Source organism: Delphinus delphis, chromosome 5, assembly GCF_949987515.2.
Source record: "Delphinus delphis chromosome 5, mDelDel1.2, whole genome shotgun sequence".
Taxonomy (NCBI): domain Eukaryota; kingdom Metazoa; phylum Chordata; class Mammalia; order Artiodactyla; family Delphinidae; genus Delphinus; species Delphinus delphis.
In genome coordinates this window covers 64,471,189-64,615,367 of record NC_082687.1, presented here as the reverse complement: position 1 = coordinate 64,615,367, position 144,179 = coordinate 64,471,189, and the positions used below count along the sequence as shown (strand labels likewise).

At 40.2% G+C, this 144,179-nt stretch overlaps 1 long non-coding RNA gene across 1 annotated transcript; it reads right to left on the bottom strand.

Annotated features, from left to right (window-relative positions):
- Window positions 1–55,164: 55,164 nt before the first annotated feature.
- On the bottom strand, window positions 55,165–142,848 carry LOC132425447 (uncharacterized). Its single transcript, XR_009519439.1, has 4 exons — window positions 142,807–142,848; window positions 116,661–116,735; window positions 55,607–55,754; window positions 55,165–55,247 (listed from the first exon to the last, which is right to left on the bottom strand). It is a non-coding gene; the product is annotated as an uncharacterized lncRNA (long non-coding RNA).
- Between the last annotated feature and the right edge of the window lie 1,331 nt (window positions 142,849–144,179).

Sequence of the window (144,179 nt, the reverse complement as noted above, 5' to 3'; positions counted from 1 at the left end):
TTTTAACGAAATATTTAGGTGATTTATTGTATATTAAAATTTCAGAAGCGGTGACCTAGGCAAGAGGACTCCTCCTTATACCCCAGGGCTCCATATTGAAATTAGAGACCAAATTTCTAGCTGATAAGTGTTCCTTGGTCTGGCACATTTCTTCTTGTAGATGGTTGGTGAAGGATGGAATCAGGTTCCTATCATTTCCATCTCATTCAGCCTATCATCTTAACTCTATTTAAAGTTATTTGCAGGGGGTAAAGAGAAGAATGGGAAGATGCCAGAAGCTAGTCCATTAATTACATCAGCTTATGTAATTAGGAGATATGTTCACAGTGGGTTTCCACTATACTCAAGAGGCTTATTTTACAAAGTAAAGATAATAAGGTTTCAGGGAATTGGCTAAAAATCTTCTGTGACTTTTAATGAGTAAAATTTGGGAAAAGAGAAGTCAGTAATTAACATCCCATGGTCATTACACTTGGGCACTAAGCTACTAAATGGCAGTCTATGCCAGGTCTAGACCTGCCTTAAAGGCAGCCAAATTTCAGCCAAATCCTTCCACCCCAGGTGCTCTGAGCTGACCAGCCTTGTCTCTGGACCATTCTGCCAGCAACAGCCTTAGAGGAAGACTTGAGATGTTAAGATAATGGCTTACAAAACTCAGACCCTGAAAATGATGGTAATGAATCATTTTTGAGCACTTACTATGTGCTAAGCATTGTTCTAAGAGCCTTAAAAGTATTAGTTCAGTTAATCTTCACAACTGTTTGAGATACTATTATTATTCCTCTTATACAGGTGGGGAAACCGAGACACAGAGAAGTTATATAAATGGTAAAGCAGGATTCAAACCGAGGTGGCCTGATACCTCCAACACAAGGCAGTAGACCTTACTATATAGAGAATCAATATAGAAAAAGGGAAGGAGGCCATTGGACTCTCTCTTTTGCTCATCTGGGGAGTACTGCTAAGTTCTACAAACAATTAGATAGATGTAGACTCCAAAATCTTACTTCAGTAATATTTTATCTCTCCAATGCAACACCTTTCAAACTTTAATGGGCATATGAATGAGTCAGGAATCTTTTTTAAAATGCAGATTCTGACTCAGAATATCTAGAGTAGGGCCCAAGATTTTGCATTTCTAATAAGCTCCAACTTAACGTTAATGTTGCTGGTCCAGGGTCCACACTTTGAGTAGCGAGGCCACCGGATGCATAAATATATATTTTTTAATGCATAAAATCACAGTCTCACCTCTTGCTAAATAGATTATGTAGCAAGCATTTCATCCTACAAGTCTGTGAGGTTGCTCCAATCTAATTGTTAGTAGGACTTAGAAATGCTCCGCAGAGGGGCAAAGGGAGAGTCAAATGGTTTCTGATACTCCGTGGTGAGAATCTGAATTTTTGTACTCTTGTAATTTGATATCACTGATATGTTTAGCATGAAGGTATTCTAAAGTATGTTTCTTACCTCACTGATGATAATAGTTGCTAATGTTATTTCCTTAGTTGATACTTAACCTACTTAATGTTTCAAATTTTACCTAAAATAATAAACACACGAACCAAATAGATGGTAAAAACTAGTAATTTAATTTCCAGATTGTAGACACAAGTGAATTCTCTTTTATTGCACTCTGTCATAGTGAAACAAACAATAAAAATATTTTATATATATTATTTTGAAAAGATGCTGAAGTTTGGATTTAAAAAGTGGGCTACAGAATGTAGATCAAAAATATTTATTGCCTACATGGCACAAGGGAGCACAAGTTGCAAAATGATAACTCACACCTATCCTTTTAAATTTTAAAGTGAGGCAAATGTCAAAGGTATTTGCATAATACGATGTATTATTCAAAAAAGAAAGTACACAGTTTTCAGACCAGCATATATAATTTGATGTCAATAGTACAGACAGGGCTTCCCTGGTGGTGCAGTGGTTGAGAGTCCGCCTGCCGATGCAGGGGACACGGGTTCGTGCCCCGGTCCAGGAAGATCCCACATACCGCAGAGCGGCTAGGCCCGTGAGCCATGGCCGCTGAGCCTGCGCATCCGGAGCCTGTGCTCCGCAAAGGGAGAGGCCACGGCAGTGAGAGGTCCGCATACCACAAAAAAAAAAAAAAAATAGTACAGACAGACTCACACACATAAACACGCATACACACACTCAAGCAAGAGCCAAGAGTATGTACTGAGATTATCAATACCAGAAAATGGCCCAGCAGCTCCTTGTGAACATGAAACTTCTTAAGACTCAAGTTCATCATGTTTTATTAAGAAAGTTGAATTCCACCTCTTCTGCTTGCCTCGGGGTGGAAGACTCAGTGAAAAGGACAAAAATCAGGAAGGATATATTGAAGCAAGCAGTATAGTCATGCAATGGTTTTCTGAAAAAGTTATAATTAGTTCAAATTATGAATATAAAAATTAAATCATAATATCAGTGCACTTCTCTCTTTTCAGACCTCATTTGTTTCCAGAAATTTGAAAGTTGATTTCGCATACAAAATGGTCATGGATGCCTAGAGCTCACATTCCTAATTCTGAATCTGCAATTCCATCAGATGTCTGGATAAGAAACTTAATAACTTTTTACTCCACAGTCCCCATTGTCCCTCAAGATGTCATAGCTTCAGTTGGGACATTCAGAACTAGAACTTGAAGCTTCAGGAGTAAGGGCCTTCCAGAAGGAAACTCAGCAGCTCCTTCCCCAGACAATCAAAGCTGTGTGAATCTTCTCCTTGGGCTGAGCCACGTTTTCTTGTTTTGTTTTTTTTTTGCGGTACGCGGGCCTCTCACTGTTGTGGCCTCTCCCATTGCGGAGCACAGGCTCCGGACGCGCAGGCTCAGCGGCGCGGCCATGGCTCACAGGCCCAGCCGCTCTGCGGCATGTGGGATTTTCCCGGACCGGGGCACAAACCCGTGTCCCCTGCATCGGCAGGCGGACTCTCAACCACTGCGCCACCAGGGAAGCACCATGGGCCACTTCTTACTTGCTCACTGGAGTCTCCACAGACAGCCCCATAGACAGCAGCGCAGAACTTCCTTGGACTCCAAGGAAGTCCTCCAAGGATGTACCTGACTAGGTACATCAGACAGATGCTGCTCCAAATCCTGATCCTGAAACTCACGGCTGGTTTTATGCTTTTTTTTTTTTTTTCCTTCTAGGTTCTAAGACCTAGAACACTGCTCAGGTGCCTTGACAGCTGAACAACTTATCCTAACTCCTTCAGCACCTCCACCAAAGGACAGCTCTCCACAGGCTCTGGTCTAGGTTGGACAGCTTCTTCAGTGGACAAAAATTCTTAGAGTTGTATAAGGGAAGTAAGGCTATGGAGTACTGCACCATATCAGCCTCCTACCTATCCTTCAACTAGGGCAAGTGCCTGCCAGAGATGTTGTGTGGTAATGTCTGAACTCAGATGTAGGGGAACTTAGGCAAAGCCATAGATTCCCTTTCATATGAGCTCCTCTGAGAGCAGAGGGGCGTTTAATAATAACAATAGCACTTACCCAGCACCTGTTACCTGCTATGTACCAGGCAGGCACTGTTATAAGAAGTTTACACAAACTATTTTGCAAGGAAGCTACATAAAATATTGTCACAAAAGTAATATTTTATTAATGTAAAGTAACATTATCTCCATTGTATAGATGAGGAATCTGAAGGGCAAGTGACTTAATAATTGAGTACATGTAAAGGACTTAAAACTGTGCCAGGCACATAGTAGACTCAATAAATGCTACTTATTTCTCACTAAAGAAAGTCATTAAACCACAAGGGAATAGGGAAAGGAAGAAGAAAGGAACAGAGAAGAACTACAAAAAACATTCAGAAAACAATTAATAAAATGGTAATAAGTTCATATCTATCAATAATTACTTTAAATGTAAATAGACAAAATTCTCCAGTCAAAAATCATAGAGTGGCTGAATGGATAAAAACAAACAAACAAACAAACAAAACATCTATATGCTGCCTACAAGAGACTCACTTCCAAAATAAAGACACACACACAAACTGAAAGTGAAGGGATGGAGAAAGATATTCCATGCAAATAGAAATAAAAAGAAAGCTGGTGTAAGTATACACTTATCAGACAAAACAGACTTTAAAACAAAGACTTTAATGAAAGACAATGGGCATTATATAATGATAAAGGGGTCAATCCAGCAAGAAGATATAAAACTTATAAATATACATGCACCCAACATGGGAGCACCAAAATATGTAAAGCAAATATTAACAGACTTAAAGGGAGAAATTGATAGTATTAATAGTAGGGGACTTTAACACCCCACTTACATCAATGGATAGATCATCCAGACAGAAAATCAATAAGGAAACATTGGCCTTAAACAACAGATTAGATCAAATGAACTTAATAGATATATGTAGAATATTCCATCCAAAAGTAGCAGAATATACATTCTTCTCAAATGCATATGCAACGTTCTCCAGGATAGATATTATCAGAAAGACAAGAAATAACAAGTGTTGGTAGTAAAGGGAACCTTCATGCACTGTTGGTGGGAAAGTAAATTGGTGCAACTACTATGGAAAACAGTGTGGAGTTTCCTCAAAAAATTAAAAATATAACTACCATATAATCCAGCAATTCCACTTCTTGGTATCTATTTGAAGAAAACAAAAACACTAATTTGAAAAGATATCTGCAACCCTATGTTTATTACAGCATTATTTACAATAGTCAAGATATGACCACAACCTAAGTATCCATTGATAGATGAATGAATAAAGAAAATATGATAGAGAAAGAGAGAGAGAAATACTACTCAGTCATAAAAAAGAATGAAATCTTGCCATTTACAGCAACATGAATGAACCTTGTGGGTATTATGCTAAGTGAATGGTCAGACAGAGAAAGAAAAATACAACATTATTTCACTTACATGTGGAATCTAAAAAACAAAACAAACAAAACAAAACATAATCCAGACTCATAGATACAAAACACAGATTGGTGGTTGCTAGTGCAGAGGGGAGTTGAGAGGGAACAAATGGGTGAAGGGGATCAAGAAGTACAAACTTCAAGTTATAAATAAGTCATGGGGATGTAATGTACAATATGGGTAATACAGTCAATAATATTGTATTAACTTTGTATGGTGACAGATGGTAACTAGACTTATTGTGATGATCATTTTGCAATGCACACAAATGCTGAATCCTTATGTTGCACACCTGAAACTAATATAATATTGTATGCCAAATATACTTCAATAAAAATCTTTTAAATGTTAGTTATTTTAATCACACAATTAGTAAGCGGCAGGGTTGGGATTCAAATAAAGGCATCCCACGCGTTAACAATTCACCTTCTACTGTACCTTCTATGTAAACTGAGCTCTGAGAATAGCCTTAAGTATCCCATAGTTACTCCATATATACCTAGAAACAAGATATTCTAATACAAAAATATGATCATGTTACTTGTCACTTGTAGGATAAGGCCAACTCTCCTTAGCATGGCATTTGAGGCTTCTCACCATCTCATCCCAGCCACTGTTGTTCCAGCACCCAACACCCCTTGTTCCAGCCCATTGTTCCAGTCACTATGGCAGTATTCCTGGCTTGTTCAAATCTCTCTCTCTCCCTCTCTCTCTGTATGTGTGTTCACGATCCTCCTTTTGAAGTGTTCTCTCCCAACTTCCGTACCTAATACCACTCCATCGATAAAGCTTTCCCTAAACCCCTCTTTCACTCCTAATCTCATCCTGTGGAACTGCTGCCTCACATCTTCTCCTGCAGGAAGTTTCTCACACCTCCCTATAGCACTAACTACACAATACTAAAGTCTCATGGTTTATATATCAACCTCTCCCACTGGATTGGGCACTCCTTGAGAGGTGGACCGCAAACAATGATTATTTGGAAAGCATTCGTAAAACAATTATTATTCAGTACCAGGCTCTATGTTCACTATAGTTCATCAGCTGTAACTTCTGGATATTGATTTCTTTGGCCCTTTGGCTAGGAAGTTTCCTCTTCTCCATTATATCACGCCTCAGTTTGGGCTCAGAAGCAAATCCTGAGATAAGGATTGCAGTGAAAGCAGTTTGGGAGGTGCAGGAAGCACCAGCAGGGGATGAGGAACTAGGACAGGGAAAGGAAGGAAGCAGTAAAGTAAAAAAACCCTAGAGGAAGGGTTGTTGGGTATTTGTACACCATGTCCCATCAGTCCTTGGTTGAGGGTGTTTGGGGTATTAATTCCCCTAGCCCTCCCTTTATAACTGAGAAAAGCACGTGGCTCTGGAAAAGCACTTAGTCAAAGAGGTGCAGATCCTGGCATCTGGAAGCGGCCTAGAGCATGCCGCAGTGGCAGGGGAGGAATCTAGGTGTGGCGCTGACAGTGTCTGCTAGAAAGCCACTCTAAAACACCCTAGGATTGGGAGAAAAGAAAACCCTGTACACTGCTGATGGGAATGGAAATTGGCACAGCCACTATGGAAAACAGTATGGAGGTGCAGAAAACTAAAAACAGAATTACCATATGACCCAGCAATTCCACTCCTGGGTATATATCTGAAACAAGAACACTAATTCTAAAAGATACATGCACCCCAATGTTCATAGCAGCATTATTTACAATTGCCAAGATATGGAAGCAGCCTAAGTGTCCATCAACAGATGAATGGATAAAGAAGACGCGTTACGTGTAGAATACTATTCAGTCATAAAAAAGCTTAAAATTTTGCCGTTTGCAGCAACATGGATGGACTTGGAGGGCATGATGCTATTATGCTAAGTGAAATAAGTCAGACAGAGAAAGACAAATACTATATGATATCACTTATATGTGGAATCTAAAAACTACAACAAACTAGTGAATATAACAAAAAAGAAGTAGGGCTTCCCTGGTGGCACAGTGGTTGAGAGTCTGCCTGCCAATGCAGAGGACACGGGTTCGAGCCCTGGTCTGGGAAGATCCTACATGCCGCAGAGCAACTGGGCCCGTGAGCCACAACTACTGAGCCTGCGCGTCTGGAGCCTGTGCTCCACAACAAGAGAGGTCGCAATAGTGAGAGGCCCGTGCACCGCCATGAAGAGTGGCCCCCGCTTGCCACAACTAGAGAAAGCCCTCGCACAGAAAGGAAGACCCAACACAGCCATAAATAAATAAATAAATAATTTTTTTTTTAAAAAGAAGTAGGCTCAAACAAACTAGAGAACAAACTAGTGGTTACCAGTGGTGGAGGGAAGGAAGGGGTTGGGGAGTGGGAGGTACAAACTATTGGGTGTAAGATAGGTTACAAGGATATATTGTACAACATGGGGAATATAGCCAATATTTTGTAATAACTATAAATGGGGTATAATCTTTAAAAATTGTATTAAAAAATTAAAAAAAAGAAATCCCCCAAGGTTGTGGAGGAGAAATGCGAGTTAGAATTCTGGAAGGTTTCCAGTCATTCTCACTTGTTAGTAGTTTCTTTCTTTCTTTTTTTTTTTTTAAATTAATTAATTAATTAATTTATTTATTTTTGGCTGCACTGGGTCTTCGTTGCTGCACGCGGGTTTTCTTTTTAGTTGCGGCGAGCGGGGGCTACTCTTTCTTGTGGTGCACAGGCCTCTCATTAAGATGGCTTCTCTTGTTGTGGAGCTCGGGCTCTTGGCACGTGGGCTTCATTAGTTGTGGCACGTGGGCTCAGTAGTTGTGGCTCGTAGGCTCTAGAGCGCAGGCTCAGAAGTTGTGGCGCATGGGCTTAGTTGCTCCGCGGCATGTGGGATCTTCCCAGACCAAGGCTCGAACCCACGTCCTCTGCACTGGCAGGCGGATGCTTAATCCCTGCTCCACCAGGGAAGTCCCGATCGTCGTTTCTTAACTCCTAGAACACAACACAAATTCCCTATCTTTGGAACTGAAGAACATAGGTGTTTGGAAGCCTGAAAGTAATATGAGATTGAACCCATGGATAAAGTCTAATATAAATTGGTACCAGGATTATGTTTGCATTATAGATGAGGTTATAACTTCAAGGAATAGCTGAATATCCACTATACGTCAAGAAATTTTTTTTTTTTTTTTTTTTTGCCGTACACGGGCCTCTCACTGTTGTGGCCTCTCCCGTTGCGGAGCACAGGCTCCGGATGCGCAGGCTCAGCGGCCATGGCTCACGGGCCTAGCCGCTCTGCGGCATGTGGGATCCTCCCGGACCGGGGCACGAACCCGTGTCCCCTGCATTAGCAGGCGGACTCTCAACCACTGCGCCACCAGGGAAGCCCTATGTCAAGAAATTTTTAAAAATGTTTTAGTCAAAACAAGATGAGCACAAACTGCAAATGAAGAACATGGCCTTCAGTCATGGAGAAGTCAAATAAATATAAAGACATTTAAAGATCAAGTTAATAAAGAAGTCAGCAAATGGGACCTGGGAGAGTACACCTCAAAGGAAAAAAGGTATTTAAGAGCCTGAATAGCCATACAATGCAACTGTGCTTGTGGTCCAAAGATCTCTGGGTTTTCTTAAGGGAGTTTTACGGAGAACAAACCAATATAGGAGGAAAATATAAATGGCTAGAATCTCTGACAATAGCTTATGGGGAGTAGCGCTATGTTATTTCTTTAATTTCCCCAAGCAGTGTTTTTACAGCTATCTTAGTAAGCAAAATGCAATTTTAAAAAAAGTAACTTCTTGCAAGGAGTTCTGTGAGTTACCCCCTTCAGATCAAGCCATGTCTGTGCGGGCAGTACAGTGCAGGTAGGGAAAGGGGGTAAAGAATGGACTTGACTGAAAAAAATCAACACATATGCCAAAGGTAGCCAAAATTTTTAAGAAACGGATTCTGACTCAAAACCAGAAAAAGTGAATTTATCTGGGTGATATTAATATCTCTTAATAAGGAATGTTTCAATATGAGAGGGTAGTCTACGTGAACATATAAAAATGGGGATCAAAACAGCTAAAGTTGGCAGAGTTCATCCATGTAACATTGCTCAGGGGAAAAAACACTGACCCTAAGGAAAATAAATATGCTTACTAAAGGGCAGTGCCCTGCTCTGAGTTAGAAGCAACTCACTTAGCTTCCCGAGAGTTCCGTCTATACTATCAACCTCCTTTGCTGTCTTTGTGCTCATAGAGCAACCACCTGATTTATGTCCACACAGGTTTTAAGATATTGTGAAACCAGGAAGAGCTTCCTGGAGGGCAGATGCGTACGTGTCATGGTGAACGAACAGCCCCCATCATAAACTGATAGCTTGGTAAGTGTTGTTAAGTTTAAGTCTGACCACTTGCGTCAGATGACTTTTTTGGTAGGCTGAGAAAGGGAAGTTCCTGGGTCACAAAGCTAAGAACCAGACTTGGGAGTCTGGTGACTTCACCAAGGTTAAGGTTAATCTATGACATCTTTCTAGACAACCAGTGAAGCAACCCTCACTCTGATGATCTCTGTACCTTCAAACTGGATAGTATTACCCACATTAGTAGTAAATGTGGAAAAACATCTCCAAAAGAGAACTTTCTCAATACACACGGGCAAAGAGGGCCAGTACAGCATGAAGAGGCCAGACTTTGCGGGGGAGGATAACCAGGACACTCTGTACACCTTCATCTGTAAAATGGAAATAATTATAATATCTGCTCCTGCCAGAGCACCAGAACTTAAACATACAAAAAACTACTGTCTTCCGAATTCATCCTAAGCACCTCTATGTTCTTTGCAAAAAAGCTACTCTTCAAAATGCTTTTTTTGGAACTTTACCTTGGAATTTTCCCTCAGAGACATTCTACAGGCCACAAAACAAACTCTGTCTCATTTACCAGGGTCAAACCTCAGTTCCCAACAAAAAACAACTTTTCCCAGTCTAATCACCCACTTAAGCCATCATACAATGCTGAGAATGACACCCTGGTTAGTTTACAACTGTGAACTTCAGACTCCCCGGCCCCTGGCTCCTTTCCCACAGCCCAGAAGCACAACCAGTCTCTGCACTTTGTTTCACTAGCTCTAGCTCTATTTCTCTACCCTGCCACAAACCCTAGAAAGAGCAGTTTGCATTTCTCCTTCTTCATTCCTGCATAATTACTCACCACCGATGACCTGGCCTCCAGTTCCTCTACTTTACTAAATACCCTCATCAAAGATCACCAATGGCTTTCTACAAGCCAAACTCAAAAGCTCCTCTTGGGCTTCCCTGGTGGTGCAATGGTTGAGAGTCCACCTATATTCCTTGTGCTGTACACTACATCCTTGAGCTTATCTTACACCCAATAGCTTGTACCTCTGACTCCCCCACCCTGTATTGCCTGTTCTGCTTCATTTACATTGACTCAACTCCTTCCATCATTTTTCAATATTTGATCTTGACATTTGTGCATCTTTTATGTTCCAGAAATACTGAAGTCCCTGTCTTGACAGAGCTCACTTCTTAGGTTGGAGTACAGAAAAGCAAACAAAAATAACTACCACAATAGATGTTATAATAAATGGCAACATTTTATATTATATATAATGTACAAGGACATGGAGGGAATGATTATTTCTGGCTTTGAGAAGGCAGCTCAGGTGAGCAAAGTCAAAGAGGAAGTCCAGGCAGAGGGAAAAGCAGGAGAGAAGCCTCATCGGTAGGAATGTACACAGGATGCCCAGGTAAAGGACAGTGAGAAATCTCACTGTTGGGGAGGGTGGATGGAAGCAAGCCTGGAGAGTCGGGCGTAGCGAGGTTGGAAAGGGGCTTTGTTTACTGTGCTAAGATGTACAGGCGTTATTCAGAGGGCGATGAGAAGCCATCAGGAGTTTCAAGTGGATAGATGCCATGGTAAGATCTGTGTTTTAGATAGACCACTCTAAGGCAATGTGGGAGGCTGGATGGGAGAAGAGTGAGCCAGGAGATAAGGACTATTGTGCCCACTCAGGACTGACTCAGGCAGTGGGCATGGAGAGGAGGAGACAGATGTGACAGTTCAACAGAACTTAGTTACCTTGCTATTCAGAGTGATTACGGCACACGGGAGTGTGTGCATATTTGCCCACCCATATACTCAAACTCAGTTTTTTCATTTATTCCTTAAGCACAGCACCTAAGAAACTACAGATTATGAATTTTATTCTACTTGCCCATGTTTTGTGATAGCTCATTATTTTAGACTAGTTCAGAATTTGTGACAAAGGTACAATTTAACTTGGCCCTATCTACTAAAAAAGAAACAAAGGGAGGGAGGGAGGGAAGAAGGAAGGAAGGAAGGAGGGAAGATTTACTAAGCAAATTAATATTATAAATGAGATTACAAAATAATTTTTCTTCTGAAGACGCAGTTTTGAGCCTTTAAAAAGCATGGAAGTCCACAGAAATATGGCACTGCTGAGTCCTCGTCCACGTAAGAAGTCACATCATTATGTCCACCCTCTGCTCCTGACCCGAACGGAACGTCTGTGGTTGCCAAATAGTCGGGGGGGGAAAAGTCTCAGTGATATTTGACAAACTGTGGAGTTGAAGGGGAAGAAAAGAAGGAGGAATGATAAACTGTGACGGGGTGAGGCACTGCCAACAAAGCGGCCTGCAAAACCTCAAACTCTTTCTCCCTCACTACCTGGATCTTTACATGTTGCTTTGATCATCTAGCCAGAAATTCTACCAATTAGCAGTTCCCTTGGGTTCACAAATATTCCGTTAAAAAATGCAAGTACTGGGCCTCCCTGGTGGCACAGTGGTTGAGAGTCTGCCTGCTAATGCAGGGGACACGGGTTCGAGCCCTGGTCTGGGAGGATCCCACATGCCGCGGAGCAACTAGGCACGTGAGCCACAACTCCTGAGCCTGCGCGTCTGGAGCCTGTGCTCCGCAACAAGAGAGGCCGCAACAGTGAGAGGCGCGTGCACCGCGATGAAGAGTGGCCCCAGCTCGTCGCAACTAGAGAAAGCCCTTGCGCAGAAATGAAGATCTAACACAGCCAGAAGTAAATAAATAAACAAATGTGGGGTTTAAAAAAAAAAAAATTTCAAGTACTACAGAGACTGTTAAGGTGAGGTTAGTCATCCTCAGATTACTGTGAAGGGTGGGCATTTAGGCTCAGAGCCTTTAATGGGGCAGAAGTAGAACATAATAGGAAGGGGAGGAGACACCTTAGGAGATAGGAGAGGCCAGAGCTTTGTACTTCATAACGCAGATAAGAGAGAGGAAACACCTCTTCTCTCCTTCTTCACTTCAGCACCTCATTATCGTTCCCAGTGTAACCCTGAGCAGGACCCTATGGGGACTTCCCGGGACAGACCTCTCCCCCATGTCCTCTGTTGTAGCTCCTCTCTGAAGTACCTACATAACAGTACCTGATACACATTTCCTGAGTTGTTTTCTAGAGGCTAAAACCCCACCCAATGGAAGACAATGTTAACTACTTGCTGAGTATGAGCATGCAACCCCCAGACCTATCGGAGCCTGAGGAATGACAGCGTTAACCCCCATGACGCTACCCTGTTACCTCACCATCAACCAATCAGAGAATTGTGCATGAGATGATCACATACCCTGTGACTCCCCTCCCTCACCATGCCTTTAAAAATGCTTTCCTGAAACCCATCAGGCAGTTCTGGCTTTTTGAGCATTAGCTGTCCTGGCCTCCTTGCCTGGCACCTTACAGTAAATGCTGCACTTTCTTTCACCATAACCCAATGTCAGTAGATTGGCTTTACTGTGCACGGGTGAGCGGACCCAGGTTTGGTTCCATAACGCCAGGACCCAAATTTAGATGCGTCCTATTAGTACCAATGCAGGGCACAGTATGATTTACATATGCTGTCATAGTGTGGAATTATGGATTTCATCTTAAATTCCACTTCTTATACCATTTATTTGGGAAAAGGTGACAAAGTTCCAAAGACTTGACTTATGAATACACTCACAACCCACTACTTGGAAATTTTCACTAATTCCTATCCATTCGCGAAAGGTCTCCAGAACCTTTTACCTAACTCGAATAACTGTATGCACTTGAAAGTATTTTTTGATAAATTAAGATGAACTTTTCTCCACTGGATTGATTTAGGTGACACATTACTATCGCTATTGATAGCAATTACAATAATAAAGGATGCTAGCATCAAAGCACTTCTACATTGCTTTTGAGTAAAATAAATATTTAGTATATCCATTAGTAACTCCAGAGTTAAATTTTATGTTTGAAACAATTGAAAAATTAACTACAATTGTATTATTTTAACCAGAATAAGCATTTGAACAGTTATTTAATTGGTTATTTCCAGCTCTCTTAGGTAGGTATTTCAGATATAATTATCCCTAAAAAATTATCCTAAGTTTTAGTTGTATTAATTTATTAAACTTTTGGGAACTGAAATTAGGGCAAAATTCTCCTGGTTTTATGTTGTTCTCCATACCTGAAACTCTAGTTATAGTTTCTAAGGAAGTTGTGAACTTCCACAGAATCTGGGAGTGATTTATGACTTGAAGACAAAGAGTGATTATTTTAGCCCCAAATTCTAAGTGTAGGTCCTATGTTTGAATAAGGCAGTTGTTTATTGTTTTTTAGTGGCTACTGGTCACCTTGAAGAAAGTTATATTTGTCCCAAATATGTCCTCTTTTAGGGAAGGTTGGAAATGTGGGGAATGTCTCCAAAGGAGAAACACTCTGGGATATATTCCTTTAACCACCTCTGCTATTCATGGTTCTTCATTGAGGAATGACCCAAAATCATAAATCCTGGACTCAGCTTTCATCCTGTAACTTTTAAATCGCTTGCTAAGGAAAATCTTAAGATGCCAAAATTTCACTATAAATGTCATATTTTAAATGGAAGTCATCCTATAGTGAAAGTCATAGCTACACTGGCCATCCCTGTTTAAAACTGAGTTTGAAGTGCATTTCGAACTTCAGTCTAATATAAGTACTTTCCAGTTGCCTTTGCTACACTAAGCAAATGTATGTGGAAGGAACCACAGCCACAAAATCACCTGCCAATTTTAATTTTGCTCTTAGGGACACTCTGTACAATGGAAAAGGAGAGGGATTCCCTACTAAGAAAGTGAAAGATAAGAGTACTAACATTTTTGAGTTTTTATTGTGTTAGAATGAGGGAAATGAAGCCAAGTAACAGATCCAAGGGTCACAGAGCTGGTAAACAATAGTAGAACTGAAGCTTGAACTGATCTTGGGGCTTCCTAAAGAACTGAAGATTTTTTAAGGAAGAAGAAGGTACTTATACGGTACTTATGAGAACAAAGATAACAGTATCAGATTTTATCTTAAGAAAATGCCAAACTGAAAACTAACAACACTGGGGATCCAAAATATAAAACATAATATGAAGATCACATGGGTTAAATCTTTCATGAATTATTAAAATTAGGCACATACATGAATGTGCACACACATGGGCATACACCCCAATCCTTGGGGTTCGGTACTCTTATAAATTTATTGCTTTTAATTATATGGTGACATACACACAGGATTATCAATTGCTATTTTTAATTTGTTAGTGATTATTAAACTTAAGAGACAATCTTTAATGCAGCAATGTAGCATATAGCCAGTTCTAGATAAACAGTTCCAGATTAGTTAGAATCTGACCAATAATACGAACACAAAGAAATGGCAAAAATATGACCTGCTTGCTGACCTTAATTTCAGTTGGAATTACTATGGATTTCATATAAGATAAATAACATCACCATCATCATTATCACTAATATTTATCCAGTCTATCAAATATGCCAGGAACTGTATACTTTCTCATTTAATCATCATTATTACTCTGTGAAGAGGTATATTGCAACTCCTTATCACAGATGCAATAACCAAAGCTTGAGGACTGTAGCAGATGTTTGTGGAGGATCATGCAACATGCCCCAGTACACTTGGTTTCAGCGTGTCTTGCATATACATTTCTATGCATGAGGCCAGTGTCCCACATCAATTCTGGGCCTCAGCATCTCCCTGCTTTGCTGCCAGAAGTTTCTTTGAAGCCTTGGGAAACTGCTCAGCTATGCAGAAATCTGGAAAGGGGGTGGGGAAATATTAATGACTCTCAGAGTCACTCTCAACCAATGTGGGCAAGAATCAGCAGGTAAATGCACCAGGATTTCCATCTTGTGATGAGACAGTTCTATACAAGTCCTTAGAATGTCCCCAGCACAACTGAGTCCAGTTCCCCCAACAGCAACCAAATCATTAATTTACCCTTTATTGGCTTTTCTTCCTTCCAAGTCCTATTTTCCCCACTTCTGCTTCCCGGGATCACCTCGGAAGCAAATTATCTTCACCCAAGTTCTTGTCTCAGGAGAACCCAAAATACGGCAAGTAGATTAGGTAACTTGCCCTAAGCCAAACAGCAATCGGCAGAGCCAGGACTGGAACCTGAACCATCTGTTTCCAACACCCGCGGTCTCAGAGACATTCCCCACTGTGAGCCAACATTAACGTATCTGTAAAACCAAGCCAAAAGAGAAAAAAGAAAAGGCAGATAACACATTTTCTCCCAGTGCTTTAAAAAGTCAAGTATGCTTCTGCCATTTATATGTTAAGCTGGCTGCTGAAAGAACAGCATGCACGTGCCCCACCCACCCCGCCCCGTCTTGAGGACCCTGGGGTCTAATGAAGACAGGCACTGTGCCATGGACACCAGTGAACCACATGAAGATGCAACTTACTAGGATCGCTGAGTCTAGGGATGAATGTGTGATATTCACACCTAAATCAGGGTCATAAAGAAGAACCCATTCAAGGTGGAAGATAAATACTATTGAAGTGGATATCAGGTTTAGTGGCAAATTTTAGACAATATTTGCAGGCTTGTGTTCTGGGTCTGACTCTACTGCTAAGTATACCATGTGATTTGGGACACATTATTGAACCCCTCTGTTTCCTCATTTGTAAAATGAAGACAATACTTCTTGCCCTGTCTGCTGCACAGGGCAGCTGGGAAGCTCAAGTGAGATACAGTACCTGAAAGTTCTTTGAATCACACAAAGCACTCGGCAAATATAAACTACTATTACTAACACTTTGAATCATCACCATCATCAATGTGTATGATTACTTCTGCATTTGTTACATGACAGGCACCACGGACAAACTTTTCAAAGATACGTCAAATGTGAAGCATATGATCTTGCTGTGACATTAGCTACAATAGAGTGGAATTGAATACAGAGCAGATCTGATTTTGAAATGACATTTTACTAATGGGGGCTCCCATAAAATTGTAATATGGCTTTGAGAATAAAGCTATGGCAACATCCCAGCATACTGCAACCTAGAATGGATCCCAGGGCCAACATTACTTCCTCGGAGTTAACTAATTGGTGAAGGACATGAGTAAATTCCTCCAGACCACTGGGTACCAATTAGTGCTAATTTTGGCTATAATGAAGAATGGGCTGAAACCAACCTGAAGACATTTAGTGGGATAAATGTAAAGTCATATTCCTAGGGACAAGGAATTTGGGAAAACCATCATTGGTTATCCTCTCATTGTTTGGAAGAGCCCAATAAATAGCACTGAGTGCTGAACCAATAGAGAAACAAGATAATGACATAAGGCCATTCGGGCAAGACTATTACTTTATTACTGATGAAGTTGATAATGAAGAAACTGACTTAAATCTGTAGACAAGTAGGCTTCACAGAGCCCCACTGGACTATTGCTGGCTCCCTGGGACGAAAACCCTTTGCAAAACTTACAGCACAGGGAGAGCAGGCCAGAGCACGTGCTTTCTGTGGGCCAGCTTGCTCCCAAAGAGGAGAGAGAAAGGCACTGAGTTAAGGATGTCCATTTTCTCCATCAGATGAAGTCACTCCTCCTCCCATCAGATGACGCCACTTCTCCTTTGGGAAGATTGAGTGAGAGGAGTGGAGAGAGCCCAGGCCTGGTTCAGGAATGGGGTTCCCACCACACAGAAGGAAACATGAGGAGTGGGGAGAGAAGTTTGCCCCTCTGTAAAGCATGGGGGCCCAGAGAGAATATGTGAACTTTCCAGGATTGGTGGCAGTGTCAGGGCTGAAAGCCAGAGCTGTTTTATTTATCTGTGTTTTAAAAAACAAGAGCAAAAACAGAAAAAGAGAGACCTCCTGATTTATTAGCATTGCACCTGAAAAAGTGGGGCTTTGGGGTTGTTTCATAGACTACAAAATTAGCATGAAACTATTGGTCACGTGTGTGGCTTAAGCACAGGGTCCAGATCACAGAAAACAACTAATCTGTTCTCCGAAACTTTCTGGAGGATCGTATTCAACTCTATGAACCGCATTTTTGATGACTGATGATGCAGGAAGTACAGAAAGATATGATCAGGATACTAAGAAGCTGAAACAGAACTGGAATTTGGAAAGTCCTCACTGAGAATAGGGACAGGGCTTGCTTCTGCAGAGCTCCAGAAAAAAGACAGAACCAAGAGCAGTGAGAGAAAGTCATATGGAGGCAGTTTTAAGTCAATGGAAGGAAGAACTTTCTAACATATGCACACACACACACACACACACACACACACACACACACACGTCTAGCAGTGCATAGGATGCAAATCTGATCATGTTGCTCCCTTGTAAAAACCACTGGATGGTTTCCTAGTCCTCTTGGGATAATGTCCAAAGTCCTTAGTAGAGTTTATGAGTTCCTTGTGGACGGGCCGTTCAGCTGGTGTCCAGCCCCAGCTCGTATCTACTCCCTGTCACTCCGCTGGCTGCAGCCACACTGACCTTCTTTAGTCCCTGGAGCACAGCAGGCTCCTTACCACCTCTCATCTTGAATGTGCAGGTCCCTCTGCCTGTGTGGCCCTCCTTCTTTTCTATACCAAACCAACTCCGGTTCATCCTTCAGATCTCAGTTTTCCCATCTTCATGGAGTCCTTTCTACCTCCTGGAGGAGCTCATTCCACCCTCTGTGCTCCCCTTCTTAGTACTTGTCAGAGTTGTGGCTTTACTTGTCTTCTTTGGCCCTTTAATAATGTCTGTCTCCCCTACTAACCCATGAATTCCACGAGGGCAGGGAATGTATCGTTACTCACAGTATCCCAGAGCCCAGCACGGTGCCTGCATAGATCTACTCAGCACAGACCTCCTGAACAAGGAGGGGAGGGGAGGGGCAGAGGAGGAGGAAGAAGGGTCTCCCCAGAACTAGAAAGATTCAAGCAGAGGATATGAAGGACCATCTTTCAAGCAAAGGGTTGAAAATATTCCTGTGCTGGTGGAACGATTGAACCAGCTCAAGCCAGTCAGCAAATATCTGCTAAGCACATACTGTGTTCCAGGAGCTAGGTACCGTTCTGAATCAATGCCTGCACTGATGTATAAGAGAATTTTCCATTCTAAGAGCTGGTGATTACCTGGAGCAAATCTGTTTAATACCTTAAGACAGAAAAAGAAAAAACGAAAATGTATGACATTCGGGACCAGGTTTCCATCCCAAACTGCAGTCATATCTAACTTCATTGAAGACATATTATGGACTTTGAATATTGGAATTACTCCTTTTTGATGAGCCATAGCTATAATTAACAAAGAATGGGAGAGGGAGAATTAAGTTAATATCTTGTGGGAAGCAACTGTGAGAACTAAAATAAGGAACCACCCCAGTGATTCCGACTAGCCTTTCTTAAGAGTACACTAAACAAAGCCCAGCTGAGTCTGTTTCCAGCGAGTCCTTCCAAAGAGTCCAAATGTGTAAGGACAGAGATGAAAAAATTCAAATTCCCTTTTACCAGGATGTCACCAGCAGTGAAAGCCTCCATTTAGAATTCCTTGTTTTTTTAAATGTAACTTTCACATTCTAAAACCATGTACCTCTGATGGAAGACTGAAGCCAGACTTTGGGCTCCTGCTGTCAGGAGAGGTGTGCAGAGGGGATCATGAACGAATAGAAGGAACAGAGGCTCATGAAGGAATAGCCCAGAGCTGATTCTGGCCTTAAAGAGAACAAAATGAACTCTTTACCCATTTAAATTTCTCTGTGCAACTTATTTTATTCTTTACTCTCTGGCTTAGTCTTTGGAGATGCATCCATTGTTATTAAATATATATCTGCTCTCATTTTTCCTGGAACATGCTGCCCAGAGATGGCCATGTGAGAAGCAGCTTGAAGACAAATTAGTGCCACACTCCATGGCCTCTGCCCTTGGGACATTCAGCAGTCACTGCTTTCTCTGTCCAGGTGTCTCAACACCTGGAGTATGTACTCTTGTTTCCGTCTTGTGCATCTACAAGAGTTTTGTGCCTGGGAAGAGTTTTGTTGTATTTTAAGATAAAAAATATAATATCAGACTTGTTGACAAAACTGAAAAAAGTAAGAACATGGAAAAAGACTGAAGATACAGTTGGCAAGGAGATAATTAATGGAGCAAGATTTTGGAAGAAGTGCAAGGGGTCTAACAAATGCTCATTCATCTGAAAAGTCATTTTAAGACTCAGTTCCAGAGGTCTGCTACAAAAGCTCAGAGTTCTCTAAATCAGAAACGATTCAGCTTTACAACTCCTCTACTGCTTATATTTGTTTCTTCTTATCAAAGTAATATAGTAAAATAATAATAATTCAAAAAATTTTGCCATTCATAATACAAATTTAAACTATATTGGCTTCATGGCACTGAAGCTGTTTGAGTTCCCATTAATTAAGGCCTGAATTGATTAGTAGATTTAAGAATCACATTTATAAATGTAGTTTTCTGAATGCCTACATAACAGAATAAGCAAGATATAAACAAACAATGTACTATTCAGCCATAGCCAATGGGTAATTTTCTGGACACAACAGTGTCAAGGTTCAATGCTTAAAAACCGCAGAAAAGTGGCTGTCAAATTAATGGTGAAAGTACAGGAAGCCGACCTCTGTGACCACTGGAATCTTAAGATTCATTGACTCATTTTAATATTTTTCAAACCAATTAAATGACCCAACTCTGGGAAAATGTAACATTTACTAGGCATTTGAGAATGGTTAATTTGGTATGTGTATCTTTGTGCTTTTTTTAAACTTTGTATTATGGAAAATTTTAAACATATGCAAAGAAGAGGACAGTATAATGAAACTTCATGTACCCATCACCCGTTCCCCCTACAAATTATTTTGAAGCAAAGCTCACATGTCATTTTATTTCCGGGAATTCTAACTATTATTTTATATACGTATATTTTTATACATCTTTATTGGAGTACAATTGCTTCACAATGCTGTGTTAGTTTCTGTTGTACATCAAAGTGAACCAGCCACATGCATACATATACCCCCATAACCTCTCCCTCTTGAGCCTCCCTCCCACCTTCCCTATCCCACCCCTCTAGGTGTTGAAAAGCACCAAGCTGATCTCCCTGTGCTATGTGGCTGCTTCCCACTAGCTATCTGTTTTACATGTGGTAGTGTATATATATCCATGCTTCTCTTACTTCAGCCCTGCATCCCCTTCTCCCCGCTGCATGTGCTCAAGTGCATTTTCTATGTCTGCGTATTTATTCCTGCCCTGCCACTAGGTTCATCACTATCATTTTTTTATATATTCCATATATATGCATTAGCATACAGTATTTGTTTTTCTCTTTCTGACTCACTTTGCTCTGTATGACAGACTTTAGGTCCATCCACCTCACTACAAATAACTCAATTTCGTTTCTTTTTATGGCTGAGTAATATTCCATTGTATATATGTGCCACATCTTCTTTATCCATTCATCTGTCGATGGACACTTAGGTTCCTTCCATGTCCTGGCTATTGTAGATAGTGCTGCAATTAACATTGTGGTACATGACTCCTTTTGAACTATGGTTTTCTCAGGGTATATGCCCAGTAGTGGGATTGCTGGGTCATATGGTAGCTCTATTTTTAGTTTTTTAAGGAACCTCCATACTGTTCTCCATAGTGGTTGTATCAATTTACATTCCCACCAACAGTGCAGGAGGGCTCTGTTTTCACCACACCCTCTCCAGCATTTGTTGTTTGGAGATTTTCTGATAATGCCCATTCTAACTGGTGTGAGGTGATGCCTCATTGTAGTTTTGATTTGCATTTCTCTAATAATTAGTGATGTTGAGCAGCTTTTCATGTGCCTCTTGGCCATGTGTATGTCTTCCTTGGTGAAATGTTTATTTAGGTCTTCTGCCCATTTTTTAACTGGGTTGTTTGTTTTTTTAATACTGAGCTCCATGAGCTGTTTGTATATTTTGGAGATTAATCCTTTGTGCATTGTTTCATTTGCAAATATTTTCTCCCATTCTGAGGGTTGTCTTTTCATCTTGTTTATGGTTTCCTTTGCTGTGCAAAAGCTTTTAAGTTTCATTAGGTCCCATTTGTTTATTTTTGTTTTTATTTCCATTACTCTAGGAGGTGGGTCAAAAAAGATCTTGCTGTGATTTATGTCATAGAGTGTTTTTCCTATGTTTTCCTCTAAGAGTTTTATAGTGTGCGGTCTTACATTTAGGTCTTTAATCCATTTTGAGTTTAGTTTTGTGTATGGTGTTAGGGAGTGGTTTTTTTTTTGTGTTTTTTTTTTAGTGGTACGTGGGCCTCTCACTGTTGTGGCCTCTCCCATTGCGGAGCACAGGCTCCGGACGTGCAGGCTCAGCGGCCATGGCTCACAGGCCCAGCCGCTCCGTGGCATGTGGGATCTTCCCGGACCAGGGCACGAACCCATGTCCCCTGCATTGGCAGGCGGACTCTCAACCACTGCGCCACCAGGGAAGCCCAAGGAAGTGTTCTAATTTCATTCTTTTACATGTAGCTGTCCAGTTTTCCCAGCACCATTTATTGAAGAGGCTGTCTTCTCTACATTGTATGTTCTTGCCTCCTTTGTCATAAATTAGGTGACCATATGTGCGTGGGTTTAGCTCTGGGCTTTCTATCCTGTACCATTGATAATATATTTCTGTTTTTGTGCCAGTACCATACTGTCTTCGTTACTGTAGCTTTGTAGTATAGTTTGAAGTTGGGGAGCCTGATTCCTCCAGCTCTGTTTTTCTTTCTCAAGATTTCTTTGGCTATTCAGGGTCTTTTGTGTTTCCATACGAATTGCAAAATTTTTTGTTCTAATTCTGTGAAGAATGCCATTGGTAGTTTGAAAGGGATTGCACTGAATCTGTAGACTGCTTTGGGTAGTATAGTCACTTTCACAATACTGATTCTTCCAATACAAGAACATGGTATATATCTCCATCTGTTTATGTCATCTTTGATTTCTTCCATCAGTGTTTTATAGGTTTCTGAGTACAAGTCTTTCACCTCCTTAGGTAGGTTTATTCCTAGGTATTTTATTCTTTTTGTTGTGATGGTAAATGGGATTGTTTTCTTAATTTCTCTTTCTCATTTTTCATTGTCACTGTATAGGAATGCAAGAGATGTCTGTGCATTAATTTTGTATCCTGCAACCTTACCAAATTCATTGATTTATTTCTAGTAGTTTCCTGGTGGCATCTTTAGGATTTTCTATGTATAGTGTCATGTCATCTGCACACAGTGACAATTTTACTTCTTTTCCAATTTGTGTTCCTTTTATGTCTTTTTCTTCTCTGATTGCCATGGCTAGGACTTCCAAAACTATGTTGAATAAGAGTGGTGAGGGTGGACATCCTTGTCTTGTTCCTGATCTTAGTGGAAATGCTTTCAGTTTTTCACCATTGCTTATGATGTCTGCTGTGGGTTTGTCATATATGGCCTTTATTATGTTGAGGTAGGTTCCCTCTATGCCCATTTTCTGGAGAGTTTTTACCATAAATGGGTGTTGAATTTTGTCAAAAGCTTTTTTTGCATCTATTGAGATGATCATATGGTTTTTATTCCTTAATTTGTTGATATGGTGTATCACATTGATTTGCATATATTGAAGGATCCTTGCATTTCTGGGATAAATCCCACTTGATCATAGTGTGTGATCCTTTTAATATGTTGTTGGATTCTGTTTGCTAGTATTTTGTTCAGGATTTTTGCATCTATGTTCATCAGTGATATTGGCTATAATTTTCTTTTTTTTTGGTGATATCTTTTTCTGGTTTTGGTATCAAAGCTACTCCAGCTTTCTTTGGATTTCCATTTGCATGGAATATCTTTTTCCATCCCCTCACTTTCAGTCTGTATGTGTTCCTAGGTCTGAAGTGGGTCTCTTGTAGACAGCATATATATGGGTCTTGTGTTTGTATCCATTCAGCCAGCCTGTGTGTTTTGGTTGGGGCATTTAATCCATTTACATTCAAGGTTATTATCGATACGTATGTTCCTATGACCATTTTCTTAATTGTTTTGGGTTTGATTTGTGGGTATTTTTCTTCTCTTCTGTCTCCTGCCTAGAGGAGTTTCTTTAGCATTTGTTGTAAAGCTGGTTTGGTGGTGCTGAATTCTCTTAACTTATGCTTGTCTGAAAAGCTTTTGATTTCTCCGTTGAATCTGAATGAGATCCTTGCTGGGTAGAGTAATCTTGGTTGCAGGTTTTTCTCTTTCATCACTTTAAGTATATCCTGCCACTCCGTTCTGGCCTAAAGAGTTTCTGCTGAAAAATCAGCTGATAACCTTATGGGGATTCCTTTGTATGTTATATTTTGCTTTTCCCTTGCTGCTTTTAATATTTTTTCTTTGAATTTAATTTTTGTTAGTTTGATTAATATGTGTCTTGGTGTGTTTCTCCTAGGGTTTTTCCGGTCTGGGACTCTCTGTGCTTCCTGCACTTGGGCGACTATTTCCTTTCCCATGTTAGGGAAATTTTCCACTATAATCTCTTCAAATATTTTCTCAGACCCTTTCTTTTTGTCTTCTTCTTCTGGGACCCGTATAATTCGAATGTTAGTGTGTTTAGTGTTGTCCCAGAGGTCTCTGAGATTGTCTTCAATTCTTTCCATTCTGTTTTCTTTATTCTACTCCTCAGCAGATACTTCCACCGTTTTGTCTTCCAGCTCACTTATTCGTTCTTCTGCCTCCGTTATTCTGTTATTGATTCCTTCTAGTGTATTTTTCATATCAGTTATTGTGTTGTTCATCTCTGTTTGTTTGTTCTTTAGTTCTTCTAGATCTTTGTTAAACATTTCTTGTATTTTCTCAATCCGTGTCTCCATTCTATTTCTGAGATTCTGGATCTTCTTTACTATCATTAATCTGAATTCTCTTCCAGGTAGATTGCCTATTTCCTCTTCATTTATTTGGCCTTATATGTTTTTATCTTACTCCTTCATCTGTGACATATTTTTTTGGCCGTTTAATTTTTTTTTTTTTTTTTTTTATGAGTGGGATTGTGTTCTTGTCTTACTGGTTGTTTGGCCTGAAGCTTCCAACACTGGAGTTTGTAGACTGTTGGGTAGAGCTGGGTCTTGGTGCTGAGACGAGGACCTGAGGAGACCTCACTCTGATGAATATTCCCTGGGGTCTGAGGTTCTCTGTTAGTCCAGTGGTTCAGACTCAGAGCTCCCACCGCAGGAGGTTCCGCCCAACCTGTGGCTCATGAACCAAGATCCAGCAAGCCACGTGGGGTGGCAAAAAAAAAAAGAGAAAAAGAGAACAATAATAAAGAGTAAAAAATAAAATTAGACTAGGAAACTAACAGATATGTTAGAATATAAAAATAAAAATATAGATGAAACAACAACTGGAAGGTAAAACAGAACCACAACAGTAAAAAAGAGAAGGAAAAAAATAAAAAGATGGAAAAGGCCTTGGCTGTGGGGGTGGGGCTTAGGAAGGGGCGGGGCTTAGGCAGGGGTGGGGTTTAGGCAGCAGGCGGTGGGGGCTATGCTCAGGACCCACAGGGCTGGACAAGGCCTTCAGGGTGGTGTGGGGTGGGGCTTAGGCCCAACAGAACAGAAGGGGCCCAGACGTGCCTCTGGTCTCAGAGGGTGAGGGACCTGGTCTGGGAGCCCAGCAGGCTTCCCCGCCCAAGTGGGTGGGGCAAACGCCCTCTGCTCCTCTCCCGCTCCTCTGGTCCTGGAGGGCCCCTCCTGGCCTGCCTCTCCTGTTCTCCCCCACCTCCCTCCTATGTCCCCAAGACCAACATGGCCTGGAGGGGGCCTCTAAGGGCATAGGACACGGCCTGAGAGCCGGGCAGACTTCCCGATTGTTCAGGGGAAACGCTGGGCTCAATCTCCCCCTGATCCGAGCCTCCGAGGGTCCCCCCAGGCATGGGAACCCCTCCCCACTCCCAGCCACCCCTCTGGGGCACTGGTCTTGTTGGCCTCCACTTCTCCTCCCCTTCAGTTCCCCCACATCCTACCGGTTTGCTTAGGGGTCCCTCCCATCTCCCTGGGTGTCGAGGTCCCCCACCAGCATCTGGAAGGCACCCTAGTGGTGGGGAGACGCGAACTCTGCATCTTCCCAGGTCACCATCTTGGCTCTGCCCCTTCCAATTCTAACTATTATTATCAGTGCTTACCTCCTGGGATTGAATTATCTATCAGTCATCGAAGACACTTAATAACGACAACAACATCCACAAGTTTCTCAGTAAATATTAGTTGATGCAGTGAACAAAAGGGTAATATTTATTATGCAGTTACTGTGTGCCAAGCCCTGTGCTAAATGCTTTGCATGCACTGTCTCATTTAATGTTTGTAACGACCCTGAACCATAAATATCTTCACATTTCAGATGAGAAAGCAAGTGTAAAAAGATTGAGGGGCTTCCCAAAGATAAATGCAAATTCAATGAAAATGAAATCAAACTAAATTATATTGTGAATATAGAATAACAGCAAAGCATGAATGACACTTGATATTTTAATTAGGTTCAGAATCCAGGCCTTTGAGAATGAAGGTAAATGTGGCAAAACATTAAAAATTGGTGAATCTGGGTAGAGGTATATGGGAGCTCTTTACAGTATTATTGTAACTTTATGTTTTAAGCTATTTCAAAATAAAAAGTTAAAAATTTGAAGTGGGACCATTTTTTTCTCAACTAGCAAAGTTCAAGGTAGACCCTGACTGACATTTTGCACAATGGGCAGGATTTCTCTTCTTTAGGGTCCCTCTGAAATGACAACCTAAGTCAGACTTAGGTTTAGGTCAGTTTTTTCCGGGGTTGGGAGGAGGGTCATCTCAAGAAGCAGAAGTGAAGGGATGGAGAGAGTGACACAGGGAAGAAGAAAAAGACAACACAAGAACTCATTATTAGTTTAACTTTCCCTGTAGTCACCTGAGACTCAATCCTGATGGGGACTGGTGGTAGCCAGCCTCCAAGTGGGTCCCCAGTGGTCCCTGCCTCCTTGTAATCACACCTCTGTGCAGTGTCCTTCCAGACTTCACCAGGGTTAGTCTATGTGACCAATAGCATACAGCGGAAGTGATGTTATGTCATTTCTGAGATTAGGTCATAAAAAAGACTACGGCTTCCATTTTGGGCACTGGCCCTCTCTCTTTCAGACCACTCGCTCTGGGGGAAGCCATATGGTGAGGAGCCCTAGGAAGGGGTCCACATAGTGAGGGGAATCCTCCTGCCAACAGCCACATGAGTGAGTTAGAAGTGAATCCTTCAGACCCAGTCACACCTCGGATGACTACGGTCTTGGCTGACACATGGTTAACCTTGTAAGGAACTCTGAGCCCAAACCACCTAGCTAAGTAAGCCGCTCCCTGATTCCTGACCTATAGAAACTCTGAAACAAGAAATTTTTGTTATTCTAGACCTCCAAGTTTGAGGTAATTTGTCACACAGGTAACTAATATAGGACCCTTTGAGGAACTGTATTAATACACCTCAGAAACCTTCCATCACAGTCTGGGAGGCTGAGGCAATTATCCACATAACCCGAATTCCAGAGTGGGCACTGGATGTGCGACGCTGTCAACATGCTAAAGCAAACCCAGAAGAAATCATAGGGGGGCTGAGAGTATGTGAGGTGGGGACACCAATAAGCATCTGCTGAAGTACTTCATGATAACACTGCCTTTAACTTTTCTAGGATAACATACAGGTTTCATGTAACATGAAGTTCTCCTTAGGTGTGCTCCCCTCTTTATTTACTGTGTTAGTCTTTCAAAATCTGCAAAGTTCGGGGCTTCCCTGGTGGCGCAGTGGTTGAGAGTCAGCCTGCCGATGCAGGGGATGCGGGTTCGTGCCCCGGTCTGGGAGGATCCCACGTGCCGCGGAGCAGCTGGGCCCGTGAGCCATGGCCACTGAGCCTGCGCGTCTGGAGCCTGTGTTCCGCAGCGGGAGAGGCCACAACAGTGAGAGGCCCGCGTACCGCAAAAAAAAAAAAAAAAAAAAAAGAAAATATGAACTCCTAATGGGACAAGCCATACACAGTTTGTATATAACATAAGTATTTATATCACAATTTGCAGGTAGCATGGAGTATGGGTCTGATATTAATTATTAATCTTCCCTCTGTAGGACATAGTGCCTCTGTTCTGGTCCCAGTCCAGATCTTTCTTTTCTTCTATTGGATCAGATTCTATGCTTCTGACCTCTACTATACACTTCTATGTTCTAGATGGGTCTCTATGTGCCAGGGATAGAGTTGTGAATAAGAGACTGATCATTTTCTCATATTAGGCTTCATTCTCTCTTCAATTATTAAAAAAATCTTCACGCTCAAGTTTCAGCAGAGTTATTTCTTTTGGCTTTGCAATTTTCATTCTTTTTAAAATTGCTATTGCCCAATGCCAATGTATCAGAAATTAGGGCCTCTTAAATACTTTCTGTAGCAGGATGGGAATGAATTGGAACCCTCTAAAAATTTAAAAGAGGAAAAGAGAATCTTCTAGGTTGGATATGCCTGAAATGCAGTCTTATTACTTAAGTGGCTCTTCTTCTAGAGTTGTGCCTCTGTTCCAACACAGATGTTTCCATTGCAACTGCCTGTTCTAGAGGACAGAGATGGCCTCATAGTGAACAGCTCTGCAGGCTAACTCTGCACTGGTTATGAATTTCAAAACTTCCTCGAATATTCTTACTTCATATTGTTTGAAAACTTCTGTGAATCTCAAAATGTTAGAAAAAAGCCTAAGAGTCTATCTACTCTTAGGAAAATCTATAAGGTTTTAGTTAATATAGGATAAATCCTGAATACATATGATATGGAAAATGGCAGATCAAAGAAAGGTATTTACTCTTGGGGGGGGGAAAAAAACAGTAAGACCAAGTAAAATTCCAAGGCAAATAAAAAAAATTAATTCTATTTAAATTGTTTCAATAATTCTGAACCTAAAGTTTTTGATTCCCATGAGACCATCCTCCTCTTTGGATTTCTACATTGTAAAATGCTGCTAGAAACCCTGTGCCTTGTCTGTGAGCTCCTGCGAGCTGACCAGATAGACAGAGCACATGACTTTGCTAAGAATGATTCAGAGACCACTTTGGAAAAAGGACTGCTCTTACCAGGCACAAATGAAGATCACATGAATTGTCCACTGTTTCTACCAAGCCCTAAAATTGTAAGAGAACCCAAGTCACTAAAAATCAAAGGTAACTCTTCATCAGTTAAATTAAGCAAGAGACGAGAAGAGTCGAAGCAGAAACATGGATTTTGATTACTTCTACTATAGCAATAGACCTACACATGGTTCTCCAGGAGTCAAATAAAATGGGAATCTAACCTATGTTTCCAGTACTCTAAAATCCATATAAAGCCAAGAACCATATATTTACAAGGACTGAGCCACACCACCAATTAAAACTTAACATATCCAAGGCAGATAATCTATATTTATATTAAGCTTTAAGAGATTCTTCCTAACAGCAGAAATGAATGATTATTACTTTTTGAGTTAGTGGGACTTAAGCTGGAACTTGTAGAACAGAACAGTTTTCTCTCTGGAGGACACATGATCTAAATTACTTCCCATTTACTTAGTAACCAACATGATGTGTCTTATTTACCACCCCACCCATACATGATCCTCATACCTTAACTCATGAGATTTTTACACAGTTCTCTTAAGTTATGGAACCCAGAACTGGACCGTTTATTGGTGAACATCTGATCAACATTGAGTTTGCACTTCCATACAAGAAAGTAAAAACTGGAAATAAGAAGGAACCTGCAAGCCAATCTGAGGATTCAGCACCCCAAAGCTAGGTGTTTCTAATGTCTCTGAAGCAAATGTTTGTGGAGGGAAAAACAGAACTTTTCAAAGTGTGCACATATGTGATTATGTAACAAACAGTTTGGCTAGTCTAATACAGCTGTTATTAATTAAAATATTTTGGCCTTCAACAACTTAAAATTATTTAGAAATATTTTTCTGATCAAATATAGGTTTTGCCAAAAAGAAAATTTTTAATAATTCTTTCCACATAAAATATTAGAATTTTCTGGAACATACGTCTGAATTTGTTTGGTGATGTTTTTCTACTACCTGTGAACCTTGTTCGTACTTAAGTTTGTGAACATCGTTCCAGCTTATGTTTCCATATCTTTTGTCTCATCATTGGAAAATACTGGTTATGATTATAAGAGTAGGAGTTGGGGAATCAGACAGATAGACCCCATTATGAATCCTGGTCCTGCAACTTACTCACTAAGGGACCCTGGAGCCTTAACTTCATGGAGCCCAGTTTTGTTTTGTTTTTTAATTTGTAAAACAGAGATAATAATTAACTTACAAGGTTTTTGTAAGGATCAAATGAGAGAACATACATGAAACCCCTAGTGCAGTGTTCCTGTATTAGGTACTCAGCAAATGAGAGACTTTTCCTTTTGTATGAGGGAGCACAGACGTCCTCAATCTAAAAATTATAGTTGTCTAGACTCTGAGGGAATATGTAAATATTAGTTTGAAAATGACTGTTTTAATGACATCTATGCAATCTAAAAATTAAATACTGTATATATTAGATTTCTAATAGCAGACTCTGAGAAGACTATAATTTAATCTCAAGCCTCCTTCCTCCAGAGATCATCAGGAATGGAGTCAGTATAAAAAGCCAGATAACATAAAGGCCAAATGAACTTTGTTTCTGATTCTCTGCCTGGGCCCCATCCATAAACATGTAGCATGGTGACAACATGCAAAGGCCATCATCAGTCACCTTACTTCATTGGTGACCATCTGAAATTCCAGGAAAAGTCATTTCTTTGTTTGAGGTACATAGTGAATGATAATCCATAAAAGTTACTGAGAAGTACTTTATAAATACACATGCCTAATAAAAACGATCAGCGGGACTTCCCTGGTGGCGCGATGGTTAAGAATCCGCCTGCCGACGCAGGGGGCACGGGTTCGAGCCCTGGTCCGGGAAGATCCCACATGCTGCGGAGCAACTGAGCCCGTGCGCCACAACTACTGAGCCTGCGCTCTAGAGCCCACGAGCCACAACTACTGAAGCCCGCCTGCCCTAGAGCCGGTGAGAAGAAGCCACCGCAAGAGAAGCCCGTGCACCGCAACGAAGAGTAGCCCCTGCTCACCGCAACTAGAGAAAGCTCACGTGCAGCAATGAAGACCCAACGCAGCCAAAAATATAAATAAATAAAATTTAAAAAAAAAAGAATCAGATTTGCTTTATCCACCTATTTAAAAAGACTCAAAAATTTAAATAAATGTATTACTGTCCTGTTATGCAATGCTTTTAATGTTGGCATTTTAAATTTAGAAGACAACACTGTGGAGAGGAAAAATCATTAGATTAGAAAATCTGGATTTGATTTTTAGCCCCCAAATTACTGTGGTATGATCCTGGGCAGCTCATTTAATCACTTTTAATCTTGTAGGAATATTAATACCTATCTGACTCCATCCAGCCATCTACTCACCTACCCACCTACCTACTCATCCACCCACCCATTCATTTATTCAATGATTCATTCAACATACATTTATTGAGCATTTACTAAGTGCCAGTCACTGGAGACATTTTAGAGTTAAATTAGATTCATACTTTCCCCTCAAGGAGTCCACAGTCTAGGAAGAGAAACAGACGAATATAAAGGAAGGCACAAAGGAATGGAGTAAAATGTGGTGGGTGCTGTAAAGAAAACCTGTCTTGGCCACAGCAGGCAGAAAGGAGACGTCACTTCTACTTGGTGAGAGGTGGCTGGAAGGACATCTCACTGACACCATGCGAGGGGTAAGACAGGCGTCATGAAGTGACGCACGAGCTGGCAAAGTATAAGTAATTTTTCCCAGTGAATCTGGGGTGTGATACTGGAAAGGGTGTTCCAGCTGGAGGGAACCACATAAGTAAATACTCAAAGGTATGCTATAGTGTGATAGCCAGCAAACTACATGCAGCCTGATTTGGCTGAAACGCAGGGTGGAAGGAAGATGCAGCTAGAGATGAGGCTAGGGAGGATGATCTGCCATGCTGAGGAGGTTTCATTTTATTCTACAGGCATTGGGAAATCTTTAAAAACCCCTAAGTTAGAGTGAAATGATCAAATCTGCATTTGAGAAAGACTATAGCTATAGAGTGGAGAATCAGTATGAGAATAAGAAAACAAGAAGACCCATTGTAAACTGCAGATCACTATATAAATCACTATATAAATGTTTGCTTTTATACTTAGTTCAATATAAGTCATGATTTGCTATATTATAGACCATGCATGATTGATAAAATATGAATTCTATCTATGTACTTATTTAAATAAATAAACCTATGAAACAAAATTTTCAATCAGAAATGAATTGTAATAATAAATTTAAGAGACTTGAAAAAATTTCACCTTGTTCCAGAACTCTTATCTCAACAAAACATATTGCTGGTGAAGTTCCAGAAAAGAAAAAATTCAAATATTGATGATCTTTGAAAATAATAAGTGTTGGCGAGGATGTGGAGAAACGAAACCCTTGTGCAATGTTGATGGGAATGTATGGAAAAGAGTATGCGAGTTCTTCAAAATATTAAAAACAGAATTACCATATGATCCAGCAAGTCCACTTCTGGGTATGTATTCAAAAATTTGAAAGCAGGGTCTCAGAGAGATATTTGTACACCCATGTTTATAGCAGTATTATTCATAATAGACAAAAGATGGAAGCTACCCAAGTATCCATCAAGGGATGACTGGATCAACAAAGTGTGGTACATACATACAAGGGAATATTATTCATTTCCTTTAAAAAAAAAAAAAGGAAGTTTTGACACATGCTACAACATGGATAAATCTTGAGGACATTGCACTAAGTGAAATAAGCCAGTCATAGAAGGACAAATACTGTTATGATTCCATTTATATGAGATCCCTAGAATAGTCAAATCCATAGAAACAGATAGTAGAATGGTGGTTGCCAGGGGCTGGGAGAGGGAGAAAATGGGGAGTTGTTATTTAATGATTATAAAATTTCAGTTTTACAAGATAAAAAATTTCTGGAGATTGGTTGTACAACAATGTGAATATATTTAACACAAGTGAACAGGCTTACCCTCGAACTGGCTAAGATGGTTAGCTTTATGTTAAGTGTATTTTGCTATGACTTTAAAATATACTGATGATATATTGATGATCTTTAATAAATTAAAAACTGCATTAAAGGGCTCTATGAACAATGAACATGATATAAAAGAGTTAGTTTCAAAACATTTAAAGCGTGAGGGGGGACTTCCCTGGTGGTCCAGTGGTAAAGAATCCGCCTTCCAATGCAGGGGATGTGGGTTTGATACCTGGTCAGGGAACTAAGACCCTACATGCCACAGGGCAACTAAGCCTGCATGCACAACTACTAAGCTCCCGCACCTCAATTAGAGAGCCTGTGTGCTGCAAACTACAGAGCCCATACGCCCTGGAGCCTGCATGCCACAACTAGAGAAGAGAAAACCTGCATGCCACAACTAGAGAGAAGCCTGCGCACTGCAATGAAAGATCCTGCGTGTCTCAATGAATATCCCACGTGCCGCAACTAAGACCCGACACAGCCAAAAATAAATAAATAATAAATCTTAAAAAAAAAAAAAGTGTGAGGTGTTTCTTTTCTTATTTTGTTTTTTGTTGGAGGAAGGTAGTGGTTCATAGTCAAAGAAATTATTATACACTGTATCTCCCACTTGATGCTAAATTAAATCAAACTAGTATATATTTTTGGAACATCAAGAAGGGAATCAAATGATGTTTTCTATTACTTTTAATTAAATAGTAGCTTAAAACAGCAGAAATACCACAAATTGTGTTTACAATCACTCAAAAATAAATTCAAGAACAGAAATTAAAGAGGACAATATTCAAATGAAGTTGTTGTACAAATTACATATTACAAGGCAAATCAACCTGTTATATATAGGTCAAGCTCATTTTCTTTCAGTATAATGATGTAGGATTCACCTACTAAGTTTGTGTAGGTCTGCCTTACTTCTACGCTTTCAGCAGGATAGTCAAGAGAGGAATTATTTCCAGCTCATTAACATGATGGTTTTCAAACCTGAGTGTGAGTAAGAATCACCTGGAGAATTTGTGAAACTTTGCAGATCCCTGGGCACCATCTGCTTCCACCAGATTCTGATTCAGCAGGTCTGGGGTGAGGCCAAGGAATGTGTATTTTAGCCATACAAAGGGAGGGGTGGGGTGGGGGAGATCTCAGATGCTTGAGGTCCACAGACCATATACTTTGAGATAAACTACACTGCAAACTATTAAATAAAAACAGCCTAATCCACATGCAGCTTGACTGTCCAGATACCGCTGATAAATGGTGGATTCTAATCGGGAGATTCTTTTTAACAACAAAAGGAAAATTTGTATCTTGTAATGTTTGTCCTTTGAACACGATGTCCCACAAGCTGACCACGAGCCACAGGCCAGACTGGAGGTCCAAGATGGCTGTGACTATGATATGAACTTGAAGAGATGCCCAGCAGGTAGGAGTATTGCCCATCACCTCTTCAGTTGGAAACTTTTCCTCTGCTCTCCCCAAATTCACAAGAGATCATTTTAGAAAATTTATATTAGTTTGGGGATGCCTACTGGTGTCCTCTGAAATGTAACCAAAGGAGACTGAGGAAAGAAGAAAGATCTATCAATGAATTCCAGAGCTAGAAGTGGATGTTTAGGGGGGTCTAACCTTCTAGACTTACAGATGAGGAGACAGGCAGGAATAATAAACAAAGACATAATAAGCAACTTACTGAAAACCACTTTCGTGGGGTTTCCCTGGACTCTACTTCAAATGATAGTCTCACTCCTTTAATTCCTACTATAATGATGGATTGCTATCCTTCCATACTCCAATTATATACAAGAAACAAACCAATTAGATGCATTTTTTCTATTGCCTGAATGGCAAAATTAATTCTTGCAAGGAGACAGCAAGCAATTTGGGGTCTGGCATTCTGCCTTATAATTATGTCATTTAAAAATTTTAATCTGACCTCTCTTTTTACATGTCTTCACTGGTCATGAATAATGATAGAGATGCAAATTTACTAAAATTTCATGTCTTATGGGAATAAACCTGGTAGGTCAACAAAATACTGACAAGTACTCTCACATCTGAAGAAAACTCATTGATCTTTTTGCCAATAAAATATATAACTTGTTTTAGTTGCTCCTAGATTTTTATACTGTATCTATCAGAGCAAAAAAAAAAACCTGAAACAGCTAGTGGTGACTTGATAAATAACTAGCAACTGTAGCAATAGGTTAATAACAGTGTGTCACAGACAGGAAGAAGAGAGGCAGCCATTTTATATAGTCAGTGAGAACCAGAAAGTAAAATCTATGCCCTTTACTGCAGTTGAATAGCAGATCACAATGAAAATGGCACAAGTACCAATAAAGTGAGAAATCAATTGCTCCCTAGACTCAAGGTCGGGTATTTCTCATAAGCCACCTCACACCCTTTTGTGAAATAAATCAAGGCATAAATAAATGCATGCTCACACACACACACACACCCATACACATACATATAACTTCTTCTAGAAATCACTTCACCATCATTTATTCAATTCATTCAACAAATATTTATTGAGTGCCTACCAAGTGCCTTGTGAAGCTGCTCATTCAGAGGGAGGAAGATAGACAATAAGCATGAGATCAAACAGAAATACAAGATGATTTCAGAAACTTATAAGAGCTCTGAAAAGTTTGATAAAGACATGTGAGAGAGACTGGGTGGGAAGAGGTCATGTTATGGGAGGGCCTCTCTGAAGAGGTGGTTTGTAAACCTGAGATGGGAACAATGAGAGGAAAGTGCATGGGAAGAGCATCCGGGCAGAGCAAACAGTAAGTGTAGTGGTCAGTCAGGAAGCAGCGGGCCTGGAGTCAAGCTGGCCACTGAGCACAGTGACTGGGCTGAGAGCGTGGGAGACGATACGAGCTAAGGTCAGCGTGGGAGGCAGCTGTCAGATCATGCTGGGCTTTAGGGATTATTCTGATGCTGCATAAGCAATAAGGACTAGAGCTTGAATCTTCTAATTTATAGCTTGAGGTCCCTCTGCTCTCCCCCTGACACTCTGCTTCAGTGGGGAACATGAGAGGTAATGGCCACTCACCCAAAGAAAACACAGGCTGGCCCAGCTCTGAAAGGCATGGAAAAAGTGACTATGCCCCATCTCTCACTCTGATTTCCTGAATGTGGCTCCCTCTTGGGGTTCTCGTGCTTTGATTTCTATCGATTTCATCTTGTCCAAGTCCCTGAAGTATGGTGGTTCATGCAAGGACAAAGAAATATCCTGTCCTTGTCTGAGATGAGCAAACATTTCTAAAGGAGAAATTTACTAAATGTGAAGGGGAAGGTAGCTTTCCAAAGTGTAGGTTTCTGAACACAAGATCCGTTCATCTGCATACTATCCAGCTTCAATGGACTGGCACAGATGCTCAAATATCTTGCCCTGCTTTTTTCTGACCTTAGTCCCACCTGTCATCTCTCATTAAATCTTGGGGATCCTTCCTATTTCCTGATCCTGAGAGAGGGTCTACCTGTCCAGTCTGTGTTATTCTGAGACAAGTTCTCAAAAGAATCTAATTACACTTCATTTAATTAGGGAGACTATTTCCTTCTGGTATATAAAAGAAGAAATGCACCTGCCCTTCAGAGTTTACTGTGGCAATAATAAATTAGATTGACTCCATAGGCCTCTCAGGAAGATTGTTCTCATTGCCTTATACTCAACTGTGATATTTAAATAAGTAAAAGGCAATTCAAGATCTTCTGAGTCAGGTGCAGAGTATGAGATTTAAGATCAAAATTATAAAAGTTCAGAGGTGAAAAAAGCTATTGTAGAGGAGACCAACACAAAGGTCTCACAGAGAAAGTGGATTTTGAGTTGGACACTTGTACTTCACTGGCATATATCTTAATGACTAAAAGAATTGCAAAGAAATCTTAAACTGCATTCAAGAATCTTACCGTTAATAGTTGTATCATTGTTTTGAAAGTATTCCATATATATTGTAGGATAAAGCAAATAAGTATCTTATAGTCATTAGGAACCAAGACTTTAACTGTAACATAAAACAATACAAGTGTAAAATTAAACACATTAAATAATCTTAGACATGAACTAAAAATATCAGTATAAACCGTAAGATTTTTCCCTCTTAAAGAAAAGCACATATTTTCTAGCTCTATGTACTATAAAGGCAAAGTGTAGAAGCAAAGACAACTCAATGTCAAAAACAGCCACAGTCCCCAGAGTGTGATTTCTAAATATTACTTCCCACTAAAAGGAACTAGATCTTCTTGAAGAAACGTCTAATTCCAGGTGTAGAGCAGGAAACATACAAGATGAGACTGGGCTATCTTATTATGTCAGAAAGGAAGGAAACACTCAAAGATTACTGGGTCATCCCCAAAGGTACAGGAATCAAATTGAAGGAGGAAAAACGTTTAAAAAAGGCTAAACATTTAGCCTTTAGGCAAAGTATAAAGATTGTAATGGACTGACACACCACTATCAGAGAGCTGAGGTCATAAAGCAACCAGGCAAAAAGAATTGCAAAGGATAACAAGCCCCTGCAAAGAGAGATGAGCTGACAGAGAAGAGGTGGCTGCCCAAAAAGCAGACAAATGGAAAATAACTGAAATTCCAAAGAATTCTTAAAAGATGAGTGTGGGATAGCATAACGCTTTAGAATCTCTAGGAACCCCAGACACAAAAGGAGTCTGAACTTTCTCACCAGCTATTTCCATGGACAGTCACTGGGTACTCACAAAAAGAACTGGGGTCAGGGTAGGAAAACTGAGAGAACCACCCCCCCCCCCCACCAGGTAACTGACATGGAAACCCAGTTGCTTCAAAGACCCTTGTCTCATAAAAAGCAAAAAATATTAGATTCCAGGAGAAGAAAAGGAAACACTCCCATCCCATGGTCCCAGACAAAGACCTGCTACCATTGGAGGAGGGGTAGGAAATCCTCCAATTTCCCCCATTCTAGGAGGATGCCCTTTTTCTTTTTCTTTTTTTTTTTTTAATAAATTTATTTATTGTATTTATTTATTTTTGGCTGTGTTGGGTCTTCGCTGCTGCGCACAGGCTGTCTCTAGTTGTGGCGAGCAGGGGCTACTCTTGGTTGCAGTGCACAGGCTTCTCATTGTGATGGCTTCTCTTGTTGCGGAGCACGGGCTCTAGGCGTGCGGGCTTCAGTAGTTGTGGCATGCGGGCTCTAGAGCATAGGCTCAGTAGTTGTGGCCCACAGGCTTAGTTGCTCCGCAGCATGTGGGATCTTCCTGGACCAGGGCTCGAACCCATGTCCCCTGCATTGGCAGGCAGATTCTTAACCACTGCACCACCAGGGAAGCCCCAGGATGCCCTTTTTCACTGAGAAAGAGATAGAAACAAAAGTTCTCTGCCACTGGAAGAGGGGAAGTAAACCTACTCAGGCCCAGAATCCCGCACTAATACAAACGAAAGGCCCACATCTATTGAAGGGGAGGTGTGAAACTAGCTCCTGCCAAAGATCCCCCACCAAAACAAAGCAAAGCTCATTGACATGAAAGGACAGAAAGGCTGAGAAAGACATTAGCTCTAAGGCCCAGGCACACAGGGCTTATCCATCGCTGAAAACAGAGCAGGGGAACTGAGAAACCCCATGTCCCCACCCTAATTATTGTACCAAGTAACAAGCAATAACAGTAAACCACTGTTGGTGGGGCAGGGGTTGGGGGAGGACAAGAGAACCTCTTTGTGATACAAGTATGCAGAGCCCACTGAAGACTGAAGGTAGAGCAGGAAAACTAAGAAAAACTCTTTTTCACTCCAGGTTCCACACTAAGTACAGGTATCAGTAATCCATGATGGAGGAATTTGAAGTCTATGTTATACTGACGGCAAGTACGGCAACGAATAACCTAGCTAAACTACTGACTAACCTAACTGAAGAAAGAGCACGTCCATTTCCAGGTGTAATTTTAGCCTCTGCTGTTCTTTTACACATTTCTAGCATTCAATTTTAAAAGTTATAAGACACAAAAAGCAAATAAGGCCAAATCATTGTCACAAGTTAAAGCAGCCCATAGAAGTAGAACCAGAGATGCCTCAGATGTTAAGATAGAGACTAAAATAATTATGATTAATATGTTAAAGTCTCTAGTAGAAACATCAGACAGATGGAGAATTTTAACAAAGAGATGGAACATATAAAAAACAGTCAAATTGAAATTCTAGAAATTGAAGAAATTGTAGTAACACAGTTGAAAAATTCTTTCAATGGGCTTATTAGGCAACTGGTCATAACAGAGGAAAGAATCAATGAACTTGAAGATAAGCCAACAGAAATTATCCAGACTGAAACACAAAGTAAAAACAGAGTGAGAAAAAAACCCAAACAATAACACCAAAACCAGAACATCTTAAGAGCTCTGGGGACAATATCAAATGGTCTAGTATAGATATAGTTGAAGTACCAGAAGGAGAGAACAGATCAACAGAAATATTTGAAGAGATAATGGCTGATAATTTTTCCAAAATTAGCAGTAGACAACAAACACAAATCCAAGAATCTCAGAGAACACCAAGCAGGAAAAACAGAAAAAAATTTACTCCTGACCACATTATAGTCAAACTGCTGAAAGCCAAATAAAGAAAAATTCTTGCAGAGAACAAAGATATGAATGACATCAGACTGTTAGAAACTATGCAAGTCAAAATACAATACAGCAACATCTTCAAAATACTTAAAGAAAGAAAGAAAGTCAACCAAGATTTCAAGAATTCTATATCTAGTGAAAACATATTTCAAAATGAAGGTGAGAAGTGGGACTTATGGAATGATAAAGTAAGGAGCTCAATTGAATTTCCAGCAAAATAATTTAACGGGTGAAAAAATAATTTTTTATTTTTTTAAAGTCTGGAAATTGTCCTGGGGCAAACAGCAAATAGAGAAATATTCATTCAAGAAAATCTACTAAATATCAGTAAAAATAGTAGTATTTGAACCACAACCCAGTCCACTATCTCACCAGCTCCTCATTATAGAAGCTCTATTCATGTGCAGACAAAAAAATGGGAGCTCCTTCTCCCCCTCAGCTACAGTCTGGGGCTACAGTTTCATCCCAGGAAGGACAGGTTGTTGACAGTTCTCATCTATTCTAGGAAGCTCTATTATAGGCAGGCATGGCTAAGGACCAGGTCTCTCATCCTCTACCCAACCCCCCACTCATAGGGCAGAAGCTATACCCCAGGTACAGAAGGTCAAATATCCTGGGGCTCCAGTTACCCCCGCCCCAGCTCATTCATGGGGTAAAAGTTTCCCACTTGGAGGCGCAAGCTGAGAAGACCAGGGGCTGCCAACTCCTCCCCACGCCCACCTCAATGCAAACTAATAGAGCAGGAGTGTCATTCCAGGGAAAGCGAGTCCTCACAGCCAAATGTGGTAGAGTGGAAAGGGGGTTCTTCCCAAGAGGAAAGGCAGTCCACATGATGAAGGTCTGTAGCTCTGAGAAGAATGACTTTATTTGGAACTGAGAATGAAGAACTCCATGCCTACAGGCATTGCTGAAAAATAATACCCATCTCAGCGGAGAACCATTAAGAGGTGGCTAGTAGCTCCTTGAATTAGCCAAACAGTAAAGCAGCTAGAAGTTTAAGAGAGAGAAACAGGAAAGAAATAGCTAAGAAGAGGCATCCTGGGATCAGAGTCAACTCTAGGGGTCAGGAAGCCTGGGCAGCCCCTACTCAGAAGCAATCACTGGGCAAAGTGGAAAGCATTCTCCAAGCTGCACACAGACCCATCAACCCAGGGCAGAAGGCTCACTGGCACAAGGGGCTTAAACACAACCTCTGAGCAAATGCTGACTGGACAATAAGCTGCTCTGACTGCGGGGCAACTCCTAGGAAGCCAGGCTTAAAAATAACACCACAGTCACCCCTGGTGGGCTAGAAAACTGTGTGCCTACCTTCCTTTTTCTCAGGTCATTTGCTGTAGAAAACTTAATGGTAAGTACTTTCTCCTCTCTTTGAAATGTATATAAATCCTTTTGAAGACTAGATTAGCCTTTTTCAGCTTTAAGACCCAGAACTGTCTTTTTCAAGGACCTGGGAGCCATCTCTCTGAAATGTAACTATCAGCGATCAGCAGAGACAGCACCTCTATCTCCCAGTGTCTGTGGGAAGGTAAGAGCCTGGGACCTTGTTCCAAGCTGCAAAACTACCAGCTGTCATAAAAACATGAGAAATTCGCTTTTTTTTTTTTTTCTGGATAAAGCCAATTAGCCAACACAGATGGTCACCCCAATTACCAGGTAAAGTTAGTACAAACTTATGTGTGACAAAACGTGCCATCAAGACCTCTTACTTGACTAGCCGCTGTTTATCTGGAAAACATGCATGTGATGGGTTGTATCTGCTTGGCTGCCTAAGAGTGAGGATTTCTTTCTGTCTTTACAATCTTTTAGTGATTGTCAGGGATGCACATCACATTCTGGTTTAATTCTTAATCGATAATAAAACTGTTTTCTTTCTCTATGATCTCTATGGAGAAGTTCTCTGGGTTGAGAGATTTTGTTTTTAATTATATTTTCCCAACATACCTCAGGAGCAATCAGAGAAGAAAGCTCCAAGCTCCTGCTTCTGGCTATAAAGGTCCAACAACAAACACAACCAAAGTAAACTCTCTGAACTATGTAGCAGCCTCTGAGCTGCACACACATTCAATGGTAAAAGGTAAAAATAACTGGCTAAGGAGGTTTAAGCACAACCTTGACCAACTCTGCTCTTCTTTTTCAAGATTGTTTTGGTTATTCTGAGTCCTTTGAATTTCTAAAGGAGATTCTGAACATGACCTAAGCAAAGCACCTGTTAAGGGAGGGTTCTATAACCTTAAATCTAACAGGGCATCACCAAATGTCACAATCTGTAGAGTAAATTTCAAAACAGTTTTAAAAAACTACCTGCTCTGCTTATGAATGAGAAAACATTTACTCTCCCAGGAAGCTCTTTCTTCATCGCCTAGCCAAACCTTTCCCATTCGTTAAGATTCGGTTCACATTCTATCTGACCAGTCCAGGCCATGCAACTGCCCTTCCCTAAAGGGTTACCTACCTGCCATTTATATAAGACAATTGAGCACTTATTTGCATATGATTTTTTTAACATCTTTATTGGAGTATAATTGCTTTACAATGTTGTGTTAGTCGCTGCTGTATAACAAAGTGAATCAGCTGTACCTATACATATATCCCCATATCCCCTCCCTCTTGCGTCTCCCCCCTACCCTCCCATCCCACCCCCCTAGGTGGCCACAAAGCACCGAGCTGATCTCCCTGTGCTATGCAGCTGCTTCCCACTAGCTATCTATTTTACATTTGGTAGTGTATATATACCAGTGCCACTCTCTCACTTTGTCCCAGCTTACCCTTCCCCCATCCCATGTCCTCAAGTCCATTCTCTACATCTGTGTCTTTATTCCTGTTCTGCCCCTAGGTTCATCAGAACCTTTTCTTTTTTTTTTTTTTTAGATTCCATATATGTGTTAGCATACAGTATTTGTTTTTCTCTTTCTGACTTACTTCACTCTGTATGTCAGACTCTAGGTCCATCTACCTCACTACAAATAACTCAATTTCGTTTCTTTTTATGGCTGAGTAATATTCCATTGTATATATGTACCACATCTTCTTTATCCATTCATCTGTTGATGGATATTTAGGTTGCTTCCATGATCTGGCTATTGTAAATAGAGCTGCAATGAACATTGTGGTACATGACTCTTTGAATTACGGTTTTCTCAGGGTATGTACCCAGTAGTGGGATGGCCAGGCTGTATGGTAGTTCTATTTTTAGTTTTTTAAGGAACCTCCATACTGTTCTCCATAGTGGCTGTATCAATTTACATTCCCACCAACAGTGCAAGAGGGTTCCCTTTTCTCCACACTCTCTCCAGCATGTATTGTTTGTAGATTTTTTGACGATGGCCATTCTGACTGGTGTGGGGTGATACCTCATTGTAGCTTTGATTTGCATTTCTCTAATGGTTAGTGATGTTGAGCATCCTTCATGGGTTTGTTGGCAATCTGTATATCTTCTTTGGAGAAATGTCTATTTGCTTATGGTTTTATTCTCAAATTGTGGCAGCAAAGCTATAAACTCCTCAAGGGTAGAGACAATGTCAGAATCCTTTAAAAAAATTCTTACCTGTTATAGCTTGAAACTTAAATCAATATTATTTGTTTTTTGTTTTTCCTTTTTGGCAGTGTGCCATGTGGGATCTTAGTTCCCCCACCAGGGATGGAACCCGTGCCCCTTACAGTGCAAGTGTGGAGCCCTAACCCCTGGGCAACCAGGGAATTCCCTAAATCGATATTTTTTGGATTGAATGCTACTCTTCACAGTTTTTTTCAAAGTCTGAGTTACATTTAAATCTTAAATAAATTAAACAAAAGATATATTTTCTTAATTAGATAATCTGCCATAACTGGTCACAACAGTATGCAACTGACATCTCTGTTAAATATAATTAAGAGATAAGGGGTTGCAATAACGTACTTAAGAATTTTCTCTGTTCCAGGCAAGGATCTTGGTACTTTGCATGAATAATTTTATTTAATTAAATGGAATAAAATGTGAGTCACACATAAACATTATGCATTTAGGATGGACAAACAAGATGTATTATTTTTATCAACTTAAAAATGCTGGTTAAACTAATTTAGCTACCCAAGAGATCATTCTTCAGACTCCTAAATTTCTGCCTTGACCCACCTCGTCATCGTGAAAATGTCAAACTTAAAATATTCAGTATGCTTTATAACATTTTTAAGCATATTCTCAAATAATTTATAGCAGTAATCATGCTTTAAAAATATGCTTACAAAATTTATTATAATTGTTCTAAAATTTTTTTCATTTTATGCATTTGAATTATGCCATGGAGTAAATAATAATTTCCTCCATAATGATTATTTTATCTCTCTTTCCATGGTATATTCTCTCAGTACCTCAGAGTTTGCTTTGTTCTTATTAGATTCACATGACTGTCAAAATATGTAACTGTGGATGCCAGAAATATTTTTCAGATCAGGGCAAACAGTTAATGGAAAAATGTACTATTTTTCTACTAAAATAGATACTGGAAAATATTTTCTAAAAATACTCATTGTGAAATGTGGTAGATTTATTTAATGTTGGAACCACATTTTAACTCAAATACTCAAATATTGTTGACATCAGTGAGTGCATGAGTCATTTAGTGGAATAAAAAGGCATAGCCCTTATAATTATTGAAATATTAAAAAGATTTCAGAAAGATACTAATGTAAATAAAGTAACATAGTATATTTATCTGTCTCATGATATTTGGCACAGAGTAACAATAAATGGAACCTTTTTTTATTACATTATCACATGACATTTTCAATAGTAAGATCTAATGAAAATGGGGATATGTTACTTTTACATTAGTCTCTGGTAATGGTCCTCACTATCACATATTTTAAGTATTTTTTTCATGCATATACTTATTCCTAAAACATTCTTGACCACATGATATGGACCAGGTACTGAGGGGTTGTTTTCTACAACACATGGTGGATGTTTGCATATGCATCAGCACCTAATATACTCTAAGCTAAAATTTAAATATTATCTAATATTTACAGCAGGGAGTAATTATTAAATAATGTGTATATCATGCTTCTTTTAAATTTCTAATTTTAAGTAATAAGCAGAGGCAAATTTACCATGAAATAATGAATCTTAAGCTTTAGAGCCACTCCCCTTCCAAAGTCTAGGAGAGGCTCCAGTAACATATTCACATGAACTTATATTTTTATAAATTTTGTAGAAGTGAAATATTTTAATTATAACTGTTTAAGGTAGCTTTCTCTTTCCACTACAATCACATTTTCCATCTTGTTGAGTGGTATTGCAGTGACCAGAGGTATTCTAAAGATCTGGCTAAATGGAAGATGAGCTGGAGACACAGTTAACTTGGATTTAGTGGGATAAACTGATGCAGTTATCAGTCACTCTTCTATATAATTAGGTACTGCTGGCCTCCCAGGATATAATTTCTTCCAAGAACAATTCCAGTGCCCACTCTGACTCATCTTGCATCATGATATGAAGATGAAGGGCACTGACCATATTGTGTTATGAAAACTGGAGAGTAACAGCCAAAAGCTAGTCTGTGAGGAATTCTTCCAATTATCAGATGTATAAAATTGTAAGTTGAAGGTTTGACCTCATTGTCTCCTAGTCAAAATGGAATTTCTATTTTTTCATATATATGCTCTATACTGCAATGTATACAAATATAAACACATCATATGTATTTTTTATGGAAATCTTACAAAAGTTTTTACAATTCCTATGAACGTAGGGTACAAATTTACAGCAACACCACAAACAATGAGTGTTTCTGTGAGCAAACTCACATATCTATGCATCTCAACACATCAGATCACATCTTGGCATGACTGACACATCTTGAAATGTGGCAACCCTAGGAGAAATGGCCTGTAAAATTCTGTTTCTTAAAAAGCAATCTCGGGGCTTCCCTGATGGCACAGCAGTTGAGAATCTGCCTGCTAACGCAGGGGACGTGGGTTCGAGCCCTGGTCTGGGAGGATGCCACATGCTGCGGAGCAACTAGGCCCGTGAGCCACAACTACTGAGCCTGCGCGTCTGGAGCCTGCGCTCCGCAACAAGAGAGGCCGCGATAGTGAGAGGCCCGCGCACTGCAATGAAGAGTGGCCCCGCTTGCCACAACTAGAGAAAGCCATCGCACAAAAACGAAGACCCAACACAGCAAAAATAAATTAATAAACTCCTACCCCCAACATCTTCTTAAAAAAAAAAAAAGCGATCTCTAACTCATATAAGCTCCAAGTCCCACAAAACCTGGATTTGTCCCTTGTATGCAATTCTTCCTAGATTATCCTCACACAGTGAATCATAATATCTAAAAGATGATATTGACTTTAAATACCATGTAGTCTGGTAGGGGGTTTCATATATCTTTCTCTTAAGTTTCAACACCTTTTTTTTTCAAATAAAAGATGATGTTATAAATGCAGTAGAAAGTCTTAGTGATCAATACTATGAGGAAAGTAGAGAATAATAAGCTAAATAAGAAATAAACATGAAACAAATAAGAAACAATAGGCGAAATTAAAAAATAGATGTGCGGCTTCCCTGGTGGCGCAGTCGTTAAGAGTCTGCCTGCTGAGGCAGGGGACATGGGTTCGTGCCCCGGTCCGGGAAGATCCCACATGCCGCAGAGCAGCTGGGCCCGTGAGCCATGGCCGCTGAGCCTGCGCTTCCGGAGCCTGTGCTCCGCAACGGGAGAGGGCACAACAGTAAGAGGCCCGCGTACCGCAAAAAAAAAAAAAAAAAAAATAGATGTGAACTCATAACCTTAAAAAAATACATCCTCTGGGCTTCCCTGGTGGCACAGTGGGTGGGAATCTGCCTGCCAATGCAGGGGACACAGCTTCAATCCATGGCCTGGGAAGATTCCCACATGCCACGGAGCAACTAAGCCCGTGTGCCACAACTACCGAGCCTGCACTCTAGAGCCCGTGCTCTGCAACAAGAGAAGCCACGACAATGAGAAGCCCGGGCACCACTCACTGCAACTAGAGAAAGCCCACGCACAGAACAAAGACCCAACACAGCCAAAAATAAAAACAAATAAATAAATAAATTTATAAAAAAAAAGTCCTCTCCTCTGTTTCTGTTCAGAATAGCTCACTATTCAAGACACTGGGGTAGACAATGATTTCTTAACACAAAAAAGATATTAATCCTAAAAGAAAAAAATTAGATGAATGGGATCTCATCAAATTTAAAAATATCTGTTCACCAAAAGAATTCATTATTATGGTGAAAAAGCAAGCCACAGATTAACAGAAAAGATTTAAAAATATAGTAATTTTTAAAAAATGAGCAAAAGAGCTAAGCAGGCACTTCACAAAAGAAGATATCCAAATAACCAATAAGCATGCTGAATCGGTGCTCAATATCAGGAAAACGCAATTTAAAACTTCAATGAGATGCCACCACATGCCTATCAGAGTAGCTAAAATTAAAAGATTAACAATATGAAACACTGGCAATGATATGGAGCGATAAGAATTCTTATACGTTGCTGGTGGAAGTATAAAACTGTACAACCACATTGGAAAACTGCTTGGCAATTTCTCTGAAAGTTAAACAGACATCAGCCTGCCCAATGACCTATAATTCTACCCCTCATATATTTATATAGTATATCCAAGAGAAAGATATGCTTATGTCCACAAAAAGACTTACACAAGAATGTTTGTAGCAGTTTTATTAATAATAGTCTCAAAACAGAAATAACACAAACATACATCAAGAGGAAAATGGACTAATGAATTGTGGATATTGATTCAATGAAATTCTGTATGATAAAAAAGAACAAACTACTGATACACTACCACTGATGAATCTCACAGGAGCCAATGTAAAAGATCTCTCACTAGTCAAGTTGTCATAATTTGGTAATCCATGAAAACAATAATAATTATTATTAATTATAATAATATGAATAATAGTAATTAGTGATCTGAGTAATAAGAATTACACATCATTTTGGTTAATTGAAATAAATCAAGTATAATATAAAAGACACAAGTTCATAACAATACTCTAAAGAAAAGAATTAATAGAAAGCAGTGACTTTCAGACATTTTTTTAAACCAAGGCCCACAGCTAGAATTATACTACACACACATACACATCACACACCTTAAATGCTACACAAAATTCTACTCACTCTTCTTATGTCTCATGAACTGTTTATTTCTATTTTATTCAACTTTTTAATCAATTTAAGAAACTAACTGCATAAAAAAACAGTTAGTTGCAATCTATAGTTTATAAAACACTGATTAAAATTACAAAAAGTTAGTTGAAATGAAAAAGGATAAGGTTCCCTTTTACTGATTTTAAGGTTTTGATAAGTAGGAATATTCTTATATGTAGGCATTTTGTTTCACTAATTACATGTCTGCTTATGTGTATACAAGATGAGTACTTATTTCCTTTTATGTATGCTGAGAAGAACAAATGCAGAGAAATAAAAGGTAAACTGAATAGTCCTACAAGAAATAAGAATTGTACCAAGAAGAGAATCATGGTCCCTGACTTCAGACAATACTACAAAGCTACAGTCATCAAAACAGTATGGTACTAGCACAAAAACAGACATATGGATAAATGGAACAGAATAGAAAGCCCAGAAATAAACCCACATACCTATGGTCAATTAATCTACAACAAAAGAGGCAAGAATATACAATGGAAAAAAGACAGTCTCCTCAATAAGCAGTGCTGGGGAAACTGAACAGCTACATGTAAAAAATGAAATTAGCACATTTTCTCACACCATATACAAAAGAAAACTCAAAGTGGATTAAAAAGGTAAATTTCAGCTCTGAAACCATAAAACTCCTAAAAGAAAACATAGAACACTCTTTAACATAAATCATAGCAATATTTTTTTGGATCTGTCTCCTAAGGCAAACAAAACAAAAGCAAAAATAAACAAATGGGACCTACTTAAACGCTTTTGCACAGCAAAGGAAACTGTCAACAAAATGAAAAGACAACCTACTGAATGAGAGAAAATATTTGCAAATGATATGACCAATAAGGGGTTATTATCGAAAATATATAAACAGCTCATACAACTCAATATCAAAAAAAACCCTTAACAACCCAATTAAAAATGGGAAGAAGACCTGAAAAGACATTTTTCCAAAGAAGGTATACAGATGGCCAACAGGTACATAAAAAGATGCTCAACATCACTAATCATCAGAGAATGCAAATCAAAATCACAATGAAATATCACCTCAAACCTGTCAGAATGGTTATCAACAAAAAGACCACAAATAACAAATGTTGGCAAGGATGTGGAGAAAAGGAAACCCTTGTATACTGTTGGTGGGAATGTTAACTGGTGCAGCTACTGTGAAAAACTGTATGGAGGGTCCTCAAAAAACTAAAAATAGAACTACCATATGATCCAGCAATTCCACTCCTGAGTATATATCCAAAGAAAACAAAAACACTAATTTGAAAAGATATATGCACCCCAATGTTTATAGCAGCATTGTTTACAATAGCCAAGATACGGAAGTAACCTAAGTGTCCATCAACAGATGAATGGATAAAGATGTGACTGATGCACACACACACACACACACACACACACACACACCACACACACAGGAATACTACTCAGCCATAAAAAAGATTGAAATTTTGCCATTTGCAACAACATGGATGGACCTAGATGGTATTATGCTTGCGCAAATAAGTCAGACAGAGAAAGACAAATACTGTATGTTACCACCTATATGTAGAATCTAAAAAATAAAACGAATGATACAACAAAACAGAAACAGACTCACAGATATACAGAACAAACTAGTGGTTACCAGTGGGGAGAGGGAAGGGGAGAAGGTCAAGACAAGGATAGAGGATTAAGAGTACACACCACAATGTATAAAATAAATAAGCTACAAGAATATATTGTACAACACAGGGAATACAGCCAATATTGTATAATAACTTGAAAAGGAGTACAGTCTATTAAGAATTTTTGAATCACTATGTTGTACATCTGAAAATAACATAATATTGTAAACCAACTATGTTTCAGTAAAAAAATAATAATTAAAAAAAGAAATTGCATCAAAAAGGAAAGGAGGGCTTCCCTGGTGGCGCAGTGGTTGAGAATCTGCCTGCCAATGCAGGGGATACGGGTTCGAGCCCTGGTCTGGGAAAATCCCACATGCCGTGGAGCAACTGGGCCCGTGAGCCACGACTACCGAGCCTGCGCGTCTGGAGCCTGTGCTCCGCAACAAGATAGGCCGCGACAGTGAGAGGCCCGCACACCGCGATGAAGAGTGGCCCCCGCTTGCCACAACTAGAGAAAGCCCTCGCACAGAAACAGAGACCCAATACAGCCAAAAATAAATAAATAAATAAATTAGTTAAAAAGAAAAAAAATAAAGAGAAAGGATTGTCCAGCATGGGTAATCAAACAACATAATCATGTAGAAAAGGAATCCAACAAACCCGTTTCCTAATGATAAATTAACCAAATGTTGTAAAAACAAAAGTTAAATATGTGTACTCAATATCTCATATCTAGGAATTGAAACCTATATGATACCAAACTAACCATAATAAAACTCTAATACAACATATATAGTTTTAATTAATTTTATGCTTACTTAAATTTCAAAAGACAATCTATTCACATGGTTCAAATTTTAATATAAAATTATAAAATATTAAAAGGTGTATTGGGACTTACCTGGTGGTGCAGTGGTTAAGAATCCACCTGCCAATGCAGGGGACACGGGTTCGAGCCCTGGTCTGGGAAAATCCCACATGCCGCGGAGCAACTAAGCCCAGGCACCACAACCACGGGGCCTGCGCTCTAGAGCCCACGAGCCACAACTACTGAGCCCATGTGCCACAACTACTGAAGCCCGCGCGCCTAGAGCCCGTGCTCTGCAATAAGAGAAGCCACCACAATGAGAAGCCCGTGCACCGCAACGAAGAGTAGCTCCCGTTCGCCACAACTAGAGAAAGCCCACGCGCAGCAACGAAGACCCAACAAAGCCAAAAATAACTAAATACACTTTAAAAAGGTGTATATAATTCTGTGGTTTTTAAAAAATCTCTCTCTCTCATCTGTCTCGCATCTGCTCAGTTCCCACTCTCTCTGAAGCCTATCCCAATCTTGGTAACCACTCATAAGTGTCTTATGTCTCCTTACAGAATTTCTTTGTGCATAGTCAAGAAAATATGAACTATTTGCCTCCCTTTAAAAAATTTTTATTCCCTTCCAGAGGGTTTTTAAATTAAAATACAATACACGTAACATAAAATTCAAAAATGTACAAATTAAAGTGTACAATTAAGTGGGTTTTGGTTTATTCACGAGGCTGTACAACCATCACCACTATCTAACTAAAGGACTTTGTCATTACTCCAAAAAGAATGCCCACATCCCTCAGCTATCACCTCCCCCCCCCACCAACTCCCCTATGCCTAGGAAACTATTAATCTACTTTCTGAGTTCATAGATTTGCCTATTCTGGACATTTCATATATATGGAATCATATGATCACCTTTGATGGTGGCCTTTGACGACTGGCTTCTCTCACTTAGCATAATGTTTTCAAGGTTCATCTATGTTGTAACATGTATCAGTACTTCCTTCCTCTCTATGGTTGAATATTCCATTTTAAGAATACAAAATGGAAGTTTATATTAATTAATTACATTAGTGGAATTTTATTTATTTATTTTCATTTATTTATTTTTTTGTGGTACATGGGCCTCTCACTGCTGCGGCCTCTCCCGCTGCGGAGCACAGGCTCCGGACATGCAGGCTCAGCGGCCATGGCTCATGGGCTCAGCCGCTCCGCGGCATGTGGGATCCTCCCGGACCAGGGCACAAACCCGTGTCCCCCGCATCGGCAGGCGGACCCTCAACCACTGCGCCACCAGGGAAGCCCATTAGTGGAATTTTAAATCCACTTTGTTTAGCTATTCATTGGCTGATAGACATTTGTGTTGTTTCCACTTTTTTTGGCTATGAGTAATGCTGCTAAGAGCAGTGGCATATAAGTTTTTGTGTAAGCATATTTTCAATTCTCTTGGGATATACCTAGGAGCAGAACTGCTAGTCACATAGCAACTCTATGTTTGATTTTTGAGAAACTTTCAGACTATTTTCCAAAGGGGCTGCATCATTTTACATTCCCACCAACAATGTATGCATGTTTCCAATTTCTCCACATCCTCACCAACAGTTGCTACTGTTCGTCTTTTTGATTACCTCCATCTTTTTTTTTTTTTTCGATACGCGGGCCTCTCACTGTTGTGGCCTCTCCCGTTGCGGAGCACAGGCTCTGGACATGCAGGCTCAGCGGCCATGGCTCACGGGCCCAGCCGCTCCGCGGCATGTGGGATCTTCCCGGACCGGGTCACGAACCCGTGTCCCCTGCATCGGCAGGCGGACTCTCAACCACTGCACCACCAGGGAAGCCCCGATTACCTCCATTTTTTAAACACAAAATAAGAGAGCATACCATACACACTGCGGCATGATTGCTTTTTCCACACAGTATCTTAGAGATCTTTCCCTAACAGGAAAATAGAGAGGACTTGTTTCTGGGGAAGCAGCTGGTACAGAGGAGGAAGGGCTGAGGGGAATCCTGAACAAACAGACATACTTACTTATATACATACATAGATACATTTTTTTCTTCACAGTTTTCTTGTATCACACAGGCCCCTGAAGGGCTCCCAGAACACCATCTGAGAGCTACTTACCTATCTGGGTTACCCCTCACTTGACAGATGAGGAAACCAAAGCCCAGAGGGCCATTTGACCTCCTAGGCCTGTTGTAACGAAGTACCACAAACTGGGTGGCTTAAACAACATTTCTGGAGGCTGGAAGTCCAAAATCAAGGTTGTTTCTTCTGAGAGCTGTGAGAGAGATGTGTTCCAAGACTCTCCTAGCTTCTGGAGGTTTGTGAACAACATCTGGTGTTCCCTGGTTTATAGAAGCGTCACCTGATCTTTGCCTTTATCTACACATGACATTCTCCCTGTGTGAGCACCCATCTCAAAATGTCTCCTTTTTATTAAGACAACAGATATATTGGATTAGGGCCCACTCTAATGATCTAATTTTAATTTGATTACCTTGGTAAAGAATAAGATCATATTCTGAGGTCCTGGGGGGTGGAACTTCAATGTATGAATTTTGATATCCATTTTGAAAGATGTTATTAAGCTAGTGTAACGACTTGTAGGCATTAGTGGGAGATAAATCTTCATACACACTGCGGCACTGTGGTCAGCTGACTGGAGGTCAGGAAATGCAGAGCCAAGTCCCGACTCCGACACTCACTCACTGTGGGACCATTTACCATCTGGATTGCCACTGTCTCTTCTCATGGATGAGTTGATGTGATATCTAAACTCCAGAGGATTCTCTGATTCCTATTCTGTTTTGTTATGCTCTGTTTTGTGCTATTCTTTCCTACCTCCACACACAAATATGAGCAACAGAGAGACAGATGATGTAAACAGACAAGCATATTTATAACACCCATTCGTAGGTTTACAGATTTTTAAAAATGGAAGGCTTTCATCTACCGCTCTCATTTAATAGGCAAAAATATGGAAGCCTAGGGAGGTGAAGTGCCTGGTCCTAAGACACACACATCATTCCTTGCTTGAATAACTTCAAATAGGGGAGGGTCCTTAAATTAAGTCCACAGACCTGAGGGTCTCCATGAATGAACTTTAGGGGTCTATATACCTCCTGAGAGTTTGCGTGTAAAAGCTGGTGTGAGTTTGCATGTTTATATTTTATTTATTCTGTTGGAAGAAATCTTTAGCTTTCATCAAATTCTCAAAAGGATCTATTTTTGTTCAAATAAATCCTTAGTTCTTATGCCCTAAATGCCTGGCATATAAGAGATACTCAATAAACATTAGTTGACTTATGTATATTGAACTCTTAACCAAGACAAAGTTCATAACCACTGGAGTAGAGTAAAATACAATGTGATCATTCTCTAGAGAATAATCCTCACTGCTTCCTGCTCACAAAATGCTCTATCTGTGTGACATCTTTTGTCAGCCTGTAGTTCCCAGTCCTGGATGAATTATATTGTACAATGCCGTGCTTGTCAATTAAACCAATTAAGAAAAGATGTTTAAATCACAATTTCATCTCCTTTAGGAAATCATCCATCTTTTAATTTAACTTTATCATTTTACTTAATTAACAAGGATTTAATGGCAGTTAATAAATGATATATTAATTAATTTATGAAATTACTTTGTCCTTATTAAAGTAATTCATAATTTTAAATGCTTGTAATTTTCATTAGTTTCATCAAATAAGACAGAGCATATTCAATTAAAGCTGAGTTACCTTACTTTTAGTCCAAGTCCCAGGGAAAACCTCTAGTGTATCTAGGACATGTGCTGGAACGATGATCAAAACAGTGACTTTGACAGAGGCAGGGAAATGCCTTGGGCCCAAGACGTGGTATCATAAGCAGAGAACAGTACCATAGAGTAGGCGCTCAGTAAATATCTGATGAATCAATGAAAGAAAAAAGACGTAGCTAGTGCTGCGAGGAGGACAGAAATCCCTCTTTGAATAGGGAGCCGTTAACCTTAAGAAGAACTGATAGGACATCCACCAAATGGAGGAAGATGCAATGGTTAGATCCTCCTCTGGAGGATTTTGGGATCCTCCTTTTGGGATCCTCCTCCTCCTCCCAAAAAAAAACACGTGTTTTTGTGGGACGTTAAGGAATGGCATCAAGCTGATGATTATCAATGTAGATATCAAATACAACTTCTGTCTTTAGTTATTAAACATTTCTTTATTGGTAATTTATTACTAAGGACTAGTAAATATGGAAGCAACCCAAAGTCCCAGGTATGGGGCCTCAAGACAGAAGAAGTATGAGACTCTGAAAGAAGCAGGTCAGGCCATTTATGCCATAAATATATGTATGACAATAAATTTTACATTTTAAAAAACCCTACAAATGTTATTTACAAATAATTTACATTCTTCAGAAGCATTTACAATAATGACTCACTTTGCCAATAGAGATGGAAAGCTCTCTTCTTTAAAAGATTCAGTCTTACTCATGCTTGTGCCCCAATTTCAGCAAAGAGTTGCTGCTTTATAAATGACTGTGGATTTATACTTTAAGTATGAGCAAGAACGTGATTTAAGTATAATCAAGGAAGATCCTACAAAATCTTGCTATTTATTTTACCTAGCTCGCTAGACCACCCTATATCACAGAGAAGGAGTGGATTTCTCATCCAGAAAACTTCCTGAAAAAGAAATTATCTGTTTGACATCTAGGTGCTACCCAAGACTTAAAGAAACAAACACAGGAATTTGGGGTGCTCCCTTGGTGAGTACCAAGACAAAAGGGATCTTTCTATGTCTACTCTGCACCCCCTGGAACAAAGATCCTTGATACAGTCAGCCCTCCTTATCCACGGTTCCAAATCTGCAGATTCAACCAACCACAGATTGAAAATACCCAGAAAGTTCCAAAAAGCCAAACATGAATTTGCCATGTAAGGCAACTATTTACATAGCATTTACATTGTGTTTACAACTATTTACATAGTATTTACATCATATTAGGTATCATAAGTTATCTAGAGGTGATTTAAAGTATACAAGAGGATTGCATAGGTTATATGCAAATACTATGCCATAAGGGACTTGAGCTCCCTGGATTTTGGTATCTACTGGGCATCCTGGGACCAACCTCCTGTATTTTAGAGAGAAAAGAACCTAAGATCCAGATCTTCAATGAGACATCAAATTTAAACCATTTAGGATAAAGAAGATGTGGTACATATATACAATGGAATACTACTCAGCCATAAAAAAAATGAAATGCCATTTGCAGCAACATGGATGGAACTAGAGATTATCATACTAAGTGAAGTTAAGTCAGAAAGCGAAATACCATATGATATCACTTACTATGTGGAATCTAAAATATGACACAAATAACTTTTATGAAAGAGACAGAGTCACAGTTATAGAGAACAGACTTGCGGTTGCCAAGGGTGAGGGGAGGAAAGGGATGGAGTGGGAGTTTGGGGTTAGCACATGCAAACTATTATATATAGAATGGATAAACAACAAGGTCCTACTGCATAGCAAAGGGAACTATATTCAATATTCTGTGAAAAGGCATAATGGAAAAGAATAATAAAAAAGAGAATGTGTATATATATATGTATATATATACATATATATATAACTGAATCACTTTTCTGTACAGCAGAAATTAACACAACATTGTAAATCAACTCTACTTCAATTTTTTTTTTAAGTGAAATTTAAACCATTTATCTTACCTGGAGCTGAGGTTCTTTTGTGTTGAGTGTTTTCTCCCTAGCAGCTGAGAATGAAGTCTTGGAAGAAACTGTGGATGGCTGACTAAGAGAAGATATTTTGTTTTAGCAAATTTTATTTTAAACTTATTCATATTATGATCCATTCATTAGGTGGAATACTAGGCACTTCTTAAAATGGCAGTATAGAACAATTTAATGAAAAAGTTAATGTTCATTTAAAATTTTCCTTCTTTCTATGGTATATCGAAAAATATTTCATATAATAAAAATAAATAAATATATATATAAATATAATAAAATATACAAATTACATATATAATTCATATCATAAATTAATAAATAAATAAAAATAAATAAGCATATGGACCCAGAATTGATGAACTGCAACTCAGAAATAAACTCCAGTGTTTGTGCAACATTATTACACAGATATATTCTTACTTTCTAAAATTCTTCCAGTTACATCAAGAGTTCCTCTTGATGGAGGAATGGTGTGGACTTCTTTCAGGGTGCAAGAACTGGTCTTCATTACACAGGAACATACAGGTATTTCCTTAGAGTTCATCTGAGCAATTATCTGACAATGACCCTGAAAAAGACTCTGAATAACTGAATATGAAAGAAACTTGGGGTTCTTAAATGCGTCATCTTCTATATTGACATATGAACGTTATTTAACTTACAACTTCAAAACCGAGTTGATACTATTAAATCATCTAATGTCATCTGTGGTCAGGTTCAACTAGCCCCTTAGCTCTAGAGCTGATCACAGATATGAAAGTCATTTAAGCGAAATAATTGTTGGTCATAGCTCCCTGCTGGAATTTTAACTGAAGAGTGTAATGCTCCTATTGTGTACTTACAGATGTGATCAATACAAGGGAGTGAGAGTTTAAGTTGTCAGAGATATTGGTTGTTCCAGCCCTGAAAGAAAAAGGTGGGGGGCTGGATTCAAAGACCACCGAGAAAATATATTTATTCATACAAAAAAACTCATTGAAACTACTGCATGCTAGGCTAAAGATAAAAGGAACAAGAAAGAGACAGTGCCTCACTGTATGAAGTTTTATGTATTTTCCACTCACAAGCAATTCTTGAGCATCGTCTTTGTGCCAATATTATAGATTTGGGGCGGGGGGTTGGGGGGAGAGACAGCCCACAGTGCCTAGTCTTGAAAAGCAATACTATGCTCTATTTGTACTCTCTTTGGAGATACTGAGGAAATACACCATTAAAAAAGGGCAGGGGGAGATATCATTCAAGTGAATGTACAGTGGTATAGGCAGAATAATTTGAGGTAAGATTATTAAGTAAATGAAGTTTGACTTTGGTTCTCTGCTTCTGTTTTTATATATTTCCTTTCTTTCGGTGTCTCTGAGGCTCCCTGGCACTTTCCTAAGGCCTTGATGTTCACTATCCACGGCCTCAAAGCTAATCCAAGGCCAAATAACTAATTTGACAAACTAATTTCTACTAAAGCGTCTACTAAACTAGTTTATCCTAACTAATTTGATGAACTGATTTCTACTAATTAATTTAGGGTTATTTTCCTAAATAAACCTAGAATAACAACAATGCTGTATATTCTCATTGTGCTGTTAACGTATTTACAAGCACCAGTGCAAGGTACTGTGTGTTCAACGGTAAGGGGCTACAAAGATGAATAAGGCATTAACCTTGTTTATAAGGGACCTTATAAGGAGGAGAGATCAATACATGAGCAACTTTATTCAAAGCAGTGAACAGCGGGGACGGCATGGGCATGAGGGCCAAGAGAGGGCTGAGCTTTCATCCCACACCGGCTGCCACTTAAGAACTTTTGAGGTTCTGGGGTACAGCACTGCTTGAGGTCAATAGGTTCTTGCACCTAAGCCTGTCATCAAGCTCCTTTAATGAACCCCAGCCTGGGTCTTCCTAGGTCGGAGAGGTAGAGAAGAGCAATCCCAGCACTAACGGGAGGAATCAGTGAGATCTCCAAGGGAAAGATGCACCTCTAGAAAGAGAAGCCTGGGCTGTGAGGTTCAGCCACTTTCATTGCCTTGGAGGGTATAGGGCCGATTTTTCAAAAGAGCTGGCAGATTTCCTTAAATACTAACAATACTTTTCAGAGATGGGAGGGAGGCTGATAAAAGGTTACTGTCCCACCCTACCAGATACAAAGACTTTCAAATGAGTTTTGTCTTTGTGCTTTAACCCAGCGATGAACACTGGCAATTCCAGGTCAAGTTGGAGGAAAGACAGTGACTTGCCAGATCAACAAAGATATAACTGTGAACAACTAGCCCCTTTAATCACCTCTCAAGTCACACCCAGCACTGGAGTCTTATACTAAGAAGACAAGTCACAAAGCTGATCTACAACAGCCAAATGTGTTCCCACCTCCTGGACCCTCCCTTCTTATATTTTCATTTCTGTGACATTAGATCAAGTTTTTCACACTCCCTAGGTTACAACAACAGTCTTCCTTGTCTCCAGTAAAATCTGATGGCAGAGGCTTCCGGGAAGATGGCGGAAGAGTAAGACGCAGAGATCACCTTCCTCGCCACAGATACACCAGAAATACATCTACACGTGGAACAACTCCTACAGAACACCTACTGAACGCTGGCAGAAGACCTCAGACCCCCAAAAGGCAAGGAAGTCCCCACGTACCTGGGTAGGGCAAAAGAAAAAAGAATAAACAGAGACAAAAGCATAGGGATGGGACCTGCACTAGTGGGAGGGAGCCATGAAGGAGGAAAGGTTTCCACACACTAGAAACCCCTTCACGGGCGGAGACTGCGGGTGGCAGAGGGGGAAAGCTTCGGAGCCGCGGAGGAGAGCACAGCAACAGGGGTGCGGAGGGCAAAGCGGAGAGATTCCCACACAGAGGATCAGGGCAGACCGGCACTCACCAGCCCGAGAGGCTTGTCTGCTCACCCGCCAAGGCAGGCAAGGCTGGGAGTTGAGGCTCGGGCTTCGGTTGGAGCGCCAGGAGAGGACTGGAGTTGGTGGCATGAACACAGCCTGCAGGGGGTTAATGCGCCACGGCTAGCCGGGAGGGAGTCCGGGGAAAAGTCTGGACCTGCCGAAGAGGCAAGAGACTTTTTCTTCCCTCTTTGTTTCCTGGTGTGCAAGGAGAGGGGATTAAGAGCGCTGCTTAAAGGAGCTCCAGAGACGGGCGCGAGCCGCGGCTAAAAGCACGGACCCCAGAGATGGGCATGAGATGCTAAGGCCGCTGCTGCCGCCACCAAGAAGCCTGTGTGTGAGCACAGGTCACTATCCACACCCCCCTTCCGGGGAGCCTGTGCATCCGCCACTGCCAGGGTCCCATGATCCAGGGACAACTCCCCCGGGCGAACACACAGCGCGCCTCAGGCTGGTGCAACGTCACGCCGGCCTCTGCCGCCACAGACTCCACCCGCACTCCGTGCCCCTCCCTCCCCCCGGCCTGAGTGAGCCAGAGCCCCCGAATCAAAGGCTCCTTTAACCCCGTCCTGTCTGAGTGAAGAACAGATGCCCTCCGGCGACCTACACGCAGAGGCGGGGCCAAATCCAAGGCTGAGCCCCTGGGAGCTGTGAGAACAAAGAAGAGAAAGGGAAATCTCTCCCAGCAGCCTCAGAAGTAGCGGATTAAAGCTCCACAATTAACTTCATGTACCTGCATCTGTGGAATACATGAATAGACAACAAATCATCCCAAATTGAGGAGGTGGACTTTGAGAGCAAGATTTATGATTGCTTCCCCTTTTCCTCTTTTTGTGAGTGTGTATGTGTATGCTTCTGTGTGAGATTTTGTCTGTATAGCTTTGCTTCCACCATTTGTCCTAGGGTTCTATCTCTCCGTTTTTTTTAAAATTTTTTTTCTTAATAATTATATTTTTATTTTAATAAACTTATTATATTTTATCTTACTTTATTTTATTTTACTTTATCTTCTTTCTTTTTTCCTTCCTTCCCTCCTTCCTTCCTTCCTCCCTCCCTCCCTACTATCTTTCTTTCTTTCTTTCTTTCTACTTCTACTAATTCTTTCTTTCTACATTTTCTCCCTTTTATTCTGAGCCGTGTGCATGAAAGGCTCTTGGTGCTGCAGCCAGGAGTCAGTGCTGTGCCTCTGAGGTGCGAGAGCCAACTTCAGGACACTGGTCCACAAGAGACCTCCCAGCTCCACATAATATCAAATGGCGAAAATCTCCCAGAGATCTCCATCTCAACACCAGCACCCAGCTTCACTCAACGGCCAGCAAGCTACAGTGCTGGACATCCTATGCCACACAACTAGCAAGACAGGAACACAAGCACACCCATTAGCAGAGAGGCTGCCTAAAATCATAATAAGTCCAGGGACAGCCAAAAACACAACACCAGATGTGGACCTGCCCACCAGAAAGAGAAGATCCAGCCTCATCCACCAGAACACAGGCACTAGTCCCCTCCACCAGGAAGCCTACACAACCCACTGAACCAACCTTAGCCACTGGGGACAGACACCAAAAACAACGGGAACTACAAACCTGCAGCCTGCAAAAAGGAGACCCCAAACACAGTAAGATAAGCAAAATGAGAAGACAGAAAAACACATAGCATATGAAGGAGCAAGATAAAAACCCACCAGACCTAACAAATGAAGAGGAAATAGGCAGTCTGCCTGAAAAAGAATTCAGAATAATGATGGTAAAGATGATCCAAAATCTTGGAAATAGAATAGACAAAATGCAAGAAACATTTAACAAGGACATAGAAGAACTAAAGATGAAACAAACAACGATGAACACCACAATAAATGAAATTAAAAATACCCTAGATGGGATCAAGAGCAGAATTACTGAGGCAGAAGAACGGATAAGTGACCTGGAAGATAAAATAGTGGAAATAACTACTGCAGAGCAGAATAAAGAAAAAAGAATGAAAAGAACTGAGGACAGTCTCAGAGATTTCTGGGACAACATTAAACGCACCAACATTCAAATTATAGGGGTTCCAGAAGAAGAAGAGAAAAAGAAAGGGACTGAGAAAATATTTGGAGAGATTATAGTTGAAAACTTCCCTAATATGGGAAAGGAAATAGTTAATCAAACCCAGGAAGCACAGAGAGTCCCATACAGGATAAATCCAAGGAGAAATACGCCAAGACACATACTAATCAAACTGTCAAAAATTAAATACAAAGAAAACGTATGAAAAGCAGCAAGGGAAAAACAACAAATAACACACAAGGGAATCCCCATAAGGTTAACAGCTGATCTTTCAGCAGAAACTCTGCAAGCCAGAAGGGACTGGCAGGACATATTGAAAGTGATGAAGGAGAAAAACTTGCAACCAAGATTACTCTACCCAGCAAGGATCTCATTCAGATTTGATGGAGAAATTAAAACCTTTACAGACAAGCAAAAGCTGAGAGAGTTCAGCACCACCAAACCAGCTCTACAACAATTGCTAAAGGAACTTCTCTAGGCAAGAAACACAAGAGAAGGAAAAGACCTACAATAACAAACCCAAAACAATTAAGAAAATGGGAATAGGAACATACATATCAATAATTACCTTAAAAGTAAATGGACTAAATGCTCCCTCCAAAAGACACAGATTGGCTGAATGGATACAAAAACAAGATGCATATATTTGCTGTCTACAAGAGACCCACTTCAGACCTAGGGACACATACACACTGAAAGTAAGGGGATGGAAAAAGATATTCCATGCAAATGGAAACCAAAAGAAAGCTGGAGTAGCAATTCTCATATCAGACAAAATAGACTTTAAAATAAAGACTATTAGAAGAGACAAAGAAGGACACTACATAATGATCAAGGGATTGATCCAAGAAGAAGATATAACAATTGTAAATATTTATACACCCAACATAGGAGCACCTCAATACATAAGGCAAATACTAACAGCCATAAAAGGGGAAATCGACAGTAACACATTCATAGTAGGGGACTTTAACACCCCACTTTCACCAATGGACAGATCATCCAACAAGAAAATAAATAAGGAAACACAAGCTTTAAATGATACATTAAACAAGATGGACTTAATTGATATTTATAGGGCATTCCATCCAAAAACAACAGAATACACATTTTTCTCTAGTGCTCATGGAACATTCTCCAGGATAGATCATATCTTGGGTCACAAATCAAGCCTTGGTAAATTTAAGAAAATTGAGATTGTATCAGCTATCTTTTCCGACCACAACACTATGAGACTAGATATCAATTACAGGAAAAGATCTGTAAAAAATACAAACACATGGAGGTTAAACAATACACTACTCAATAACGAAGTGATCACTGAAGAAATCAAAGAGGTAATAAAAAAATACCTAGAAACAAATGACAATGGAGAAACGACGACCCAAAATCTATGGGATGCAGCAACAGCAGTTCTAAGAGGGAAGTTTATAGCAATACAATCCTACCTTAAGAAACAGGAAACCTCTCAAATAAACAACCTAACCTTGCACCTAAAGCAATTAGAGAAAGAAGAACAAAAAAAAACCCAAAGTTAGCAGAAGGAAAGAAATCATAAAAATCACATCAGAAATAAATGAAAAAGAAATGAAGGAAATGATAGCAAAGATCAATAAAACTAAAAGCTGGTTCTTTGTGAAGATAAACAAAATTGATAAACCATTAGCCAGACTCATCAAGAAAAAAAAGGAGAAGACTCAAATCAATAGAATTAGAAATGAAAAAGGAGAAGTAACAACTGACACTGCAGAAATACAATAGATCATGAGAGATTACTACAAGCAACTCTATGCCAAAAAAATGGACAACCTGGAAGAAATGGACAAATTCTTAGAAAGGCACAACCTGCCAAGACTGAATCAGGAAGAAACAGAAAATATGAACAGACCAATCACAAGCACTGAAATTGAAACTGTGATTAAAAATCTTCCAACAAACAAAAGCCCAGGACCAGATGGCTTCACAGGCGAATTCTATCAAACATTTAGAGAAGAGCTAACACCTACCCTTCTCAAACTCTTCCAAAATATAGGAGAGGGAGGAACACTCCCAAACTCATTCTACAAGGCCACCATCACCCTGCTACCAAAACCAGACAAGGATGTCACAAAGAAAGAAAACTACAGGCCAATATCACTGATGAACATAGATGCAAAAATCCTCAACAAAATACTAGCAAACAGAATCCAACAGCACATTAAATGGATCATACACCATGATCAAGTGGGGTTTATTCCAGGAATGCAAGGATTCTTCAATATATGCAAATCAATCAACGTGATACCCCATATCAACAAATGGAAGGAGAAAAAGCATATGATCATCTCAATAGATGCAGAGAAAGCTTTTGACAAAATTCAACAACCATTTATGATAAAAACCCTGCAGAAAGTAGGCATAGAGGGAACTTTCCTCAACATAATAAAGGCCATATATGACAAACCCACAGCCAGCATTGTCCTCAATGGTGAAAAACTGAAAGCATTTCCACTAAGATCAGGAACAAGACAAGGTTGCCCACTCTCACCACTCTTATTCAACATAGTTTTGGAAGTTTTAGCCACAGCAATCAGAGAAGAAAAGGAAATAAAAGGAATCCAAATCGGAAAAGAAGAAGTAAAGCTGTCAGTGTTTGCAGATGACATGATACTATACATAGAGACGCCTAAAGATGCTACCAGAAAACTACTAGAGCTAATCAATGAATTTGGTAAAGTAGCAGGATACAAAATTAATGCACAGAAATCTCTGGCATTCCTATACACTAAGGATGAAAAATCTGAAAGGGAAATCAAGAAAACACTCCCATTTACCACTGCAACAAAAAGAATAAAATATCTAGGAATAAACCTGCCTAAGGAGACAAAAGACCTGTATGGAGAAAATTATAAGACACTGATGAAAGAAATTAAAGATGACACAAATAGATGGAGAGATATACCATGTTCTTGGATTGGAAGAATCAACATTGTGAAAATGACTCTACTACCCAAAGCAATCTACAGATTCAATGCAATCCCTATCAAACTACCACTGGCATTTTTCACAGAACTAGAACAAAAAATTTCACAATTTGTATGGAAACACAAAAGACCCCGAATAGCCAAAGCAATCTTAAGAACGAAACACAGAGCTGGAGGAATCAGGCTTCCTGACTTCAGACTATACTACAAAGCTACAGTAATCAAGACAGTATGGTACTGGCACAAAAACAGAAATATAGATCAATGGAAAAGGATAGAAAGCCCAGAGATAAACCCACGCACATATGGTCACCTTATCTTTGATAAAGGAGGCAGGAATGGACAGTGGAGAAAGGACAGCCTCTTCAATAAGTGGTGCTGGGAAAACTGGACAGCTACGTGTAAAAGTGTAAGATTAGATCACTCCCTAACACCATACACAAAAATAAGCTCAAAATGGATTAAAGACCTAAATGTAAGGTCAGAAACTTTCAAACTCTTAGAGGAAAACATAGGCAGGACACTCTATGACATAAATCACAGCAAGATGTTTTTTGATCCACCTGCTAGAGTAATGGAAATAAAAACAAAAATAAACAAATGGGACCTAATGAAACTTAAAAGCTTTTGCACAGCAAAGGAAACCATAAACAAGAGCAAAAGACAACCCTCAGAATGGGAGAAAATATTTGCAAATGAAGCAACTGACAAAGCATTAATCTCCAAACTTTATAAGCAGCTCATGCAGGTCAAAAACAAAAAAACAATCAACCCAATCCAGAAATGGGCAGAAGACCTAAGTAGACATTTCTCCCAAGAAGACATACAGACTGCCAACAAACACATGATAGAATGCTCAACATCATTAATCATTAGAGAAATGCAAATCAAAACTACAATGAGATATCATCTCACACCAGTCAGAATGGCCATCATCAAAAAATCTAGAAACAATAAATGCTGGAGAGGGTGTGCAGAAAAGGAAACCCTCTTGCACTGTTGGTGGGAATGTAAATTGATACAGCCACCTTGGAGAACAGTATGGAGGTTCCTTAAAAAACTACAAATAGAACTACCATATGACCCAGCAATTCCACTACTGGGCATATACCCTGAGAAAACCGTTAATTCCAAAAGAGTCATGTACCAAAATGTTCATTGCAGCTCTATTTACAATAGCCGTAGATGGAAACAACCTAAGTGTCCATCATCGGGTGAATGGATAAAGAAGATGTGGCACATATATACAATGGAATATTACTCAGCCATAAAAAGAAACGAAATTGAGCTATTTGTATGAGGTGGATAGACCTAGAGTCTGTCATACGGAGTGAACTAAGTCAGAAAGAGAAAGACAAATACTGTATGCTAACACATATATATGGAATTTAAGGAAAAAAATGTCATGAAGAACCTAGGGGTAAGACAGGAATAAAGACACAGACCTACTAGAGAATGGACTTGAGGATATGGGGAGGGGGAAGGGTAAGCTGTGACGGGGCGAGAGAGAGGCATGGACATATATACACTACCAAACATAAGGTAGATAGCTAGTGGGAAGCAGCCGCATGGCACAGGGAGATCAGCTCGGTGCTTTGTGACCGCCTGGAGGGGTGGGATAGGGAGGGTGGGAGGGAGGGAGACGCGAGAGGGAAGAGATATGGAACATATGTACATGTATAACTGATTCACTTTGTTATAAAGCGGAAACTAACACACCATTGTAAAGCAATTATACTCCAATAAAAAAAAATCTGATGGCAATGCATCCTCTCTCAGCAAGGTCACTAGAATAATGCTTAAACACAGTTACATCATGTCATTTCTATAAGCAAAGGTAGTTTTCCTCTACTGCCTTTGAGGTTAGCTAAAGTACTGAAAGCTTCTACCTACCTCCTCTCTCCTGAGTTATTTTCATCTTCCTTCTGTGCTACATGCACTCTCTACTCCAACCAAGAACCACACTTCAGGGTCCTCTGTAGGAACCTGCTGTTATGCTATCTGGGCTGTTTACTTCCCTGGACCCTCCTTCAATCCGTATCATTCAAAAGCAGGCTTTACACTTACTTTTCCAGGAAACCTCTAATCACTGACCTTAACTATTCACATCTCAAGCAGACACTTCTAGAACTAACTTGTATTAATAGTGACTTGCCTATTAATTTGCTTGTTTTGATTTATTCTACTCCAAATATGTTATTTTGTTGTTTCACGTGTTACATGCTAACTTCCCAAAGAACTTTCCATCTCCTTAAAATCAGATACCATGTCCTCCAGTCTTTGTTTCTTGGTTTTCTTGTTTGTTTGTTTATTTTAGTGTTGGGGGTTTCTTTGGTACTCTGTTCAACCCATCTCCCCAGTCTCCAAAACAATACATTTTAAGCTATGGATTTCTATCAATTAGCAGATCATGAAATCAGATTTGTAAGCCTCCTACCAACAACTTTTACATGAAATAGAATAGCCCCTCAGAGTGCCTCTTCCATGGTGAGGGCAAGGATATTTTTAAAAATCTGACACAGGGCTGTGTGTGAATGTGCATTAGACCATGATATAAAATGTATTTCTTACTAAGTTGTGATCTGAAAACCTTGAGAAATATGGCCAGAGGTTGACTACATATTTATCCTAAGTGAGAAAGTTACCTTTTGCACATTTATTTGGATCCCCCTGGCCGTTGCTCCTGGGCTCCTGGCTTATTTCCCTTTGGCTTTTGATGTCACCCCTGTTGGCTCCGAGCATCACTTAATGACCTCCCAGATTAGACCCTGCCTGCCCCATGGATCGCAGGCTGACCCCTGCATGCAGCCATCCACTTTAACCCTGTGTGCCTTGGTCTCTACACTCTTCTCTCTTATGTTGTACCAGATCCAAACTTGTCTCAAGAAAAAGCCCAGAGATGATGATGGCAAAGCTCCTGATATACATAAATGCACACAGCTGGCTCTTTTAGGGAGGAGGGTCTAATATCCTCTTTCCATGTTAAAGTAACTGACTTTATTATATAATGAAAAATAAGACTGAGGAACATTTCTTGGCGCTCCCTAGGAGTAAAACTCCAATTCATGGAGGAGTAATTAAACCCATGATCTTAAAATAACAACTTAGTTAAATTTTGAAAATAGAGCAGCAAAAATTCAGCATTAAAAAATTCTAATTACTAGTTATTGTCTGAGGTGATAGTTATTATAATAAAAATACTATTTTAAAGGTCAATTAGAATGACAATTATACTGCAGTCATACTTTTTCTTATTCTTGCTTCATACATAGAGATATAAATAGAAAATTAAAGTAAATATTCTTATAATTTTTTCAAATGTTCCCAGTGCAAATGCTTTGCTTTTAAAAATGACCTAGTAGGGACTTTCCTCCAGAATTATTTTGGTCAAAATATAGAAATTAGGTAGTGATTTTGGGGAAATTTATAGCTTTTTACATTACCATGGTAATAATCGATATTTCCACATATTTGTATAGTCATAACTTTCCATTCACAGTTTGCTCTGGAGCCAAAAATGACTACATTGGTGCCATCAGTTGCTCTCATAACATTTAAAAAATGATAATCGTTTCCTTATCTTATTTGCTGCCATTTAGCCAATGTAGAGAAAACAACATACAAATGAGGTTTCTTTTACAAAGGCAGCTATAACTTGATGAAAAACTGACAAGGAATCATTTTCCTACATATTATATGTTAAAGTACTTACAAGCTGGAATGGAAATTCCCTGGAAAAATTGAGGGATACCCTGTCTCCCCAGCATAATTATAGGAATGGTCTTACTGTCTGGTATGCAAGCCCTTCAACCTTGAAGAAGGTTCAGGAAAGAGCTACCAAGATATCCGTGGAGTTAGAAAATAAGTCCTTTAATGAAAAATACTAGCACAATTGAGAATACAATGTTGACCGATTTCTGGGATGAACAATAGTAAGAAGTGGGTGCATCAGGGAGAAATTGGGTAGGTATGGGGGCTAAATTATTAACAGCAAACCTCTGGTGATGGTTTGAAGCTGGTGTCTGAGAGCTTCCTAGGGTTGCACTGGTCTATTAGTCACAGCTCTGCCCTGACTCAATTCTGCATTCCAGGAAAGCAGGGACTGTCTAGCATGTAGGACATGGCAAGTACCCAATAAATGTTTGTAACAGTTGGCTTTATCTCATATTCCTATTTTATTTTCCCTTCTTACCATTTTATTTATATTTTCTTTCACAGGTTTCCTTCATGGAACAAGAAGTGTTATAAGTAAATACTATATAAAGGTAAATGAAATGTTCTTGAAGAGCAAAAGGAAGAATGTAAACAGTGCCATGTGAATGGGTGTCATAAAGACTTACAAACCAAGGTGCTATGGGCTTTCAAAGGATGGAGAAGTCACATATGGATACAGAAGCCCAGTGAGGTTTCAAAGAGGTGATTTTGACACTCCTATAAGCATAGATAGGAATGTGAATGGCAGAGAGGATTCTGATAGATGAAGAGAGCCTACTCTTCTAATTTGTTTAATAAATTTTGCTCAAATATTTATTTACTGATTCTAAGAGAGAAGCTTAGGATACAAAATATAACAATATAACTGGTAGTATCGGCGTAACGAACAGTGAACCAGGAAGTCTATCTTTTTTTTCGGCCATGAAAAGAATAATGGGAGATTCCAGTTGAGAGAGGAAAACAAATTTATCAGAATTTAGGATTAAGGATACTCCAAGATACTATTTGAATTTTTTTAAGCAGTTGTAATGTCTATTATTCATTCTATGATTGTCTCAGTTCATTCGGGTTACTATAACAGAATATCATAGACTGGGTGGTTTATAAACACCAGAAATTTAATATTCACAGTTATAAAGCCTGGAAAGTCCAAGATCAATCAGGAGGCCAGCAGATTCAGTCTGGTGAGGGTCCACTTTCCGGTTCACAGAGGCCATGTTTTTCCTACGTCCTCGGAGAGTGGAATGAGAGAACTCTGGTCTCTTCATCCCCTTATATAAAGGGCACTAACCCCATCCTTGATAACTCCACCCTGATGACCTAATCACCTGCCAAATGCCTCTAAACATCATCACACTGGGCATTAGGTTTCAACATGTGAATTTGGGGGGGTGGGGAACACAAACATTCAGTTTCTAGGAGAGATCAAAGTCAAAATGCACTACTTCCCAGGCTAACAAGTCCTACTCTTGGCCCAATAGAACCCACTAATCATTTCCTTACATCTCATGCTCACCTCTACCTGCCTGCTCTAGCCTCACCTGAGAGTAATGTCCACCTCCAGAGCATCTTCCAAGGCTGCAGGAGACTAGGTTCTCTTGTGGGAAGGGTCTCCTCAGCTTCACAGCACTATTCAAATCCTCTCATATCCCTCTTTCTCTTTAGGGAGATCTATCACATGACCCTGATGAACTCAAGAGGGTGAAGCTTCAAGGACACCCAGACCCTTTAACATCTGGACCCAAAGAATGAAGGCTTGAAATAAATTGGTCAGGGACTATCCATTTTCCCCAATGGCTGCCATCCAGGAACAAGATCCTTTTCAAGAGAGACACCACCTGCTGCTTGCCCACACGTGTCTGGCTTTACCCCATGGCCTCCACAGGCCATCAGACAGGAATACCACACAAGCCTAAATCTTTCATTTGCATCAAGAGGGCTGGAGGAGTTTTACCACCACACTCATCTGTGGCTGGGATGCTGGACTGCTATTTTGTCTCTCAGGATCTCCTCTAGTTTCCGATGAGCACTAGAGCCCTGCCGTATGTAAGGAGATCAGTTCACCGGAGCCCTAATTCTAACAGCCAGAAAGTAACAGTCCTGTTTCTCAGGACTGCATCCTGTTTCCAGGATCCCTTCCTGACATACTCTTTGCAATATCCCTCTGAATGCAAAAAGCCCTGCTTGCCAGCCTTGTCCTGCCTCTTGGGTAACAGAACTTGAATTCTGATGCCAGACTGCATTGGACTAAAGCAGCATTTTCCAAACTTACTGCCATAAAATGTCAGGTGCACTCATGAAAAATACAGAATCCCGAGCCCTTCTCCTAGAGGTGCTGGTTCAGGACATCCGAGGAGGGCCTGACAACGTATTTTTAACAAGTACCCTAGATGATCCATCCCTAGGACTTTTTGCCACTTAGGGAAAAAGTGAATTAGAGTTTGCTATACCTTCTTAGACCTAGTGATTTGGACTTTTAGTCCCTTTCTAAAGGGGAGGTCAACACTTTTGTCCCAGTTAATTCCCCCTGGTTCCAACTCCGGCCAGCTCTTAATCCAGCCCTTCTTTCTTCCACATTCCCAGCATGTCTTACAGACAGGGTCACCCAGACCATGACAGTTCTTTTACCCAGAAGGACCTCCCTGACCCATGATTTTGTCACTTGCCTATAGAGAACCATCTCTACCTAAGAGTTCCTACCGCCATGTGCTGAGCCTCTTGGATTCATTCCCTTGAACAGAATTGCAGACCCATACCAGAACGGAATTTTCTACATTCCATGGACATGGTGATTTTAATCTCTGGGCCTTCCTGAAAGGGCACCAGCTCTTTATACCCATTAGTTTCTTTTGGCCGTTATTGGCAGCTTCCTCTTTGCTGGACAGCCTATGATGTAAGCAGCCTATTTATGATCATTCTTGCTCTTCAAAACAACATATAAATATGGCATAAACCACACTGTCATGCATATGCCTATATTCCCAAATAATTTTTCCTTGTTGTCTAATGCATACAAAATTAGTCTATAGAGTTTAACCATAAACCCAGCAATTATACTAACCACTTATTTAACACCTTTATTTATGCAAGCTATTTTATAAATACAATAATATATTAAAATTTTTCTTTATATTTATTATCTCCCTGAGAATGAGCCCATACTCTCAACTTCTCTTTTTTTTTTTTTTTTTGCGGAACGCGGGCCTCTCCCTGTTGTGGCCTCTCCCATTGCGGAGCACAGGCTCCGGACGCGCAGGCTCAGTGGCCATGGCTCACGGGCCCAGCCGCTCCGCGGCATGTGGGATCTTCCCGGACCGGGGCACGAACCCATGTCCCCTGCATCGGCAGGCGGACTCCCAACCACTGCGCCACCAGGGAAGCCCCCCTCAACTTCTTTCTTACTCCTACTTATCCTTCACAGCACTAGAATGCACAGATACACAGTAAGCAATCAAAAACTGACTACAACATTAACTAATCAAATAAATGAGAGGCTTAAGTTATATCACTGCTGAGTGATAGTGAGAACGTTTATCAACTGCAAAGACTAGAATGCCTGAAAATCATTTGTTAAAGGAATTTCGTGTATCAACCATGAATGTCAAGGAATTTCATGTATCAACCATGAATGTCAAGGAAGAAGAAAGGTCTGCATTTTTAGCTCTTTGGGCCATCCTAGACATCCAAGAGGGCCAAATATGAATGTACTGGATAAGTGGAAAATAAAATAGAACAAACAAAAACACAACAAAACCCAGACTTCCCCTCCTACCTGAAAATAATGAATGTGAACATTGGTGGAAATCTAGAAAGTGGTGCTTTCCACGTATATGTTGGTGTAGATCCAATGTGGAAGTTCATTTAAGGTTGGTAAAGCTGAGGAATACAAGAAGGAGTTGGTTCTACTGCCCAGGAATTCTTAGATATCATGATAGCCTTCTCTGAAATGCTTCCTTTTAAATCAGTGACATTCTGAAAAACAGAAAGCTTTAACAGGAAAAGGATGGGATTGATGGGAGTTAATGAGGGAATGGTCAGTCACTCACTAAGCCCTTCAGTACCTCCCAAGCTCTGTGCCTTGCACTTTGCTCATGCTACTTCAGTCTGGAGAGCAGCTTATACATGGGAAAACTGAAGCTCCTGGAAAGTGAAGTAACTTGTCCCAGGTCATCCAGTGGCAGAGTTAGGATACTGACCGAGGTTGGTCTGACTCCAGAGATAGTTCTTTTCCCAACACCAAGTGACCAATTCAAGTCAACAAAAAAGCTATTGAGCACTTGTGTCGGGACCTGTTCTGACATCAGGTGTATTGCATGGAACACAGATAAAAGCCCTGTCTTCAAGGGATCTATATTCTAGGGATTCTCAAATCATCATTCGGGATATTTAAGATATCTTTAAAATGTCTGGAGAGACACTGCGAAAGGAATGACGATGCTATCTGGGTCCTAAATCAACAAGAACCCCATCCAGAGATATTCTGCCGTCATTTCTATAAGGCTCACTAGAACCAGGGCAACTTTTTTCTTTATTTCAAAATCAATGAAAGGCAGACAAGACATACAGGCACTGAATGATATTAGAAAGGGACTAATTAATGTCTCATAAATGTTAATTTCATGATTCATCTGCAACTACTACTACTCTACAGCACCAAACCGTATTATATAGCCGTAGGTACCAGGGTCCACTTTGGTAATTATTTGTGTCATATTTAATAAAAGAAGTCATATTCTCCATTCCACACAGACACTCCATGTAGCTGCAATTGTAATTCCTATTGTGGCCTCCCTTGACCTCAAAATGTCCAAAGGCTTTGGAGAAGAGTTTAGAGTGGCCAAAACTACAAAGGAAATTAAACTTAGCAAGCCATTTCCAAGAATCTCGAAAGTTTGTTTATATTACTGAGCAATGTAGAATCATTTTTGAATATCAAACAGAAATCTTCTTTTGCATCGATATTTTTTTTTCCTTTTAAGGATAGACTAAAAATCAACTCAGGATTACTGCCTTGATAGTTGGTACCATATTGACCTAAAGATTCAGGGTAAGCATCAACCTTAAAACAATTTTGGGAAAATTTACTTTGACCTCTGTAGTATGAAGAGGTCCTGCATTGGAATGAGAAAATTAGCAATTTTGAGTATGTTCTTATATCGCCAACACTTTGACCAAGGCCAGTACTGCAGAAAATATTACCACCTTATTCTTGTTTATTCCAGCCCCTTCCCAAATGTCTCCTGAAGAACACTCGTAAAAGTGAGCCATCTAGGGATTGAGGGCAACTGGAGGTACCTTTATTCATTTGTAGTTTTTTTTTTTTCCCAATCTAAATGCATCCTTGCCATGCAAAGGAATAATTCATAAGTTTAAATGCTTAGGTTCTTACCCTTGGTAAGTATAAAAAATAAGAATTTCTCTTCTCTGCCTCACCTATACCTGCTGGTCAAGATTCTTCCAATACCCCATCCTCTCTCCAGAAATACGCAGAAATGCACACAGACTAGGGACCAAATTCATAACTATAAATGGAAATTACTGAGGGAAAAAGAAACTATGACTAAAAGGAAACATTATTTAGGAAATCATTACTGGAAAATTGCTACTCATTATTGCTAACCTTCCTTTTTTCCTAAAACATTTAATATCATTTCCATAGGTACTCAAAGAACTTACACTCTGACATTAAAAAGAAAAAAGAAACCTTTCATATATCTAATTATTTCCTTCCACTCATTTTTTAAAAGTATTTCTTAAAAAATAAACTTTATCTTTGAAGTAATTTAAGGCAGACAAGAAATTATAAAAATAGTAGAGTTCCCATGTACCCTTCACCCAGCTTCCCCAATAATAACATGTTGCACAGCCTTAGCACATAGCCAAAGACAGGACATTGATGTTTTTCAATATTATTAACTCACCTTATTATTAACGTGTAGTCCTTATTCGGATCTCACAAATTTTACATACATTTTTTTTCTTTTCTTTTTCTGGTCTATTGTTATATGAAGTTTTACCACAGGTGTAGATTCAAGTAACCAACACCTCAATCAGGATATAGAACTGTTCTATAACCACAAAGAAACTCCCCAGTGTTATTCCTTAATTGTCACACCCCTCCCCCAGCACTGGCCCGGGCAAACACCCATCCATTCTCCATTACTGTAACTTTGTCATTTGGAGGCTGTTATAATATATAATCATACAGTACATAAGCTTTTGAGATTGGCTTTTTGCGTTTGCCCTTAAGATCCAACCTTTACATTGATTTTTAAAGTTCACTTAAGCAAAACTTAAAACCAAAAACACCTTGTGATCAGAACTTATCTAAGTTTTTTCCACTTGCACTATTCAGGGAAAAAAAATTCAGAATAATTAGTGTTTTGTTTTTTAAAAGAGAGAGAATGATTGCATGTGCAATTTGGAATGAAATGCAGAGCTGCTAATGGCATTACTCTTTGGAGGAGGTTAAGAAGAAACGGCTTTGGCAAGTTGAAGCATCTTATTTTGGCCTCCCTAAAACTATGACATTGGGATCACTGGAACCACAAGCATTTTGGTTTATTGCTCAAATAGTTGTTACTGTTTGTGGAGAGCAGACTAAAGTTTTGAAGATAAAATCTGCATTAAGAACAAGTGTAGGGACTTCCCTAGTGGCACAGTGGTTAAGAATCCACCTGCCAATGCAGGGGACACGGGTTTGATCCCTGGTCTGGGAAGATCCCACATGCCTCAGAGCAACTAAGCCCTTACGCCACAACTACCGAGCCTGCGCTCTAGAGCCCATGAGCCACAACTACGGAGCCTGCATGCCACAACTACAGAGCCCGCGTGCCACAACTACTGAAGGTCATGCACTCTAGGGCCCGCACGCCACAACCACTGAACCCGCGTGCTGCAACTACTGAAGCCCAAGCACCTAGAGCCTGTGCTCCACAACAAGAGAAGCCACTGCAACAAGAAGCCTGCACACCTCAACGAAGAGTAGCCACCACTCGCTGCAACCAGAGAAAGCCCCGCGTGCAGCAACAAAGACCCAACACAGCCACAAAAAAAAAAAAGAACGAGTTTAGCAGAACCCTGAACTTGATCAAATGCCAATTACTGCACTATTTCTGTATCTGCAATCAGGAATACTATCTAGGAAAAGGAGATTTTCACAACCATTTCTATCGTAAACAAAGTGGTACATTTGCAAAGAGTCTATTAAAATATGTTTGTTACTTCTCTCAGAATTTTAAATGCTTTGATTTTAAGACTTTAATGTAAAATCCGTGTGAGGCTAAATTTTAATAAGTTGAGTCAATCCTTCATGGCAGAAAGAGCATTTGTGGAGAATGCAAAATAATTCAGAAAAGTAGACTTCCTAAAGGGCTCTTTGTAGCATAAAAACTGTTTCAGAAATATGGTAGCAAGTTGTATCCAGGAACTATTAAATTGGTTTTTAAATATATGTAAATGGGAATGCCCAGCTAAACCACTACTGTAACAGTCACACGTCTCTAATGGGTATTCCCGGCTGGCAGCTTTCCATTCCCACAGGCTCCTATAACTACTTCTGTCAGTGTATTTGGACTTGAGCCTGAACCACTTGCTCTGAGGACACAGAGCTTCTGAGCTCTTCATTCAGTCTTCTGTTGATAGCCTCCCCTCACTTTTCAGATTTCCTATTACAACCTTGGCAATGCTGCCTTGGGCTCCCCTAGGTGGACTCGATGCCTTGAAAGGATTCAGGTTTTATGAGGGAGGAGACAGGTTTTATGAGGGACCCAGGGGGTCCCTTTGCAGATCCTCAAGCTGTACTACCAGAGGCCAGCAGTCTCTGTCAGGACATACAGACCACCCAATTCCAAGTCCAACTTAAAAATCATAACTTTTCTGCACACGTCCAGGTGTGCAAGAGATACTATGCACAGTGCAGCTGGACAGCTCTCTTCCTAAAGTATCAGGCCCAGTGATTTAGAAGAGGTCTTCAAAGTGGGTTAACTAGTTAGGGGGTTAACCCAGCAGCAGGAATGAGGATCTCATTGGGGGAAGGGGAGTGGAAGATATACCCAGAGGGCATGGTGTTAGGGATAGTAGCCATTCCAGAAGGCAGGTAGACAACAGGCCATAAAGAGGTACAACAAACCACATGAGGTGGTCATCCCAGCAGGACAGAGCACAGGGCAATGAGCAACTAGAAGAAGCAAGATGGTGGAGATGCAGCTAGTGGGCAGGGTTGGGAAAGTTTGGAAGCAGATTACCGCGGCAGGAGTAAGGCTTCGGGAGCACAGAATTGTCCTTGTTTCTGGCACTGGAGTACAAATTTAGAGTTGGAGCACAGGTATAAGGTAAGGAAGGGAAATGAAAGGGCACTGAAATTGCTAGGCACTTTAAGCACCATGATCTCATTTAATCCCCGCAACCACCATGCAAAATAGGAATTATTATCCTCATTACACAGGAGAGAAAACTGAGGTTCAAAGAGGCTATCTAGTTTTGCCATAATCACAGAGGTAACATGTGGGGTAGCAGAATTTGAACTCAGGACAGTCTAACTCAAAAGATATTGTTGCTAAATTCACATTATCATTTATCATATTTATGATTATTTAACGCCAAATCTTTGAGAACACAGCCCCCAATGCATATTTGCCCAAAGCATATTTCTCCTCATGTCATTTGTTTTTTCCTCCTTGAATTATATTGTACCATAAATTAGAGACTTTTAAAATAGTCTGAATTCACTTCCAGTGGCTCTGGGGTGGGGAGTAGAGTCAGACCTATCCTGGAATGGTGCTTGGAAACAGCCGGCTAAGAGGAAAGCGGATGCTGGATGAACAAGCCAGACCTAGGCTTCTGAGGGTCCCCAGAGGATACAGCTATACCAAAAGCAGAGACCAAAACATGAAGAATGGAGCTGGGGTGTGACTGGTGAGCCCAGGCTGAATACAGAAAATTAGACTCCTCCAGTGAACTTTTCTCAGCACTCCACAGGCACACAGTGGGGACAGATGGCTCTAACAGGGGGCTGGCTTCAGCCCTAAGAAACTGGGAAGAGGATATGTAAACATATTGATTTGGGGGGCACAAATATTCATTGTAATTTATAACGACATTTTTAATAGTGCTGATAGTAACATAATTTAAATGGATTTCAAATTTTCCTCCTAAATTTCATCCTTCTATAAAAATACTTCATGTATTTTTATAATATAAATATTTTCAAATAAAGAATAATCAGACATGTATCCTTTCCAGTTTTGATAACAATCCGCACTGGAAAGTCCAGGCAAATGTAATTTTTTAAAATTAAGAGCCAAAATTTATTTGGTATTTCAGAGCACCACCTGGTGGATTAGTTAACAATAACAGCCCAGAACAAAAGTGAATCAAAATGGCTCTGAAACAACGGGTGATGGAACCCTGCGAGGCTCATCCCTTCTCTTTTTCCTCTCTTTGGCTCTCATTCTTTTTCTCTCTCCTCCTCTCCCTCTTTTCGTTTCATATCCAATCTCTCCTGCCTCTGTTTACACTTTAAGCTTGTCCTGCCTCTATGAGTACTGCTGAGTCTTCAGAGTGGCTAAGGGTCTCGCTTATGCTTAATTTCATAAAATCTAAGGGGTTTCTAAATTTCAAGTATAAAGGCAAATATATTTGAAGTTGCAAAATTCAGTCTTCTTCCAGAGACTGAATCTTTCTTCTCAAGGATAGGTTTGTGTTTTCCAAGGAGGAGTTTTTGTTCATCTGTTTTACATAGAAACCGTCATCCTGTTAGAACCCCTCTTTCATATTTTATTTGTAAATAATGACTAAAGTTGACTAACTTATAGTGTTTTAGCCAGTTGTCCTGATCTAGCTGCCCACTGACTTTTGAGAAAGAGAAGGTTGGTTTGGAGCAAATGTCTTAAACGTCTCTGATCCCAAATGACCCACTAGTAATATGAATGAGTAGAAGGGGACAAGCAAAGACATTAGGGAGTGGTGGAGACTGGGGACCTAGAGACCTCATGACTTGTCCACAGAGGTATACAATATTCTGATCCTGCCAGTTCTTTCTGTTTTTAAAGGGAAGCCAAGGGACTTCCATGGTGGGCCAGTGGTAAAGAATCCACCTTCCAGTGCAGGGGATGCAGGTTCAATCCCTGGTCAGGGAACTAGGATCCCACATGCCATGGGGCAACTAAGCCGGCGCGCCACAACTATTGAGCTTGCACGCCTCAACTAGAGAGCCTGCGTGCTGCCAACTACAGAGCCCACGTGCTCTGGAGCTCACACGCCACAACTCCAGAGCCCATGTGCCCTGGAGCCTGCGTGCCTCAACGAGAGAAAACCCTGCACGTCACAACTAGAGAGAAGCCTGTGCACCTCAATGAAAGATCCTGCATGCCTCAACAAAGATCCTGCGTTCTACAACTAAGACCTGATACAGCCAAAAATAATTAAATAAATAAATAATAAAAATTAACAGAAAAATAAAGGGAAGCCGAAAAGCTTGATTTTTATGAGAGAATTTATCAAAAAATGCCTACAGGCCAGAAGTGGCCCATAGGTCAACCTCTGATTTGAAGTTGTGGGAATTTGGACTTCATTCACTGGATGATAGACTATGAATGAGCAAGCAGTCTGCAGCTAAAACCCAATTCAATCCCTAAGCAGATCACTTTTACCATGCCCAAGAACCTCTACCACTTCACAATCAGCAAGTCTGTGTCATTATCCCCTGTTCCTTAACAAAGTCTTAATACAGGATCATGGAGAGTTAAGATGTCCTGGCAGTGGCCTTTTATCCCTGTGACTATCCATGTGCCTTGAAATAATCCAAGGTTCAGATTTCAGCTCCAGCTAGAAACAATTTAGCCGAGCTGGGAAAAGCAGCTGTGGAGCTCATGGGCTTGAAGTTTGCACTGCATTTCCAAACAAATTAATATGTAAGTTTTAGAATATATTTAAGCAAAAAATACCTTAACTCAAATTTGGGCCATCTTACCTTACAACTAAGCTTCCCCATCCATACACTCTACTGGGGCAATGAGAGGCAACCAATCGCTAATTGACGTAGGAAAGATGGTGACACCATTTACACATTTTAAAGAGAAAAATATTAGCTTCCTTCCTCAGAGTTCTCCAGGAAACAGTGCAGAATTTTTTGTTCTTTGTTTGGCATGGAAATAACTCATAGAGGACACAACTGTGATATTTTAAAAACCGTGATATTTTTAAAAGTATCATGGCAAAAAAGACAAAGGATGTCTGTCTGCTTGGGCTGCCATGACAAATACCATAGACTGGGTGACATAAACAACAGAAGCTTATTTCTTCATAGTTCTGGAGGCTAGAAGTCCAAGATCAAGGTGCTGGCTGATTCAGTTCCTGATGAGGACCCTCTTCCTGGCTTGCAGACAGCCACCTTCTTTCTGTGTCCTCACGTGGCCTTTCCTCATTGCATGCACATGGAGAGAGCGCCCTCTGGTGTCTTTTCTTATAAGACACTATACCTATCAGATCAGGGCACCACCCTTATGACCTCATTTAACTTTACTTCCTAAGGAGCCCCATCTCAAAACACAGCTGTGCTGGGTGTTAGGGCTTCAACATACAAATTTGGGGGTGGGGGAAGGGACACAAACATTCAGCCCATAACAAAGGAGCTGCACTATACTTCTTTATCATTTGCAGAACTCCTCTTGAAACCAAAATATTGATAATTAAATCATTTCCTTTTTTAAAATTATAAGTTCTAATGTTGGATTCTTTATTTTAGCCAAATTACTTTCAAATCTCTTTACCCTGACCTACAATCTTTTCAAACTCTAATAGGTATATTTGCTGTTACCTTATTTGCTAGCCTTTCATAATGTTTCAACTTGGTCTCTGAAACAATCCTTCCTTTATTGCTAAATAATTTCCAAGTTTTAGCTTTCCTGGGACTTCAAAAAATAAAATTTATTGTTACTTATAATGTAAACAATAGGTACGACGTTTTTTCAGATTTGCTTTAGAACTCTGGGAAGCCTTCAATTTATAATTCCTATCAGGAGATTGGACTTAATAACATTCTAGACCTCTCAATTTTATCTTTGTTCTTTGGGAAGTGAGCTACCTGACCAAGCAAATATGGTTTTGAAGAATAATAACTTGTCATATTTTCAGTTATTTATGATTTTTTAAAATAGAATCCCTTTAAATACTTTTTTGAAAAAATACTGCAAAATGCCCTCAGGTACTAGACATTAGTCAAAGGTCTTGCTCCTCCCATTTCCCCTCTGTAAGCCATGTCCGGCCTACCCCCTGGCAGCAGCTGATTAATGGACAACTGACCCAAGGCTGGACTGGCCTGATCGGATTTTTTTTTCTCACAGGAATTTGGAAGAAGGACAGAGAAAGCCTAAGGCAGTAAGGTATTAACTCTGGCTTTGAACAGACTTGTCAGCCAAGGGCACCATTTGAGGGCAGTGCAGATGAGTCACACCCAGGACAGCAAAGGAAGCCAGCTCTCAGAAAGCAAGAGGAATGAAGCAGGTGCACAAAGCAAAGCACAGAGAAGCAGCCCTGGCAACCTAGAAAAACCTTCTCCACAGTTCCCAGTTCTCATACTTCTGAGCCTCCACTATAGTTAAGTGGACTTAGAGTGGAGTCAGTTCCTTACGGTCTTAAAATAGAGTATATTAATAGAAAAGTTGAGGTCTAGTTAGGCCAAGAGATCAGGAGATGACTGCCATGGAAAGACACTTCCCAAGAGCAGTGGGCCACAGGAGGAAGCACTGGGGTTGCTCATTAAGAAGGAGGAGACGGGAACAGTGATCAAGAGCCTTTATTGTGGTTCCCACTGAAAGGGACAGGGGAGACAGAGTCAGTAGGTTTAGGATTGACAAGTTTGAAGAACGTCAGCAAGCTCTGGGGCACAGGAGCTGTCCCTAGTTGTTTGGTGCCTGGCCCTGGGGTCACTAGAACAAGTGTGCAATGGCCCAGAGTGTAAGAGCCTGAGAAAGGAGATGGTCGGTGGTGCGAACTCTGGATTGGGTGGTCTGCATTGCAGAAGTGTGCCCCTGGTGAGAGGGCTCCTCCTGAGGGGGCCGGGAGGGAATGAGAGAGGTGGGAGGCCAAGAAAAGTGACTGAGGCATATTATTGGGCTGCCCAGAACAAGGGATGTCCAGCATATGCGTGTTAAGGCAGATGTGAAAGCATCAAATTTATAGACGCTAGAAGCACGGTTAACACACTTATATCCAAACATACTCTAAAATAGGTTCAGGAACTTGTCCAAAGTTGTAGAGCTAATCAGAGGCAACACCAGGACTAAAAAGCCCAGTTCCTTGCTAACATGCCACACTACTTCTACTGTACCTCCACAAACCTCCCGCTGGTCCAGGGACTCCAGTCTCTTTGTAGGATAATATGGGGCGTAGGACTCAGACTCCACAATAGCAAAAGCAAAACCCCATGAAAAAGATTTTTTTGATCCTTCTTGGAAGGGAAAATATCACTTTTGGAAGCAAACTCCCAAGCTACAATAGTGCTGTTCCCTTCAAGCAATAACACAGAGAATTCACACCTACCCAGAATATCAATGGCTAATTTTTCACTTACCTGTCATTTAGAATTGATATTACATATCATGGTATGGTTAATCTTTTGCAAAGATACGTAGCGGTTTTCCTATTTCTAAGATGCTATTATGACTCTGATCTGAATATCCGACTGTGGGATCAGTAGCCCTCACCTCAAGATTGATAGGTGAAGCCTCTCTTGAAAATGCCTATTCACCTTGATTCTCCCTACCTTGACTTCTGAATTTGGTGTAGTTAGACACATTTTGTTCATTATTATCTACTCTCATTTTCCCATTGTCTGTGCTACATATTTTGAGACTTTACATAGTACCTTATTGGTGCACTTACAAAGTACCTTAAGGTACCTTACTGGTACCTTATTGGATCGAATGACACATTTTTGCGGCTTGTCTCTTTTTAGATTACAAACTTCCTATTGACAAAAGTATCCTGTGTCTCTTGTTCTTTCCTTTCTCTGAGCCATTATTCCCATGTAAAAGTCCAGGCTGTAAGAAGGAGGCATGAGCATAAATGAGCTATAAGAATACTGCTGTAACAAAACCAAAAATAAATGAAATAAGAAACCAATTGAGCTGCTTTTAAGCTTCGTGGCTCTCAGTTGCTTGGTGATTATTATTGTTGATTTTAAAAATGTTTCCACTACTCGTCTTGTCTTAATTCATGCACTTATTCATAAGTAATGTAACATACAGCTGGTCTGATATCAGTTGTGGGAAATGCATAAATCATATGTAAATTAAAAGCATGAAAATGTATTTACCTCATTGGGTGCGTTGGTGTCATGAAATCTTAAAATGAACAGTATTCTAAAGAACACACACACACAAATACACTACTGGTTTCTGACAGATGACTGCACTGCCTGATTTGGTGGTGTTCCAGGAATAGACAAAGCAGAGGAAGAGAATAAGGGATCCAGAAATAGATACAAACTCATAAGGTTTATAGAACTGTTTTAGTATTTTTACCTATGCTATTCACTCATTCAATCATTCATTCATTCAACAAATATTTATTGAACATGTTTCAAGCACTATTCTAGGTATCCTGATTAAAACAAAGATCCAAAAAAAGAATTCTGTCTTATTTTTTTAATCTATAGCATAGAGAACTGCACCATTATGTCCATTTTATATATGAAAAAAACTGAGGGTAAGAGGTATATTTACTTGTCCAAAGGCACATAACTAAGAAGTGATAACACTGGGATTCAGATCCAGGTCTGTGTGTCTTCAAGGCCCATGTATTGTTTAATACCCTTTGCTGCCTTCCACCACAGTAAACATTTATAGGAGATTGCCCTGAATTTCAAGTCAAAAATATCAGATGAATCTGTTAATGACTTTCCTTTAAAATTGTAAGAATTGTCTACAGGAAATGCATGCCTTAAAAAGCTGCAAGTCTCTTGATGTTGTTCTTGTACTCTCTGTGCAAGAATACAATAAAAATCCTAAAAACCAAAATAAAAAAGAATAAGTCTTTCTCCCTCTCTCCACACACACATACTACACACACACACATATACAAAAACACACAAAACTATACACACACACACACATATGAAGCAACCTTGTAAAGTCATCTGCTCTATCTTCCTCCAGTCAAGCCACAAGACTTGAATTTTTTTTAAATCTCATATACCTCCCCTGGGGTGCAGATTTGTTAAAAAAAAAATTCATCATTTATTTCATGAAATAAATTTCAACGGCAGTAATATTTTTAAAGTATTTCCACTTTCACTTAAAACTAAATGCATGATACTTTCACGTAGCCTTAATTTTTCTAAATTTGTTAAAATAAACTTCTCCTTAATTTTTAGATATAAATTGTAGGGACATTAATTGCTTCAAACAAGCTAATCTATGTCATAGATGATATTTTTCCACAAAGTGCATAATACTACATAAAAAGATAATGGAGTACAAATGTATAAAATAATTTTTAAGACAATAATCAGATTTGTCATATCCCCTAGCACTAATATAAAAAATATATAAAATTTGTGCAGTGAAGGTAAAGAAATACACTGTATTGCATTTTCTGCACACTGGGATGTGTACATGCCAGTTAAAAACCAAACTCCCACTAAAGACCAAAGCACAAGATATGGAGAAAAATAAAAAATACAACAATGAATAAAAGGCATCTTTCTATTCTGTTCAAACTGAAACCAAGGATAGGATTGTTCCTCTGCTTTTTTCCTAAGTGTTTCAAACTTGGTTATTGATAGCAGCATTTGCATTTCACAACTGAGCACTAATTTCCAGAAATATCTGAAGATGTTCAGGGTTTATCTGTGTATCATTCAGGCTAGGCTAGGCTATTCTGCAGGATCAAACAACCTGAAAACTCTCAGCAATTTAAAACAACCTTTATTTCTCACTCATGTGCATATCCATCCTGGGTCAGCAATGGGCTTTGTTTGCTCAGTGAATCACAAGGGAACCCAAGCTGACATTGGCTCCATCCTAATGAAGACAGAGGCAGGGAAGAGAGAACATGGAGAACCATGGGCTGGGTCTTTAAGCTTCTGCCCAGAAATGACATATATATCACTTCCAGTCACAGGTTATTGGCCAAAGCAAGTCACATGACCAAGCCTGATAGCAACAGGGTGGGGATGAACAGTCCTTCCACAGAGAGCCATTAAATGATTATAAATAATACAGTCTTCTGCAAGCCCAAAAAGTACCCTATACCTAGGATTATAGTTCATGAAATAGGCTATCTACATCATCTCATTTGATCCTGATAACAGCCCCTGGTGATACAAGGCACAGGAAAGTGGGAATATGCTGCAGAGCATTTCAGCTGAACGAACTTATCAGTGTGCACTGCTTCTGCTATTTCTGGTCTTCCACATCAGCCAATCAGACTGACACAAGGGGAGGGACCAAGCCAGACCAAGGCTCCTTCCAAGCTGCTCTCATGCCCACCAGCTTCATCCATTCTAGTTCCCGCCTTCTGAGTGCTCCCAATTCCTTGTCCGCACGAATAATCCCAGGAGTGGAGTGGGTGGGGCCAGAGGGGAGGTGAGTGACAGGACAGGGCTGTAGTGGGACCCAAGGAACCCCCCCGGCCCTGCCCCAGGGTAATGAAGCCTGGTCATCAGATCTGAGGACACGGAGCTGTGCCAGCGTGCAGCTGCGTCCCTGAAGAGCGACAGAAATATTCATAATGAGAAGGCAGGGTGTCTGCTCCAGGTGTACCTTGCTGGATTCATGTTAATAAATAACATGATGGGATAGGTAATAAGGTAGGTGAATTCCCAGTTGATACAACTCAGCCAGGGCTCTTAGGGGTGTTAGGCCCTTTGGTGTCCAGAAGGGGCCCACGGTGCCCCACAGATTGTTCCTGACCCAGATGTCAACAAGCTCACTGCTTCTGCCGCAATCCTCACCTCTGGTCACCGCAGTCACAGCACCTTTCCCTCCCAGAGTGGCTGAAACGCAGGCAGTAGCAGCTTGCAGACTGAGTCCCTTTGTTCCCTGCTGGGCTGCTGCCACTCCTGGAGCCCCAGGTGCTGTATGTACTGCATTCCCTGGAGGGGGTGTAGTAAGAGGGGTTTGCAGGCTATAGTGGGTCCCGGTGATTCTCACCTGGACTCTGCAGCCCCCTGCGTGGGGCAGAGTCACACAGCGGTTAAGCACACGGTGCTGCCATCAGACAGACCTGAGCTCAAATCTGATTCTATCACTTGAATGTCCTCTGAAAACTCTTTGCTCCTCTATTAACTCATCTTTAAAATGGAAATGACACTAATAGAGCTGCTGAGAGTTATTACAGGGGTTAAATGAGTTCAGCTGTAAAACATTTGTCATAATAGCTGACCTGCAGAAAGCCCTCACTTATGTTAGCTACTGCTGTTATGTTAATCACGATCGTGATAAACGTGTGCCTTTCAGCTGTGCAGAAGGACACACACACACACACACACACACACACACACACACACACACACACACACACCTCCCCCACTTTGGGCCTGGGGCTACCAAGCAATGCTGAAAAGCTGCCCTTTTTCTCCACTAGGAAAGTGGTTCCTGCCTGCTCTCCCTACGCCTGCTGAATAAGAAAACAGCATGCCTTGCTCCCAGGTCCCAAACTCCTCTCTTGGAAGCAAAAAGTACCACGCTTTGAATTCCCCCTCCACTGGTCCCTTTCATCCATGAACCTGCTGCTGAAGGGCCTCCTGGGTCAACCCCCAAGCCCAACCTGCACTTTATATTGGGTCCTTCCATCTTTGCAAACCCTGCTCCCCCAGAGTCACAGGATACTCCACAAGCTGCCTGGGATGCACTTGGCAAATTAACACCCAACTGACCACTGAATATGTTGTAATGTGAATAAAGAAAATAAACGAGCTCACAAATGCTTAGAAAATGACATCTATTAAATGCAGAAGTTCACAAAATCCAAATCATCTCAACTCCCAAATACTAAAGTTCCATTAAATTTGGTTTTTCCTCATAGTGTTCTGCCTGTTATCCATTATTCCTACTGAGCAAATGTAGAGAAAATTAATTTGTTTTTCATCTTCTGGCAGGTTTCACAGTATTAGAGGAAAATAAAAGTGTTTTGTTGATTTGATGGTAAATCTGAAAGGCTTTCAGATTTATCCTCAAGTCAATGAAGACTCTAAGGGAATAGATCATCAAAACTAAAATAAAATTTAAGGGCCAAAAACAGTGACGAGAGAAAAGGAATAGCTGTCATGTCACTGGAATCCTCTGGAAAACAAACCGGTGCTAAATCTACGTGTAAATTTATAGCATAGTGTAATGTAGTACAAACAGCCCTAGGACGGGAAGGAATCGGTTGTGTTCAAGGAACAGGGAAAAGGCCCCGTATGGCTGGAGCATTGTGGGCAAGGAGGTAACTGGTGTGAGATGTCAGAGGACGGTGTGGTAAATTGAAATATTAGACCCAATCTATCTCTCTCTCCCTCTCTCTCTCACATGCATGCACACACAAACACACACACACGTGTCCATGCCTTTCGCCATGTCACTTTGCAACTCCTCTCACAAAAGAGGAAGTATTTCCCTACCCCTGGACTCCAGGTTTGCCATGACATTTTCTTTGGTCGATGGGATGTCAGCAGATAGGACACAAGAATTGTGCTCGGGTGCATAGGCAGCCCTCTTGCGCTCTGCTACTGCCCGCTGGTGACTGATGCCAAGAGGAGAATGAGAGACAACTGGAGCAGACTGGCCCCGAGCAAACCTGCAGCGTGAAGCAGGGCTGCCCAGTCTGCAGAGCCCAGGTCAGCCAGCAACCCCAGCCCTCCCCGCCAACCTGCAGGCACATGGGCAAACTAGCTGACATCAGCAGATCCAGGAGAACGAGAGTTGTTTTAAGCCAGAGTTTTTAGGGTGGTTTGCTTCTCAGTATCACTGAAGCAATATCTAACCAGTCCTGATCTTGTGGGGCTCTGTATGCCAGAATAAGAGTGTTGGTTTTATTCCTGGGAGAGGTTTTTAAAGTCAGTCACATTATCTGATTAACAATGAAGGTATCATAAAACCACTGCAGCAATCCAGGCAAGAGAAGCTTGGACTAAAGCGAGATGATTGAAGGTGAAGAGAAGCAGATGAAAACAAGAAGCTTTGTGGTTTGGAGGAGCAGAGAAACAAAGTGGGAGTTGGGGGTCAGAGGAAATGTAAAGAGAAGGGAAGGGTCTATTGGTTCAAGATGAAATTACTAGAGCAAGTCCGCCTGCTGAAGGGAAGGGCTGACATGTGAAGAACAGCTAAGGCAGACACAGCCTGTCCTATGCATGTCACTAAATTCACCTTTCATCTGCATAAAAGCTCTGCAAAGTATATAACATTAACACCGCATCTCACAGATGGGGCAACTGAGGCACAGGAAAGTTACATAATTTTCCTAAATGCACCTAGGAGGTGGCAGAGACGAGATGTGCCTGTGTACTTAGCCACCAAGGCAAGTGATTACCACTGGAGTCCAGACCCCAAGACATGAATGAGAGGGGATACGGGACGGTCAACAAAGAATATTGCCCGTCTTTCCAGTCCTACAAGGGTCAAGTCATTGGCCACTGCAAGTCGCTGACCTACAAGGACACCCTGAAAGGAACTCAGGATGAAGCATTCTGTGTTTTGGATATATGGGCCCCTCGATAGTTACAATGCATATCTAAGGGAGAATTTCAATGAGCCCAAACTCTTGCATTTCCCATACATAGAAAAGCACTAAATTCATTAACTAAGATATCTGATCCTCGTGGCTAGCAGTAACCTTTTGCCAAGATGTATGCTTAACTACATGTATTTCCCAGCCTGGAAAATTCATATATACATCCTGGTTCCTCCCCTACCTCTTCAGAGCAGTTCCTCAGAGCTACTGAGAGGCTGTCTCCCGGGCTATAGTCCTCAGCAAGTTCCCAAATAAAACTGAAACTCATAGCTCTCACTATGACAGGACCAGGGCACGACAGGAGGTTGATGTTCAATACACTCAGGAATGTCCAACATGGGGAATATAATCAATAATATTATAATAATCTTGTATGGTGACAGATGGTAACTAGACTTATCATGGTGATCATTTTGTAATGTATAAAAATATTGAATCACTATGTTGCACACCTGAAACTAATATAATATTATAAGCAGTTAGACTTCAATTAAAATTTTTTTAAATAAAAATACGCTCAGGAGAGCTTCATCCACAGTAACAGGAGTGAATTGAAGACTGTGGTTACAGGTAGAGAGAAGCTGTTTGATGGAACCATGACAGAATGATAAGGGGGTTCCTGCTTTATTATTTATCTGATTAAGCAGTATAAAAGGCAAGATCATTAGATCAATGCAAGTGGGGAGAAGAATTCAGGAGTGGAAACTAATTGAAACAGTCACTTTAGGGAAAGCGAAAGCTAATATATCAAGGAAATAAAGTAGAATTACGGTGCAGTGGCCAAGAATTTAAAGAGAGGCTGGCTAACATTATTTATTTAGTTTCAGGTTTAAGAGAGGGAGGGAGACAAGAAAGGGTATGGATATTTGCTGGGGTGTGATCACGGTGACAGAACAAAGAATCTAAGCTGGACATGGAGGGAACCAACAATAGGAGCAGAAGAATGATAGTAAAAGAAAAACAAAGAGAAAGAAAGGTCAGTGGAGTAAAGGTCCAAATGACCTGAAATGCAAGGACTGGAAGAGGCAAGCTGGAAGCACAGAAGATAGTGGTCAAGAGATGAATGTCCGCAGTAAAGATCTGGGAGGTAGTCCAGTTACTGGTGACAGAAAGGTCAAAGTTAGGACTGTAGGAGTGACAGGGGGGAGAGGATCAAAGAAGCGAGGTGCTGGATGCAAATCTCCAAGAACGATGCCTGGCACTAGTGACAGGAAGACAGTGAAGCAGTCTGGTCAGCAATGAATGGGGAGGACCTAGGGGCTGTAGATAACAGCAACAGAGATGGGAAGTCAAGTCTGAAGGCACAAAATTCAAAGGAGCTGGGTGTTCTAAGGAAGACAGAAGAGATATGGTCTGGAAGCTGCAATGGGGTGCTAGGAGGACACTCACCTCAAGCTCAAGGGCCTGTGGTACTTGCACTGTGACTACTACTACTAATAATAACATAATCATAATAGAACAGTGAAAATAAGCCGCTTCCACTGAAGAGGGCTGCAGGGGAAGTGATGTCCACAGGAAGCACCCGGGCTTCGATTAGGTCAGGCAGGTGGTAAGGGCCTTCAGAGCACCAGTTTGCCCTGGCAGTCCATCAATTCAAATGGCACAGGGAGGAGTTGTGGGAGGTTGGAGAACAGCGGGAAATTGGGTCAGATGAGTGGAGGTGGTGAGCGGTAGCAGAGGGCACAGACAATGTGGAAGCGTTGGAGGGGTGTGGGCTTCAGGTGGGATGAGAGGCTGAGGGGATCAGTTCTGATGAGCCCTTGGGGAGGCTGGGTGTCCAGGCCAAGCTGAACAACACGGGGCCACTGGGCAACAGTCCTCTCCTGCTGACCTTGACAGTGTGGTGGCCTGTGCAAGAAGCCAGGGGGTGAGGGCCTCCTTCACCTGTCTGTACACAGGGAGGGGCTGGCAGTGCAGGCACAACAGAACAGAAAGAAAGAAGCAGAAAATTAATTAATCACAGTTCTGGTTCTATTGTTCAACAAAGAATAATCATTTACCTGCTTAAGTAGGACAGTTATTAAAGATATTATTTATTAGAAAGAACTGAATCAGTTTGGTTCTTGCTGTGAATTGTGAAACTACAAAATTCCAAGCATGCTTTTGAACTAAACTTATGGTCTCAACCACACTTGTAACACTAATGATTTGGCAAACCTATAATTTAAACACACAACTGATTTACCTAGATGGAATAAGCACAAACAAGATCCTTCTTCCGAGTTCTTTGCTGCTGTGAACATTGATTAGAATAATCAGAACAGAAAGTATTCAGACTTGATTCTGCTGAAAAATGCATTGTGACACTGGCAGGCATTCAACTGTTATTTATGATAGATAATCTTGCTATATTGCTTTGTTTCTAAATACAATATTTCATAATTCAAATGTCCATGAATGAATGGCTAGTTAATAAAATTCTAATTTTCTACATAATATACCATACAATATACCTATTAAAAATGGAGTACATCTTGGGCTTCCCTGGTGGCGCAGGGGTTAAGAATCTGCTTGCCAACACAGGGGACAAGGGTTCGAGCCCTGGTCTGGGAAGATCCCACATGTCGCGGAGCAACTAAGCCCATGTGCCACAGCTACTGAGCCAGTGCTCTAGAACCCGAGAGCCACAACTACTGAGCCTGTGCGCCTAGAGCCCACGCTCTGCAACAAGAGAAGCCACCGCAATGAGAAGTCCGCGCACCACAACAAAGAGTAGCCCCCGCTCGCCGCAACTAGAGAAAGCCCATGTGCAACAACAAAGACCCAATGCAGCCAAAAATAAATAAAATAAATTTATAAAAATGAAGTACATCTATATATGCCAATAAAGGAGAAAAAAGGAAGATATATCATACAACATACAGAATGTATGTGTGTGTGTGGAGAAAGAGAGCATGCACACATGAACAAGAGAGTTACATATGATGGATCATTTTTAGGGGTTACTTCTTGAGCATAGAAACACTGGATTTCCATTTTGAAGTTTCTACAGTTTTTACATCTTTTTTAGTGTCCAGTTGTAGCACAGAGGAATGAGGGATAAATAAATAAGGTTCTATTTATCATGGACAGCAGAGAATCTCAAAGATCAATCAAAAGGTATTAACATTCCTTGGATGAATCCTGTTTGTCCTTTAAGCTTGTCTGAAAACTCACTGTTGCACTGACTAGTGTATCTCTACAGCTCCTTCATTTCCTGCTGTTCACGTAAACTGCATTTGCCGCAGGGTGTCCTGTGTCCAAACTGATTGTGGTCTACAGAACTGACAACCTAGTGATCCTTGCAGAAATCTATCAGCCTGAGTTGGTAATCAAAGGGGATCATTCTTTGACTGAAGAATCAGTTCTTTTCCAGGTTAGCAGGGGTGCCTGGAGGAAGAAAGACAGGGAGATGGATGGGTGGAATAGGATGGAGTCTTCCCCTTCACCTTCCGAGGCCTTGGTCTGAACCGTGATGGAGAGAAGGTTTAACCATGAAACTGAAGGCCCTGGAGAAGAAGCCCACCCCATCCAGCAACAGACCGAAAGATCATAGTATAGAATTGGCTCTGTGACCAGAAACATTCCCAGGGCAGCAAAAGAACTTGAGTGCATAAGTTCCGGAACACAAGCAGATACCACCCTGGGGATGCCTGAAATATGGAGGGACATTTAAGGAAACGATAAAATGGTGGCCAAGACTTACTATGATCTGGACAACGATAGGACTACATGTGCACTCAAGGCCTATATGGGGCTCACGTGTGCACTATCAAACACGGTATCAGAAGATAGTCAGCCTGTCCAAGAGTCAAGGTCCATAGCTTCTGCTCTGATGGGGGGTGGACAGGGGAGTAGATTATATATTCCTTACTTCCATGGTTCTGGTGCCTTAAAAAAACTGTGGCCTATAGGATTACATTTGATTTTAGGTCATAACTTCTTTAGCCTATTGCTGAAGACTGCCAAAATACTTGGTTTCTCTTTTTAATCTCAAATTCCTCTGTGCTAATATCATAAAAATTCATGGAATCTTCAGTTTACCTTTGAGTTCTGATCTGATTTTTTAGGACACATCTCCACTTGACATTGTGATGAAAACTGTCCCCTTTGAACACTTAATCAAACACTAATCACATAAGATTCGTTCTCCAAAGAAGAGCCTCAAGAACTCAGAATCTTTGAAAACGTACTTGATTTTAAGTTAAATCGCTGAGTGTACCTAAATAAGAATAGCAGGGTTAAGAAGAAAACCACGGAGGTCCAACGGCATTTACACAGGCATCCATTCAGGTACTGGGCTGTACTTTTAGCAAAGCTAAGTCTTTAATTTAAGTATGTGCCATAGACTTGATTGGAAAGGACATAAATAATGGAACTGGAGCCTGGAAAATGGCAAGCTGGCTCAACCTCTTGGAGCATCATTCGTTAGATTCAGCTGCAAAAGCTAGAAGTTTTAAAAAATGCATGCAGGATTTCTCTCTCAGCATGAACACACCACTACTTTAAATGTCGGTTCTGACTGAGAAATTCCTCTCTGCAGGTGCTTTTTACCCCTGTAAACTCAGCAAGCTGCCAGGGTCTCAGAAGACTGAACAAAATGCTAACTTAAAAATTCATTATAGTATCTGCTCCCTTTCCAAGATATAAAATGTGCTCTATAATTTGCTCTTCTGAATCCCCAGGGACCTTAATCGCCAAGGCCCCGTGTGCTTGTATGACTCCATCGCTCGTCCATTATTAATATACTGGACAGTTCATAAAAACGCATCACACCCAGAAGTCCTAAAATGGGAAGTGAAAATGCCACTAGCCAGCACATTAATTTTCCAGAGGTAAGCAATATCATAAGTGATGACAAAGATGATATCAATGCACTAGATTCCCACGCGGGAAGTGTGAAGGGTTAAACTCTATAGTTTGCATTTACCAACAGATGGTTGCAAATGGATAATGAAGTCCAGGGGCGTGAAGTCACTGTTAGAAGTCCATGAACAAAAGAAATTCAGTTCTCTCCAGCTATGAAAGATAATGTAAAATTGTCAGGAATATAATATAAAAGTATAAAATTTAAGTAGGTATTATTTTGAAAATATAAAGACATCTGGACAAAGGTCCAGACTTAGTACATATAAAACAAATGGCTGCTTACCTTATCACATTTCGAAGACTCTCATAAAAATGGCACATAAATCCAAGATGGTTATAACTCAAGTAGGTCCAGTCAAGACATTGCCGTCTAGAAAGGGCCCACAGGAAAAACGAGGAGACTGGCTTCCAGAAGCAGGGAAACTGACCCAGTCTCAGGGCAAAATGGGATCCCTGAGAAAGTGATGAAAGAGTGAAAAATGGGTATTTCTGATATTTTCAAACTAAACCCTTGCAGTCTAGCTCATGATGAAGAACCAAATCTTCTTTCCCTGAAAGCCTGGGTCTGAATTCAGTTCAAAGCACTTCCTTAAAATTTAGTCAATAGGCAAATACAGTAGAAATGGATTCAATGGATGAAGGAATAGAAAGGCCTAACCAGGGCTTCCCTGGTGGTACAGTGGTTAGGAGTCCGCCTGCCAATGCAGAGGACATGGGTTCGAGCCCTGGTCCAAGAGGATCCCACATGCTGTGGAGTGGCTAGACCCATGCACCACAACTACTGAGTACACGCGCCCAGGGCCCATCCTCTGCAGCATGGGGGTCCACAGCAATTGGAAGCCCGTGCACCGCAACGGGGAGTGGCCCCTCGCTCACCACAACTGGAGAAAGCCCGTGCGCAGCAACGGGGACCGAACGCAGCCAAAAATAAAATTAATTAATTAATTTAAAAAAACCCTCATGGATTATGTGAGGGTAATGTTTCTGTCCTAAAGAAATCTAGCACTTCTTTGAATGCAGTGATAGTGGAGGGAGAGAACAATATGATTAGAGATACAAGAAGAGTCCTTAGAACTCTTAGAGTTTGGCTGGCAATCATAACCCATTATGGATGAGATCAGAGTTAAGCAAAGATAAGAGATGGAATAGCTCAATTAAGAGTCTGATCTGACTATGGCTCAATCTTGATGATGTTAGCATATGTGATGAGGGAATGTGTCACTCAGAACAGTAATCAGCCTAGAACCAGAAGGAAAGAGGGCATAGAAAGGAAAGCACAGTAAGGACCCATCACTGGCCAGACACAACTTGGGGGGATACGTCGGTTCACCCTCCATGTGCTCTCAGCTACGGGGTTTGGATTACACCAGGCATCTCCTTGGTCTGGATAAAACATCCCTTGAGACCACCTACATAACTTCACCTCAATTTTGTCTTCACTTAAGTGTCCCTTTGACTATGAATTCAGCCCCTCAGTTACCCTGATGCAGAAAGGATTCATAGAATGATAAAAATGAATATGTTTTTGGCTGGAAACAGATATTCTCCATCAAAATTAATAAATCAACATTTGGATTTACACCACTCTCTTATATATTAACATGAGTCTGTCTTCTCCTCTTATATCAGGAGGTATTTCACGAGGCACTGGCATATGAACTTCTGGAACTACAAATCTAACATCAGACCCACATGACAGGAATTTCACCACCCTGTGGGGCATCTTAGTAGCCAGTCAGCTAGACCCCCTTAAGTGGCTCTACCCTCTCATGTTACAAAAAAAGAAACATGTAAGAATACATGATCCACTTAATATCCTGTGAACTTAGCACTAGATGATGGTGAATCAGAAATCAACTCTACAAATCAATAACTGATATCAACCCCATTAGATTGTACAAGAATAGACACCATATCTATTGTTTGCTTTGGGCCCTAATGCAGTGCTTGACATATATTAGGGACCCAAGAAATATTTTTGAATAAATAAAATTTTAAGAAAGGAAAAAGTAAGATAAGGAAAAAAAGAGAAAGAATTCAGGTTCTTTCCAGAAGATTAAGCTGACTGTTAGGCCAAGTGCTTTCCATCCTTTTGAGTAGTTTTCATAAACATTTTCGGAGGACAGAGAAAACTGTGAAAACAGATCAGTCATGTAACTGGACTACTCATTACAACACAAGGCTGTGAAGATGCAAGTTGTTCCTGCTTTAATATAAACACAAACTGAGATTATTTAAAAACCATTTCCTACGTATTATCAAGCTTGAAGAAAAGAGACATCTGAAAGCCACTGTATTTGTCTAGTACTTGACTCAGGTAATAATAGCCTACAGTGATGAGTTACAACCAAAAAATATGATTGACAGAAAAATAAAGAGAGAATAACAACCCGTACGTTGTCCTTATGTCATCTGAGGAAACAGAGAGAGATAAGCCATAGCAGGTAATTCAGGACGCTCATACCTTTGTCATGGAGACTCAGCAGGACTTTGCACACACTCTAGACACTGCTTTGTCATGTAATGCTGGGTTGAAACATTATGAACTCCTTAACACTGAAGCTAGTCCTACACTGTTAAAAGGCTGGAGTTTAAAGTCCAAGCAGGGACTTCCCTGGTGGTGCAGTGGTTAAGAATACGCCTGCCAACGCAGGGAACACGGGTTTGAACCCTGGTCCGGGAAGATCCCACATGTCGTGGGGCAACTAAGCCCATGTGTCACAACTACCGAGCCAGTGCTCTAGAGCCTGCAAGCCACAACTACTGAGCCCACGTGCCCTTGAGCCCGTGCTCCGCAAAAATAGAAGCCACCGCAATGAGAAGCCCACGCACCGCAACGAAGAGTAGCCCCCGCTCGCTGCAACTAGAGAAAGTCCGCACACAGAAACAAAGACCCAACGCAGACAAAAGTAAATAAATAAATTAATTTAAAAAAAAAAAGGTCCAAGCAAAAGACCTATTAAAATCTAGTGAGGAGGGGCTTCCCTGGTGGCGCAGTGGTTGAGAATCTGCCTGCCAATGCAGGGGACACGGGTTCGAGCCCTGGTCTGGGAAGATCCCACATGCCGCGGAGCAACTAGGCCCATGAACCACAACTATTGAGCCTGCGCGTCTGGAGCCTGTGCTCCGCAACAAGAGAGGCCGCGACAGTGAGAGGCCCGTGCACCGCGATGAAGAGTGGCCCCCGCTCGCCGCAACTAGAGAAAGCCCATGCACAAAAACAAAGACCCAACACAGCCATAAATAAATAAAATTTTAAAAAAATCTAGTGAGGACATTGTGTTAAGTGAAAAGCACCAGACACAAAAGAACTAATATTGTATGATTCCACTTATATAAGGTACCTAGAATAGTCAAATCATAGAGACAGAAAGCAGAAAAGAGGTTACGAGGGCCCAGGGGAAGGAGGAATGAGAGTTCTTGTTCAATGGCTACAGACCTTCATTGGGGAATGATGAAAAAGTTCTGGAGATAGATGGTGGTGATGGTTGTGCAACAACGTGAACGTACTTAATGCCACTGAGCTGTACACTCAAAAATGGTTAAAATGGTAAGTTTTGTATTAAGTATATCCTACCACAATAAAAACAAATAAAAATCTAGTGAGGAATTAGTCACTCACTAGACTCAGAAGGCACAATTTGAATGGAGTGAAACCAGCAACCCAGACAGTGTAACCTCTTCTTCCTGCTCACAAGGCTGGGATATTGAAATGTTTTGAGAATTAATTTTCCATTAAGACCCCTGAGCAGACATAATTAGAATGTCCCTCCCACCCCAGATGTAAATGAGTCTAAGAACTTAATAGCCATCGTTATCATTTACTGATGACCTGCCAGGAGCCAGCGCTAAGCCCTCTACACAGGCATTTCATTAGAATGTAATTCAAGACCCTTGGGTTCCAACCCCAGCTTAACTCTCCCACCCCACTCTTCTCTGACTCCGTGCTCAACCCAGACAGAATCGTTTGCCTTTCCCCTGCAGCTCTATAAACACACACACACACACACACACACACACACACGGCTTTTCTTGTTTTACATATGGTTCACAACCCTCTACATTTGTCCATCTCTGGATCGTCCTGCAGGCTTCAGCCTCAAGAGTTCAGCTTCCTCTGATTACCCCCTGGATCACAGCCTAAACCAGTGGTTCTCAAACCTGGCTCCACATCAGAATCACTGAGGGGACTTGAAAATTATTGATCCCCAAGCTACAGCCTAGAAATCTGATTTAACTGGTCAGTGGTGTGTCCAGGGTATTGGTTTTTTTTTTAACTCTCCAGGGAATTCTAATCAATAGTCAAGGCAGACAACCACTGAGCTAAACTGAGTTACTTATTTTCCCTGAGCACCTGAGGCCCTTCATGCTTCAAACTATCTTAGCCTGCATATTGCTTTATTGTAATCACTCATTAGCTTGGCCCCCTCCTTTGAACACAAGCTCCTTGAAGGCACGTTCAAGTTCACCATTGTATTCATAAGCCTGGAACAGTCCCTGACACATAGTAAGGGCTCAGTAACTACTTTGAGTTGCTTTCTTGAATTCATTTTGCACCCACTCTGCATGACAGGCCTTATCATCCCCAATTTAAAAATGAGTTCTCTGAGGCTCAGAGAGGGTAAGTCATTTACCCAAAGTCACACAGCAAGGGAGTGACAGAGCCAGGATTAGAACTTTGCCCTCTCTGACTGCAAAACTCTGTTCACTAAACTATAGTGCTTTCAGACGTCTTGAGTAAGTTGCTCATATTAAATGAGTTGTTCCAACTGAATTAGAAATAAAGTCAAGACTGGAAACTATAAGTGTGCTGTGAATAACTGGATAAAATACATGCAAAAATCACTCAATTTCCTAAAGTTGTTGGGGACAAGCTTTTACATAATCTGGACCTTGGCTGAACAATCAGCCGCATGCTGCTGAAGAGGCTTCATTGCCATTCCCAAAGGAATATCCAGTTCTCAATAATTAGAACTCTCTTTTCTAGGACTCCAGATCCCATAAAACCTGAAATAGTTTTGATGCATTGAGTTTCTGAGCAAACAACAAACAAAACAAAACTAGTAAAAGAAAACTGTGAGGTTGTAATGTCCACTACAACTTTCTTAGGCAACCACACCAGGTACCGCTGATAACCACCCACTCAATTTTAGGTACAACCTGTAATGCACGTGTTCAAAATATAAAATGAGGGCTTCCATGTTTCCTGTGGCTACTCAGTCTCCGGCACAGTATTTGTTTTCCCCAAAAGGCAAACACTGCTGAGACCACCCCACTGCCTGACAAGAAAAGAATACCTGCATGGTACTAGATGTACCTGCGTGAAACTCTTATCCCAAATACAGGGCAGTCACTGACTTCTCGGACATGCTTACATCCTGAGATGAACTTCCATTGCTCAGGTTTCCCTGACTGCTCGGCTGCCAAGTGCAAAGTGGCCTAGGAGTGCCAGCTGCTTACTGCTCAGTACCCAGCACCACCTTTAATTAGGGAAAATTGGAAGTATATACAATAGTAAGTAAACATTTCTACCCGTGATTCAACCAGACAGAAAGCATAGAGTGTACAAGTCTGTGACTAAGACAGTGAGTCAGGCCACAAAGCTAGGTTCATACATCTGTTCTGGCATGTTATGGGATGGACTGCTATACAATAAATCTTGACACGAATAAAAAGGACTTTTTCTTTTTAACATCTTTATTGGAGTATAATTGCTTTACATTGTTGTGTTAGTTTCTGCTGTATAACAAAGTAAATAAGTTATATTATACATATATCCCCATATCCCCTCCCTCCCACCCTCCCTATCCCACCCCTCTAGGTGGTCACAAAGTACTGAGCTGATCTCCTTGTGCTATGTGGCTGCTTCCCACTAGCTATCTACCTTACGTTTGGTAGTATATATAAGTCCATGCCACTCTCTCACTTCGTCCCAGTTTACCCTTCCCCCTCCCCATGTCCTCAAGTCCATTCTCTACGTCTGCGTTTTTATTCCTGTCCTGCCCCTAGGTTCTTCAGAACCATTTTTTTTTTTTAGATTCCATATGTATGTGTTAGTATATGGTATTTGTTTCTCTCTTTCTGACTTACTTCACTCTGTATGACAGACTCTAGGTCCATCCATCTCACTACAAATAACTCAATTTCGTGTATGTACCACATCTTCTTTATCCATTCATCTGTCAGTGGACACTTAGGTTGCTTCCATGTCCTGGCTATTGTAAATAGAACTGCAATGAACATTGTGGTACATGAGTCTTTTTGAATTATGGTTTTCTCAGGGTATATGCCCAGTAGTGGGATTGCTGGGGCATATGGTAGTTCTATTTTTAGCCTTTTAAGGAAACTCCATACTGTTCTCCATAGTGGATGCATCAATTTACATTCCCACCAACCGTGCAAGAGGGTTCCCTTTTCTCCACACCCTCTCCAGCATGTATTGTTTGTGGATTTTTTGATGATGGCCATTATGAACTGTGTGAGGTGATACCTCATTGTAGTTTTGTTTTGCCTTTCTCTAATGATTAGTGACACTGAGCAGCTTTTCATGTGTTTGTTGGCCATCTGTATGTCTTCTTTGGAGAAATGTTTATTTAGGTCTTCTGCCCATTTTTGGATTGGGTTGTTTGTCTTCTTGAGATTGAGCTGCATGAGCTGCTTGTATAGTTTGGAGATTAATCCTTCGTCAGTTGCTTCGTTTGCAAAAATCTTCTCCCATTCTGAGGGCTGTCTTTTCGTCTTGTTTATGGTTTCCTTTGCTGAGCAAAAGCTTTGAAGTTTCATTAGGTCCCATTTGTTTTTGTTTTTATTTCCATTTCTCTAGGAAGTGAGTCAAAAAGGATCTTGCTGTGATTTATGTCATAGAGTCTTCTGCCTATGTTTTCCTCTAAGAGTTTGATAGTGTTTGGCTTTACATTTACGTCTTTAATCCATTTTGAGTTTATTTTTGTGTATGGTGTTAGGGAGTGTTCTAATTTCATTCATTTACATGTAGCTGTCCAGTTTTCCCAGCACCACTTATTGAAGAGGCTGTCTTTTCTCCATTGCATACTCTTGCCTCCTTTATCAAAGATAAGGTGACCATATGTTCATGGGTTTATCTCTGGGCTTTCTATCCTGTCCCATTGATCTATATTTCTGTAAAAGGCCTTTTTAATTATCCTGGAAATCAGGAAGTTTCACAACTATCTCTCCAAGCTTGCCAGGGCAATCTTTTGGAACTTTATGGGAGACCTATATCTTTCACTGCTTCACTCCCTAGAAATAACTCAATGGACAAACTACAGGGGTTAGGAGCAGAGTTTTAGAGTCAGGGACTCTGAGTGTGAGGCTAATAAGTCCAACAGCTTATTAGTCTTGGACCCTGGAACAACTTTTAAAAGATCTTTTAGCTTTTTTCCTTAATCTGTGAAAGGGAATAAGAATAACAGCTAATAGGGCTTCCCTGGTGGCACAGTGGTTGAGAGTCCACCTGCCGATGCAGGGGACACAGGTTTGTGCCCCGGCCCGGGAAGATCCCACATACCGCAGAGCGGCTAGGCCCGTGAGCCATGGCCGCTGACCCTGCGCATCCGGAGCCTGTGCTCCGCAACGGGAGAGGCCACATCAGTGAGAGGCCCGCGTACCACAAAAAAAAAAAAAAAAGAATAAAAGCTAATAGAGTTATGAGACTTAAATGAATTAAATATTACTGCAAGTAATATACTTATCACAAATCCAATTTTTTTAAAAGGTGTCCAGTAAATGGTAGTGTTTGATACTGTGAATTACAGCTGTGTCAGTTCCTCTGCTCCTCTCCTACTTGGGCTTGGCTCTATCAATGGCCTCTTCTTGGCAGCTGGCTCTCTGGGGTCCCACAGAGCCTCAAGGCCATAGCCAACTCACATTTCCTGCTCTAATATTCTAAGAGTCCATGGATGGCCAAGTGAGTTGCATAATCAAAGCAGCTCTAAAGTCAGAGGATGGTGAAATCACTCCAGCCTGAAGAGGCATGTGAAGGCTTGGTGCCGGAAATGGGACTTTTAAGTTAATTACTTTTTTAAAAGATTTATTATTTATTTATTTTTGGCTGTGTCGGGTCTTAGTTGCGGCACACTGGATCTTCGTTGAGGCAGGCGGGATCTTTTGTCGTGGCACGCAGACTTCTCTCTAGTTGTGGTGTGCGGGTTTTCTCTCTCTAGTTGTGGCGCGCAGGCTCCAGGGCACACAGGCTCTGTAGTGTGAGACATGTGGGCTCTCTAGTTGAGGCGCACAAGCTCAGTAGTTGTGGTGCACGCAGGCTTAGTTGCCCCGCGCCATGTGGGATCTTAGTTCCCTGACCAGGGATGGAACCCGTGTCCCCTGCATTGCAAGGCAGATTCTTTACCCCTGGACCACCAGGAAAGTCCCTTAAGTTAATTATTTAATGTATTTATATCTTACCCCAATCCCAATATTGGTGGGGTGTTTTTAAAATGTACATAATCAATGGTGGAAATAAACAGCTGAGGGAATCAGAGGGTGGAGAGAATACAGCTTGGAAAAAACCAAGGCCAGCCATATGATTTCACTTGATCGTGTCCCAGACAATCTTGGGCTAAAGAGGGACAAGTCTGGCTATAAATGTTCTGTTACCAAAACAGAGAAGGAAAATACAATCAGTTGCAAAATTCATATATGTTAATATATGCCAGCCACTATTCTAAACATTTTACATGTATTAACTCACTCAGTGGTCACAACCCTCTATGAATTAGCAGTCTGTTGTCACTGTTTACACAGATGAGAACCTGAGGCTCTGAAAGATTAAATAAGTGGCCCAGTGCTCACAAAGGCAGCACTGAAATTGGAACCATAATTGCCTGGGCTCGCAGCCCAGGCTCTTCAAGACTAAGTAATGCTGTTTTGATAGATAACATAAAACTAGTAATAGCAAACCAGCAGTTTAGAGGATGCATTTCCCAACACTGAGCTCTGAGCCCTCATAAAGACAAAACAGTTTAACAAAGTACACTAGCATCCAGATTTGGGGATTTCCCAGTTCAGTTCATTTTTTTTTTTTTTTTTAATTTAGGCAGTGGAAGAAGACGATGTGCAGCTGGCAACCTCTGTTTTGCTTGTGTGTGTCAAGTAAGAACATTAAAACAACAGCTACCAAGGACTGTCAACATGATTTCATGAAATAAATGATACTTAAGCACGAAAGAGAGAGAAAGGAAAGAAAGAAAGAAAGAAAGGAAGGAAGGAAGGAAGGAAGGAAGAGAAAGAAAGAAAAAGAAAGAAGGAAAGAAAGAAAGAACATCTAAAACAGGACCTTGTTTTTAAATTTTGAATAAATTCAGCTTTCTGAAAAGCATACCTTGTCCATATCTTTCTCATTTGCTCTCTGGCAGGTGAAGAAATATCAGAGAATATCAATGATGCATGAACTAGCATTTAAGAACCACTGACAGCCTCCCCTGGGCATCTCTCTGTGACCCCAGAACACCAAGGACCCAAAAGCAGAACTGAGACTCCATCCTTCTCCTGGCTGGATTCCAGGAAGTTCTCAAAATTAAGTCTCTTAAGATTCAGAAGATGTGATCAGATCAAAAAATACAGAAAGTCTGTGAGGAGTGGTCAGAATAGGAGCCCTAAATTTGTGGTTTTCACACAAGATGTGCATAGCACTCCCAAATAAGAGCACCATGACTGCAATCTTTGACATACGCCACAGTGACATTGAAGGCTGTAATTTCAGTCTTGAATGAAACTGATGACCATTACTTTAAAGAGAACATACATAATACACTTAAATAAAATATAAGATTAACTCCAGGAACATTATTAGATTTTCCTGATGCTAACACATTGACATCATTTTTCTATTTTGTGTAGTAAAGAATTTGAGTTGCTTATAAATTTATGTTGAAACCCACTGGATGCTTTCAGAGGCTAAAGTGAGCAGCCCCACTTGTACAGGGAGTTGTATTTACAATACCTACTGTTCCTATATTTCCATTATAATGCAATTATCCTGTATGGGAATAAATAAAGGTCACTGGGTTAATGGAGCTCACCTTCCTTTTTTAGTCCATAAATAATAAATCAAATATAATATTTAAAAAGAAAACCACATCCTGCACATCATTGTATTTCTGATGCTTTTTTTCATAGGACATTTGAGTACCGGCACTTACTATGGCCATAATTGTTACAGTCCATCAAGTTCCCACAGCACGGGTTCAGTAAAGAAGTACACAGCATGTGTCTACTAAATTTATATTTATCAATAGTAAAATGTTCACGAAATTTCCTATGACATTTTCAAATCAGATGATAGTACATTCCACTCTGAGTTCGAGGAGTGTATCACAGAATGATTTATCCTAGCAAATATACAGAAAATCTCATGAGCTTTATCTGCTAAGTATTGACAAAGATCTCCATTTAAAACATTCTAAACAAACACAGATTCAAGAGCATTCCTTTGCTTCCAGATGGCTTACCAACAGAACTTGTGAGTAGATAGTAGCCAGTGCTTGTGACCATGCTAAAAGTAATAAATGGCTCTAGGCAAGATTCTCCTGCCGCTAGCTTCTCTAATGAAGAAATGAAGACTTTCCCGCCAGCTAAAGAGCTGAAAAGGGCTCTCAGCCCAAAAAAGCCTAATCAATGCTTTCACTTCAGGCTTCCCAAGGGATCAACTAAGCAATCGCTCCAGTAGCTGGCACATCAAGATTTATAGGCAGATTAGGAACACATGGCCTAAATAGTTTCGGAAAGCCATTTGTCTTGAGTAATGAATAATAAAAAAAAAAAACACACAACTTACAGCAGCTGCTGTTGGATTACCAACACCCTGAAACTAATGCAATGTCTCATGAAATTTATCTTAGAAATATTTTTTAAATAATACGGAAATGATAGTACACCCCTGAGCCTGCTCTAAGAACTGTTAAACACTTGTAAATCACTTTCCAAAAATAATGAAAATGAAAAACTCTGCTTTGCGCTTGACACAGGCTTGTATAACAAAATGCACTTCAACTGCCAACCAAGAGAATCACACACAACTCCTGCCTCAGCAAGAATTTCAGCAGCATCACAGCACATCCCTGTGAATAAGCACTTTAAGTTCAAATTATAAACCTAGCAATGAACCAGCCAACCATCTTCATTAACAATGCAGCAGTTATAAGCACACTGTTTTAAAGTTAATTTGAAGGGCATGTATCTATCAATAGCACATGATTGTTGTTATAATTAGTAACAACAAAAGTAACAACTACCACTTACTGAGTGTTGTTCTGCCAGGCACCGATCTATTATTTTATGTGCATTATCTATTTTAATCCCTGAAAAACCTTTATGGTCTGTGATAGGTGACAGAATATACCATCCCAAAATACACCAGTTTGGCATAAGAATTATTTAGAGCTAAAGACACTTAAAAAACAACATGTTAAGAAGGGCATTCTAATCTCCCTTTTCTTCCTGAAAATAGAATATTAAAAGTTCCCATGTGAAAGATGCCCTCCTTGTACCAAGAGAAAAGAAACATTCTTCCATGGGCAGTCAAAGCCAAGAGAATTCTTCACAAACAGAACTTGTTAAAATAATTCTTATCTTCCTTCAGCCTCCCCATGTATTTTAGTTACTTTCCCACAATTGCCTCTCTTTGTTCAGCCTGGTATAAAGTATTTAGATTTTGTCACTTCTTTGGGTTTTCATGTCATTATGAGGGCTCCTGTGTCATGTAAACCTTATGGAAATTTGTATGCTTTTCCGTTAATCTGTTTTATGTTAGTTTGATTTTCAGGCCTAGTTGAAAAACCCTAAGAGGATAGAGAGAAAATTTTGCCTCCCCTACATCTGTGATGGTTTGTTATCTAATTAAATCCACTGACCCATCAGCACAAAGCATTAAGATCTAACATTTTTAAAAAATATAGACACTTAATTTGCCTTAGTATTCATTCTCAATGTAAATATTTTTGGCTTTGAAATTTATCTAGGCTTCCCAAGAAAGTTTCCTTAAAATATTAATCATTTTGCCATCATCAAAATATCTACAAACAGTAAATGCTGGAGAGGGTGTGGAGAAAAGGGAACCCTCTTGCACTGTTGGTGGGAATGTAGATTGATACAGCCACTATGGAGAACAGTATGGAGCTTCCTTAAAAAACTACAAATAGAGCTACCATACGACCCAGCAATCCCACTACTGGGCATATACCCTGAGAAAACCATAATTCAAAAAGACTCATGTACCACAATGTTCATTGCAGCTCTATTTACAATAGCCAGGACATGGAAGCAACCTAAGTGTCCACTGACAGATGAATGGATAAAGAAGATGTGGCACATATATACAATGGAATATTACTCCACCATAAAAAGAAACGAAATTGAGTTATTTGTAGTGAGGTAGTGAGGTGGATGGACCTAGAGTCTGTCATACAGAGTGAAGTAAGTCAGAAAGAGAAAAATACTGTATGCTAACATACATATATGGAACCAAAAAAAAAAAAAAAAAAGGTTATGAAGAACCTAGGGGCAGGAGAGGAATAAAGACGCAGACGTAGAGAATGGACTTGAGGACGCGGGGAGGGGGAAGGGTAAACTGGGACGAAGTGAGAGAGTGGCATGGACTTAGATATACTACCAAACGTAAGGTAGATAGCTAGTGGGAAGCAGTCACATAGCACAAGGAGATCAGCTCAGTGCTCTGTGAACACCTAGAGGGGTGGGCTAGGGAGGGTGGGAGGGAGACGCAAGAGGGAGGGGATATAGGGATATATGTATATGTATAGCTGATTCACTTTGTTATAAAGCAGAAACTAACACACATTGTAAAGCAATTATACTCCAATAAAGATGTTAAACAAAAAAACAAAAAAAAATTAATCATTTTTATGAATATAATCAAATACTTATTACTAGAAGTTTTACACCTGTTCTACATAAAATTGAAGTAGGTCAATTTGCATTCGTTAACAGGCAAATTTCCTGAAAAATAAAAACAAATGCATATCTTGTAGAATAATTTCTGACATTCTTACGATGAAACTCTGGGAACGTGTGAAATTATAAGTATGCATCATTGTAAACAAATGATTTTTTAAATAAAACTTGAGCTTATAGGATTAATAAATAACGACTGGCCTGGACTTTCACATGGTCTATCAGCCCCAGCAGGATTATTTTGTAGCCCCCAAACTACATTATAAAAACAGAAGCCCGGCTGAATGAGTTCTTAGTTTGGAATATTTATGTGCTAAAACAGCAGCATGATCTACAAACATGCACAAGGCTATATCCTAGCTCCACTCAACACTTTATTACTAAGAAAAGAGGGTGCTTTGTTCTGAAGACAGCAAACTTGGGGTGGAGACGCTGACCTGCATCCATGATGCTCAGTTAGGGGGGATGATGTTGGTGTAACTGTATACAAAAACTGTAACACTTTAATGATTATAATATTGAAAAGATTTAGCAGTAAAGAATCAAGGTGAGATTATCCTAGAGAAAGGAGAGTGGCAAGAATTTTAAATCTCTTTGCTTGAGCTGGAATATCCATCTTCTCCTGCCTTGGACATTGGCATTCCTAGTTCCCAGGCCTTCAGACTTGGACTGGGCCTCATACCACTGGCCCTTTGATTCTCAGGCCTTTGGAATCCAGCTGGGACTTACACCATTGGTCCCCCTGGTTCTCAGGCCTCTGGACTCGGACCATATTCCACCACTGGCTTTCCTAGTCCTCCAGTTTGCGGACGGCAGATTATAGGACTTCTCGGCCTCCATGAAAGTATAAGCCAATTCCTATAATAAATCTCCTCTTATACATATCTATATAATATATCCTATTGGTTCTGTTTCTCTGGAAAACGCTGACTAGTACAGATTTTGGCTGAGAAACACCAGTACAGATGATCTCCAGGTTTCCTCTCTTCAGTTGAAAAACCAATGGCTCTATTTAATCTGCACACAGTTGGGGCAGCACGGCAGAGTGAACAGAGCACTGAATTCAGGGTTCTGCTCCCATTTCTGCCACTACCTGTGTCAATGTGAGCAATTCAGTGAACCACCCTGGTTCTCCATTCGCTAAGGTGTAAAGTGAAAGGCTCTGTGTGGCTGACTTGTGAGGCTCCATCTAACACTCCCAGTCGCTGATCCTGGGGAAGATCTTGGAGTCCACGGAGGATCATCAGGTTCTAAGAGTGCCTCCAAAGAGCCTCCAGCACTAGAAGGTCCATTCAGGCCCAGGCTGGCCAACCCTTAACCACTGCTCAACCTATCAAGAAATTTTTTACTCACCGATGACGATTCATAATTAATTTAACAGTAGGAATGCCATGGAAAAATCAGGTTTGATTTATTTCTTCTCTGCCCTTCTCATTGAATTTGTTACCAATAAAATATCTTGAATTCATCTCCTAATTAGTATTCCCACGATCAGTGCCCTGGTCCAGGGTCTGCTCACTGATCTCCCAACTGTTCTCCAATTCCATGCTGTTCCTTCTCTGATAATACAGCCCCACATCATCTCACCAGTCATCTATCTAAATGTTAATGTGATCCATCTCCCTCCCTAATTAAAAACCCTCAGTGAGCTCCACTGCCTGTAGAATTAAGTCCAGACTCTTTAGCATTGTTTCCAATGTGGTATCTGACCTCAATTCCAGCAACAGCTCTCACCTCCCAAGATCTCTACACTTAGAGACTTTTGGATTCAAGGATCTCTAAATCCAATCTGCCTTTGACCAAATATAGAAATGAAGCAAGTTTTACCATTACATACAAGCGTCTTTTCTTAGCCTAAATCTTATCCCTTTTGCATAAAATCTTTTGGAAGCATAAATTTCTTTAAAGAATCAAAAAGAGCTCCTTGAATCAATAAATGTTTTGGTATAATTTCTCTATTTTTTAATACCACCCTGCCTCCCAAGCTACATGGTTTGTAACTCATTCATTTAACTTGTCAGTCATTCATATAGCAATCATTCGTGAATCTTCCTGTGTGTCCTGTACGTTGATAAACTATATAACAGGCTATATATTGGCTCTACAATGTTAAAGAAACATGTTTTTTCTAAGCACTTCAATTACTGAAATAATTTAATACTCAAGGACAATACTATAGCATACTATGTTAATTATTTTAATGCAATGACACATAATTATTTTACATTGTAATCTAAAAAATGATGATGAGAGACTGAGAAATTAAGATAGTAGTTACCCCTATGAAGTAACCTTCTTCAAACTCACTTAAAATTTCAGAGTTGGTATTTTTGTTTGTGCTTGTATTACTTGACATGACCTTTAAATGTCCAGCAAGAACCAAGTAGTGTTCTAAGGGTATGTGTCCTTGTCTTAGAATCATACTTTCAGCTTCAAATCTGAGTAGAAAGAATATTAAAAACATCTCTTCTGTAAAATTGTAAGTCTGAAGTCATTACTGGCTAACAAAATCCTGTCAACTTCATCTGTAAAGAATTTTACTTTTTATTAAGAAGCAATTTTCATCCTCTTCTGGTAAAGACCTTGAAGCAGGGACCCTAGCCAACTTGTCCACAGCTATAGCATCAGAGCCTAGAATGGTGCTTGGCTCAGAACGTAGACACTCAATGAATATATACTGAGTAGATTTATGAATAGGCAAAATAGGGGTGCCACACAACCACAGAACAGAAGGTCTCCCTACAAATTAATTCATTAGATGAGCCCTGCTACTTCACAAAATATAGGTATTTTTTAAAACTACTACTGCTGAATTCATGACGTAAGGCCAGATTTTTCACTTTCTGGGAGACATAAATTTGGTGTTGATTGGCGTTCCTTTTATCAAGACTTTTTTTAAGTACTATATTCAAGATCAGTTTTGCAAATCTGCTATTTCCCCTATTCATAGGTCTTTAGCCAGAAATAGCAGTTTGTCCACCCTTAATTTCTAGAAACAACCTACCTCTAGTAATAATACATGGTAAACTTTAATAGACATAAAAACATGGAATATATAGCAATGATTTTAATTATTCAAAAGGAAGATATTTTATAAAGTATTGGGATTTTTTGCCCTACTTCAATAAGTTTGATGTTGTGAAGGAGAGTTAGAAGCAGGAAAACTCCCAACAAAACAACCATACAAGCTGATAAGTAAGCCTGTCACAGTTCCATAGATGCTGACAGAAGGCATGGGGCTCTTGAGTCAGAGACAAAGGACTTTACTAGTTGCAGCAAAAGGAGTAACAAGAGTATCAGTATTGTTGCACCAGTCCCCAAATCCCTCAAGGCAATGTGGGGGGCCCAGTGGAGCCCGCATATGCAGTGGGGTGAATCACAGGGGAGGATCCTGTGCATAGGGTATCTGCTGCTTTTATAACAGGCAGTAAGCAAGCTGGTTTGTCTGGAAGGCAACCAGGTGCCACGAAGAACAGCAATGCATTACTTTTCTCAGGACTGCCAGCTGCATAAACAATCCGAGAAATGGCCCAGGTAAAAGAACAGTTGAAGCCTTGGGATTTTAGCACATTCAGTAAGAAGTTTAGGCACACAAGAAGCTCCAAGCAGACTGTATCTCAACATACAGGGCATAATAATACAAATGAATGGAATTTTAAAATAAAGCTAGACGGTTACCTAAAGAATTATGATTCTAGTTCCAAAAGGAAAAAAATACGAGGAGAAGTTTTACAATGCTATTTTCACTGCCTTTGAGAAAAGGATTCACGAGATTACAATGGGAAGACTCCTGACTTTCGATTATGTTAATAGCAATTTTTAAAAACCACTACTCAAACTTTGTAGACTTGAACAAAATATCAAAAATTCCTGAAGTAACTGCCACATCCCAGAAATATCCTCAAGATAATGATTAGTTTCTATGAACCAAGAATAGGAGAACAGTCAATAGGAGCACCGAGGAATCATGAGAATGAGGCCAGTAATAAGTATGTGATAGAAAAGGAAGGAGAAGGTGTGGGGAATTGAAAACTAATAAATTTAGGACAAGCACTTTAATGAATAAAGTCTGGAATTCAACACGCAATTGGATTTAAAGCATCACAGAAAGAGCAGGAGGATTCCACATTCTGTTTTCTCTCTGTTATACTGTGCAAGTGCAGATGAGAGCCAGTCATTCCCAGCCAGGTTTTAAAGTGCATCATTTGGCTGCCAGATGCCCATTATACTAATTGGATCACCAGTTTCCTCTATATCTCATTGACACAAGGATTCCAGGGCTACCCATTTCTCCTGCAGCATTAAAATTTAAGAACGCCACACATACAGTAAACCATAAAATATTCACATGGGCCTGTACTCTACTTTTGTATTATATTGTAACTCTGGAATGATTCTTCAATAGCCTACATGAGTGATGTGAAGGAATGACAATACTAAATAGGTTTCTCATGTTTAACATTTAATTTTATACTTCCGGAGCATTTGACACACTTGTGAATATTTACAATTTGATTCGAATCATCATCTTCCTCAAGCATTGTTTTCTTGTTTAGTATATAGCTACAACTGTTCCAACCTGACAAATATAGAAATCAGAGTACTTCTGTTAGGAACAGAAAAAGGAAGACTTAATACCCTCACAATCAAAAACTAAAATGTCCTCATTAATATACATATGGCTATACATGTATATTGTATATTGAACTCTAAGAAAAACCTATGAATATTATTATTTATAGATACACTGATTCATTTTGGTTTTATTCTCCATTTAAAAGGGTAAATTTGAATAAATATTAATATCACTCTTCACTGAATGACCTGGTGCTTAATAAAAGTAACTCCCCATTAAAATTTCTAGATATCCATGATTTTAAAAATGAGACTTCATGTTAATACTACATTATTTAACTTTTTCCAAGAAAGACTCACATACACAATGGATCTTGTATTAAGCAGGGTTCTGGGTTCCAGACAAAAGAATCCACTCTGATCGGTTTAAAGAAAGAAAGGATTTACTACAGGTACTAGATAGCTTATAGAATCTTTGGAAAGGTTAGTGAAATAGTTTCTAAGCCAAACTTACAGGAATAACTTTGATGAAAATGCTGGGCAGATCCCAGAACCACTTTGTCTCCACCACAGTCAGGAAACTGGAGCTACCACACCTAAACAAGGAATCCTGTGGGTTTTGCCAGTTCCTGCACCAGCAAAACAGATGTCCCATGTCCTACCCTTCCCCGCCCCATATATTAATTGCAAACCAAATGTCATGAAGATACATCTGTCAGAATCTAAACCTTGTACTGATACACTAAAAGAAAGTGAGGAGGGGCTGGAAAAGGCAGATTTTTGTTTTGTTTTGGTTAATATTCTATACTGAGATGGCAGGGTTTACATTATGGGGAAATATAAAAATGTAGCACTTTTTCAAAAGATTTTGGGTACCCCCAGGTTGCAAATGTCAACTTCAACTTTATCATAAAATTCAGGGTACCTTATCTAATATATTTGGCATGTTTTTCCTCTTTCTAGACAAATAAGTATACTGTTATAGTAGTCCAGTCATGTTTTTATTGTTTTGGAATTTTGCTTATAAGTTTTGATCTTCATCCTATTTTCAATTCTAGGTTGGTTGGAAAATTCATCATTACATTACAGAGTTCAAAGCACAAACCCCAAATTATTACACATTTCTTTTGATCAACATTCAATTTGTAACATGTCTTTTGTCTTCAAAGTTTTGTTAAACTCTATTCACCATCTGCCACTGCTTATCTTAGGGGATTGCCAAGACCCAAATGGAATATTTTCGTGTCACTTACTCTTGATAGATTGTGGTCTGGCAAAGTTGAAGCTGTACTTCATTTGGCAAACTGTGTAATGACCTATTCTTCTTTAGACATAGTTGAAGCTTTTACAAAAAGAAGAAAGAAAATAAATAAATAATAGCGTAGAAAAGAGCTAAAGGAAAAAGATTATGATGCTCTGCAATTAGCTCAGATCCCTTCAACGTTTCTGATAACCAAAACAAGAGTAGATTTTATGTGTTTCCCAAGGTCCAGCCATTTTTTATGTGATAGACATTGGTAATTAAAATCTTCCATATCTGGATTCATGAGAATTTGGTATGATCCTAACAGAGCAAAACTTTTCCTATGGAAAGGAAGGAGACATTGAGACACTGAGGAGATGGTCTTCCCCAGTACTCATGAAGTTCCATGGTGTTAGGCCCTCAACCTCTGTGAAGAAGTTCGTAAGGAATCCTTCAGAACCTAGATTGCCCAGCAAAACAGTTAGGACAAACCAAGGACCAGAAAAGTAAAATCTGATGGTGTCCAGGAATCCTTTACTGGAAGACTTTGAGGTAAAAAGTTCAAGCATGCCTTTTTTTCCTTTTCCAAAGTATTAGGTTTTAATACGCATTAATATTGCATCTGCCTGCTATCACTGAGAAAGAACTGTGAGGTGGCTACTAAATCTTTAAAATGTTTGCATTTCTAAAAGGTCTGAAAACAAAGATATGTTCATAACCCCTACCTCACACCATATATAAAGATTAACTCAAAAAGTGGATCAGTGATGTAAATATAAGATCCAAAAATATTAAACTGGAAAATATAGGGGTATAGCAGCAATAGAAAAAATAAACTGGACTTTATCCAAACTTAAAACTTTTTGCATCAAAGGACATTATCAAAGACAATGAAAAGAAAACTAACCTATAGAATGGGAGAAAATATTTGCAAGTCACATATTTGACAAGGGTTTAATACCCAGAATATATAAAGAACTCCCAACTCGGTAACTAAAAGACAAACAGGTCAATTTTAAAATGGGCAGTGGACTTGAATAGGTGTTTCTCCAAAGAAGATATACAAATGGCCATGAAATGGTACATGAAAAGATGCTTAACCACCTTAGTCACTTGGGAAATGCAAATCAAACACAGAATGAGATACCACTTCACACCTACTAGCACAGCAGTAATAATAATAGTAGTAGTAATAGTAGAAAATAACAAGTATTGATGAGGATGTGAAGAAATTGGAACCCTTGGGCATTGTTGGTGGGAATGCAATTGTTGCAGCTACTGTGGAAAACAGTATGGCAATTACTCAAAAAGCTACAGAATTATCATACGACCCAGCAATTCCACTCTTAGGTAACCCCTTCCTTGACACCTAATTCCTGGCAACCACTAATTATTTTCTCTCCCTACAGTTTTACCATCCACAGCATCATATAAATAGAATCATACAATGCATTACTTTTTGTGTCTGGCTTAGCAAAATGCATTTAAGATCATCCGCGTCTTGTATGAATCAACAGTTTGTTCCTTTTTATTGTTCAGTTGTATTTCATTGTATGGCTATATCAGTTTGTTTATCCATTCACCTGTTAAAGGATATTTATAAGGATGATCCTTAAATTTCCCTTTTCATTACTAATTAAAATTCCATTTAATTCCTAAATGAGTATAGTTTTGTGTTAATATTTTATTTTAATTTTTTGAAATTTGGTGTTTATGATGTACAGACTTAATTTACTATTTATAAAAACACTTGACTAACTAAAAGACCTCATTTTCTGACCTGCTAGGTAAGTTTTCTGCAAAGCAATTTGATTAAAAATTTTGAAATTTTAGGGTGCTTAAAACCTTAAGTATCAACTTCTGCATGTTATGACCATATCTTTAAAATTTTTAATGACATTTTAACCATTTTTAAGTGTGCATTTCAATGGCATTAATTACATTCATGCTGTTGTGCAACCATCACCACTGTTTCCAAATCTTTTCCATCACCCCATAGAGAAACTCTGTAACTATTAAGTAATGACTCTCCATAACCCCTCACCCCAGCCCCTGGCAAGCACTGTTGTACTCTCTGCTTCTGAGTTTGACTACTCTAGATACCTCATGTCAGTGGAATCATGTAGTATTTGTCATTCTGTGACTGGCTTATTTCACTTAACATAATGTCTTCAAGGTCATCCATACGATTATGTGTATCAGAACTGTCATTCCTTTTGAAGGCTAAATAACTTTCCACTAGACAGATATACTACAACTTATTTATCCACTCATTTGTCAATGGACATTTAGATTATTTCCACATCTTGGCTATTGTAAATAATGCTGCAATGAACCCAGGAGTGTTGATATCTCTTCGAGGTCTTGATTTTAATTCTTTTGGAAAAATATCAGAAGTGAGACTGTTTGATCATAGAGTAGTTCTATTTTTAATTTTTTGAGGAACCTCCATACTGTTTTCTACAGTGGTTGCACCATTTTACATTCCCACCAACAGTATACAAGGTTTCTAATTTTTCCACATCCTTGCCAACACTTGTCTTTTGAATTTTTGATAATAGCCATCCTAACAGCTGTGAGGTGATATCTTATTGTGGTTTAATTTGCATTTTCCTGACCTTAAGCATCTTTTCATTTGCCTGTTGGTTTTTTGTATGTCTTCTTTGGAGAAATGTCTATTTAGTTCCTTTGCCCATTTTTTAATCTGGTTATTTGTTTTTTTGCTATTGTGCTGTTGCAGTTTCTTACATATTTTGGATATTAAGCCCTTATCAGATAAATGGTTTGCAAATATTATCTCTCATTCCATTGGTTGCCTTTTTATTTTGTTGATTATTTCCTTTGATGTGCAGAAGCCTTTTAGTTTGATGTAGTCCCACTTGTCTATGGTTTTTTTTTTTTTTTTGGCCACACTGCACCACATGTGGCTCTTAGTTCCCCAATCAGGGATAACCCATGCCCCCTGCAATGGAAGCGCGGAGTCCTAACCACTGGGCTGCCGGGGAAGTTCCAAGTCCCACTCGTCTATTTTTGCTTTTGTTGCCTGAGCTTCTGTCATATCAATGAAATAATTGCTAAGATCACTGCCACAATGGATGTCCCCTTCACAATAGCATCAAAAAGAAAATATTTAGGAATAAAGTTAACTAGGGAGGTAAAAGATCTGTACACTAAAAACTATAAAAACATTAATGAAAGGAATTAAAGAAGATACAAAAAATGGAAAGACATCTAATGTTTATGGATTGGAAGACTTAATATTGTTTAAATGTCCATACTACACAATCTACAGATTCAATCAATCCCTATCAACTTCCAACAGCTTTTCTTTCAGAAATAGAAAAAACATTCTAAAATTCATATGGAACCACAAAAGACAGTGAATTGCCAAAACAATCTTGAGAAAGAAGAACAAAGCTGGAAATATCACACTACTTGATTTCAAAATATATTACAAAGTTACAGTAATTAAAACAGTATGGTACTGGCATAAAGACAGATATAGATCAATTGAACAAAATAGAGAGCCCAGAAATGAATCCATACATGTATGGTCAACTGATCTTCAACAAGGGTGCCAAGAATGCACAATGGGGAGAGGACAGTCTCTCCAACAAATGGTACTATACAACAGATAATGACAGTAGGTCTGTATCTGTAGGAGAAGGACGTTTCAAACAAGCAAAGGAGGAATGCTAGAATAAATCCGATGGTAACAGGCTGAAGTTGGAGACATCCATTTGAACTAATGTTTATTTTAATATATATACAGAAATGAATATAGATAAATGGGTTAATATACTACAAACACTTGCCAGCTCTATGCACTGAGAGGGCCTAGAAGTAATGACTCTCCAGTTGCAACAAGAACACCTAGTGGACAGGTTTTGGTTTCTAAATACCATTCTCCAATAAAAGGAGCTATACTTCTTAAAGAATGGCTGGTTCTTGGGCCAGGGCATAGAAAATACAAGATAAGCCTGGAGAATCTTACAGTGCCAGAAAGTAAGTTGGTGATAATAATTATTATTATAAATGAAATAAAAATAAAATAAATAAAAGACATGGGTCTGTCAAATGGACACATGAGCCACCCTTAAGAGGTCCTGATACCCAGAGCTAGAATAATTTAAGCCATATAATAAACAATGATAATAAAGAATTATAACCCAAAGAATAAAATAAATATCCATATGGCGATAAATATCTATGAGACCATCTGATATAAATATACAAGCAAATGAATGAATGAATAAATGAAAAGAGGCAATTCTTCCTTTCAGAAGAATTATAAATGCAAAAAGAATGAGGAAAACCGAGCATCACCACTAGAGTACCAAAGTAATAATTGCTGCAGGGAAGATCCACTGATGAATGCTAAAATTAGTGAGAGAAACAGGGTATCCACATTGCCTCCAAGTATCTCCCAAAAAATATTTATTAATAACTGTGGAGGTTTAACATCTGCCTACAATTTCTTAAATATTCCTCCCTCCAGAAGATGGACCTTAATTCCCCTGGACTGGGCTGGACTTAGTAACTCACTTCCAAAGGACAGAATATGGGAAGGGGAAATGGTAACTTTCCATGGAGAATCCTGGCAGATACTACCTTAGCCAACTGATCAAGGATAACATCGCCAGTAACAAGACATTAATGTCATGCACCCAAAATCTATAACTTCAGTCTGATCATGAGAAAAAAAAGTAAACCCAAACCGAAGGACATTCTACAAAACATCTAACCAGTACACCTCAAAACTGTCAATGTAATGAAAGACAAGGAAAAAAAAATGAGGAACTGTCACAGATTGAAGGAGAGTAAGGAGACATGAAAACTAAAAGCACTGTGGTCTCCTGACTTGAATCCTGGAACAGAAAAAAAGACAGTGGAAGCACTGGGGAAATCTAAATAGTCTGTAGTTTAATTTACAGTATTTGTTGAACCAATCTTAATTTCTTAGTTTTGGTCATTGTTCCATGGCTACATGAGATGTTAACATCTGGGGAGACTGGGCAGAGAGTATACCAGAATTATCTGTACTATCTCTGCAATTCTTCTGTAAGCCTAAAATTATCAACATAAAAAGTTTAAAAATTTTTTAGCTTCAGCTAAACACAGTAATTTGAAATAAATGGGTCTCAATCCCACGTAACTGAAGCCCAAAATAAAAGCAAATCAGCTGTATCCAGTTATTACTATTCACCCATGCAATCTGAATGTCCAAGTTTTCCAAACTAAGATCTCTCATAGTACGTCTAGGATTCATAAAGAGTAAATATCTATTTTTACACCTCAGGAACATAATTCTATATTTAAATTAGATTCTATAAGAAAGATAAATTGAACTTAAATCATGTTTGTTTATACTCCTTTTTCCAAATTGTAAATTCACTGCTAAGTCGAGGACTGTGTGTAACCAGACAAGAATTTCAGCTTGTTATTACAAGAACTTACATGGCTATGATACCAGTGTTGGAATCTCCTGGACTAAAATGGTATAGGTGGATTCAAGACAATGTCATAAGCACAGAAAACAGTGACTTTTAGAAACGTCTGATGCCAAAGATGATGAATACTTGTAATATAGCACTTTATTGTTTAGGATACTCTGAAATGCTTTATACCTTAAAATGTTTAAAATCAATATCTCTTTTTACTTGAGAGCTGGTTTACAAAACATCCTTTAGAGGCTAAAAAACAACAAATGTAAATCCAATTTACCTAAGTATATTAAAAATTTTAATAGAAGTAGAGAAGGTCCACCTAATATCTTAGGAACAGAAATTCATAGCTACATAATGGATTGCTTTGAAGTTTGTTCAAAGATTAGTAAATTAAAATTACAGAAAACATTTTAATAGGCTTAAATAAATTTATTTATATTCAAAATCAATGATTTATCTTAAACATATACCTCAAACATAACACACAGTAGGAACTCAATGATCAGTATTTCTTTAATTCATATATGAAATAAATGAAAGATTGCTTCACTAGACCAAAATAAAATATAAATATTACAACCATCTTTATTTAATCCCATTTTGTTTTCTAAAACCATAAAATTGGGCTTCCCTGGTGGCGCAGTGGTTGAGAATCTGCCTGCTAATGCAGGGAACACGGGTTTGAGCCCTGGTCTGGGAGGATCCCACATGCCACGGAGCAACTAGGCCCGTGAGCCACAACTACCGAGCCTGCGCGTCTGGAGCCTGTGCTCCGCAACAAGAGAGGCCGCGATAGTGAGAGGCCCGCGCACCGCGATGAAGAGTGGCCCCCGCTTGCCACAACTAGAGAAAGCCCTCACACAGAAATGAAGATCCAACACAGCAAAAATAAATAAATAAATTAATAAACTCCTACCCCTAACATCTTCTTTAAAAAAAATAAAACCATAAAATTAAGGCAAAGATTAGGAGAGTAGAAGTATAAGAAAAATAATTTGGCATGATGTTTTCATAGTGTTAACCTGTATCGCTTAAAATTATAGAAGAAAAGCACTATTAATAACATTGGAATAACCATTATCAGAAAAAAAACTTTTTAAATTTCTTTACCTCTCTGAGATTTTCTTGGCTTCTTTGCTTAGGCTGAATGAACAACAATGTTTTCAGCTTTCCAAATTCTTTGCTCTGTAAAACAAAGTGTATTTACATTGAATGCATCCCACTTGTCCCCAAGGATACAACTTCTTCTAAAAATTTGGAAAGCATTTATAGCCTGGGTAACATAGAGTGTTATATTTATGTAATAGTGACTTCTAACTTTGCACGTAAACTTTGTTGAAATAACTTTAAGAAACATATTTACTTAAAACAACTAAAGCACCAAGCATGGAATTCACTGTCATGTTATAGACAGACAAGTTTGATTCTAACAAACAGGACCATTATAGCAAGTTGAGAGTTGTTTGCTTGTTACAAGTCACCCCATGAATGTAACCTACTCTCATGTCAGCTCAGTTGAATAGAGATCACATTCACCAGAGTCCATGAACCTACACAAAAGTATCAAGAGTAACTGTTTCCTTTTTATCTAGGGAATTCAGTTTCAAAACAGTGTTACTGACTGAGGGCTACACTCTAAGGTGAAATACAACTCAGTTTAGTTAAGTTTATTTATCCCAATACAGCGTCTTTCCTTAACTTTTTATTCCAGGTCTTAGGCATCAACATGAAAAAGCATGACCTCCAGCCAAATCTTGATATCAATTTACTCTTCATATCCCATAGGCAATGATGAGAAACTGAATATAGATCTAAGATACTCCTAGACATATTCTGATAGCTTGTTTGTTCTTATTAATAGTAATAATAACAATTTATTGAGCATTTATTATGTACCAGGCACTGCTTCAAGTACTTTACCTCCATTAACTCATAAAAGCAGTTTATATTTTTTGACTTCCTATGTAAGGAATAAACTCTCTGGCTGTTTAACATGCCTGTCAATGACACAGGGAATATGCTGACTTAATTCTTCTGGTTTGTAGTAGCTATTTTTAAAATGGAATGAATGACAACACTACCACAGTCTACCCAAGCAATATAGCAGAGATGATGCAACACATAATCCTTAAATCAAGGAACTGTGCTTCACTACATCTTCTGCCTACGCTGGAAACTACACTGCACAGTGTGACGCACTCCCATATTGGCCGGCACTGTTCTAACGGGATCTAGTAATATTATTCATCTGTGCTCATGAAAAGTGAATTTTTACCCATAATGTACTCATACAAATGCCAGCAACAAGAAGAAATTACTGATAGGATTAACATATAACAAGTTAATTGTGCCAAATTAAAAAAAGAAAACAGAGGCAAGTGAGTTGTTTCATTTGATGTCAATATATTCCCCAAATATATATAAGAATTTAACTCTATTAAGCATAATAAACTGTAATTTGGGGAATTAACTTTTACTCTGTGATAGATAGAATACATATAAGTTCAAATTACTTTTAATACTGAATATATTAAAATTTAAAACTGGCCTACAAAACACATATCATTATGAAAAGAGCTAATACATTCACATGCATATAAAGAATGGAGGGAAATACACCAGAATGTCATAATTGATGATCTGTCTCCCTGGGTATAGAATTTTTAGTCATTTTTATTTTCTTCTTCATCTTTTTAAAACCCAAATTTCCTACACTTAACCTGTATTACCTTACTTTTATTTCAAATTTTAAAAAATAGCTCAATTTTTTTCTGATTATGAAAATAATATATTTACATTTAAAACTGAAAATCTATTGAAATCCTACCAACCATAGTTATATTTTGATGCATTCTAGAGCTCTGTGTCTCTGTTTCTGTGTGTGTATATGAATATATATTCACATATATACATATCTGTACACTAAAGAAACATACATAATTTTATAAAAATAAAATTATACTATTCTGTTTTTTGGCTTGATTTTTTTTTCTTCAGTGACATACTATTTACTTCTTTCCACATGTACACAGTTACTTTTAATAGCTGCATTGTACTCCATTATATAATTTATCAATTACCCCTCAGAACCCAGTTTAGACATCACTTAAGAAGCAAAGCGAGAGAGAGGCATGAACATATATACACTACCAAACATAAGGTAGATAGCTAGTGGGAAGCAGCTGCATAGCACAGGGAGATCAGCTTGGTGCTTTGTGACCACCTGGAGGGGTGGGATAGGGAGGGTGAGAGGGAGGGAGACGCAAGAGGGAAGAGATATGGGAACATATGTATATGTATAACTGATTCACTTTGTTATAAAGCAGAAACCAACACACCATTGTAAAGCAATTATACCCCAATAAAGATGTTAAAAATAATAATAAATTATAAGGTGCTTCCAAAAAAAAATTAGTAGGAATGACAAAATTAACGTTAGTTGGTCAAAACTATAAACTGGTAAAGTCTTTCCAGAAAACAAGCATAAGAGGGCTTCCCTGGTGGCGCGGTGGTTAAGAATCCGCATGCCAATGCAGGGGACATGGGTTTGATCCCTGGTCTGGGAAGATCCCACATGCCGTGGAGCAGCTAAGCCTGAGTGCCACAACTACTGAGCCTGTGCTCTAGAGCCCACGAGCCACAACTGCTGAGCCCACACGCCGCAACTACTGAAGCCCATGTGCCTAGAGCCCATGCTCCGCAACAAGAGAAGCCACTGCAATGAGAAGCCTGCTCACCGCAATGAAGAATAGCTCCCGCTTGCTGCAACTAGAGAAAGCCCACACGCAGCAACGAAGATAAAAATAAAACACAGCCAAAATACAGCCAAAAATAAAAATAAATAAAATAAATAATTTTTTTTAAAAAAGAAGCTTTCACTTCCTCCCAAGTCTGGGTTCAGCTCCCCTCAGATGCATTTCAACCACAATCTATCTGTCAACACTGCACTCAATGAATGTCTAGCTGACTGTCTTCTTTCCTAAACCATAAGGGACCGTCTATGTCTGATTAAATGTTGTAGCCCCATACCTACTATAGTGCCCAATAAATAGCTGTTGAAATATAAGTTGTTTCCTTTTTTTAAATAAAAATACAATAATAGAATCAACATTCCTGCACACACAAATTTGTGCACTAATCCAATTATTCCCATGGCATAAATTTCTAAAACTGGAGTTGCAGAGACAGAGGTATGCACATTTTGAATTATAATAAATATTGCCAAATTGCCCTCCAAAATCCTTGTAGAAATTTACATTCCCACCATCAATGGATAAAAGTGTCCATTTCTTTGTATCTTTTAAATACTGAGTATTGTCACCCTTTTTTAAAACTTCAGAGTGATATCATTATCATTCGTCGCTTTTACAATTAGAAAAAAAATTAAGACATTACAGGTTTTGCTATTCTTAAAACTAGATAGCTATTAATTAGGATGCAGTTAAAAAATACTAACCAAGCTATATTTAGGATAATTGCTCATGCTGAATAAAAGTTCATTAGCTGAATGGTTCTTTATGTTCAAGTAAAACAGTGCCCATCCTTTTGCTCGACTCTTTTCAAGGTACCTGAAGGAGAGATGATATAAATATACAGAAAATGTATATGATAAGTACTTACTTGATAGAGAAAACGTACAGGAAAACCAGCTAATGTGGAGATGAACTGACTGGAGTAGAACATACATAGAACATCCTTAATGTGCAAGTTAGGAGGCGGGGAAAAACTCTAAGGTATGGATTCAAAAAACAAGATGAAATTGGGAACTTACTGTGGAGGTGTATTAGCTGCTCTGACAAATGAAGCTGAAAGATGCTGTCTTGCTATTCTAGAATTGCATTCCCAAAAGCTTATTGTCACTGTCCACAAGAATGCTTACCAGTATCCCAAACTCAGTGTGTCCAAAAGAAAACTCATATTCTTCCTCTCTTCCCCACAGAACACTTAGTTAATTTTGGATCCAGGCCATGATGTTATATCTAGATTTGTAATGTGCAATACGTAAATATGGCTCATACAAACAGAGATGAGCTGTAAGCATTCACTGGACTTCAAAAACTTAGTATAAAACAGGATGTAAAATATCTCATTATAATTTTTATATAGATTACTTGTTGAAATGATCGTATTTTGGAAATACTGAGTTGAAAATATATTATTAAAAAATAATTTCACCTGTTTTTCCCCTCCTCTTTTTTTAAAAATGTGGCCACTGGAAATTTAAAGTTACATGTGTGGCTCACATTATTATATTTCTATTGGACAGCAATGACCTGCACCATTGAGATCTAGACCACTGAAATCAAGGGCTAGATTATGAAGCTAACCATCCGTTGTTGTGCTCTAAGAACTCCAGAAAGGAGCAAAGAAGTGAGAGGAGGAAGGAGCTAGCTGTGAACTGGGTTTGGCTGGAATTTTGTGGAGTCAAGGAAGGGGATTTCCAGGCATGGGAGCAAGGACCATAAAGCAAAGATGAGAAAACTAGGTTCTAAATGCCAGATTTTCTAGAACTATGGCTCTCACTGTGTTATCTCTCTGCTGCTTCTGCCAGAGCCTTCAGTAGTACCTCAGAACACTAATCATGTCTGAGCTGGACTACGAGGTAGCAAGCTTGAGCCCAAGGGTTAAAATGGGAAAGTATGTCTCCTGTATCCAGGAACTGCCAATAAGAGAACCAAGAGGACAATGAACTGGAAGGGCAGAAATCAGCTGGCCAACTCCCCCCGCCTCCCCTGCCCCACCACCCAGGAGATTCTTTTTCCAGTGTCAGCCTGGGAGTTCTGAGTCTGGGTGGAGAGTTTTGTTTGTATGTTTTTATTTTGGTTGTGCATTTCAAAGATGGCATCACTCCCTCACAGAGCCTCCTTTAACCTATAACAAAACCCCAGGCTGTCCCAATCCCAAAGTTTGCCTGAACCTCATAAGAATTTGCCACATGCTACGGAATCTGTGCCTTGGATGCCAAAGTTGTCATCAGCGTCCAGCTTTGTATCCATCTCCTTTCCAATAAGCAGAAGGCAGCCTGGCCCCAGTTAATTCAACTTCACTCATGTTCTTACCCCATGGAAATCCCTGCATGCCTTGCACTCAGGCATGCCCAACTACTGAACACCTGAAGCTCAGGACCTTTTTCAACCTTATGTTACTAAAACAAAAAGCAGCGGTTGCCTGGAGCCAGAAAGGGGCTGAAGAAACTTTGGGGAGTGATGCATATTTTCACTATTTTGATTGTGATGATAGTTTATCGGTATACACATATATTATCAAAATATGCACCTTCATTATATCAATTATACCTCCATAAAGCTGTTAAAAACAGTATTAACATGTTTCCTTCTCATAATCAGTTTCACCAATCAAGAAATTAATGAATAAATACTTATCTATCACCTACTCTGGCTATCTCCATCCCTGGTAGAAATAATGTTTTCTTGGCCAAACGGCATCTAATAGAAGCCATTCTAGTATTTCCTTTACGCAAATAAAGTAGTATTTTAGCAGCATAGCTTCCTTAATGTATTTCATTGTATTAACCAGAGGAAAAACTCATCTGAAATATGTTCGAAACTAGTGGGTTGTCTTTCCACAGAATTATCTCTAGGGAATTAAAAATAAAACTCTGAAAACTTCACAATCCAGTACAGGCATACCTCATTTTATTGTGCATCGCAGACACTGCATTTTTTTTTTTGCTTTTATAAATTGAAGGCTTGTGGCAACCCTGCACTGAGCAAGTCTATCAGCAAAAAGATCACGACTTACTGAAGGCTCAGATGATGGTTAGCATTTTTTAGCAATAAAGCACTTTTAAATTAAGGTATGTACATTTTTAGATATAATGTTATTGCACACTTAATAGACAACAGTATAGTGTAAACATAATTCTTACATGCACTGGGAAACAAAAAAAAAATTCATGTGAATCACTTCATTGTGACATTCGATTTATTGCGGTGGTCTGGAACCGAACCTGAGGTATGCATGTGGAGCACAGTAGCTGTCTTAGGTTGGGTTTCACAGAAGCCTGAGATGGGGATTCTTGTGCTAGTGATCTGAGGCTCTCAGGTGAAAACTATAAGGAAATGGGGAGTGCAAGACAAGGAAAGGGAAGAAGCAAAGCAAAGATGTGGGTGCCGCTGCAGTCCACCCCAGCCTGATCCCACAAGCAACTGTGGAGCAGGAATGACACTGCCAACCTATTCCCCCTGGAGCAGGAAGGAGCCCTCCTAGCAATCATCCTTTAGCTACAGACCACACCTGAAAGCCTTGGGGTGTAACCACCTGGGCATGTCCTGGAAAGGCAGCTTCCATCAGCGAGGGCAGTTGTTGAGAGAAGGTACAACTGTGAGCTGTTGGCAGCCTATACTCATAGCAGCTGGAGAATGAGGGCACCTACCCACCTGAAAAACCCAGTGTTTCCGTTTCCTCGTCTGTAAAATGGGACTAACGACATCAGCTACTTCATACGCTTAGAATCACACATAGCACATGCTCAATACATGTTATTGCTGCTGTTGTGTCTTCAGAGATGTCCACACTGGGCGTCTCACTGCCCAAGTGTAATCCAAACGCCCTACACAGCTGCACACCCGGGAGAGATTTTTGCCCCAACATTACTTAATTAAGGGCAATCTAAAGATTTCACATTTAGGTGACTCCCTAGATAAACATATCCATTTTATCTGACATTTTCCCCAAGTTCAGAATCAAGCAAGGATAACCTTTTCTGTTTCTCTTTAAAGAGTGGGAATGGTGGTATCTCAATATCAGCTGCTTTTTTTAAAAAAATAATTTATGTCTATATTCATTTATTTTTGGCTGCATTTGGGTCTTCATTGCTGGGCGCATGCGGGCTTTCTCTAGTTGTGGTGAGCGGGGGCTACTCTTCGTTGCGGTGCGCAGTTTTCTCGTTGCAGTGGCTTCTCTTGTTGCGGAGCACGGGCTCTAGGCACATGGGCTTCAGTAGTTGTGGCACATGGGCTCAGTGTTTGTGGCTCGCGGTCTCTAGAGAGCAGGCTCAGTAGTTGTGGTGCACGGGCTTGGTTGCTCCGCGGCACATGGGATCTTCCCAGACCTCGGCTCCAACCTGTGTCCCCTGCATTGGCAGGCGGATTCTTAACCACTGTGCCACCAGGGAAGCCCCACATCAGCTGCTTTTTACTTCTGTGGGAGATCCTCATTAAATGGTCTTCATTTAGAGTGTAATAGGAAAAACAAAACCCCTCTCTCACCTATGCTGCGTGACCCCAATCATGAAACCAGTCTTCCTCAAGCAACAGAGTTCCCACAGGTACACCCCATACTTGGAGCAACACTTAAAGTCCCAGGGGCTAATTCTCTGGTTCTTGCATTCTCCAGAAGCAAATACACATAAAATTTAGACTCTTCCTCTGGTTCTCTCTCCTAGTTTTGGAAACCAAATTGACATCTCTTACAGCTGACTAAAGAAAGTGGGATGGGTCAGTGGCGACTAGACTCGCTTCCCAGGAGAGGGAAGGAATGCCAGCGAATTCGAGGAGGCGGGTCTCGCTGAGGTGGCTGGCTCGCCTCACCTCGGCGGCTTTTGGGAATAAGCACACCAAGGGAAGCCCTCGCGGCAGAGGCGGACCTGGCCGCTGCGGGAAGGCCCCTGGGCGGCTGTTACCTTTTCTTGCACTGGGTCAATCCGCAGACGTGCGCCAGGATCCGGGCCGGCCGCAGGAGCCTTCCCCTAGCCCCCGCCGGCCGCGGTCGGGAGGAGTCGGCGGGGCTCGGAAGCCCGGCCACGGCCACGGGAAAGCCTTCAGCCTCCCCTTCCCCTGGACGCCGTGGGCTCCGCTCCCTACAGGGAGGCGGTGAGGGGCGAGGGGCGGGGTCCGGGGAGGACACGCAAACCTTCCGCTGCGGCAGGAATGGAAATGGGTGCGTGGAGGTGGAGAAAAGTGAACTTTTATTTTTATACTGAAACTAATGAGGCTAAGCTGTGGAAGTAAGTGTAACATATGCATGCGTTCTTAGAATAATACATGACTTTAAAATAAATTCAGCGAAGGGGAGGGAGACCCTCGGGGTAGCGATCTGCAGGGAGGCGCCCTCGAGGGCAAGGTTGAGAAATGCTGTCACCTACCCGGATACTTCTTTCTGCAAACGAGTTCTTGCCTCTCGTTGCACGCCCTGAGCCCGGATCCAGGAGACGCCCTGTCCCGCGCTGGGCGTGGAGCTTCCCCGCGGCGAGCTCCTCTGCGAAGTGGACCTCAAATCCACCTCCTGATCCTGCGGTCAAACTCGTTTACTGAAACATCGTGAGACCTGCTGCATCTGGGCCTTCTTGGCAAAAACTGTAAGGACGGGCTTTAAACAACCACAAGCAGAACTTGAGGGAACTTGGGCAGTGAAAGCCAAGAGACTGGCTGTAGTGTAGATGACGGCTGAAAGGGCCCTAGGAGGTCTTTTACTAGGCCGATTTATGTGATTGCCCGTTTGGGTGGGGCAACTTAACAGCAGAATAGCCCCGTTTGCTTTAAGTTTCCTGGGAAACGAAGTTAGATACACTTTGGTTGTTTTCAAGTACTTAGAATTTCGTCAAACACCTACAATTTCGTCAGACACCTGCCACGTAACAGGTTCCTTCCATTACAAAGGCCTCAAAATGGAATTATGCCAGTAATATATGGAATCTCTCTACAGCAATGTTCAGTTGGGAGAAAATACAAATGAAGAAGAAGATTGCCTTTTTATGTTTTCTTGGAGAGAAAAAATAACAAGTTTACATTGTCTTTTCAGAGACCTTCAAGAGTGGAGGGTCCTAGGAGAGAAACAGTGCATTGGAATTAACCTACAGTTCTCCTGCTGTGTCTTTCTTCTGTGTTTCTCCTTTGCTACTCACACAAAACACTTCACCTCTGGACACCAAGTATATGGAGGTTTTTCCCACATCAAGCAATTCCCTACCTCACCAGCTGAGTACCCTACAATTTAACTCAAATCTAACACTATCTACCTGGAGACAATGTCAGATCCCAGAGGTTAAGGGCTCAGTCCTACAAGACTGCTCCCACCCTACTTCAGATACCAATCCCAAGTAGCAGGTCCCCAGGTTACCCACAACTTCGGTCTGATTTCCCACCACCACTTCCCCTTTGATTCGATTATTTGCTAGAATAGCTTACAGAACTCAGGGAAAAACTTACTGATGTTTACCAGTTTGTTAAAGGATAAGTAAGGGATACAGATGAACAGCCAGATGAAAACATACATAGTCTGAGAGGGTGCCGCCGCAGAAACCCCCATCCCCGTGGAGCTGGGGTACATCACCCCTCCAAAGGTGAATGTATTCATTGGGCTGGAAGCTCTCCAAAGAGTACCACTGGGATTATGGACGCTTCCTCACGTAGGCACGATCAATTATTAACTCCATGTCCATCCCCTCTGCCCTCTCTGGAGAAATGGGGAGCAGGCCTGAAAATTTCAAGCTTCTAAGTATGGCGTGGTCTTTCTGGTGACCAGCCCCCATCTAGGAGCCCACTCAGAGTCGATGCAATAGAAAAAAAGATGCTTCTAGTGCCCTTGCCACTTGAGAATTTACAAAGGTTTGGGGAGCACTGTGTCAGGAACCAGGGACATAGACCAATATATATATTTTCTATTATCTCACACACAGACTCTAGACTGTATCATATTTGATGCATCTGATACACTAAATATTACATTGCATTTACTGAAGAATTTCTACTATGCTTTATCATTTCCAATAGTGAAGAATTAAATATTTAATTTGTAGTTTTATGTTGCCTTAGATCAGTTGCTGAACATGTTAGAAAATGTTTTATCTGTCAGAAGTCTATTTCAATAAACTTTTTCACCTACTTCATTTTGTCCCTGATAGAAGTATAATTTTTTATTCTCTTTTGCCGTAACAGTAGTATGAACTGTTTAGAATGTACGATGTTAAGTGTACATGAAATACATAGCTCTTAAAAGTGCTTTATGTTTTTATTAACTTTCAAGAAGAGATTTCATTGTTAGAACGTGGGGGTTGACGGTCTGTAGAGAGCTTCCGGGAAGATGGCGGAAGGGAAGACGCGGAGATCATCTTCCTCCCCACAGATACACCAGAAATACATCTACACGTGGAACAACTCCTACAGAACACCTACTGAACGCTGGCAGAAGACCTCAGACCTCCCAAAAGGCAAGAAACTCCCCACGTACCTTGGTAAGGCAAAAGTAAAAAGAGTAAACAGAGACGAAAGTATAGGGACGGGACCTGCACCAGTGGGAGGGAGCCGTTTCCACACACTAGGAAGCCCCTTCGCGGGTGGAGACTGCGGGTGGCGGAGGGGGAAAGCTTCGGAACCGCGGAGGAGAGCGCAGCAACAGGGGTGCGGAGGCAAAAGCGGGGAGATTCCCACACAGAGGATCAGGGCCGACCAGCACTCACCAGTCCGAGAGGCCTGTCTGCTCACCCGCCAGGGCGGGCGGGGCTGCGAGCTGAGGCTCGGGCTTCGGTCGGAGCGCCGGGAGAGGACTGGGGTTGGCGGCGTGAACACAGCCTTAAGGGGGCTAGTGCGCCACGGCTGGCCGGGAGGGAGTCCGGGAAAAGGTCTGGAGCTGCCGAAGAGGCAAGAGACTTTTTCTTCCCTCTTTGTTTCCTGATGCGCGAGGAGAGGGGATTAAGAGCGCCGCTTAAAGCGAGCCGCCGCTAAAAGTGCAGACCCCAGAGACCGACATGAGACGCTAAGGCTGCTGCTGCTGCCACCAAAAAGCCTGTGTGCGAGCACAGGTCACTATCCACACCCCCCTTCCGGGGAGCCTGTGCAGCCCGCCACTGCCAGGGTCCCGGGATCCAGTGACAACTCCCCCGGAGGGAATGCATGGCGTGCCTCAGGCTGGGGCAACGTCACGCCGGCCTCTGCCGCCGCAGGCCCGCCCCGCACTCCGTGCCCCTCCCTCCACCCCCCCACCCCACCCCCCACCCCCGCCCCCCGCCTGAGTGAGCCAGAGCCCACGAGTCAGTGGCTCCTTTAACCCCTTCCTGTCTGAGCGAAGAACAGACGCCCTCCGGAGACCTACACACAGAGGTGGGGCCAAATCCAAAGCTGAGCCCCTGGGAGCTGTGAGAACAAAGAAGAGAAAGGGAAATCTCTCCCAGCAGCCTCAGAAGCAGCAGATTAAAGCTCCACAATCAACTTGATGTACCCTGCATCTGTGGAATACATGAATAGACAACGAATCATCCCAAATTGAGGAGGTGGACTTTGAGAGCAAGATTTATGATTGCTTCCCCTTTTCCTCTTTTTGTGAGTGTGTATGTGTATGCTTCTGTGTGAGATTTTGTCTGTATAGCTTTGCTTCCACCATTTGTCCTAGGGTTCTATCCATCCGAGGTTGTTTTTTTTAATTTTTTTTATTTTCCTCTCAATAATTATTTTTTTATTTTAATAACTTTATTATATTTTATCTTATTTTATTTTACTTTATCTTCTTTCTTCCTTTTTTCCTTCCTTCCCTCCTTCCTCCCTCCCTCCCTCCCTACTTTCTTTCTTTCTACTTCTACTAATTCTTTCTTTCTACTTTTTCTCCCTTTTATTCTGAGCCATGTGGATGAAAGGCTCTTGGTGCTGCAGCCAGGAGTCAGTGCTGTGCCTCTGAGGTGGGAGAGCCAACTTCAGGACACTGGTCCACAAGAGACCTCCCAGCTCCACATAATATCAAATGGTGAAAATCTCCCAGAGATCTCCATCTCAACACCAGCACCCAGCTTCACTCAACGACCAGCAAGCTACAGTGCTGGACATCCTATGTCAAACAACTAGCAAGACAGGAACACAAGCACACCCATTAGCAGAGAGGCTGCCTAAAATCATAATAAGTCCACACACACCCCAAAACACACCACCACATGTGGACCTTCCCACCAGAAAGACGAGATCCAGCCTCATCCACCAGAAAACAGGCACTAGTCCCCTCCACCAGGAAGCCTACACAACCCACTGAACCAACCTTAGCCACTGGGGACAGACACCAAAAACAACGGGAATTACGAACCTGCAGCCTGTAAAAAGGAGACCCCAAACAGTAAGATAAGCAAAATGAGAAGACAGAAAAACACACAGCAGATGAAGGAGCAAGATAAAAACCCACCAGACCTAACAAATGAAGAGGAAATAGGCAGTCTACCTGAAAAAGAATTCAGAATAATGAAAGTAAAGATGATCCAAAATCTTAGAAATAGGATAGACAAAATGCAAGAAACATTTAACAAGGATCTAGAAGAACTAAAGATGAAACAAACAACGACGAACAACACAATAAATGAAATTAAAAATACCCTAGATGGGATCAATAGCAGAATAACTGAGGCAGAAGAACGGATAAGTGACCTGGAAGATAAAATAGCGGAAATAACTACTGCAGAGCAGAATAAAGAAAAAAGAATGAAAAGAACTGAGGACAGTCTCAGAGATTTCTGGGACAACATTAAACGCACCAACATTTGAATTATAGGGGTTCCAGAAGAAGAAGAGAAAAAGAAAGGGACTGAGAAAATATTTGAAGAGATTATAGTTGAAACTTCCCTAATATGGGAAAGGAAATAGTTAATCAAGCCCAGGAAGCACAGAGAGTCCCATACAGGATAAATCCAAGGAGAAATACGCCAAGACGCATATTAATCAAACTGTCAAAAATTAAATACAAATAAAACATATTAAAAGCAGCAAGGGAAAAACAACAAATAACACACAAGGGAATCCCCATAAGGTTAACTGCTGATATTTCAGCAGAAACTCTGCAAGCCAGAAGGGACTGGCAGGACATATTTAAAGTAATGAAGGAGAAAAACCTGCAACCAAGATTACTCTACCCAGCAAAGATCTCATTCGGATTTGATGGAGAAATTAAAACCTTTACAGACAAGCAAAAGCTGAGAGAGTTCAGCACCACCAAACCAGCTTTACAACAACTGCTAAAGGAACTTCTCTAGGCAGGAAACACAAGAGAAGGAAAAGACCTACAATAACGAACCCAAAACAATTAAGAAAATGGGAATAGGAACATACATATTGATAATTACCTTAAATGTAAATGGACTAATTGCTCCCACCAAAAGACACAGATTGGCTGAATGGATACAAAAACAAGACCCATATATTTGCTGTCTACAAGAGACCCATTTCAGACCTAGAGACACATACAGACTAAAAGTAAGGGGATGGAAAAAGATATTTCATGCAAATGGAAACCAAAAGAAAGCTGGAGTAGCAATTCTCATATCAGACAAAACAGACTTTAAAATAAAGACTATTAGAAGAGACAAAGAAGGACACTACATGATGGATCAAGGGATCAATCCAAGAAGAAGATATAACAATTGTAAATATTTATGCACCCAACATAGGAGCACCTCAATACATAAGGCAAATACTAACAGCCATAAAAGGGGAAATTGACAGTAACACATTCATAGTAGGGGACTTTAACACCCCACTTTCACCAATGGACAGATCATCCAAGAAGAAAATAAATACGGAAACACAAGCTTTAAGTGATACATTAAATAAGATGGACTTAATTGATATTTATAGGACATTCCATCCAAAAACAACAAAATACACATCTTTCTCAAGTGCTCATGGAACATTCTCCAGGACAGATCATATCTTGGGTCACAAATCAAGCCTTGGTAAATTTAAGAAAATTGAAATTTTATCAAGTATCTTTTCCAACCACAATGCTATGAGACTAGATATCAATTACAGGAAATGATCTGTAAAAACTACAAACACATGGAGGCTAAACAATACACTACTTAATAACGAAGTGATCACTGAAGAAATCAAAGAGGTAATAAAAAAATACCTAGAAACAAATGACAGTGGAGACACAACGACCCAGAATCTATGGGATGCAGCAAAAGCAGTTCTAAGAGGGAAGTTTATAGCAATACAATCCTACCTTAAGAAACAGGAAACATCTCAAATAAACAACCTAACCTTGCACATAAAGCAATTAGAGAAAGAAGAATAAAAAAAACCCCAAAGAAAGCAGAAGGAAAGAAATCATAAAAATCAGATCAGAAATAAATGAAAAAGAAATGAAGGAAATGATAGCAAAGATCAATAAAACTAAAAGCTGGTTCTTTTAGAAGATAAACAAAATTGATAAACCATTAGCCAGACTCATCAAGAACAAAAGGGAGAAGACTCAAATCAATCGAATTAGAAATGAAAAAGGAGAAGTAACAACTGACACTGCAGAAATACAAAAGATCATGAGAGATTACTACAAGCAACTCTATGCCAATAAAATGGACAACCTGGAAGAAATGGACAAATTCTTAGAAAGGCACAACCTTCTGAGACTGAACCAGGGAGAGATAGAATATGAACACACAAATCACAAGCACTGAAATTGAAACTGTGATTAAAACTCTTCCAACAAACAAAAGCCCAGGACCAGATGGCTTCACAGGCGAATCCTATCAAACATTTAGAGAAGAGCTAACACCTATCCTTCTCAAACTCTTCCAAAATATAGCAGAGGGAGGAACACTTCCAAACTCATTCTATGAGGCCACCATCACCCTGATACCAAAACCAGACAAGGATGTCACAAAGAAAGAAAACTACAGGCCAATATCACTGATGAACATAGATGCAAAAATCCTCAACAAAATACTAGCAAACAGAATCCAACAGCACATTAAACGGATCATACACCATGATCAAGTGGGGTTTATTCCAGGAATGCAAGGATTCTTCAATATACACAAATCAATCAACGTGATACACCACATTAACAAATTGAAGGAGAAAAACCATATGATCATCTCAATAGATGCAGAGAAAGCTTTTGACAAAATTCAACACCAACTTATGATAAAAACCCTGCAGAAAGTAGGCATAGAGGGAACTTTCCTCAACATAATAAAGGCCATATATGACAAACCCACAGCCAGCATCATCCTCAATGGTGAAAAACTGAAAGCATTTCCACTAAGATCAGGAACAAGACAAGGTTGCCCACTCTCACCACTCTTATTCAACATAGTTTTGGAAGTTTTAGCCACAGCAATCAGAGAAGAAAAGGAAATAAAAGGAATACAAATCGGAAAAGAAGAAGTTAAGCTGTCACTGTTTGCAGATGACATGATACTATACATAGAGAATCCTAAGGATGCTACCAGAAAACTACTAGAGCTAATCAATGAATTTGGTAAAGTAGCAGGATACAAAATTAATGCATAGAAATCTCTTGCATTCCTATACACTAATGATGAAAAATCTGAAAGTGAAATCAAGAAAACACTCCCATTTACCACTGCAACAAAAAGAATATAATACCTAGGAGTAAACCTACCCAAAGAGACAAAAGACCTGTCTGCAGAAAAATATAAGACACTGATGAAAGAAATTAAAGATGATACAAATAGATGGAGAGATATACCATGTTCTTGGATTGGAATAATCAACATTGTGAAAATGACTCTACTACCCAAAGCAATCTACAGATTCAATGCAATCCCTATCAAACTACCACTGGCATTTTTCACAGAACTAGAACAAAAAATTTCACAATTTGTATGGAAACACAAAAGACCCCGAATAGCCAAAGCAATCTTGAGAAAGAAAAATGGAGCTGGAAGAATCAGGCTCCCTGACTTCAGACTATACTACAAAGCTACAGTAATCAAGACAGTATGGTATTGGCACAAAAACAGAAATATAGATCAATGGAACAGGATAGAAAGCCCAGAGGTAAACCCACACACATATGGTTACCTTATCTATGATAAAGGAGGCAAGAATATACAGTGGAGAAGACAGTCTCTTCAGTAAATGGTGCTGGGAAAACTGGACAACTGCATGTAAAAAATGAAATTAGAACACTCCCTAACACCATACACAAAAATAAACTCAAAATGGATTAAAGACCTAAATGTAAGGCCAGACAGTGTCAAAGTCTTAGAGGAAAACATAGGCAGAATACTCTATGACATAAATCACAGCAAGATCCTTTTTGATCCACCTCCTAGAGAAATGGAAATAAAAACAAAAATAAATGGGACCTAATGAAACTGAAAATCTTTTGCTCAACAGAGGAAACCTTAAACAAGACAAAAAGACAACCATCAGAATGGGAGAAAATATTTGCAAATGAATCAACTGACATAGGATTAATCTGCAAAATTTACAAGCAGCTCATGCAGCTCAATATCAAAAAAACAAACAACCCAATCCAAAAATGGGCAGAAGACCTAAATAGACATTTCTCCAGAGAAGATATACAGATAGCCAACAAACACATGAAAGAATGGTCAACATCATTAATCATTAGAGAAATGCAAATCAAAACTACAATGAGATATCATCTCACAGCAGTCAGAATGGCCATCATCAAAAAAATCTACAAACAATACATGCTGGAGAGAGTGTGGAGAAAAGGGAACCCTCTTGCACTGTTGGTGGGAATGTAAATTGATACAGCCAGTATGGAGAACAGTATGGAGGTTCCTTAAAAAACTAAAAAGAGAACTACCATACAACCCAGCAATCCCACTACTGGGCATATACCCTGAGAAAACCATAATTCAAAAACAATCATGTACCACAATGTCCATTGCAGCTCTATTTACAATAGCCAGGACATGGAAGCAACCTAAGTGTCCATTGACCGATGAATGGATAAAGAAGATGTGGCATATATATACAGTGGAATATTACTCAGCTGTAAAAAGAAACAAAATTGAGTTATTTGTAGTGAGGTGGATAGACCCTGTCATACCGAGTGAAGTAAGTCAGAAAGAGAAAAATACTGTATGCTAACACATATATATGGAAACTAAAAAAAAGAAAAAAAATTGGTCATGAAGAACCTAGGGGCAAGACGGGAATAAAGATGCAGACCTACTAGCGAGTGGACTTGAGGACACGGGGAGGGGGAAGGGTAAGCTGGGACGAAGTGAGAGAGGCATGGACTTAGATATACTACCAAATGTAAAATAGCTAGTGGGAAGCAGCCGCATAGCACAGGGAGATCAGCTAGGTGCTCTGTGACCACCTAGAGGGTTGGGGTAGGGAGGGTGGGAGGGAGGCTCAAGAGGGAGGAGGTATGGGGATATATGTATATGTATAGCTGATTCACTTTGTTATAAAGCAGAAACTAACACACCATTGTAAAGCGATTACACTCCAGTAGAGATATTTTAAAAAATGGGTTTCTGTCTTGTGATGCTCTTGATTATAATTCCTCATTTTCTTATAATGAAATTTGAAAAGACTGTACATGTAGATTACTCCTGTAAAATTGTTTCTCTGAAACATGTATCTTAGAACAGAAAAACGTCAGCTTTGATTCTCTTTCATTTCTTAAATAAGGCAGCAGAGGCTCAGAGAGAAGAAACTAATTTAAGATCCTGCCATAGCTAAGGGAAGACAGGGAACTGGGACGAGGTCTCCTGCCCTCCTGAGGCAGGGCTTCCCCACCCCCACACACGCGCTGGTTCCATGCGTTGATAGAGACCTCTGGTTCCGATGTTCTGTAAACGCATAGTCCAGACATATCATTCTGGGACTTTTCATCTCCAATTAATTTCATTTGTATTTACAGATATTTCCAACCTCTGATTTATTCCTTACCCATTACTATCTATATCAGATGCAATTTATGTGCATCCTCACATGGGCTCTTTGCCACTTGCAACTTGAGAGCTCTGCCTACTGCCACCATTGCCGCTCCACCGAACACTGCTGAAGTCTCCTTCTTCTACGGGGGGAAGACTGGAGGCTGGCATGGCCCACCGTAGCAGAAGCCATGGCAGCTCTTACAGACCCACAGGGGCTCTGGGCTGCGAAGCCTGGGATATGAATTTCCCATCAGATGTCCAAAGGGGTCAAGTAACACAACAAAAATGGGGCAAATTTTGACTGATGAGAGTCATAAGGAGGGAACCAACAGGTAAATTCATTTCGTTTCTTTCCCGCAATGAACTGCTTCAACATGCAGTGGTTCCATATGGCCTATCTGGAGACATCGTGTGTGAGCAAATGTCCAGCTGTGTTTTCTTTTGAAGCTGTGGCCAGTGCAGGAGTGGTCCACCCTTCTCTGCCTCACACTCCCTTTTTCCTCACTCTTGCTGTCCTGGGATTGCACCCCCCAATAAAACATTCACATGAAGGCTTTGTCTTGGGCTCTGTTTTTCAGTCAACTCAAACCATAAAAGTTTCCATTTTGGAGAAATAAAATTCTTACAGATTAAAAATATCCTTTCACAAACTCAGCTGGCAATTATCTTAGAAAAAAAATTTTTTTTTCCCTGAAATCTCCTGAGTCCTGATAATGGGGAGATGGGACATACAGGAGGAAGCACAGAAGAGATAGAAGGTAACATAATGTTCATCACAGGCCCCCACTTTTGTCTCCTGTTTAAAAAGCAGTTTAACATCACTGCTCTCTGCAGATATTTGATGTTTGGTAATGAACATAGAATCTAAAAGAGAAAGTCTTCAAGTAAGGTGGGGAGATGGGTGTGTTTATTCTTCTAGGATATCTAGAATACTTAGGTAGTCACTTCTAGTATAGACTCTTTGAATTGCCATTAAGTTCAATGATTAGGGCAGAAACTCTCTTCCCGTTGAAAGGTATATGCTAGCTACCCTCTCGGATCCTGAAGGAGGGAGGAGGTTTAATTTATGGGAAGAGAAGCCTAGGAAAGCAGGTGGCAGCCCTCGGAACTTAGAAACACCAGCCCAGCTCTATTAATCATGGTTTTTGTTTTCTATATTTTATGATACTTTGACATTGTGGGGGCCTTGCAGACCCTGGAGGGCTGCCCCTCCCAGGATTGGCTAGTTTCTAGAGATGGAAACAACTTGTCATGAGCATGCCTTTATATGCAAATCAACCAATCCAGAGCCCATACTCCAACCACCTCTTTTATCAAACTCTCACACACCAAGCCAATATTCCCCCTGCCCTAAATCACTCCAGAGCCAGGTACTAGATAGCTAGGAACCACTACTATAGCCCAGAACCTGAAGAAATTATTCAAACTACCCAATCCTAAACTGTTTAACGTGCCCTGCTTTGCCTTTCCTGAAGAGATCACGGTAAAGCTTGTGCCCATGCTTTCTCCTCTTCCTTCTGCCTCCTGACCCACCCTGGTGCTTCCCTATGCAGCCCTGGGTGGAATGTTGTACCTCCTGTTTCCAGACATCTATGAGTATAAATTTCCTCCTGCATGAAAACCATTTCTGTCTGCATGTCTTACCACACCTAATTTTTTTTATATAAATTTATTTATTTATTTTTGGCTGCGTTGGGTCTTCGTTGCTGCGCACGGGTTTTCTCTAGTTGCGGTGAGCAGGGGCTACCCTTCATTGCGATGCGCAGGCTTCTCATTGTGGTGGCTTCTCTTGTTGCAGAGCATGGGCTGTAGGTGCACGGGCTCAGTAGTTGTGGGTCATGGGCTCTAGAGCACAGGCTCAGTAGTTGCGGCACATGGGCTTAGTTGTTCTGTGGCATGTGGGATCTTCCTGGACCAGGGCTTGAACCCATGTCCCCTGCATTGGCAGGCGGATTCTTAACCACTGTGCCACGAGGGAAGCCCTCCATACCTGATTAAAAACAATCCCAAGTACATTTCTCAACACACCAGCCTAACAGCACCCCTCCTCAGAGACCTGACTTTCAGCTCCAGGAGGCTTCTCCTCTTAGTTTCTAAGTCTTAATAATTTCAACTTCTTTCCTTTGTTTCCCTAGTCCTAAGGTGGTGGTAGCTTCCTGCTACCTCCATGACACTGAGTGCTTCTTTTACCTTTTTAATAAAGACTCTTTATATCGTCTTCATATTAATTTTTCTCTGTCAAAATAACCATTGTGTTTTCTGCCTCTTGACTAGACCCTGATGAATACACAATTTTATGGTTAATGCTGGCACTTGGGTTTGCATCAGAGCTTAATAATTTATCAATAGCTCATGAGATATTGCCAAGGTAGAAGGGGTGGTGTGTGGAATACACTCAGCCAGTAAAAATTCTGGGAAATCAAAGAGATTCAGATCAATTTACAATGTGTCATTCTCGAGAAAATAATGCTAAATTCCTCATACCTGCCAATTCCTCATCTTATGCAGAAATGCTATTTTACATCTTCACATTTTATTAGATCAATACTGGAGACATATCCAAGTATTTGTTGTCAATAAAGGTCATGATACATTTCTAATCTTATGAAAATCAAGCAGATTTCAAAAACTTATGTCATTGTCAATTTGGGCCATTATAACAAAGTACCATAAGCTGGATGGCTTATCAACAAACATTTATCTCTCATAGTTCTGTAGGCTGGGAGTCTGAGATCAGTGCCAGCATGGTCGGATTCTGGTGAGAACCCTCTTCTGGGTTGCAGACAGCTGGTTTCTCCTTGTATCCTCATATGAAGGAAAGAGAGTAAACTAGCTGTTAGCCTCTTCTTATAATCCCATTATGAGGGCTCTACCCTCCTGACCTAATTACTTCTCAAAGGCCCCACCTGGTAATACCATCACATTGGGAGTTAGGATTTAACATACGAATTTTGGGGAGACATAAACATTCAGTCCACAACAACATATATAATAGAGAACAAGATCTTGCCCTGTGAGAGGACATCCTTATCTTCTAGTATGCAAGAATGACTCAGGTATGCCAGCTATTACTGTGATGGTGGGTAGTGAGAAGTACTCTGGTAGATGGCAAAGTACCTGGGTTCTAATCCAGCTATACTACTTAATACTAACTTGGTGACCTTGGGAAAAGCATTAACTTCTCTGAGCCTCAGTTTCCTTATCTGTCAAATGAGATTATTAATACTACTTATTCCATGTACCTTACAGGCTTACTCAATTCACTAAGTGTTTATAGATCATCTATAGGTAGGTATTCCAAGATATACAAAGAGAAGTAAAACATGGTCCCTGACTTCAAGGAATTTATACTCCAGTATTTTTCTATGCATTCAACAGTAATGGAGCACCTCCTTCCAGGCACTGTGCCAGGAGTTAAGAATACAGAGATGTCTAAAAATATGGCTCTCTCATTCAAGGGGCTCACAATCTGATAGAGTTAAAACAAGGCCACAGATAACTAGAACAAGTGGTAGAATGTGCAATTAAATTTGAAAGAAATCAGCGTGGCAGTTAATGAAACACAAGGCATACACGTAGTTGAGAGAGTCAGAAGAGGCTTTGTGGGTCTAGTGCTATTTGAACTGACAGTGAACAGGTGAAAGAGGGAAAGATGCAGGGAATGACCAGAAGAGCGAGCCTACTTAGCTGCCAATAAAAGCCTGGAGTGGAGTGGAATCAGTAGAAATCAGACAGAAGAAATGAATATAAGTGATACAAGATGAACAACGCTTGGAAATTCAGTGGTGATAATTATAATAGTAACTGAGTTACTGGTAAGGATACAACGGTGAACAGGTGGGCACGGCCTCTGTTTTCAATGAGCTTTAGATTAGTTGGGAGTAGGAAAAAATTTTTTAATTTCCCTAATATGGTCTCTGTTTTTAAATATAGTATAGAAATAGGATATTGGAGGTTCAATAAGATCAAAAGTTCAGGAGACAATTGTCACTGAAGAGATGGTTTGTTAAATTCACAGATCCCAAGAGGAGGGGGCATGCCATGCCACACCACAGGGGACCACAAGGGGAGCACCGGGGTCTGTCAGGAGGCAGAGGGGGAGGGGGAAATCATGGGCAAATGTCTTTATTGTGGTTTCCACCAGAAGGAAAGGGAAGGAAAAAGCAAGGTAGGGTAAGCAGGCTTAGGATTGGCTAGCTTGATTAAGTTCAGCAGGCTCTGGGGCTAGGGGCTGTCCCTGTATGTCTGCTACATGGCTCTGCGGTGATTATGACAAGTGGCCCAGAGTATGAGAACCTGATAAAGAAGGTGATGTGGGTGTGACCCTTCCAGGGTCAGCAAGCCCGCAGATGTTAAACCAACAGAGTACAGAAAATAAAACACACGGTTAATATTGATACAATCTCCTTAAAAGTATGCGAGGGAGTTTATTTAGTTTTGTGTCCCTGACACCCACCACGATCCTTTGTACATAATATTGGAGAGACTCAGTAAAGGTATGTTGAGTGACAGGTTAATACATCCTCTCTTTGACTCTTAAACTTTGCTAGAGTTGGACAACTCTCATATACGATTGTGTGTCATTTCAGTGGTGGTCACTCTCTCAGGGAGGCCCTCAGACTAAGGTAGGCATCCCTGAGGTGGACACTGCAACACATGGCCCCAATCCCCCTTCAGTGAAGGAGGGCTGACAGCAGAGAGCCTTCTGAGTCTGCCTTTGGGAGATTGTGAACAAAAATTAGATAAGTGATCCTTTTAAAAATTAAAGATACTATTAAAACAAAAAATGAAAAATGAATAAGACTGGTTACTTCTTTTATGGCAAAACTACTTTGTATCATAATTAGTGTTCTTTCAATTTCAAGAGACAGAAATCTAACTCAAACTTGCTTAAGAAAAAAAATGGAGGGGGAAAGGCGAGGAGAGGGATAATTGGGAGATTGGGATTGACATATACACACTAGTATATATAAAATAGATAATTAATAAGGACCTACTGTATAGCACAGGGAACTCTATTCAATACTCTGTAACGACCTATATGGAAAAAAGATCTAAAAAAGAGCGGATATATGTATATGTATAACTGATTCACTTTGCTGTACAGCAGAAACTAACACAACATTGTAAATCAACTATACTCCAATAAAATGGTTTTTTAAATAGAATTTTAAAAAAAATTTACAGGCATGGCTGGGTATAAGAGGTCAAATGATGTCATCAGAATTCTCTCCATCTTCATTTGTCTCTCACATCTATTTATCTCTATTCATGACCTCATCTTCTTTTTTTTTTTTAAACTCCAAATAGCTTCTCTGTGTTTGGGGACAATGGCCTCAAGCAGCTCCAGCTTACTTTATACTTACAGCTCTCGATTCTGTAAGGAGAGAAGCCATCTCTTTTCCCCCAGATTCCCTATGTAAAATTTCAGAGAGGAAACTGATGGACGTTTACATCAGTCAGTATCCAGTCTGGAGATAAAAACCACATTGGATATTGGATCAGGGAACAGATACAAAACAGCAGTTATTTACTTTAGATTAAGGATGACTGAACAATAAAAGACTAAGGACCAAAGGAGACCCCTCTCCACCCAGGATGAGATTCAGGCCTCTTTGAAGAGGGCAGAACTAACACAAGGGCCAGAAGCTTGCTGCTGGCCAAGAAACTTGCCACAGGGCACCAGCCAGGGCCAAGCTATAGAAGCAGCTTGCCCTTGAGAGAGGGTGTGGACAGGCTGCAGCTGATCCGTACAAGAGTCAACTGTTGCCAGAGGGGATAGGTGGCTGCTGTTGATAAGAGCATGGCCTGAGGGCACAGCTAGAATTCTCCTGTGCACTTGCTAGGCTCCCATCCTAAATAGTAGTGATGATGGAGGACCAGAAGCAGGAAGGGAAGTATCTTCCTCCTGCTATTGCCATGCAGGGTCATTCTATTGTCTTCTATTGATGAAGTTTAGTATTCCATTAGCAGGTAAAGGGCCCAGCTTTAAGATCAAAAAGCAAGGCAAAGAAGGGTGGATTTGGAGAGACAATAGGTTAGGCACCATCCTACTTGGATCACCACACAGTCCTGAACCAACCAGGTTCAGGTCATAGATTCCCCTGTGACCAGCAGGCCAGGGTCATGTGCTCATACCTGTGCTGTGACCAACCAAGTGGTAGGAGGAGCAGCCCCACCACTATGCATGGAGTGGCTTCTCCATAGAACAGATGGATTCTTCAACCAGAAGAAAGGAGAGTGCTAGGCAAATAAAAACAATAGCTGTCCTTTGTATGTTGTATATTGACCTTAAAACATCTGGTTTTATTTGGATTTGTTCATATAGGAAAGGAAAACTTAAAGCCTTTCTTTAAGAATGATAACTGCATTTTAATTCATTCAAGAGATGTTTATTAAGCACCTACTATAAGAGGAGCTCATCCTCACTAGTCCTGGACCGCTGATATCTTTGTGGACACAGGCTGAATTAAAAGGTCTAAAAATGAAAAGGCAGTTGGATAAAAGGCTAAGACAAGAAAATGGTACCTTTATTTACAGATTAAATGTCCTAAGAGATGTATCTACACCTTTGTAGCAAAGTTTTAAAATACTACTCATGGTCAAATGAGAACAAGGCAGGAAGACCGCATGGTTGAGAGCACAGATTGTAGAGCAGGATGCAGGAACTCAAATCCAGTCTCACTACAATGTGACATGGGGCAGGGAAGTGGTAACTTTTATGAAAGTTTTCTCACATACAAAATTTGAATAACAATAATACCTACCTCCTAGGATTGGTGGGAAGATTAAAAAGCTAACATCTGTAAAGCTCTTAGAATAGCTCTTGTCACATAGTAAGTAAGTACTATATGACCATTAGCACTTATTATGAATTTGCCATTATTAGCTGGATATCAAGTAATGCGACTTTCTCTCCATTAACTAATTTGAAATGCTTTTATCTTCAAAATAAGAAATTTTTTTTTTGTTTAGAAGTATCTAACTGCTATGTATATTTTAGCACCCACAAAAGAGGCCATTCTTTTTTTTTTTTTTTTGTGGTACGCGGGCTTCTCACTGCTGTGGCCTCTCCTGTTGCGGAGCACAGGCTCTGGATGCGCAGGCTCAGCGGCCATGGCTCACGGGCCCAGCCGCTCCGCGGCATGTGGGATCTTCCCAGACCGGGGCACAAACCCACGTCCCCTGCATCGGCAGGCGGACTCTCAACCACTGCACCACCAGGGAAGCCCCAAAAGAGGCCATTCTATAAAAATAATTTTATTCTTTTCACTACTTTCTGTCTCTTTATGAACTTAAATCATGTATCCCATGGAACCAAGTAAAAGCAAACAAAAACTGGTTCTTCGTGTTATTCTACAGCATATGGAAGAAAATACAAACCTTTCTTTTATCGTCTCTCTTTAAATGTTTATAAAATTGTATGAAAAGAAAAACTCTTCCCTGAAAATGGATTTGTGTATATATCTTGTCAAAAGAACATTTTTTCACAGAGTACTTTTAGAACTTCTTTTTTTGTTTTTAAAAGGAAACTGCCTCTGAGTATTCCGAGCAAGAAATGTACTCCTTCTCTGGCTGAGTCAGAGAAACCCTTTCCTAATGAGGACTCTGGCACTGACTGTGAACCACTGAAGCCTTCCAACAGTGACACATCCTGCAACATTAGTGATAAGCTGAAGTCTCAGATACTGAGTCTCTCAGTAAGGCCTCGTCGGTGAATGTTAAGATGTCGGGGAAGAATGGGCATGAAAAGAAGGAACTGCATTCCTTCTCCTCTCAGGGATAGGGCTGTGCTCTCTAATAACTCTTACAACAGTCAGAGTTATGGGACTATATGGAGTATCCATACCTGGAAGAAAACAAATAGAAACAAGAGAAAACACCTTACAAAGTACATCTATTTGGAATCTATCCTAAATCATCAAAGTGTGTACACACTCACTCACACACACACACACACACACACACACACACACACACACACACACTCATGCTTAGTCTGTTCGGGCGGCCGTAACAATACTATAGACTGAGTGGCTTAAACAACAGAATTTATTTCTCATTGTTCTGGAGGCTGGGAAGTTTAAGTTCAAGGTGCCAACAGATTCAGTTTCTGGTGAGGGCCTGCTTTCTGCTTCTTTTCCCTGTGTCCTCCTCATGGAAGGGGCAAGGGAGCTCTCTGGGGTCTCTTTTATAAGGACACTAATCCCATTCATGAGGGCTCCACTCTCATGACCTAATCACCTCCCAAAGGCCTCACCTCCTAATACCATCACACTAGGGGTTAGGGTTTCAACATATGAATTTGAGGGGGCATAAATATTCAGCCCATTGCACACACTCACACACACACACACACACATACACACAATGTCCCTAAACTAGAATTACCAAGGAATACCTTGATTAAAGAACAAATATTTGCTGGATTAAGTAAAATATGATATGGTACAGTATTAGAATTTTTTGTGTATAAAGAAGGTTAAATGTTTTGATACCAACACGATCCTGATTCCTGCAATAAAAGTTTAACAAATACAACATAGAACTGGTGTTTTTCAATCTGGTATAGAATCACACATAAAAAGGTATCAAGTTCACGATCTATGAATGAAGATTTACAAAACATTTTACTACTGAAGATATTCTTACCAAAGGTAGAAGCTATAAATGTGGGACACAGGTGCATCATCTTCCTCGTCAAGCTTTGAGGAGGGCTACCATGTTTCCACAGAATACTCTGTTTCCTAAGAGGAAAAATGGGGACAATCATATCTATCTCTTAGCTTTGTTGGAAGATTAAACAACATGTATTGCAAAGGCCAACACACAGAGTCTGGCAATGATTCCTGCTGACAAATAGTATTTTCCCTCCTCTCCTGGAGGCCACTCTAAGACTTACTCACATGAGGGTGGACACAACCAAAGCATTTTGCTGAAGCAAAAGGGATGTGGGATGTGAGTCTGAAAGAAGACAAAGAGTTGGGGCCCAGCCTGTATTTATAGTGTTTACCACTACTTCCTCAGGCACGCTGAGAAGAACAGAACTTTGGTCAACATACTCCCAATTAGTCCAAATGTGTAATTCCTGAAGACCAATGAGCTGCCTTAGCCTTGAGCTCTGTGGAGACCTACCCTCCTTTAATTTGTGAATGTGCAAAAGGGAGAATCATATTACCATTTGAACACTGTGATCCTGTTACTTATGGACAGGTAGGACACTTGCTCCCCGATTTCTTCAGCAAATAAATCATTCTGTGGTTGCAAAAGAATTAAAAATTTTTAAAGACTGTGTTGGAAAGTGATTAAAGCAAGATTCCAAAACTGAAAATTAAAAGAAAAAGAGTTCCTTGGTCTCTGAAAAAGAATAGTAAGAGTAAAATAGATCTGGACTGTTTATAGACTTAGAAATTATAGTCCACTCTTGTAGTTATGGGTCTTTTAGAATCCAGGCTTCCGTTCCTCAGTTAACACAACAGTTCATTAATCTATGAGTCTTATATGCAAGGAAATTCTTCTGAGTAATTGGCCTCCCTGTACACCAGCTGGGCTATATCTACATACACATGAGCTTCATTACTTTACCCAGGATTGTGGACTATCAGGGCCTCATTAGTGAATCAATGGATTTTTAAAAATTCTTTCCCGGTTGGAAATATATTTAGGGAATGTTGGAGTTTTAAAAATAAGTGTTTCCAGAAATATGCCATTTTGTTATGGTTTTCCCCTCATCTCATTGACAATTCTATAGCATTTCAGAAAATAAATTTAGGGACTAGAATAATCTTTGGCTATGAGAAAAGAACGTTTTCATATCTCTATTAAGTATCTTAATGAACACTTTTGGGAGGGTCTATTTGTTTTTTTTTCTATTATCTCTTCTGTTGATGTTTCCAAAGGGTTAGTACTGTACTCCTCTTAAATGACAAAGAAATTAGGGTCTCTAAAGATCTTCCTTATTTCCACTTTTAATGAATTGTTATTTGCATTTCTTTTAAGGTTGACTCTTTTGATTCTTTATAATG